The sequence below is a fragment of the Trichomycterus rosablanca genome, chromosome 20 (genome assembly GCF_030014385.1).
Source record: "Trichomycterus rosablanca isolate fTriRos1 chromosome 20, fTriRos1.hap1, whole genome shotgun sequence".
NCBI classification, from domain to species: domain Eukaryota; kingdom Metazoa; phylum Chordata; class Actinopteri; order Siluriformes; family Trichomycteridae; genus Trichomycterus; species Trichomycterus rosablanca.
The window spans coordinates 9252531-9390916 of NC_086007.1; the positions used below are offsets into that span (position 1 = coordinate 9252531).

At 39.6% G+C, this 138386-nt stretch overlaps 3 protein-coding genes across 3 annotated transcripts; 1 reads left to right on the plus strand and 2 right to left on the minus strand.

Annotated features, from left to right (window-relative positions):
- Nucleotides 1-4246: 4246 nt before the first annotated feature.
- On the minus strand, nucleotides 4247-7884 carry stoml3a (stomatin (EPB72)-like 3a). The gene is made up of 7 exons (XM_063016554.1): nucleotides 7797-7884; nucleotides 6313-6416; nucleotides 6159-6231; nucleotides 5968-6050; nucleotides 5672-5875; nucleotides 5412-5546; nucleotides 4247-4438 (listed from the first exon to the last, which is right to left on the minus strand). Exons 1-7 carry the CDS (start codon nucleotides 7882-7884, stop codon nucleotides 4247-4249), a joined length of 879 nt encoding a protein of 292 aa, XP_062872624.1.
- Nucleotides 7885-11415: 3531 nt separating this feature from the next.
- On the minus strand, nucleotides 11416-18573 carry slc25a15a (solute carrier family 25 member 15a). The gene is made up of 7 exons (XM_063016553.1): nucleotides 18488-18573; nucleotides 16192-16274; nucleotides 15526-15784; nucleotides 14750-14890; nucleotides 13431-13606; nucleotides 12442-12600; nucleotides 11416-11890 (listed from the first exon to the last, which is right to left on the minus strand). The coding sequence occupies exons 2-7, from the start codon at nucleotides 16244-16246 to the stop codon at nucleotides 11769-11771; spliced, it is 912 nt and encodes a 303-aa protein (XP_062872623.1). The 5' UTR covers nucleotides 16247-16274; nucleotides 18488-18573; the 3' UTR covers nucleotides 11416-11768.
- Nucleotides 18574-23024: 4451 nt separating this feature from the next.
- foxo1a (forkhead box O1 a) lies at nucleotides 23025-78918 on the plus strand. The gene is made up of 4 exons (XM_063016817.1): nucleotides 23025-23863; nucleotides 71055-71246; nucleotides 72326-73521; nucleotides 74613-78918. The coding sequence occupies exons 1-4, from the start codon at nucleotides 23273-23275 to the stop codon at nucleotides 74614-74616; spliced, it is 1983 nt and encodes a 660-aa protein (XP_062872887.1). The 5' UTR covers nucleotides 23025-23272; the 3' UTR covers nucleotides 74617-78918.
- Nucleotides 78919-138386: the final 59468 nt, after the last annotated feature.

Genomic DNA, 138386 nt, shown 5'->3' on the forward strand with positions numbered 1-138386 from the left:
CATGTCAAAAGCTATTATTATAGTTTTATGGGAGAGTAATTTGTATTCAGAGTTGAGCTATGTAGACATAATTTAATATACCTTCATTATAGTCACTGTATCTCAATGCAGTTTTTTTAATAGAGCTTATGTAACCCAGCGGTCCCCAACCTTTTTTGCACCACAAACCGGTTTTAATAAGTAAAATATAAAAGTAATAATAATAAACACAAAGTGCATAACAATACTACTCACCAATGATGGAAAATCAGTGAGAAGCTTAATTTCTGTGCTGCAAAGAGACACTCCCAACTAGGGGTGATGGAAGACAATAACACCTGAAGTGTGTTTCTTACAGTGTATCACAAAAGTGAGTACACCCCTCAAATTTCTGCAGATATTTAAGTATATCTTTTCATGGGACAACACTGACAAAATGACACTTTGACACAATGAAAAGTAGTCTGTGTGCAGCTTATATAACAGTGTAAATTTATTCTTCCCTCAAAATAACTCAATATACAGCCATTAATGTCTAAACCACCGGCAACAAAAGTGAGTACACCCCTTAGTGAAAGTTCCTGAAGTGTCAATATTTTGTGTGGCCACCATTATTTCCCAGAACTGCCTTAACTCTCCTGGGCATGGAGTTTACCAGAGCTTCACAGGTTGCCACTGGAATGCTTTTCCACTCCTCCATGACGACATCACGGAGCTGGCGGATATTCGAGACTTTGCGCTCCTCCACCTTCCGCTTGAGGATGCCCCAAAGATGTTCTATTGGGTTTAGGTCTGGAGACATGCTTGGCCAGTCCATCACCTTTACCCTCAGCCTCTTCAATAAAGCAGTGGTCATCTTAGAGGTGTGTTTGGGGTCATTATCATGCTGGAACACTGCCCTGCGACCCAGTTTCCGGAGGGAGGGGATCATGCTCTGCTTCAGTATTTCACAGTACATATTGGAGTTCATGTGTCCCTCAATGAAATGTAACTCCCCAACACCTGCTGCACTCATGCAGCCCCAGACCATGGCATTCCCACCACCATGCTTGACTGTAGGCATGACACACTTATCTTTGTACTCCTCACGTGATTGCCGCCACACATGCTTGAGACCATCTGAACCAAACAAATTAATCTTGGTCTCATCAGACCATAGGACATGGTTCCAGTAATCCATGTCCTTTGTTGACATGTCTTCAGCAAACTGTTTGCGGGCTTTCTTGTGTAGAGACTTCAGAAGAGGCTTCCTTCTGGGGTGACAGCCATGCAGACCAATTTGATGTAGTGTGCGGCGTATGGTCTGAGCACTGACAGGCTGACCCCCCACCTTTTCAATCTCTGCAGCAATGCTGACAGCACTCCTGCACCTATCTTTCAAAGACAGCAGTTGGATGTGACGCTGAGCACGTGCACTCAGCTTCTTTGGACGACCAACGCGAGGTCTGTTCTGAGTGGACCCTGCTCTTTTAAAACGCTGGATGATCTTGGCCACTGTGCTGCAGCTCAGTTTCAGGGTGTTGGCAATCTTCTTGTAGCCTTGGCCATCTTCATGTAGCGCAACAATTCGTCTTTTAAGATCCTCAGAGAGTTCTTTGCCATGAGGTGCCATGTTGGAACTTTCAGTGACCAGTATGAGAGAGTGTGAGAGCTGTACTACTAAATTGAACACACCTGCTCCCTATGCACATATGAGACCTAGTAACACTAACAAATCACATGACATTTTGGAGGGAAAATGACAAGCAGTGCTCAATTTGGACATTTAGGGGTGTAGTCTCTTAGGGGTGTACTCACTTTTGTTGCCGGTGGTTTAGACATTAATGGCTGTATATTGAGTTATTTTGAGGGAAGAATAAATTTACACTGTTATATAAGCTGCACACAGACTACTTTTCATTGTGTCAAAGTGTCATTTTGTCAGTGTTGTCCCATGAAAAGATATACTTAAATATCTGCAGAAATGTGAGGGGTGTACTCACTTTTGTGATACACTGTATGTCCAGTCTACTCTGTAAGTTTGTTTTGGTTGCCATCACTGCAGAAAATCCCGCTTCACAAAGATGGGATGTTGGAAATGGAAGCATTGTTTTCATTGCTTTTGTAGCATTCTCTAATTATTTATTCTTTCTGTGCGGCCCGGTTATAAATGACCACTGGCTGGGGACCACTGGTGTAGAATATGTTAGATTCTGCTTAATTTAACACTTTCAAATTCCCCATTTCAATGTGCTATTTAATTTCTAGATGCAACCAAATGGTATTTTCAATACAACATATAATAATATAATAATATTGTTATAACCTCATAGAAATGTTATAACTTTAATATTAAGAATTTACACCATGACACATTTCCTGTTGCATGTCGCCATGCTTGATGTGTGAAAATAACAATGTTGAATATGACACTCCTAAAACTGGCTTGCAAACATCTATAATTTGGGGTGGTCTGTGTACACTAATCATATGAAATGACCATAGACAAGCATGTCCATTGGCATGAACATGGAATCCAAATGGATTTAAAATACTTTTTTTATAATAGTGTTTTTTTCTTAAAGTAACATTCTGGAATAACTTCAAAACACATTCTGTGGAGATTTTTTATTGCCCTGAACATGAATTTTTATTGTGGAATACAACAAATTATCTGTCAGTATAAGAATAGTTCATAATACATGCATGTAACTTTACTGACCGTTACTGTCCACATACAATGCTGTGGAACAAGCCCCCCACCACCACCCCCCTTCCATCACAACCTCCTGATTTTTTGTCCATGTTGTCTGAGTCACTACATGGTTTCATGGTCATCCTCATACTAAATGTAATAGAAGACAAGAACATATGGACACAAAACAGTTTTAATGATTTATTTTGTTCATCTTTATCACCCATGTGATTGTTATTGCCCCCTAAACCATTAGCAGCAACAACTAGAATCATTATTTTCTGATAACTGAAGATGAGTAATTTATATTGCTGTAAATTAATTTTATCCCACTTTTTGATTTAGCAACATTGAGGGGGCTTTTACAAATACAGTAATTATTACAAATGGCTTTTACAAGCAGTCCAATAATCCCTATTTCTGAAAAAGTTCGGACATGCAATAAAATGCAATAAAAACAAGTATTTCTGGTTTGTTAATCCTCTTTGAATCAGTTGAAAAACTTTTACTGTCTGATACACATAATATTGTAAAAAGGTTCAGAGAATCCAGTGAAATCAGCAGTAAACCACTGTTGAATGTGTTTTGAATGAATGCGTTTGAGTTGAGCCCTCAGATAACACTGCATTAGAAACCATCAAGCTGTTGTGATGAATATAACTGCACCAAGAAAACTGAAACTCTACTACATGAAAAGAAAGCCATACATCATTTCCAGTTGATTATTTTAGCAAGACAATGTCAGGCCTCACTCTGTGCTATAACAGCATGGCTTTGTAGTCGCAGAGTGCGGGTGCTTGGCTGGACTGCCAGCAGTCCAGAGTCATCTCCTATTGAAAATGTATGATGTATTCTAAAGAGGAGAATCAGACAATGCAGACAACGGACTGTTGAATGACTTACTCTTGTATCAGGCAAGATGGGCAAAAGTTCTACTTGCACGCTGCAGCAGTTATTGCCCTCAGTTCCCAAATGATTAAAAAATGTAATTAACAGAAAAGGTGACGTAACACTGTGGTAAATGTCTCTTTTCACGCTTTTTGAGTGTGTTGCAGACAACTGGACAATTCTACCCAAAATTGTTTTAACATTTCATTTACCCTTAATGGATCTGTGCCCTTACAAGAATGATGCACCATAGACCATAGACCTTTCTATCATGCAAAAACTACAGCTTGTACCCTTAATGTACAATATACTTGTATGTAACTTCTTAATAATTTTTGATAGGATGCAGAAGCTTATGGCTGATATTATGATGTGTTTTACTAGTATATATATAAATTTACAAATGTGGAATTTAAAGAGAATTCATTTAGGTATACTGAAGTCTAAGAGCTTTATGAATTGCTATTTCTATCATTCATATCAACAATTTTAGCCTGCTTTAAATAGATAAAATTGTTATTAAACTAATAGAACAATTAAAAGGGGGCAAATACTTTTAAGTATTATAAAAAAAATAGATATAAATAGATATAAAGCTATTATAGAAATATAAAAAATGAACCATACAAAATATAAATGGTGAACCACAGGTTTCAACATAATAAGATTTGTACAACTCGCCACTAAAGTTTTTACTTCATACCATTATTTTCTTGACATAAAGGGCTGCAGAAGGTCAATAGGCAGTGGAAAGATGATGGTAGAGTTCTTCTCGGCTGCAATAGTGTTAAGCGTTTGAAGGTAACGGAGCTGCAGGGCTGAAGGTGACTCAGCAATTACCAGTGACGCCTCCTTTAATGCCCGTGAGGCATTCATTTCACCCTCTGCTGCGATCACCTACAGAGAGATTCAAAAACACCATTTTCTTATGCATGCTGTAGAATCAACTTCAATAGCACACAGTAATACAGAACTACTTATTTATATTAATTCAGCATGTTACCCAAAGACAAATGCATTTATTACACAATCAATGTAAACCATAGCTTTCTAACAACTGGTTTAAATTACTTAAACCAGAATTCCTTCATTATATTAATTCAGCATGTTACCCAAAGACAAATGCATTTATTACACAATGTAATAAAGTAAAATAAGTAAACCATAGCTTTCTTACAACTGGTTTAAATCCCAGAGCAAAACATTGTACATAATTAATGTGTAGTTGTTAGGGGTGCAGGAGAAAGAAACCAACACCAATGGTCATCTACGGCTCACAGCTAAATACAGAGTTATGCTCTTAATCTTGATGTATATTTCTCTTACAGCACAGTTGTAATGAGGTTTATTAGATTATACAGAGTTCTATAACTATGGATTGACATAACATAACCATATGTAAACTGTAACATGGGGACAAAATACTAAGTACCAGGTATTGAGACAAATACAAACTTAATTAATGGCACAACACTGTTACAATGAGAGAATACGTTAGTGTTCCAGTAGTTAGACAATAGTGTCACTGCCTATTAAGCTACTTGATTTTAAATAATTAAACTATGTTATTGAACAGATAGCGTACTCTTTTGTTGTTTTATATTTGTACACTATAGTAAATATTGTAACAATTATTGTGGGTGTTTATCAGGTATTTGGGGGGCACAGCTAAATCCTGTTACTAGGTACAAGGGTTCCAAGAAGAAAGAGGCCAAAAAACCCAGAAATCTTAGACAAAGTAGCACTATTTATTGGATTTATGGACAGATGCTGGTGCTGCACAGTATGCATTACAATATGCATTAATCAGCTGCAGAATTCACTAGCTTCTGAATTTTTCCTGCCCTTAGAACCAGTGACAGGGACTCACCTTGGCACGGGCTTCCCTGTAGGCCTCAGCTTCAGCTGCCATGGCTCTCTGCAGCTGAACTGGAAGTATAACATCTTTAATCTCTACTCGCTCCACCTTCATGCCCCATGGATGTGTGGCTTCATCCAGATTAACCTGCATGCAGGATAGAAATGCTTTTGCTTTTAAAATCTCAGCCACACTCCTCTACAGCACTGTTTTGTTTGACTTGAATGATAGTACTGTTTAAAATATATCCATTTTGATTTAATTCTTCAGACCTGCATGCTATGGGAGATGCCCTCTCTGTCTGCCAGTACTTCGGACAGACTCTTAGTTCCCAGCACATTCCTTAGTGTGGTCTGGGCTAGCAGGCGTGTAGACTGGTCAGCATTATTCACATTAGCCACAGACAAGATGGGGTCACAGACTCGGAAGTAAACCACACCATCCACAGACACGGTCACAGAGTCCTTTGTTAAGATCTACTCACAGGAGAGATGATCGATTTGTGTATTTATTTTATTTTTTTATTATTAACAATAAACATTATTGCAATATTACTTTAATGTTTTACCTCTTGAGGTGGAATTTCAAAAGACTTGGCTCTCAGGTCCACCTTTGTAAATGTATCAATACAGGGAAGCACAAAAAACATTCCTATACAGCACAAATGAAAAATTTCATGCCACCTAATAAACAAATTTACTAAACAAAAACCTGCTACATTATTTACACATCATTTAATGAAACAGAATGCATTTATACCTGGCCCTTTTGGTTTTCTGTCCATGATGCGGCCCAAACGAAAGATCACAGCTCTCTCATATTCCTGGACAATCTAAATAAGCAGGCTGAATTAATATTGAAAAAACTACAGTCATAAGGAATAACTATTAGAATTTTTTTATTTGAAACATACCTTGATGCACATGAATATGGTCACAGGAAAAAATAATATTGTAAAAATAAGAGAGATTATAATAAAAATCCAGCCGCAGAAGCCCAGAGAGCGAGGTGTCTCATCTAATAAACAGAAAATAAACCACAATTACAGTTTAAATGGTCAAGAAAGACAACTGTCAGTAGCATGTTTGCTTGATTTGGCAAAGCAGGGCAACTACCAACAGTCATTAAGTGCTTGCTATGCACCCCTGCCATAAACCATTGTTATGTGGTTGCTATGGTTCATAAATGGCATCGAACTGAATGTCATTTGCAGTCTTGGTTATAATGGGTAGAGTTACAGGATATAATTTCCTGCTTAATGTTTAATTTTTTTTCAATATAATTCCAATGGAACCTGATCATTTATTGTATTAAACTATTTTTTATTATACCATTTCCAAAAGGTTTTGTAAAATGCAACTAAAATAAAAATCTGTGATTTGTTTATTCTCCTGAACATTTATTCCTTATTTAACTGACAAAAACACAGAAAAATTATTTCCAACATTTCACTGACCAGCTTAAATTGTATTTCGTACATATACATTTTGTCCATTCTTGCTTGATTCAAGACTTCTGTTTTGTGGTCACTTCCTTAATAGCAGCACACGTCTTTCTAAAATTCCAATTTAAGCCGCCACATTAATGGTGCCTTCACACATATTAAAGTAACCCATGCTGTCAGTGCTGATGGACCCACAGAACATGACAAGTAAATAAACTTTTTTGTTACTGGTACAGAGAACTTATTTAATTTTCTAGAAAACACCCATATTTAACAGTGGTTTTCAGCCTTGCCCTACACAAACTGAGTTTTTGTTGTACAGTATTTCCTAAATCTTTTTACAATTGTATGTATGGTAAAGGGCAAATTATCTAAACTATTTGCAACCTTGATTGATAAATGTTTGGCACCTATCATGATAGTGTAACTTGAATATTCTACAATCTTAATTGTTACTTTTATTTTGCTTGTCCCAATTTGAGTGTGTTTAGGCATTGAATTCAAAAGTTGATTTTATTTACAAAATTACTTTTTTGTGATTTGTGATTCTTGTCTTTACTGCATTTAACATTTTCCCAAAAGTGAAACAGCACAAAAATGAGTTATAAAGCATATACACATCACCTTGTATGTATAGTTTAAATGGTTAAAACTATGGATAGGACATTTGGAGCAGGGTTTTTAAAATATGTTTTGAGTCGCTGGTCAATAATAACACAGCATTAAAATCCTGGTTTTAAAGAGCTCTTAGGTCAGCAAAACAACATTAACAAGATACAAGTATAAATTATTAATCTCTACATCAATGCTGTACAATTTTAGAAGAGTTCCTCTTTGGAACATGAATGCTTTAGGCCCATAGCCCATACCCAGTAAGTGCAAAACTAATACTTAAGTATTATATATATATATATATATATATATATATAATATATATATAATTTTATCTATACCTTCTACAATAGGTATGATGCTGTTAGATCTTTCCTCTTTGGTCTGCCGGTCGAGCCTGCTGTTGGAAATCATCTCAGCTGTTGTCATCCTGTTGTGTTTAAAAAGCTGGAGGCTTAGTGTGTGAGAGCTCATGTAACTGGGAAAGGGTGTGGCTTCTTCTGTTACATGTCAGCGACAGGTGTGTGACTAAGCAGAAACACACAGGGCACGCTATAAAATGCAAAGCCCTTTAAAGTGGATAGTGCAAAATCATTTGGTCCTTCTTATTTAGGATATTTTACCTTTTAACAGGAAGGTTTTACTTATGTATGAAAGGATAATGCAAGAACAAACAAAAGCTTGTCACTAAGGACACAGGGAAAAACTACCATTAAATTTTCATAGGTGCGATTAAACACAACATTGAACAAGACCCAAGACAAGCTCATCTCAAATTAGGTGCAATGGATCATCAATCCACAAAAAGGAGGCACAGGAGCAATTTAGAAGCTGATGTGTGAAGCAAGGCTTGGGATTTATTCTAAAAGCATGAGGCTATGCACCTCAGATTAGCAAGGTCTTGTGGATCTCAGGGTAGGTTAATGATTAGAATTGGTAGTATGTATGAAAATACTGTTCAGTAAACAAACATTTATATTTGCTTCTTACTACTCAAATCTATTCTTAGTGCAACACCATCAATGCTGTTACAGATGGTGAAACTATTACCCAAACCTGATTTAGCGCATTTGTAACCATGGTCAGAGGAATCAGGTGTGTTGGGAGTAGCAACAGTTTGCTTTATTATGTAAATAACAATACATAAACTTGTAGCTGCAAATATTAATATCACACCTGTCAGTGAGTCCAATTGTTGCCATTTTAAATGCAAAATGCAAAAGATTCATTAATGACAATTGTGAATCAGCTCACCTCTCACAATTGTACCTCTCAAAATGTCCTAAAATTCATTATTTCTGATTTAAATTGGCTTTGGAGGCCTCTTTGCTTACATTACTGCAATTATCATATTTGCTCATATTTAGCTCATAACACTTTGCAGCAATTTGTATGGTGTTTTGCATTTACACCAAGTTGAAGATCATGGTTGAGGGCGTTAACACTTTCCACTGTTGTCTCATCAACAGTGATTAAGGTGTGACTCCCTCTGTGCAACCTGCAATCTACATGCTGTGTTTTACCTAAATGTAGCACCAATTTGAATCCGCGTTTATGTGACTTCTTTCCATAATAGAAAATAGTGGAACCTGTGTTATAGGCTGGATTCAGGTTGAACCGGTTTGAGCATTTGAATACAAAACCCAGTCAGTCGCATTTAGTTGTGTGCCTAGCATAGTATTCCGTAATATAACATAAATGCATAGGAAAGGTGCTTGAGTGGTGCAGCACCTTTATTTATTACACTAGCCCACCACTATGAGATCTGGGTCTGAATCTCAGAGGTGCTATCAATCTGCTGGGTGTCTACACAGACGTGATTAAGATATAGAGACACAGAGAGAACATGTCAGCTACAAAACTGATAATACCTATGGGTAAAGATTGAAACCACGTACCTAGGGCCATCCAAATGTAATAAAAACATTAACAACAGCTTTGCACAATTAGGACCACAGCTTTGCACAGTTTGTTTCTCCAATATCTGGGGGAGTTCTTGAAGTTTTTTATCTAACATCACTTCCCTTAGGTATAGGCAATTTAATTTAATTTTATAATTATTCAATTTTATTTATTTATATATTTTTTGGAGTGGGGATTTAGCTGTTTGGTCATCCGTATTAATATGAAAATGCAATATTTTTGTTCTTTACCTTGTTGTTCTACTCTTGTCCTGTCACATGTTATGCAAATCAATAAAAAGAATATAAAAAAAACCCAAACAGTTTTTAATTAATTTGATTCAATTTATTAGTTTAAAAAACTGTGATATTGTGATATTTCTTCAGACTGTACAAACTGTACTCGTACATGACCAAAAAAATAACAAGAGTACACATTAATAACACATTTTGCATATACTCTGTATGCACAATAGCTGTGTCCCCCTTAGGAACAATTGTGTAAGCCAAAAAAATTCAACCCATCTGTGGCAGATGTGTTGGGAGATGGAAGTGTTATGGATATGTGGTATTCAGAAAGAGCATGCTTTTGTTGTTTCTTTACATAAGTACACTCCTTATGTTGAAAATATGATCACATTTGGAGTGTAAAAAGGCCAAAAAAATTAGATTCGCAGAAATGGTAGGTAGAAGAGTTAGAGTACATCAATTAGGCTCTGGTTAACCTTATTTATTCTCACGAACACATTTACATCCTGGTTATTCTGTATGAATAGCAGGAATACCACCTGGACAGATCCAATCAACCTATCACAGACCATTACTATTACTATTACTATTATAACCCCTTTCATTTTCTTACAAATTTTTTTTGACAGGTGGGAAATATCCAGGGTAACCAGTTAAACAGAGTGATAAAAATAAAACGCACAGACAGTGACCAGAGGCAGGAATCAAACCCAGGTCTTCAGGACCCATATTTTTTGTGGCATCCACTTTCCTAGTTGCACCACCATGATGTCCCATTTGATAGCAAAACAACAAATGCAGCTATTATATTAATTCATGTTATGTCACCATCAGTCAGCTGGAAAAAAAATACCTAGTACCTAGTATAAAAAAACTGACCAACATGGCTGGCCAATACTAAAACCAAAAACAATAAAACAGTTACAATAATGCATTGAATTTCAAGCCATCCCTTATACCTTTAATTGTCTGTTGACAAGGCAAACACAGTTTAATGGAGTATATGTCATGCTCTGTACATAGCTGTCTAACTGGTTTTGAAGTGATCTAACACAATATTCTAAACTAAATATTTCTTCTTTATTAAAATAAGCATAATTTGGGTTACACTTGACATTTCAGATTTAATATGGCACACTATTAAAATGCAACGGTTACATCTGACTATTTGTTTCATGTGAAAGTATGTGAAGTATGAGCCTACCCGATTGCACCCAGCCAGTCATTCCCAGACTGTTAACCACTATTAGTAACTTGGTTGTGTGCTTTTTACTTAGTGTATCAAGGTCCAAAAACACCATTGTTACTGTTGAGGTTGAATGTGGTGAATGCGGACTAAAGCCAAAATTGAGGCTGTTCTGGTAAATATTAACCACTTTTACAGTGCTGGAAAAAACCATGCACATCGCTTTGCAAAAATGGTTGTGATCAGGCTGTAATACAAGCCACAATAGCTTAATAGCAGCTAGCAATTCTGGCCTACTGATATGGAATGGAAGGGAGATACTAGATTGCACTAGAGATACTATTTATTAATATTCATAGATGCTGACGATTACTCATAATGGTTTAAAATAATCTGTTTAAAGGTTTGCACATTATCATCATAGTCCAGCCTGTTAGCTTAAACAGCTTAAGGAATAAAAAGAAACAAAATTACGTGCCAAGCCTACAAACATACAATAATCCTATCACAATGTATGCTTGGGGACAGTAACAAAAGAAAAATGTATGCCAGTGAAAATAATTGGCTCATTTAAAAATTCCATTTAAAACTTAATTAAATGTTTAATAATGTTCGAACAACCCAAACACCTCAATTTAAAATACACTAAGCCTTAATTGATGGTCCAGTTCAATCCAAAGCTGTTGAGTGGGGCTGAGGTCAGGAAAGGGTCTTCCCTAAACTGTTGCTGCAAAGTTAGAAGCATATAATTTCATTTATATAATTGAATTATTACACCTGTTAGAAAGGGTTGTGGCTAAAACACATGAATTCAAAAATTAGGAAAGGTGTCCCAATACTTTTGGCCATATATTGTATCATACCTTCCAATAATTCTAAAGCACCCTCTGAAGCAACACGGAAGAATCACCACCATTAAAATCATCAGCGGAGTGCTAATGGAAACAAACGTTTCAAATGAATCACAGACCCCCATGTCACGCATCAAACTGTTTCATCATCATCTTGCGGCTAAGCTCATAGGCAAGAAAGAGCGCCCCATTGGCAGGGAATGTCCGAATCATAGTTGGGGTCAGACCAGAGTACAAAGAACGCACTCCTGAAAAGAGAAAAAGTTAAATGTTAGTGAATCCCTAAAAATCACAATGAAATAACATAACCATATCTTAAATGTATTGTATGATTATTTAAAAAAAACACAATCCAAATACATTACATATGTTTTGTTTACATTTTAGTAAAAACATGACATCTAAGTAAAAACATGTTCCTACCCTGAAAGATTTTATGTTAATTTCTCCACAGTGGATCTGGTCTGAATTCCAGATCTGCCACAGTTTTTATACAGATACCCTTCCTGACACAACCCTCTATTTTTATTTGGGCTTGGGACTGAAACTGAGAGCACAGTGACAAACTGCACCTCCCAATGACTATGATGTTTCAGCCAAACACCCCCTACTCAATTAGCTAGTCATGTCTGTGCAGATGCCTGACTGACTGATAGTGTATTTTACCACTGCACTGCTTGAGCACTTAGAAAAAAAATAACATGAGGAGTTCAAGTCTTAAACAGTACCTCTGTCCCTTGGGGTTTATGCTGTTTAAGGTTATTTGTAAATGCACACAATATGCGCAACTGACACTCACCTTCATTTCGTACAATCCCAGTAAAAGTCTTCATAAAGCCCTCTTGTCTCCCAGCTAAGGACAGAACTTGAATCCTGGACTTTACACAGTCAATTGGGTAGACTGCTAACCAGAGAAGGGCTCCTCCAATCCCACCACTCAACATCAAAGGAACAACACCTGGCAACCAAATGCACATCAGTTAGCATCCTGGCTTTCACATGTACCATAAATAAAAAATTGGGAATTCATATAAAAAAAAAGCAAAGCAGATTTTGACCTTCTGTCTCAGTGCTCACCCGTCCTGTTATGGTTTTAAAGTCTAAGTTTACTTGAATATATGAGTAAATTATGACACGAAATATGTTTTTATCACAATCTACTAACATGAGTTATGAGGTGTATGATAGACCTTAAAAAAATATGCTGTTTGCTCACCCCACTAAGTTTAAGTAAATTGTGTAAAAATGATTGACTTTGACACCCTCCCTCATGTCCTACTGAAATTACTGTCAGGCCTTGTGTGGTTACAATAACAGAATGGAAACGAAGACCCATGTTTACTGGCAGGCAATGGTGATGAAAGGCAAAAACAGGACTAGTGCAATGACACACTCCTCAAAGAGAACAAGAACTAAATTATATGTTGTATGTGTTGGTCAGGGCAGGGGTGGTATGAATGGTGGAGAAATGACAATAGGGAAATTGCAAATGACTAGATTTGGGAGTAAAGAGTAAAAAAGCCAAACAAAAAATGTAAGTTAAAAATGTATGTTTTGGGGGGTTTCAACGTGCATTTTAAATAAGAATCTCTAAATATTGTGGGCTAAGTGGGCAGTGGTTATTATAGGGCAAAAAATGTTCAGATACCCCTGGACACTGAATAGAAGGTGTCTATTTTACCCTTTAGGTATGTATCTAGTGTGAACTGGGAGTAAGGCAGTGAATTAAAATCCTACGATTAAATGACCAAAGCTAATTAAAAAACTGTGCAAATTAGAACTGCTTACCTATGTCCTCTTTGTCCCTGCCCAAGGTGTGAGCAAAAGCAGAGCGACTCATTTCATAGCCTCCAAAGAAGCAGAAGTAGCCAGGTATCTCACGCATTATTGTCGTGGGCAGGCCTTGATAAAAACCCAAAGGACCATTCGTCTTTAAGACGTGTCTGACCACAGAATACACCGTACTGAGAGACAGAGACATATACAAAGACAGAAAATGATTAATCTGGAAATAGTTCTATACCACATTTAGAAAAAATATATAACGAGAGGAGCAGGTTTCTGAGGGTTGCTTCTCCTTTAAAACCACAAAACACAAGATCACATGACCATGCTACGTATAAACACAGCATGGCCAAGAAGTTGAAAAACAGGCATAGGATGAAAGAGGAGACCTGATCGGCTGTATGTTCTCTTTACTTAACCTATATCCAAGTGATTTACTGTTGATTTGCTGATAAACTATTCCACCTGACAGGGTACTGACAATGCTTTCTTCTTTTAAAAGTTCCTCAAGAATAACTGTTTCTCCACTGAACTAAGTTTGGTCATGGAACATTATGGGCAGCAATAAAAGGGACATATTAGAGGAGTGGAACATTTGTGTAATTTGGATGATGGGTGATTTTCAATTGTGACCATTGAAACAGTGGCAACCAGGCAGTGATGGGGCTTGAACCAGTGACCTTCTGATGACCAGTCCAGTACCTTAACCACTGAGCTACTACTGGCCATAGATAAGTTATAAGCTACATGCATGCTAAGTGAATGTAGCCTAATAATAATCAGGCCTAACTGGGCACAGTAATATAATTATTAAAGGTGGCATCCTGTTACATTACTGTAAAGATACACATCTTGAAAAACAACCATAAAAGACTTACTTATCCCAACAGGTGGTTTTAGTATTTGATCCTGGAATCTCCTTACTGTGTAACAGTTTTAAATCCCTCACCATCATCATTAAGCCTGTGGTGTATCAGCTTGTGTTCACTCAGTAACACACATTAGGTCAGTTTACCAGGCATTTGAGCCTTGGGGTGCTTTAACGCATAACACAGACCCTTCAGTCTCATCTGCCCCTTCAATCACTGGAATGCTACCATTCAAATGCTATTATTAGTCATTCCAAAACTGAGAATGCTCTGATACCTAAATAACATCAGGTCCTATGGTGGTACCATTCCACAGATGGACAAGGTAGATGATGGCTGTCAAATTGTGTGTGCAGTATGCAAGTTAAAGTCTGTATGTACAGTTCATATGTACATAATTCAAACTGCTTAGTAATATGACTTAATATCAGTTTGTTTTCAGATCACATTTACCTCTTTTTTCCACTGGCAATCTTGCCTGATGCCTCCATTTCGTGCATTGTCTGCAGACGACACTTAACTAGTTCAGTTGGACACAAAGCCAGCGAGGAGAAGACTGAGGCTACCGAGCCAGAACAAGCTTTCTGAATGTCACTAAAAAACATAATTACCATTAACAAAGAGATGCACCAACCTGACGTTGTTAGAGGTCTTAACTCAGGAACATTATCACAATGCTGTACTAAGATCTCTAACCTTTGCACCAGTTAGTAATAACAACCAGTAGGATGTTAATATTTTTTCAGCATACCTGCATTAACAGACTGTGAACACAGGTATATGTGAGGCAGAGTAATTTCCATGTACTGTTTAGTAGTCAAAAACACCTTATCACTGTGTATAATTAAACTATTGTGGGTTTATAATAAAAGAATCAGTCATTTAAACAGTAAAATTTTGTGCTTAATACATCAACATGGGTTTATGTGTTTAAGACTACGTGTAATAGTCTGGGTAGTATAAGGACTAAACTATAATAATGTTTTACAATTACCAAAAGAACTTTAATTAATTTAAAAAATAATTTTATTATTGGTAAATAGAATAGTTGGGTCAACTCATGCTGCCACTCTTATAGCCTCTCTGTGCCTTTAAGCAGAAAGCCATATTATACATGCAGCTCTCCAAAAGAATGCGTGCTGGCCATTGTAAAGAATGGAAAACACCCTACATTTTAAATGGTAATGAGTAAAAATAATAGATATGCTAAACTGCTAATTGTGTCTTACTTGAGTTCTGCTCCTCTGTCCAGGCCAAGCACAAAGTGCACAACATCCTGACAAAAGCCATAGCTCATGAAGAGGACGGCATTCTCAACAATGTTGGCCATCAGGGCTGGGGTAGTTCCCTGGTAGAGGCCACGCAGCCCAAATTGCCTCGTGATGGACACGAAGCAGTGCACAAAGCTGCGGTACATTGTGGGAAACGTCTGCATCTTCACCTTGGCGGTGTCGAACGGCTGACCACACAGCACGCATGCTATTCCACCTTAAGTAAAGAAAACATAGAAGTTAGGTTTGACAGGCAGCACATATCTCCACAAGGTTCACAGGATTAAATGTATTTATGTTTGTTTAAACTAGTGAATATTTGTTGGGTATCTGTAAGAAATTTGACAAATTTTGCAAACAGTCAATAGTCAAATAGTTTAAAATGTTTTAAAATACTTTCTGTATGTATAGACATACATTCAATTTTTGGACTTTGGAATGCAAACCACCTACAGTTAAATCAATAGTAATGCTTGGACAATGTTTTATATACAAAATGTGGTATAACGTGTGATACATGGCATTTATAAAATTATTTTTAGAATAATTTTAGAAGAAAACATGCTCTTGAACACTAAAATGCACATCATGTTGTTTACCAAGAAAGTTATACATTGCACATACCACATGCTCCGGCTGATAAATCAATGAACGCTTGAATAACAGGGCTGGTGGTCATGATTTTGTGTCCCTCTTAACGTTACTACCTGTTAAAAACAAAAATAAATACAAATAAATGAGTGACAAATGAAAAAAATAACATTAACACACAAGTAAAGAAACATAACAGTTAATGGTTTCAAACCATGTGAAGTAAATAAAACAATTAAGCACTGAAAAGGCAAACGGTCACATTTAGCTGTTTCTTTTTATCAAGACAAAAGCAGGCAAAAGGTTTGGTTTATGATCAGTAATCTAGAAGAGCTCATTATTATGGCCCAGATGGCAAGAGGTCAAACTGCTCAGAACAGTGCAGCCCTAAATGCTTGATCCCAATATTTCCACCTTGGTTAAACTCTCACACTTACACTCTCACTGTAAACTTAAAAGTAAGGTTTTTTTATTTTTATTTTTTAAACAATTACACTAGTTGAAACATATCCTGTCTGAGGATTTCATCATGCCCCATGTTCTAGCCTGTTCTTAAGTATGAAGAAACATTCCAGGATGTTCTCTGCGCCCAAACACCAGTATGTTTAACTTTACAAACAGTAATTGTGCATTCAACTGTGCAGAAGTTAGCTGCAAATATGTTAATCATTTTACCTGGAAAATAAACTGAACTCGACATGAGGTATCCAAAATTTTTGCATAAGAACATAGACAGCTAAACGAGATGCATGATGGCACACTTCCAAACCGTATATTAGAATAGAATGCCTTTATTTGTCATATATACATATACAGACGTACAGTACAATGAAATTCTTTCTTCGCATATCCCAGCTTGTTTGGAAGCTGGAGTGAGAATGCAAGGTCAGCCATTGTACGGCGCCCCGGAGCAGAGTGGGTTATGGGCCTTGCTCAAGGGCAACAGTGGCATGGTAGAGCTGGGATTTGATCTCTCAACCTTTCAGTTGATAGCTTAAAACTTTACCCACTAGGCTACCACTGTCCCTGTATATTATTTCATTTAATTTCATTTTCGGCATTTAGCAGACGCCTTCATCCAAAGCGACTTACGTTACAGTTACAGTATACAGTATACAGTCTGAGCAACTGAAGGCTAAGGGCCTTGCTCAAGGGCCCAACAGCAGCAACCTAGCAGTGGTGAGGCTTGAACCAGCAACCTTCGGATTACTAGTCCTGTGCCTTAACCACTAGGCTACAGCTTGCCTGTATTTTTTGAACTACAGTATATGCCAGTTTGTTTGTTTATTAGGATTTTAACGTCATGTTTTACATCTTTGGTTACATTATTGACAGTAATACTCATTACACAAGTTACTCATTACACAAGATTCATCAATTCACAAGGTTATATCGAACACAGTCATGGACAATTTAGTATTTCCAATTTACCTCACTTGCATGTCTTTGGACTGTGGGAGGACACCGGAGCTCCCGGAGGAAACCCACACAGACACGGGGAGAACATGCAAACTCCACACAGAAAGGACCCGGACCGCCCCACCTGGGGATCGAACCCAAGACCTTCTTGCTGTGAGGTGACAGTGCTACCCACTCAACCACCCACAGTATATCCCAGATATACTGAAACAGAACTTTTAAACCAATTTGATCAAAGCATGAAATGCATCTGGAAGATTCTCCTAAATTCTACCTAGTGTAAATTAAGGGCATTTTAACACAAACACGATAATTTATTTATATATATATATTATATATTATTATATATCTTATATATTTTTATATATTTAATTTATAGTCTTTCAAACAGCTACACAGCAGAAGATTTAGCAAAGCCAGATCTTAAAAATGTTAAATTCCAAGCAATGTCACGTGACACAAATAAAGCTCAAGCTAAACATGATGCATCCAGTCAAATTGTTATTTATGTTATTTATGCACATGCCATTAATCAGCATTTATGTACAAATTAGCAGTTTATATACGATTAGCAGGTGTATCCCAGCCAGTAGTAAAACACTTAAGTGTTTGGGAAAGATCGGACTTTTGTCAGTGTTGTACAATCTCCATTTCTGCAGTCTTCTTTACTGGTTTTCCTTTTTTTAACCTTCCAGCTGCCTGTCGCAGCCTGTATCAGTTCATTACATCTCTGACCATCTGATTTCACACACTCATTTATTATTTCATTAATGAAATCAAACTAGATCGGTGGGATAAGATGCCACTACACAGCATTATAACTTTCAATAACGTCCAGTGTTCATTCATTTAAAGCATGTGTTTATCTCCGGGTTTCTTAATACTACAGCAACACACGTTTCATACTTACAGCTGTTTCGTCTTTGAATCCGAGCGGCACTAATAGTTTAGTCAGTTTGTGTCTTTTTAATGTCCTTCTTCTGTTTTTCACGGTCATCAAAGCGTTCCAGTAGAGTAGAGCAGCACACACACATATATACACAAATACACACACACAGCACACACACATATATACACAAATACACACACACACATATATATATATATATATACACGCAGCAGCCTCCTCACATTGTTCCTGTCACGCTGTAGCGCGCGAGTCTGTTGCTCTGTGTGTGCACGTGCATGTGCGAGCGCGAGGGCGTGTAGTTCACCTCAAGGGGCGTAACTACATATATTATTATTATATTACAATATTTTCGTAAGTAAAATTTAAATAACTAAAACTGTGCATTCAAAATACCAGAGCCATTCATATATATATATATATACAGTATATGCCTCATGCTGATAGCTGATCAGAATGAAAGGTAGGTGACATTAAATTAAAGTGAAGTGAGCCTGCCCCCCCAGGGCCTGCCCCCCCCCCCCCCCCCCCCCCCCCCCCCCCCCCCTGTAGTTACGCCCCTGAAATACAGTATATGCATGTGAATTTACATTAATGGTATTTAGCAGATTCAGTGACTTAATACAGTTCAAACAAATGAGGTTTAGGGGCCTTGCTCAAGGGCCCCAACACTGCCAACTGCCCTTTGGTATGAAGGATTGTAGAGTTGTTGTATAGTAAAGTATACAAATGTCTACATTTATTTTTTTTCAGTTTAGTATATTACATTTTTCTAACACACCTCTGCATATTTATCTTTGTCTTCCTAGAAATAAGTAGATTGAGTCGCAAACTAAAACACTAAGAACACGGTTTATTTAAAGCTATTAAATACATTATTAATGTTCTTTGTTAGTTGGTATAATTTTCAGGTTTTCTGCTTTTTTTTTTTTTTTGTGGCATGCAGTTAGAAATAGTGGTTGGTCTGTTCTGACGCTTTTTATTTTGACCACAAGATGGCGACATAGTCATGTGTATTTATGTCACCTTAAACCTACTTACAGTATTACTATTAAATGGTCACGTACCCTAACGGCTCTGGTACACCAAAACTATAGCAAAATAGTACATTAATTTTACTATGAAATAGCGTCAACTTTATTACATAATAGATAACACAGAAACAAAATAAACATTTTAAAAGGATTAATATGCCTGATTCCACACCTCAAACAATCAATTGTGTTTATTGTCACAAGATTATAAACATCTTTCTTTTTCTAATTGAAGTGCATTTAATAATGTTGATTTAACAATTCAATATTATATTGGGTTTTGCAGTAATGTTTACAGTTTTTAAACCTTTTTAAAAATGAACAGGATATTGCATTGGGACATTTAATTAGTTGTAAAAGTGCTACACTATTTTAACAATTAGCATCACTTTCATTATGCAACAGCTGACATAGTACAAACTAATATATCAGCACAACTGTTTATTATATTTGACATAATATTTGACACAAATCATGACCCTTAGTATAACTGACTTATGTACAGTTGCCACATGTCCTAACATTAGACCTATAACTAAATATTAAATTACCAGTTATACTTAACAGTTATAAGAAAGTAGTACCTTGCTCCTATTAACTAATAAACTACTTAATAAACCAAATAAACTAATATTACCTGTATAAAAAGAGTATTTCTCTCAGGAAATAACTATTATGAAACATAAAATGATACTTTACCCTCCATATAATACTATAAGTACAATAAATATACATATCATATATTTTTTTACCAAAAAGTAACCATATGATAACATAGTACATCACGCTGTGTACTAAATAATTACCTTTTCACCATTGTTATTTAAATGTCAACTTAAATAATAAACTATCTTCGCTTTCATACAGCATACAAGACTTATAACAACATACCATTGCTAAAAAGTAGACCTACAGACCTATGTAGACAGACCTATGACTTTTTTTAACCTAAAAGAAGATCTATGACAGAATAATGCATCACATTTGGAACTAGGTAGCAGATACTTGTCAGTGCACTCTCAGTGCAGGTCACAAGCCTGGATAAAATGAGAATGTTTGAGTTAGGAAAGGCATTTGACATAAAAACTGTGTCAAGTCTGGTATAAGGAGCAAATCCACTGTGGCAACCCCTAAAACTTGTTTTACTGTTATATTTAGTAAATTTTGTATTTAATTATGTAATTAGTAATTTGGTTACAGCCATAATACTAAATGATAACTATGTCTATTACAAATGCTTACTACACTTATTTGGGTCTATGATGGTGCTTAATTGTTACTATGTTTTATTATATATTTAAAAATGATGTTTTTAAACTCCCCACAAACCCCACTAATGCATTTTAAGATACTTGACAGAAAATAATGAACATTCTAGTTTGCTTACAGTATACAATTTGGAGCCACAAAGAACAGGTTTTTACCTGAGCTTACATTCTTTCTCCCTCTCCGTCTCTCTCTCTCTCTCTCTCGATCAAAAAATGTATTTGGTGTAACATTGACTACTTTACATGGTTTTTAATATTAAGGATATCACAGTCGCCTTACAGTAAGAAGAGCCTGGGTTTGATTTCTATGTGAAGACTGCATGTTTTTCCTGTGACTGTGTGGGTGTTCTCCGGGTGCTCCGGTTTCCAACCACAAGTCCTCCCAAAGACATGCAGTCAGGCCAGTTGGAGCTACTAGAAATTGCCTTAGGTGTGAGTGTGAGGTTCACTTAATAAGTCAGACACACCATGACCCTGATCAGGTTAAAGCGGTGGTAAAAACAAACAAACAATGAAGGAAAAAAAGAATAATGTCTCAGATCATGGGTTCTTGGTCTGGATGGACGTGCCACTTATATTTGTACACTATTAGCCTATTTTACACTTAAGTAATAAATGTGTGCTGTCCATAAGTTAAAATGCAAGGCACCACACATTTGATCTCAATCACATTAAGAGATAATTTGAACAACCAATCCTTCTGCCTGATTTGGGAATTTTATGGAAACCAGAGTACTTGAAAAAAACCCACACAGTCATGGGAAGAACAAAAAAGCAGCAAAAACTGCCAAAAGAAAGATTGGCAATTTAAAGCGTGTTCCTGCCTTGTACTATTTTGTTAAATATGTGGACATCTGATCTCAACCCCATATTCTGAAAAGGCTTTATACGAGTTTGGGTTGAGTCTGTGGTATTTTTTAGCCTTTTAGTGAAAAGCATTTGTAAGATCAAGCACCAAGTTTAAACAAAAAGGTCTGGCTCACAATTAACATTCCACTTCATTCCAAAGGTGTTTAGTGGGGTTGAGGTCAGGGAGCAAGCCACTGTAGTTTTTCCTCACTAAACTCATCAAACTATGTCTAAATTTATGCACTAACAGAAACTGACCATCTTTAAACCAGTGCCACAATGTGAAAAGCATATAATTAATGGCCACTCAGGTGGCACAGCGGTAAAACACACGCTGGAACCAGAGCTGGGATCTCGAGTACATCGTATCAAATCTCAGCTTTGCCTGCCGGCAAAGATGGGCGGGACTAAGCCGGATGGGGTCTCTCTGTCTCATGACTGGTGCAATTACGACCTCTGCTGGCTGATTGATGGCGCCTGCACAGAGATGAGAAAAGAGTGCTCTCAGGGTGTGTCTCTCCGTACACAACGCTGAGCTGCACTGCACTCGTCAAAATGTAGGTGATAAGATGCATACGGCATGCTGCCCACGTGTTGGAGGGGGCGTGGGTTAGCTTCATTCTCCTCAATCAGAGCAGGGATCGGCATTGGTGGAGAGGAAGCATGACGCAAACGGGCAATTGGACGCGCTTAAAAGGGAGAAAAAGGGGAGAAAATGCATATAATTAATTATATAGCGGTTCGGTGGGTAGCCCTGTCGCCTCAAAGCAAGAAGGTCCTGGGTTAGATTTCCAGCCGGAGCCGTCCGGGTCCTCTCTGTGGGGGTTTTCTCCAGAAGCTCCGGTTTCCTACCACAGGACAAAGACATACAAGTGAGGTGGATTGGAGATGCAAAATTGTCCATGACAGTGTTTGACGTTGAACATGAACTGATGAATCTTGTGTAACCAGTAAGTACGTGAAGTGTGTAAAAACTTGACGGTAAAATCCTAATTAAATTTAAAAAATAAATAAATAACTAGAGATTAAATACCTGTCAGTAAAGAGTGGCTGAAATACCCGAACTTAAATTAGAATGCATGTCCACATAGTTTGGGCCATATAGAGAAGCTGCAGATTTTTAAACAAATCCAATTTTTAGTTATTTTGAAGCCTGCCCTATCAAATGAAGAACGTCACTAATGTTGTTTCATTTCACCCTGCATAGTAGTGTTTACAAGTGCTGGGAGGAGAGCGGAGTAACTCTGTTTCACTTTTAGTGCGCTCATACGATTGGTAGATCTTGGCTGTCAATCAAGCGTGGGTGGAATACGCTGACCAATGAAGAACGAGCTCCGGTAACGCCGCTTCCAGTATTCACACTCAGGCGCACACACAGAGACGCGCAGTGACAGGAGCGGATCACTAAAGTTTCACTACAACTTTAGAACCTGAAGTCATATTTTGATGTCATTCGTGTTTTATTCCTCGTGTTGTAATCTGGTTTAATCTTTTTATTCTGTACGATTTTTCGAATGTAGGTTGTGTTTTGTTGGGACTAAACTTTTTTTCCTGTTTGAGTTGTGCTTCGGTGCGCGCTCTGGTGCCTGACTCACTGTTATTAACTCTATGTGACGCTTGGAAACAGGCACGATACCATGGCAGACACTGCCCAGCATCAACAGCAACAGCTGGTTGACATCGACCCGGATTTTGAGCCTCGTTCGCGTCCCCGATCGTGCACTTGGCCGCTGCCCCGACCCGAGTTCACCAACCCAGGCGACTCGAGCACGTCCTCTCCGGCTCCGTCGGTCAAGCATGAACCGAGCGGCACTTCGGACTTCCTAACCAGTTTGAGCCTACTCGAGGAAACCGAGGACTATGAGGACGAAAAGCCTCTTCTGTTATGTCCAGATTTTCAGTGCCAGGAAAACTGCGGGCACCACCATCATCATCAGCAGCAGCAGCAGCAGCGGGCGCAGATCTCCAGCTGTCCGGTCGCTCCACAACAACAGCAGCAGCAGCAGGTGCCGTTACTTTCCTCCTCATCAGCAGCTGCAGCTCAGAGGAAGAGCGGCTCTGCTCGGCGCAACGCATGGGGCAACATGTCCTACGCAGATCTAATCACCAAGGCCATCGAGAGTTCACCCGAAAAGCGTCTCACCCTCTCCCAGATCTACGACTGGATGGTGAAGAGCGTTCCATACTTCAAGGACAAGGGCGACAGTAACAGCTCTGCCGGATGGAAGGTATTTATGCCCAGGGGTTACCTTGCAGCAGGGGATGATAGGAATTATGTTGGCACCGAGTAGACAGAAATCCTAATGATACTTTAGGGAACAAACTTTAGAAAAAGTCTGGTTCCCAATAGCATCTTGCTGATGCTGAACCCTCAGGTCTGGTCAAGAAGCGACACTATGTCACAGCTTATTGTAACTTATTGTAACTACATAGGAGGAAAAACTTTTCTGTAAACACTTTGAATGGTTCTTCTGTTTGGCATTCTGAAACACACACACACACACATGGTGTTGAACCATAATGATAACCGATGCTGGCCATTTGCATTGTCAAGACCCAAAAACTGGTTTCAGCTAGATTTTTGGAGTATGTAAGTGATTGGTATAGAGGTGAGTCTTTAATCAATTATGTAGAACTAAGCAACAGCTCGGTATGTCTAGACAAAATCTGTGCCAGGCAAGGGACACCTGTCAGGGTGCATTATTCTACTGGCGACCATGGATTAAGTAATTCTGGTTTGTCACATGTCGTTAACATACATACAAATGACAATAGTGATGCAGCTTTTTGTAACTTATACATATTTAAAGAAAAACTATTTTTTAGGTAGTACCCTACAGTATGAAATACTTCTAATAGAACCTTGGATACTGTATTGCCATCAAATCCAGGAAAACAAATTATTTACCAGTACAATAACCTGTCAGAACTAAGATTTATACTTGCAACACTGCCAACATAAAAAGCATCTTTATACTATACATTAAAGATAAAGGTAATGCTTTTAAATGCCCTGAATAGACAACTGTATTAAGTGGAACTTGGCAAACAGAAATAGTCCAGGTGAACAAAGCCAGGCAGGGTAGCCAGTTTTGGACATCTGAAATAATCCGATCTGATTGCTGAATCTGATTGCACTGTATTTGGAAATAATTGCTTATTATAGCTCAGAATATGTACTGGAGAACAACATTTGTGTAATGTTCAGTTTTGTGTCTGAGGACACAGTTCAATTAAGTAGCACGTCAGTGTAAAGTGTTTGTCTTTTGATATTCTTAAAGGTTCTTTTAGAAAAATAACAACAAAAAGTGTCTGAAGTAGACCCCATTCTGAGATGGAAGGTCTGCATTGTAGGAAACCTGCTTGAAGTGGTGCAGGAGAAAAGACTGTGCTTTAATCCACCAGATGTGAAGTTCTCTTTTTAAAAGCAATCAAGAAACACACTAATGTTAATGTTAATATAAATACAGCATTTTTTATCTCCTGTGATGGAAAGAACATTATTATTAGGAACGTTCAGATCCCTGTAATTTTTAGTGATACTAATGTCAAATCTGAGTATTACTCAACTCAGATACTCAGCCAACTCTATCCTCGCAGTAATTGAGCCAACTGGCTGCAGGCAAATTATGCCAAATGCCAAAGGCATGATGGTGGCCTTCCAGACAATACCACATGTGGTCACATTAGGAATGTGTAAGTGTTGGAAAATGTCAAACCTGATCCAGTACAGACTAATATTGTTTTTAAAACCAATACTTAGGACCAGATCAGTAAGTTGTATCTTCCAGAGGGGCATTAAGCAAACATTATTTTACCTAGAACCATTAATCATCTGAAGAACACTTGTGAAACCCAACCAGTGTTTACTGGTTTGCATAATTGGCTTTTCTCCAGGACTGGTGGATATGACAAGATTATTACAGCTCACTATCATCTTCATGTACTGAAAACAATTTTCACAATATGTATTATGCGTTTTTACAGTTTACTGATAAGGAAAAAGAGGTAAACAGTACAAAATAGATGACACCTGAAGCCAGATGTCACGCCTTTGCTAATTACTCATGCAGCATCAGGGATGAGTACCACCTGCCTTATGATTTTAAATGCAAGTTATTTATAATCATCTATTTCTATAAATATAGCAAAAAAGAACCCCCACCCCACCAAAATAATCTTAATAAACTCTAGAAACCAGACAGAGTTTAATGTTTTAGTCCGGCATCTCTGATCAACACTGGACCCTAAACAGAATAAATCGGCCAGCTACAGCATATTTTTAAACTGCTGATCATGCAGTGGAAACTGCACCTATTCTGTATAAACAAAGTAATCTGCTATTGGTTAACATAGCTCTGATTAACATGAGAGAGGTGTGTCATCCTACTGACCAGGGCTATTCAGACACAAACTGACATGACTGTTATAATTTTGCATTTCACAGCCCTATTTTGGCCTGAGTATGTGTAGCACATGGGGAATTAGAGAGGACACAATAGTTCCTTTGCTGCCAACATCATATGACAGGTCCCGAGTAACTTATATATGTGGTATTTGCTGGTGAGGAGGATCTGTGACTTCAGATGAACATATATCGTAACTCCATTGTCTTGTACGCATATATTGTGTGTGTGCAATATGGAATATATAAAATGTGTAAGAAAAAACATCACAGCATACGTCACAACTGTTCTAATGACACAGACATTTGTCACATTTTTATACACCACCTGACAACCTGAGAAACAGTAAAACAGTCCCACTGAAATCCATGGAAACCACTCAGTTTGATGAGAGCCAAAGTTGTGTTGTTGGGTGTGATACCTTGCCACACTACACACTATTAATATCCAACGGCTCATGCGTCAATAGTGATATGATGCACGCCAGGTATGTTTACATGAAAGACTGCACAGGCAGATTAAACCTCTGTTCCACCCTCTGAGCAGTGCTCATTGTCCTGGCATTCCATGGGTTTTGTGCTTTTGTAAGAGCGCTTTCGCAAGCTTAAGGCTCCCCAACCTGCCTTGTGTGAGTCATGCTGCGAGTGGCTCTGTTGTGAAAGGACTTAGGTTACCTGAATTGTATGCCACATGCTGCATAATAATGCAGACTATGTTTTGCACAATGTTATTGGAAGCAAAATAATGGAGTAGTATACACGAGGTTTGTTATTGCCAGTGCCAGTGTTGTGGTTGTAAAAGTTATATAATCTGATTGATTACTCAGTATCTCTGAATCATGTAGTGTGTAAACCTTGATGTTTTTACTGTAATCATTCTATCTGATGTTGGTCCTAAATAATGCCTTTTTATTTGAACCTGGTTTCTCTAAGGGTTTTTTCTTATAGAGTTTTAAGGGAAATGTTATTGGCTCTAGCTTTACAATTAGCTTGGTTATACAGAGTTTAGCTGCTATGACTTTAATGCTGCTGCTTTATTAATTTGATTAAATGGTAAGCATAAGCTTATGGTCACTATAAAGCAACTGTTTTATAAAGAAAAAATGGCAAGGAGCACTTTTTGGGCTGATATGATAAAAAAGATGCTTACATGACACCACCAGGCTACCATAGCAACCTTAGTAAATAGTACAATTAACAACTAGTCGCAAGTTTGGGTTTGATTGAAATATCTCTGATTTTTAATAAATAGGGATGCAAACGTCTCTTTAAATTACTAAAACACAAAGTTAAAAAACAGTGTAACAGTAAACATGGCAGTATTAAAGAATCGCATGACTAGAAGAACGAGTTTAAAGATCAAAATTAAGATTTTAAATTTTAGCCTGTAGCGAGCAGTTTATTACAAGTGCTAACTAAACATACTAATCATAATAACATTGCAGTTAGAATATTAAAGCTCTTCCTGACAACATTGGTGTCATTATTATAAGATGATTAGCACAATCCTCTACCTTTATACTGGGACATGAAAAAAAAAGTTTAACATGCAGTCAGGCATGGTGGCTAAGTGGGTAGCACTGTCGCCTCACAGCAATAAGGTCCTGGGTTCGATCCCCAGGTGGGGCGGTCCGGGTCCTTTCTGTGTGGAGTTTGCATGTTCTCCCCATGTCTGCGTGGGTTTACTCCGGGTGCTCCGGTTTCCTCCCACAGTCCAAAAATATGCAAGTGAGGTGAATTGGAGACACTAAATTGTCCATGACTGTGTTCCATATAACCTTGTGTAACTAACTACCGTTTCTGTCATGAATTTAACCAAAGTGTAAAACATGACATTAAAATCCTAATAAACAAACAAACAAACAAACAAACAACATGCAGTCAGACCCCATACTGACCTAAAACAGATTAACTGTTTATGATTTTAATGTTTAATAGCTGAGTTGTACATTATTTAAATAATTGCATACAATGTTTTTCTGTTCTGATTAGAACCGCAACGTTTTCTCTGTGTTTGTAAACAAAGCTGGCACATGCACACTGAGGTTGGGTAACTGTCAAATTGTCAGTCACTCACAGTTTAAATAACCCTTTGTAAGTTATTTGTTGGTTAAAAGTTAACCGTTTAATCAGCATGATTCATTTTCATAAGTTCCTGATGTTTATCGAGTAACAACAATCAGTTGCTACACAGACACTCAGGTCACCATGACAATCTTGTAAGCAGTGTCCTGATTGGCTGGGTGATAAAAATGTGTTTGAGATGACTCAGCACTTTTATATAATATGAACCACTAATGCAACCACTCAAGGTAAGAGCAGACTATACCTATAAATGTTCCATGGGGTAAAATCTTCCAAGTGATAACTATGTACATAACTGTGCTATTAAATTACATTTAAGGTGTAAAATGGGTAACGTTTCATAGTGAGAGATGTAATATATGATTATTCTTCATAACATCCTCTCAACCTAGTTTTACAGTACGTGTCCGCTTGCAAATTTGCCTGCTGCATCATTCATGTTAATGCGGTTTTGGCATGACAAACTCAGCACAGTTCAGAGAGGCTAAACTTTATTCAAATAAGCACATTCACCTTATTGTGTTTAGCCAAATACTGAAGAGTGTCAAGAAATAAAGAAAGAAAAGAAAGAGAGAAAGAAAGAAAGAAAGAAAGAAAGAAAGAAAGAAAGAAAGAAAGAAAGAAAGAAAGAAAGAAAGAAAGAAAGAAAAAATAATACAAAGAAATAAGTGCCATAATTTAACTTTGTAAATTGTAGAAAGACCTACCAGCATATCATTCGTAAAAAGACACATTCTGAAGAGCTCTAGCATTTTTTAAACTTTTTTTTGCAATCCCTTTAAACATGATGCAGAATCATTTTAATATTTTTAGAATTTTTAAGAACAGCAATGGAAACTTTTGTATTAGAGAATTGGTAAAATTGTTTTGCAATGCAAAAGCAGTTCTGTGAAACAAACGCTAGGTTACATGTTTTAAAAGCTTTCATAAATTATGTTATATAAATTATATAAATTTATATAAATTATAATGAAGAGGGTGAATCAATTTTTTTAAATTTTTATTATTATTTATTTTTTTTTTTCCCCCCATTTTCTCCCCCTTTAGCGCATCCAATTGTTCAATTTGCATCGTGCTTCCTCTCTGTCTATGCCGAACCCTGCCCTGACAGAGGAGATCGAAGCTAACCCATATCCCCTCCGAAACACGAGCAGCAGCCAGATGCATCTTTGCCACCCAGTGTGGCGCCACCTAGCGTTGCATGCGGAGAGACACACCCTAAGGGCATCCTCCCTCATCTCTTGTGCAGGCGCCTCTAATCAGCCGGCAGAGAACGTAATCGCATTCTGACAGAGAGAGACCCATATCCGGTTCTTTGTCCCACCCCCCCGATATGAGCAACCGGCCAATCGTTGCTCATATAGCCACTCAGCTTCAAACCAGTGAAGCAAAGCTGGATTCGATACCACATACTCAGAATCCAGCCCTGGTTGCAGCACGTCTTTTTACCGCTGCGCCACCTGAGCGGCTTGAAGAGGGTGAATCTATTCAATTAAGATTTTAAAGCAGCGCACAAGGACTTTGTTTATATAATTTGGACGACTGTTTAATATTAATTTCATTTACAATGGTTAAAACAAGCAATGTGTGGGAAATTTAATTCAGTTTTGAATACAGTTAATATAATTTATTATTATAAACAAGAGATCATATTAATTAAACTAATTGGCACAATATGACACAGTACTAAGGTTTGAATCATTAAGGATGATTTAGAGATTTAGAGATGTAGAGTACAATGGAATTCTTTACATGCATATCCCAATGTCTTCTTTGGAAGGGTCAGAGCATGGGGTAGCCATTGTACAGCCCTCCGAGATTCAAGAGGGTTAAGGGCCTTGCTCAAGAGCCCCACAGCTCCACAACCTTCTAGCTGGTAACCCACAGCTCTACCAACTAGGCTACCACAGTACCAAGGAGGGAAGTCAAAGCCTCCAAGGACCCAGAGGCAGGAGAGTCAAACCCTCAAGGCCCCAAAGCTGTATTAATCTGGTCTTGTCTCTTGTGGTTTCATCATTTAAAATAAGATTTTCCCATGAAATATTGAAATATTGGTGGGTTCTCCAATAAAACAGTCTAAAACATTAACACATTAAATTTAAGAAACAGCAAGATGTTTTACCATGACTCTGTTGGTCTCAAGAACAGATTTAAATAAGGAAGTATAAGACATTCTTACAATGAATAAACAGGCCACCGTGGTAGCACAGCTTCTAGAGTTGGGTCCTGAGAACTTGGGTTTGATCTTTGGTACCAGGTACTTGAAGTTTCATGTTGCATGCCTGCATTCTTCTGGGTACCCAGAATTCCATCAGCAAAACTGAATTGGCTACTTTAATTTGCTCCTAGGCCTGAGCAAGTGAATAAATAGATGAGTGTGTGTTGCCCTGTGATAGTCCAGGGTGTTATATTACATTGTGCCCAGTATTTCCAGGTGGTGCCCAACGCTGCCCGGGATATCCCGATTTGTCTGTCTGGTTTGTCACAGTGTGGAAAAAATGCTGTTTGCACCGTATATTGACTTCACATTTTAGTTGCATTGGTGCAATGTTAGATGTTGTTTTTATGTATTTTTCTGGTTTTTAATGCTCAGATCTAATAAAAAGATTAAGTTTAATATTCTTTGGTAAAGGTGACTGACTGTAGATAAGTAAAATCAGTAATTCTGACACATCCAGTATGTAAATAAATACAGCACTCTGTTGCTGATGCCTTAGGCAGTTTGTAAAACACCCACGTTGATGTCTTGTTTTACTATGACATTGATGGGTAGTGTTGTGGCACTTGATTACACAATATTAAGTCTCAGAACTACATTTTATGCTGAAGAAACTGAACATCTTTGGGATTGTTTAACTGCTTGGTAGTTAGATATTGATGATTCTGGAGATATGAGAACCAGCCAGGACGTGGAATTATATTCCCAACCTTAATGAACAGGTTATTGTGAACCATTTTAGCAGCATCTGCAATTAAAATAATCTCACTTGGCTTGATGAATATTGTATAATCAAAACGTGTACCTGTACAGTACCTTTGTTTTTGAGAGTGAAGCTGGTTTTCAGCGTTTAAACATCTGTCAAAATCTGATAAGCGTTTGACAAATACAACTCTTAATCCAGGTTTTGCTGGTTCATCCCAGAGTTTCATTCAAACATGATGCTTTTACTGGCCTGCCTACATGGCACATGTGTGATCATGAGAGTTTGTGAAAGCGTGTGGTCTGCCTAGGTAAGTGTGGGAAAGCAACGGAGCACTCACAGCACCGGTCTTGTTTATTTTTGGTTTTACTCTAAGCTTCTTGCATCGTGGACACTTGTTATCGCATTGCAGAGGGCCTTGACGAGAAAGGCAGGGGTAGCTCAGTGGTTAAGGTACTGGACTAGTAATCAGAAGGTTGTCAATTTAGCCCCCAGCACTGCCAGGTTGCCAAGGTTGAGCCCCTGACCAAGGCCCTTAAACCACAATTGCTCATATTGTAATAAGTCATAATGTAAGTTGCTTTGGATATCTGCAAAATGCCACAAATGTACATGAAGTGAAGTGAGTTGCACAGTATAAGCGTGTTTACCTGATCCGATTGGGTTTCGTTTAGAAATGAGGTAAAAAAAGAAATTAAACAAATCTGTGGCAAAAGATGAGCCTGAACAGACGCATGTTTTTTTTTCCTAACCCACCTACACTGTTATTCAATCTCCTGCTGATTCATCGGGCTATAATGTTGCTACATAGAGCATAGAGAAACTCTGAACTGGTTCCAGTTGGACTCAAGTCCAGAGTGTAAACTGACTCTTTTTTTACAGAGTAACTTACACTGCTTTAATGTCAAACCTCCCAGGGCAAAAGACTTGTGGACACTCTGTGATGACACCATTTGATGATCTGATCAGATGACAGGACACGGGACGTCCCTGTCACCAATCGTAAAAACCTTATAGTGGGAATTAACATCTTGCTAGCTGTCAGTAAAATAGATGCTAGTTGTTGGACCAACAACAGCATTCAACCAGTCAGGAAATGTCTCTGCCTGCCTGTTGATTAAGTGACTCTAAATAAGAGAGCACGAGGGCACATGCACCTTTTGCCTGTCTTGTTCTTAAGGCCAGAGTGGGTATTTTTAAAGCTTTTTAAGCACCTTCAGCTAATTAAACTTGCTGATTTATTAATAATAATACATTTTATTTATATAGCGCTTTTCAAGATACTCAAAGACGCTTTACATAAGACAAATAATCAAAACAAATACGTACATACACCATACAAATCATAGTACAAAATCAAAATAGTACATCAACATCAAGAATAATTAAGATAAAAACAAAGAGAGCAGCATAAGACAGTTCATTAAAAATTAGCTAAATTATGAGAGAGAACAACAAATATAGAACAATTTCTTAAAATTAGACAGAAACAGGACAGATTTATTAGGTGGGTAGCACGGTCACCTCACAGCAAGAGGGTACTGTGACATCCCTTCTCAAGTTTTACATGCACATTAAACTGTTAAAAAGTGATTTTTACATTTACAATTAACCTCTCAAGTTGGCATACCCTTTTTGCAAACCAGACAGACACAGTGGCTCGGTGGGTAGCACTGTCACCTCACAGCAAGAAGGTCCTGGGTTTGATCTCCAGGGGGAGTGGCTTGCGTCCTTTCTGTGTGGAGTTTGCAGGCTGTGTGGGTTTCCTCTGGGTGCTCCGGTTTCCCCCCTTAAGTCCAAAGACATGCAGTCAGGTTAAATGGAGCTACTAATATTACCCTGAGTGTGTCTGTGTGTTTTTCTGCCGTTTGATGGACTGGCTACCAGTCTGGTATACTGGATCTACTGCGACCCTGAGTAGGATAAAGCGATGGTAAATCAGACAATCTATGAATTAGTGTTGTTGATTTATCATTTTGTAAAGTGCCAATGACGTGTGCTGTGTTGACACAAAGCAATCTCCTATTTCCTTTACTCCAACCATATAAGCATATTGCTTCAAGCTTTGTATTAGTGATGTGATAAAACATTTGGTAAATCCTTCTAATTCTGGTAGGTGTCTGGTATTATATCTGCTTAAATGAAAAACTTAGGTCTCCGTGTTTATCCCACCATATGCAAAAAGAGGTGTCTTTACTTGTCTGTTAGTTATATTTAAGGCCCTACCTAATTCACGGCCATGAAAATCGCGTCTCCCGTGAAATAAGCAGTGTCCCGTGTAATATGCGATTTGCTAAATGTAGGGCTGCAGCTGTTATGTTTTGAGTTTAATTTGAAAATCACAGACCTTAAATGAGAAGTATTTTTAAAATGCATTATTATGAAGTGCACATCTGTAGAAATAAAGCTTAATAGCCTGAAATTTTCAGCACCTTTTAAGCATAGTAACCAAGTAACGAGTAAGTGAATGGTACTATTTGTAAATGGAAGATGTTCAGTGAGGCATCTTCATTCAGTAGGTGAGTCATTCTGCTCTTCATTGCTGAAACCTTTTCAGCCTCTTAGTGCATGTAGAGCTGGCTATAGCTCAGCTTTTTATTCAGAACCGAGCACATACATTTGCTCACTACACATAATGGAAGGCGCATTTTCTCCAAAAATAGCTGTATTAAAAAAAGTACCAATATAAGTAGATTTAAATGCTTTTAGTTTTGATGTTCTGGTAAAATTGGCAGTTTAGTTTGTCTTCGTTGAGCGTTCAGAAGAAGCTCATGTGTTGTATGTTTGGAAGTCAGAAGGTTACACGTGACCATACACAGCACCGTGTTTCCACACAAACACACCAAGCCAGATGTCTTTGTTCGGTGCACTGATGACCCTGTGCCTACTCTTCCTGTTACTTATATACAACACGGACGTCACTCGGCTAGTGCAAATATTTGATGCAGCACACGTCCGCCAATCATGAGCTTTGGCTTTAAAGCTGGGAATTGATTTTTGCTGTCCTTTAAAACGTCTCGCTTTACTTTTATGAAACCGCCGTCTCCACCAGTCACCTGACGCCCTCACAAAACAGAAGAAAGTTTAATTAACAACAAACCAGAGCAAGGATTCGTTGTTTATCGTGTATCGTTTACGGTCGTTTTTTAAAAGACTGCAGACGTATACACTAAACATTTAGCTTACGATTATGTATTTATGCTGTAATTTCTGAAGAAAAAACTATGCACATGCACACACACAAACAAACATGACAGGACATACAATCTAATTCCTTCACAGTGACCGCTTATAAACTTTTCATGTGCTTATTTAAGGGAGTCAGTATCCTAAATCAGAAAAGTGGTTTTCCTTACATTCTGCAAGCTCACACGAAACAAACACTGATCAGCCATAACATTAAAACCACCTCCTTGTTTCTACACTCACTGTCCATTTTATCAGCTCCACTTACCATATAGAAGCACTTTGTAGTTCTACAATTACTGACTGTAGTCCATCTGTTTCTCTACATACCTTTTAGCCTGCTTTCACCCTGTTCTTCAATGATCAGTACCCCCGAAGGACCACCACAGAGCAGGTATTATTTAGGTGGAGGATGATTCACAGCACTGCAGTGACATTGACATGGTGGTGGTGTGTTAGTGTGTGTTGTGCTGGTATGAGTGGATCAGACACAGCTGCATTACTGGAGTTTTTAAATACCGTGTCCACTCACTGTCCACTCTATTAGACACTTACCTAGTTGGTCCACCTTGTAGATGTAAAGGCAGAGACGATCACTCATCTATTGCTGCTGTTTGAGTTGGTCATCTTCTAGACCTTCATCAGTGGTCACGGGACGCTGCCCATGGGGCGCTGTTGGCTGGATATATTGTTGGTTGGTGGACTTGGTTCTCAGTCCAGCAGTGACAGTGAGGTGTTTAAAAACTTCAGCAGCACTGCTGTGTGTTATCCACTCATACCAGCACAACACACACTAACACACCACCACCATTGTCAGTGTCACTGCAGTGCTAAGAATGATCCACCACCTAAATAATACCTACTCTGTAGGTGGTCCTGGGAAGGTCCTGACCATTGAAGAACAGCATGAAAGGGGGCTAACAAAGCATGCAGAGAAACAGATGAACTACAGTCAGTAATTGTAGAAGTTTTATAGTTTTATAGTTTTTTATAGTTTTATATACAGTATATACAGTATATATATGTTTTATCTGCTCTGTCCAGTTCAGGATCACTGTGCGACCTCAAAACACTCAACAAGTGCTAAGCAGGAGTAAAACCTGGACGGACAGGTTGCCAGATTACTACAAGGAAACCCCTCTAATAAATTACATTATTTGCTCACATTAAGGTGCAATTTAGAGTACCCAGTCCTATGTTTTGCATGTTTTTGGAGAGCTGATAGGAACTCTGGGAACCAAACGAGGAGACCACACAAACATGTTGCTGTACAGCACCCAGAGTACCTGCTGTGCCATAGTGCTGTTTTTCTGAAAAGTTCAGGCAAATTAATAACATACCTAAAATACCACATAAAAAATAGTACACATAAAAAATTAGTTCCAGAACAATCTATTTTTGGATTCAAACAGACCACTAAGCTATCTATTATCTCCGTGATGAAATATCATCAAGTTTGGAAAATGAGATGACATCAGTGTAAAATATCCGAGCCTCAAACTTGTAGCTCCCGTAGGGACGATCTGATCCAGTCCTGCAATGAAATGAAGTCGACCAGTGTTTTCCAGAAATCCCATCTCCTTCCCCCCCACCTCTTTCTCTTCTAATAACCTGGCAGCAGTTGCTCCTCTGGCACAAGCAGCACGGGACGCTACAAACATGACTTGGCATAAACTTAGATTACAGGAGGCCCAGGCACCCGTGATTAGCTGAGAAACAGAGTGCTTTTCTCTAACCCCCAGGCTCTGACTGTCTCAGTACAAGGTTCGTCGAGTTCATGTCAGGTAACTCCTCTTAAAGCTTGCATAAGGAGACGTTTTACAGGAATCGGAGAGCTCCGAGCCAAAACGTGGTGGCGTTTGTTGGTAAGACGAAGGAGGTCTTTTTGTAAAGCATATGAGAAACCTAAGCCAAGTTGCTAAACCAGCTTGTAACAGACAAAACATAAGACAGCAGCAACACCCTTCAGACAGAAAATTAGGTTTACTCAACCGATGTTCTGTGTCTGTTAGACACAACCGTCTTTCTTTCTACGACTGGCAAGGAATTAAAGGAATTAAATCACTGATCCTGGCATGTGACAGACTGTGGTTTTTAACATTGATCTTATGCATTTGTACATTTGTTGTAAATTAATCTAATTAAGTATAATTAAGGATCTTACTGCTAGTCTGTATGATCTAAAGTTGGGCTACAACCTAATAGCCCAACTAAACCTCTACATAATAGTGCTGATCCTACTGCTAGTCTGTATGATTTAAAGTTGGGCTACAACCTGATAGCCCAACTACAACCTCTACATAACAGTGCTAATCTTACTGCTCATCTCCATGATCTAAAGTTGAGCTACAACCTGATAGCCCAACTAAACCTCTACATAATAGTGCCCAACTACAACCTTCACATAATAGTGCTGATCTTACTGCTAGTCTGTATGATCTAAAGTTGGGCTACAACCTGATAGACTAACTACAACCTCTGTATAATAGTGCTGATCCTTCTGCCAGTCTTTATGATCTAAAGTTGGGCTAAAACCTGATAGCCTAACCAAACCTCTACATAATAGTGATGATCTTACTGCTAGTCTGTATGATCTAAAGTTGGGCTACAACCTGATAGACTAACTACAACCTCTGTATAATAGTGCTGATCCTTCTGCCAGTCTTTATGATCTAAAGTTGGGCTAAAACCTGATAGCCTAACCAAACCTCTACATAATAGTGATGATCTTACTGCTAGTCTGTATGATCTAAAGTTGGGCTGCAACCTGATAGACTAACTACAACCTCTACATAATAGTGCCCAACTACAACCTTCACATAATAGTGCTGATCTTACTGCTAGTCTGTATGATCTAAAGTTGGGCTACAACCTGATAGCCCAACCAAACCTCTACATAGTAGTGCTGATCGTACTGCTATTCTCTATGATCTAAAGTTGGGCTACAACCTGATAGGATCTCAGTAGTTAAAATTTCATCTAGAGGCCTTAGCGATTACATCAGGATAATGAAGTAACAATGTGTTACTGCACAGGACTTACAGGATGACCTGATGAAGGCTGAGACAAATGTGTCATAGGCCACCATAAGATCATTTAACAACTAAGGACATCATGGCCGGACACCATAACACATGCCACTCTTGATCTGTAAGCACAGACTGGAGTATGCCTGCAGGAATTTGGATAGACATACTTCTATGTTGTAAGGAATCAAAACTTATGGATCAGCGGTTTGTATGGCACAAGAAAAACAAGGCTTATGACCAGAAGAATAGTATCCCTAGGGTCAAGGGTCATCATGGTGATGGGTCACTGATGATTTGTGGATGTTTTTCTGCTGGCAGTTTTGACCGTGTGACCGAATCATGGATTCACAGGAATACCAAGGCATTTTGGGGAGGAATATTTTGCCTTCTGTAGCATGTGTGTGGTAAAATATTGGTTGTGCTCTAATCGTAGGTTTGGGACACAGCATATTAGTATTTATTGATTCGTTTATTGGTTCATTTGTTGATTCATTTATTGATTCATTTATTCATTATTTATTTAATTTATTTAACATCATATTTTACCTATGGTTACATTCATGACAGGACAGGTAATCACTGGTTACACAAGATTCATCAGTTCAAATCTTTAATGTCAAACACAGTCATGGCCAATTTTGTATCTTCAGTTCACCTCACTTGCATGTCTTTGGACTGTGGGAGGAAACCCACACAGACACGAAGAGAACATGCACACTCCACACAGAAAGGACCCGGAACGCTCCACCTAAGAATCGAACCCAGGACCTTCTCATGATCTTAGTAAGCGCTCTCGATCTAAGCTTCACCTTCACAAAACAAGTGGATTATAAATTTTTTACATTCCCACCCTTGCTAGGAGAGATTCCTTCACACAGTTTTTCTGCGTGTGTATTCACAGGAAACATATGAATTTAATTACGCAGAAACTCTTTAAGCATGTTTATGGGTATATATGCAAACAGATGTTCAGATTAAACCTGCTGGGTTTCATTTAGAAAATGCATTGTTGTATTTATCATTCGGGTCTGCCGTCAACCTAAACGGTGAGCCGGAGAGCGAGGGAACGTATGGGAATCTCTATGTGCCCTTTGTCCAGACTAAACATACCACTGACAAGCAGAAGAAAGAGGAAGATGAAAAATGAGCTATATTTCATACTCAGCAAGTCTCAGTATTGTTCAGAATCATCGTGATGAAGCAATAACGATACTGGGTCTGTTTAAAAACATTTGTGATCTCTCTACATAGACGCGTTTAACATCATCCTATACTCTACTGAGAAGAAGGGTGTCCGAATAATTAGATACCTTCAAATGCTGCCTGCTGAGGTGCCTCAATTCTAAGCGATAATCTGACTGAATGATGAGGGAGCATCCGATGCTTCCTTAGCACCAAAGGCAATCCCAGCATTCAGTGTGGGACAAATTCTCACAAAAAAACAAACAAGCAAACAAACAAAAAAGTTATTTTCAAATGTAAATACACTGATCAGCCATAACATTAAAGCCACCTCCTTGTTTCTACACTCACTGTCCATTTTATCAGCTCCACGTATCATATAGGAGCACTTTGTAGTTCTACAATTACTGACTGTAGTCCATCTGTTTCTCTGCATACCTTTTTAGCCCCCTTTCACTCTGTTCTTCAATGCTCAGGACCCCCACAGGACTATCACAGAGCAGGTATTATTTAGGTGGTGGATCATTCTCAGCACTGCAGAGACACTGACATGGTGGTGGTGTGTTAGTATGTGTTGTGCTGGTATGAGGGGATCAGACACAGCAGCACTGCTGGAGTTTTTTTAATACTGTGTCCACTCACTGTCCACCCTATTAGACACTCCTACCTAGTTGGTCCACCTTGTAGATGTAAAGTCAGAGACGATGGCTCATCTATTGCTGCTGTTTGAGTTGGTCATCTTCTAGACCTCCATGAGTGGTCACAGGAAGCTGCCCACAGGGCGCTGTTGGCTGGATATTTTTGGTTGTTGGACTATTCTTAGTCCAGCAGTGACAGTGAGGTGTTTAAAACACTCCAGCAATGTTGCTGTGTCTTATCCACTCATACCAGCACCATGTCAGTGTCACTGCAGTGCTGAGAATGATCCACCACCCAAATAATACCTACTCTGTAGTGATCCTGTGGGAGTCTCAGCTCATTGGTATGAATGGCCTAAGGCTAAATGTGTTCGTAATCGCCGTAATCATGTCTAAGTAGTGCGTCTGAAAAACGTATGAGTTCGATGTCTTATTAGAATCCTCTCTACTTAGGCAGCTGCCCAGGTAGGCAAAAGGCAGCAAGGCAGCTCACTAGGTTTTCACCCGTCAAACGGTGCAGCCCTGCTGCCCACTTTATCCCTAAAAAAAACATTAAATAGATTTAAAATGAAATAAGCATCCAATTTATCTCTGTGCTGCGTCGGTGTTCCTAAGAAGCTGGTACTCTATGTCGACTTGTAGGTCATTGACTCACAATCTGATTTTGTTTATCAAACAAGAGCCTGTGTTTACCCCTTTGACCAATCAGGTAAAGCCTCAGCTGCATGAACTCATGGTCCATTTCCGTACTTCTGTGAAAGCTAGGGTCGAACAGTTTACATCGAGTGAAAACAAGCAATAATAAAAGCATGGCACATAAATTATATCACAGCCAGGGGGGTGTGGTGGGGATACACAGAGTTGAAGGATTTTTGGGGCATGATATCAGAACAGGACTGGCCTGGCCTCGCCCCGCGTTCCCTCCTGGGCCTATTTGTGTGTCCTGTCACAGTGGCGTAACGGAGGCCTCCTGCTAGAGCCACAACACAGTACTATTTCAGCAGAGTGCTGGCCAAAGTCCAGGGACAGAACATCACAAGCTCATGATTCAGTTTAACGGCACACAAACTGCATGTGTGTAAGTGAGAGCGGTCAGACAGTATGTTCACTATGTCACCAATGCTAATGTTCGAGTGTTGCAACATATAATACGGGGGCTCGTGCAGCAGCGGGAATCATTAAATGATGTTTTCAAACGCTGCTAGCATTCAGTGGTTAGCAGTTTCATTCCAGAGCAGTGTTAGCTGAAGGTTTGATCTAGTTGTGTTAACTGTGTGTTGGAAAAATTCTTTAATTTAAATTGATTTGCCAACCCACTGCTAGTAAAAAAAGAATTGCATAAGTATGCAGAGGGACAGCGTTCATTTTTGTATTTTTTCTGTTTTATTTATGCATTTTTTCCTTTTTCTCCACTACTGGGGACCTCGATCGCATCCAAGGAGGGTATATGCGCCTAACACATGCTCCCTCCGACACGTTCATAGTCGCCCATACACTGGTAAATTCAGATTAGATCTGAATATAAAACTGCTTTTAAATCAAATTTCTAATCACTGATTCATATTATTAAAACCAAATTATCCCACGCCACTTAACTTAAGCCAAAAGTCCTGTGATGTTTCCCATCATGCAGCAGCTATATCCAAGATTTTTATCCACAGCCAGCAGCGTGTTCACACTTGTGCACCGAATGACCCACGAAAAAGTGTGTTCAAGCAGAACCGACCTCATCTGCACATGTGAACTGATCTATCCTAAATTACCAACAAAACTCAGTTGCTCTTTTTACTCTGTTTAGGAAAGTGTCTGATGGTGCGAACAGACATATTGCATGATTTAAAAAGCAAGCAGTCATGGCGCGTGAGTCAGAGTGAGTCACAAAGTTGTTTTGGCGAAACCGAGAGGAAAAGCGTGCAAAGAGAAGCACTGTGTTGGTGGCTGCTGGGACGAGCGCTCATGCCCTAGTTTTTTATTCTTTCTCAAATATCTACTTTCAGTCACATACACAGTTTGTTTTAGAATAAAAAACACAGAGTTGCCAGGGTTGAACATTTGGTTAAATGTGTCTGTACTTGTTTTACATTTACGAAATTTTAGAGATGACCTACAGTTGTGACTTTATACAGTCCAAGCCATTCAGGGTTAAAGGTCTTGCTTAAGGGCCCAACAATGGAAACCTGGCAGATGTGAGGCTTGATCCACTGACTGACCTACAAAAAGATATCAAATAACATGATTGACTAGCTCATCATGCTACTTTTTTGTTTTATTTACATTTACAGCATTTAGCAGATGCTTTTATCCAACATGACTTACAATTGCATTGAATACAATGCAAGCCATCAAGGGCTAAGGGTCTTGCTCATTTGCATCTTTAGTATGCATGAACAATATAACACAATATAACAGTTGTGTATTAGTAGATAGGCTACATTCATCAAGGACTTTAATAGAAATACTGTGCTAATACTGGGCAGGGCCCCCCTTTGCTCTCAAAAGAGAAACCCACTCTTTTCTTACTGAAATGAATATATCTCCCCTTCTACAAAATCCAAAGGTGTAATATAGGATTCATATTTTCAGGTGACTGATTTTCAGGTCCATTGAAGAACATTAGACAGTGTGTTTTGACCACTGAGCCACCAATTATCCTTACTGCACTGGTCAACATCTGTATATCTATAGATCTTTATCTGTACAGCTGAGAACTAGGCCTGATATGTTTAATAATAGTGATGCCCAAGGGTACTGTACCAACCCATTTAAGGTAGTCGAGGATTTCCCATTGGGAGCAGTTATTGACATTGATAATACCAACAGGGATCACCCTGTCTGAACACACATGGTTAAGACAGGATGCTCATTCACATGCTCCTGAAGCTGGTATGTCTAGCCCCCTATGAGGTAGACAGTGTGTGTTAACTCCAGTGTCAGTGCTCGAGATTTTAGCAGTCATGTTTATGAGCCCATTTGCTGCCAAGGGCTGAAACCACAGGCATTAGACTCTCCACATTGTTGTGCAACTCCTGCCCTAAAGCGATTATGAGTGGTGCCTGTCAGGCTGGCCCACTATTATCTCACACACACTAACACACACACGCAGACTGTCCTGCTCGCTTCAGACTTACACGCACGCTAAAACACATGCACAAATAATCATCCATTCATGTCGTCTGCTTGAGGTTTCATTTCACTGCCCATGGTATTTACTGGATGGATACTGGATGGTTAGAAGTATTTATTTGACATGAAACGTGAACTTTAAACCAGACACTTTTAACAAATCTTGCAAAATGTGAGTGGGTGGCTTAGTGGTGCAGGTGGTTGAAAGGGTGCCACGACATGGATCCCGAGTATGTGGGTTCAGTCCTCTCCTCCGGTTACTGTCAGTGAGGAGTTTACCATTTATTCTCATGTCCGTGTGGGTTTCTTACAGGTCTCTGAAAACATACTGAAGGTGGATAAACTGCCCAGTTATTGAGGTCCATCAGGGCCACTCAGGAACATTCACTTCAATCCAATCTGCTTTACCGAAGGTCTTTGGCCATCAGCCTCACAGACACCATTCCTCCTCACTTTAAGCTCTTAGATAAAGTAAAGCTGGTTCATTTTTGTTTCTGCTGTGCTATTCATTTTTTGAATTCATCTTGACCAGGTCAGTCCCACCTATACCTTGATGCTACCAGTCCTCCGGCACAATTTATGGTAATCTTTCAGGTAACAGTGTCTCCTTTGGTGTAACACCATGATCCATGAACAGTGCCTTCAATCGCAGTTGCTGCATTTACAGTAGCCAGTCTACCCAATTGTATTGTGGCGTCTGCAAGAAGGAAGGAAGCTTCTTCACTCCTTTATTTGTAGGAGGCAGCTCTTTATTAGGTATTGCTTCTGAGTTAGTTACAAAAGCATGTAGAAAAAGACCAGATCTGACATAGACAGATCCCTCCCACTATGCTTGGACAAGCAATCAGAACAGGGTGGTCACTGAACACAAAACACTGAATGAAAACGAACACAAAATGCGCTGTGCGCTTCAGCATTTGGAATACAACTACGTACATGTAAGCAAATCACCATTTTAACCACAAAACCCATTTTACAACCTCTAAAAATGCTTTGGATACCTTGCTGCTCTGGCTGATGACGCACACCAGATCAGCACTTATTATAAAGGTGAACCGTCCGGTCACACATGATTTAGTTCTTCAAGTACATTTGAAGGGGTGACCTGACCTAGGCAGTGTAGCTGTATTTTTTTTTTTTTATATAAATGACTAAACTGAGATACTGTGTGTTCAAGATGGTCTTGTATCTTTTTTCAAATGTGCTGCATTTCTCTGTTGGATCCTGACTTGCTTTGAATGCTTTCTGTTTGAATTTGTTTATCGGGCTGGTAGACCTCAGAGATCTTTATCCCTGTGAACTAAAACAGTACATCCCAAAAAGTTTTGTGCAGGTGGTAACAATAAACAAACTGAGTAATTTGATTAAGTGCTAGCTTTCATTTGTTGAATTAAATTAAATCCAGCCCAAGAATTAAAAATGGTGTGAAGAAATGCGTTTTTATGCATAAGAGACCACACACAGATATAAACAAACACATTTTGACTATACCGCAGTAAGAAATGAATTGTTTCTACTTTGCAGGGCTTATATTAGAACAAAAAGAGCTGCTGTGTGCAGTAAATAAATGCGCCGCTGCTCTGGGCTTATCTGGCACACACTGGCATTCCTTTGACATCTTTTTTACGCGTCTACTATGGCATCCGATTTCTTTACTCTCTCTTTCTTCACCTTTCTTTATTTTCCTTTTCATTTCAGGAATGATTTATGTGATTAATATAATCACTCATGTTATTGCATAGCAAAATAAAGCTATGACAACTAAAAACACAGCAGCATATACACAGGCTAAATTATTGTACTATTACGTTAGTAGGTTATTTTTTTGTCTCCCACTCTCTTTTTCTTTTATTTGATGTGAATGGTATAATAGAAAACCAACGCCTTTAAAATGCTTTGAATAGAACCTGTTTGTACCATCTTTTCAACAGTTAGAATGAGCGTGTGTGTTTTGGGGTGTGTGTGTGTGTGTGTGTGTGTGTGTGTGTGTGGGGTTGGGGGGGGTGTTTTTTTCCGGGATGGTAAATACCTAAGCGGAGGCTGAGCCAGTCGGGCAGATTAACCGTGTGCCCACATGTGCTCTCATTTTTGTCTCAATGAATCATTGATGTGATGGTACGCCAGCCTGCCGGAGCAGAGCGTGCCGGAGAAACTAAACAGGCGGGATTTTCGAGACACCCTGGACTACGCACAATGTTTGTGTTTTCACGACTGGGATTCCCGTGCCGTGCTTTCCATGGCACAGGTTCTAACCTGCATGTTACTTCTACGTTCATTGTTGTGAAATAAAAGTACAGGATGAATCCTTAACTGTTTGCTTTCAGAGCTTTAACCATTTACCTATTTTCAGCGCGACACTAAGCATACAGTGCATATAACTCTACTGAATGCTCCAATTTGTGAGTACAAGCTGTAATTACTGTTCTTAGTATCATTTACCCTGCACACATGTGCCCTAACCTGTCCTTTCGAGTCCAAAAAACAGTCCTTTAGAATGCAGTAATAGTAAGTGGTAAATATTTGTTTGAACCCGACGCTCTAGTGTATCTGTACTTGTTGTCTGTTTGAAGCTTGTGTGAGGGTGGGCAGTTCATACAGATTGATTTCTGTGCAAACATCTATTGTAAACATCACAACTTTGAAATACTTTATTTTGGCTTTAAAACCATTGGGACTTCTGTACTAACATAAGTGTGTAGCTTAAAACTTTAAAAACACTTTAAAACCAAAATACCCAACCAACAAGAGTTGTGCAGTAATGCGTTACATTTAATCCTTAAAAAATCATGGTTAAATGTGCTAGCCCACCACCACCACTGGAGTCTTGAGTTCAAATCCCAGCTGTGCTATCAACCAGCCAGGCACCTACACAGACACACAATTGGCTGTATTTCTGTTGAGGGGAGGGACAAAAATTGAAGTAGAATCCCTCATAACCGCAGCGATCTCTGCTGACCAGTCGGTTGGCGGCTCATCACGGATGGCAGCGTGTGCACTCTACAAGACCCCGTCGGCGGCACAGGGGCTAAGTGGGTAGCACTGTCGCCTCACAGCAAGAAGGTCCTGGGTTCGATCCCCAGGTGGGGCGGTCCGGGTCCTTTCCGTGTGGAGTTTACATGTTCTCCCCGTGTCCACGTGGGTTTCCTCTGGGTGCTCCGGTTTCCTTCCACAGTCCAAAGACATGAAAGTGAGGTGAATTGGAGACACTAAATTGTCCAAGACTGTTCGATATAACCTTGTGAACTGATGAATCTAGTGTAATAAGTAATTACCGTTCCTGTCATGAATGTAACCACATGTGTAAAACATGACGTTAAAATCCGAATAAACAAACAAACAAGCAAGACCCCGTCCCTGGCAGGTAAAAAGAAGCTAATGGAAGTAAAAAATAACCTCGTAGATATAGCCTAACATGAATTACAGAACTCATGTGAGCTATTAATAATGTAATACTTCAGCGTAAATGGAATGTATGCATCCTGGAATTCCTGTACATTCAAACTAGCCAGCCAAAAACAGGAAGTCAGCATTTCAGAGACACTCCAGGCCAATGGGCTCGTTCTGACTGTAACTCCAGTCCAATGGGCTTTTCCTGTCCGTCCTCTTTGGTGGACCTTTTATCCTGACCTCCATCATCCTGTTCCCCTATGTGCTACATGGCTTGACTGGAATGTGAAAGCAGAAGTCGAGGAATTTGCATGATGGATCTTTGTAGGTCAACTCTAAGCTTGGAGGGATTATAACAGATTCATATTTAGTGCCTGAAAGGGTTCTGCAAAACTTGATCTGTACCAGGGCCTTTAAGATCAGATTATTTAGGTTTATGATGAATATAAATGCTCAGCAGAAATCGTTCTTTTTAATGTTAAATTGGACATTATTGGTATATATAGGTAAATTGACCTATTTTATTTATACATCATTAATACTGCCTGCACTCATGGCAGTGGCCCAGTTTGTGATGTAATGCATGACATTGGGCGTTCCTAGTGAGTGTTTACTAGGTAACATTTTTGTTCTCTGTTAGAGAGTCTTTAAATAACTTCATCTATTTATTGTGTGGTATTTATAGTCAAAGCAAATTAAAAAGATATTTTAACCAAGGCAACCATTGTTTTTAATGGAATGTTCCGTTATAAACATGAGGCTTTTTGGTCCACTAGACTTTTTTCTGTGACTTCTAGATATTTGATGCCATGTGATGTATTGACACTCTTTCATAGGCATTTTCCCACAGTGCATCTAGTATTCCTGGGATAATCTTCAGACTTTCATACATTAAGTTACTCATCCAAGTGACTTCTTCAAACAAAAAATAAAACATATCGTGATATGTCGTGAAACCATCAGAATCTTAAATAATACAGTGATACAAATTTTTGGTCATACCGCCCAGCCCTACCACCAAATCTAGAAGTATATTCCTAAAATGATAATAATTAATTAGTGGCTCCATTTAACACCATAATTAACCCTGTTTATTTACCATTTCCATTGCAAAAAGGGCAAATAGTCTGTGAGGACTCTTGATATGACATTGCATGCTCCATACATCTGTTTAGCTCACCTCCATGCATTTTAATACCCATTAATGTTTGACATTTCATAGTAGTTGCCCTTGTACCCTCCTTTGTAAATCAGACTTTCTATTTCTAGCTCACTTGTTAGAACCTGTGTTAACAGCTTGGCTTTCTTAGATCATAATGGGTGTTAATGCGTATGTCTGGCATTTGGTCTGGAGTTGAGACTCTGGTTGACTCTTACCCACAGTTAAAATGCACTGTATTCCAGATAACATAGCTCAGCATGAACAATGCTAAGGCAGTGAAAGCATAAGTAACCTGACTCGTGTCTGTCTGGTGACGTTCACTGTGTGTTTTTGTGGTGAATGGTAGACGTCTGTCCGGTTCTTTTTCTTTTGCAGCAGCAGCAGCAGTTAACTAATGTCAGAAATAGGTCTGGCTGCGGTGCAAGTGTGGTTTCGCTCAAGCAAAGTTAACCTGCCTTTCAGAGGAAAATAGGAGGGTACAGGAGCAGGTCTTATACTATTTCTGTCTTTGGCATGTTTATTTTAGAACCTGGAAATGTAATCAGACATAAATTGCCTTCAGCCACAAACACTTTTAGCAATATCATATTTTGCATAAGAATTTTAAGACTGGTTTATTGGATGTTAATTAAAGGTATGACACAAAAATAAAGACATGAATATGACCTTTGCTTGTGGTTTTATGTACATCTACGTAACCAGCAGTAACCCTAAGTCAGCAACACCCACTTACATCCTAGATTTGACTGACATGAGGTGCAATATTTTTTCCACCAATCCTAAATAGTTCTTTTTACCACACATGCTCACAAGATTTACCAGAGTATGATTTAAGCAGGGTGGCATGGTGGCTCGGTGGGTATCACTGTCGACTTACAGCACGAAGGTCCTGTGTTCGATCCTCAGGCGGGGTGGTCTGGGTCCTTTCTGTGTGGAGTTTGCATGTTCTCCCCGTGTCTGCGTGGGTTTTCTTCCGGGAGCTCCGGTTTCGTCTCACAGTCCAAAAACATGCAGTCAGGTAAACTGGAGACACAGAATTGCCCTATAGGTAAATGGGAGTGTGTGTATGTGGGTCTGCTTTGCGATGGACTGGCGCCCCGTCCAGGGTGTTACTGTGTGCCCTGCGGCCATTGAAAAGCTGGGATAGGCTCCAGCACCCCCGCGACCCTAATTAAATACGCGGTTAAGAAATCCCCCCTAATTCTGTAGTTCAGGTGTTTTCTCATGTGCCCCACCCATTTCTAAAATATAAAAGTATAACAATTTCATATTCATGTGTTATCACAGCTATATTTGGTGAGTGTTGCAGGGGGGTCCAGCTTCCCCAGAATCATTGGATGCAATGCAGTCACACACCCCACTCAGGACGCTAATCCATCGCTGGGCTTTGGCCATCTCTTCCCTAGACGTAGCCGATCATGCCTGTATGTACTTCCCTGACCGGCCGATAGCATCGCTGGGTATTTGAACTACCACTGCGCCACCCCAAGCACCAATATATCATTACTCACTCACTGTCTTAACCGCTTATCCAATTAGGGTTGCGGGGGGTGGGGTGCTGGAGCCTATCCCAGCTGTTCAATGGGCGCAAGGCACACAGTAACACTCTGGACGGGGCGCCAGTTCATCGCAGGGCAGACACCCACACACACACACACACACACACACACACACACACACCCATTCACCTATAGGGCAATTCAGTGTCTCCAGTTAACTTGACTGCATGTTTTTGGACTGTGGGACGAAACCGGAGCTCCCGGAGGAAACCCACGCAGACACGAGGAGAACATGCAAACTCCACACAGAAAGGACCCGGACAGCCCCACCTGGGGATCAAACCTTCTTGCTGTGAGGCGACAGTGCTACCCACTGAGCCACCGTGCCGCCCCAATACATCATATTTAAGCCTTTTGTGGCTTGTGCACAAAGTAGGTCCATACAGACATGGTTTGACAGGTGTGGTGGACAAATAGTGGCACAAATTCTCACAGACATTACAGCTATAAAGCAGGCTATTACATATAACAGCATGCTGGGGCTACATCTTATTGATGAAACAGGATGCCTATTTTTAAATCTTTCATGCTTACCACCCACAATTTATAACTTGCAGCTTGCGTGACACTTTGCTTCGCTTAACATCCCCAGAACATAAAAGTCTTCTTTGGTCAAGCTGGCACAACACCCCAAGGGAGAATTCTGCAAGGGTGCACTTGTGCGCCGTAGCCTCGTCTTTCAATAGCCAACACGCATGCCACGTGTGAACCTACCTCTGACGGCCCACCTCGGCTTTCCTGAGACAAGCCAGTGTGCCAGTCTCACACTGCTTCTTTATACCAGTACAAAACAGCCACTCTCCCTGTGCATAACACACACATACAATCCAAAATAACACCTCTACCAACCTGACCACCACAAACATGGCTCTGTGTATTCATGTAGGCATTCTGAGAAGACTCTGATAACCTGGGTAAATTAGAGTAGACGTTTAATGGGTGGTGTACACTGAAGAGAATGGCAACACCTATTTTGTAATGACCGCACACTACAGTAAGTGATATAATGTTGGACTGAGGGCAGTCGTGTTAAATGCCAAGGTGCCTATATTGACCCCTGTTGCTAAAACTAGACATTTAGAGCAATAGCAGTCTTAGATCATGTGAATACTGTTTAAGCAATTGAGGGTTAAGGGCCTTGCTCAAAGACCCAAAAGTGGCAACCTGGAATTGGTGGGGCTTAAACCAGTGACGTTTCGATTACTAGTCCAGTAGCTTAACCTTAACCGCTAGACTAACTGCCCTGTTGTTTACCCAGGAAAGAGGCGGGAACAGCATGGTGTTATTTATAACAATAAATGCAGCAGATGTGGGCAAGCAGAAAACTTTCATTTTTGGGCATTTTGCAGACGCTTTTATCCAAAGTGACTTACAGTATCATGACAGTGTATTGTCCAAGCAATTGAAGGTTAAGGGCCTTGCTCAAGGGCCCAACAGTGGCAACATGGCTGTGGTGGGGCCTTAACCAGCGACCTTTCAATTACTGGTCCAGTGCCTTAACCACTAAGCTACAACTGCCCTTTAAGTGATGAAGATCTAATTAGAATGACACACAACAACATAGTGCATCAATTCCTTCTATGTGTGGGGATGCATAGTCAAGGGCCAGTCAAATTGCCCATGCTAACTCCTGTCCGCCTTCGAAAGCACTTACTGTAGGCATGCAAGTCTTAAAACTGGACACCAGAGCAATGGAAGAAGGTTGTCTGGTTTAAAATGCCTTTTTACTTCTAGATCAGGTGGACAACTTGGCATGTGGATGTTGTTTACCCATGGAAGGGATGGCACCAAGATGCGCTGTAGGACAATCCACTACAACGTACAGGAGTTGAAGGACTAGCCAAATATGGGAATGAATGCATTTCAGGCATTACTTACCTAACAATATAGCACTAATAAGGGTACTACATTTATTGGCCAACACAACACTTTTATTATGTTATTAACTGTAGTTTAAATATTTCCTTAAACTTGGCTACCAATACCTTGTTTTTAACTTTATTACTAACTTTTGACAGCGTGTGCTCTGTAAAGTACCTCAACCGCTGCCCTACTCCACTGAGCTGCCCACACTGAGGTTACAGGGGTATTTCCTGTCGCTGCGAGGACACGGAAAATCTGAAGAAATAAAGCGTGAGAGGTTCTATCTCTATTTCCTTCCAGAGTTGCTTAACCATCAGCAGCTCTCTCAGTCTGATTCATCACCCACTTACTGCTCACGTCACACTGATGCTTTAGTCAGTCGTACAGTCGTCACTCTGTTAAAACACGCCCGCTTAATACACTTCTGTAATGTCCAGCAGCTGTTTGTTATTTTGTATTATTATTTTGAAAAATTTTATTATTTTTTTTATTGTAATTTTATATACACACACATCCACTCATACATATAAACTTAATATACACCGATCAGCCATAACATTAAAACCACCTGCTTGTTTCTACACACACTGTCCATTTTATCAGCTTCACTTACCATACAGAAGCACTTTGTAGTTCTACAATTACTGACTGTAGTCCATCTGTTTCTCTGCATGCTTTGTTAGCCCCCTTTCATGCTGTTCTTCAATGGTCAGGACTCTCCCAGGACCACCACAGAGCAGGTATTATTTGGGTGGTGGATCATTCTCAGCACTGCAGTAACACTGACATGGTGGTGGTGTGTTAGTGTGTGTTGTGCTAATATGAGTGGATAAGACAGCAATGCTGATGGAGTTTTTAAACACCTTACTGTCAATTCTGGACTGAGAATAGCCCACCAACCAAAAATATCCAGCAATAACAGCAGCAATAGATGAGCGATCGTCTCTGACTTTACATCTACAAGGTGGACCAACTAGGTAGGAGTGTCTAATAGAGTGGACAGTGAGTGGACAAAGTATTTATCTGATCCACTCATACCAGCACAACACACACTAACACACCACCATGTCATTGTTACTGCAGTGCAGAGAATGATCCACCACCTAAATAATACTCTGCTCTGTGGGGGTCCTGACCATTGAAGAACAGGGTGAAAGCAGGTTAAAAAGGTATGTACAGAAACAGATGGACTACAGTCAGTAATTGTCGAACCACAAAGTGCTTCTATATGGTAAGTGGAGCTAATAAAATGGACAGTGAGTGTAGAAACAAGGAGGTGGTTTTATTGTTACGGCTGATCAGTGTATATATATACACACATACACCCCACATATACATAAACACACATATATATATGCACCCCACTTTGTTTTTTAGTTGGCTTACCAAAACAGTGTAATTTTTTGTACTTTTGTTACAGAATAGTTTGGGTGTAATGTTAGCAAATACAATTAGAATTGACAACATTTTTCATTTTTATTGCATTGTACAAAATGTTTAAAATTCTCCAGAAATAGGGTTTTTAAGTTAGATAATTATTGAATACTGTAGTAGCGTATAACTTGGAACTGCTGCATTATATAGCATGTGTGTTCAGAAACACGTCACCTTCAGAGGAAGGAAAACCTAAAAGCGCTTTCTTGTTATCTCTTTCTTTCTTTTGTCTTAAACTTTCAGCGTGCTGCATTCTGATTTAAAAATATTGGCTCTCGAACGCGTCGTTTTCACATACTTCGTGGCATTTGGCCTGGCGAGGCGTACGCTGACTCCGGTGTTTACGTATGGAGCTCAGCGGCATTAGCGGGATCGGTATCAGCGCTAGCCAGCACTTCCTGTGCTGATACAATGGAGGAGGAAGTTTTCTAATAGTGTGGTGTTCAGCTGCTTTGCTTTACTCTGCTGCTCTTTGCCCCCAGCTCACACCCACACAGGGTTCATTCCTGCCTGAATGCCACAGAGGGGCCCGCGAAAAGTCACCGAGTGCAAACATCACACACGACTTACTTCTAGCATTAGCATGCTGTGTGTATTCATAGTGAAGTATTTAATGCTTACATCAGTGCTATCACTTTTTTGATTCATTTATTTTATTTATTCATCATTAGTAATTGAGTTGGGTCAAGAGTCTATTACAGTGACACTGGGTACAGGTCAGATATATATTTTGGACAGGACAAATCTTCTACGTATGGGAAATTTTGAGTAGCTAATTCCTAATTACTAGCATATTTTAGGAAGGTGAGAGAAAACCACATTGTAGTAATTTTTTTGCTTTGCATCAATGACACAGTGTGTCCTTGTTTAAGAACTGATCCAGTCACAGAATTGGTTTTTTCTGAAGGAAGATTTTATTTAGATCAGGGTTTAGAACAGAACCTTGTGGGACACCATACTGTACTTTTTAAGGGTCAGAAATGCTTAATGCTAACAAATTGCTAATGCATTGATAATCACGTTTTTACAGACTATTCACTGCAATTTCAGGACAAATACCCTAACAATTATACATTACAGTGGTACCTTGAAACTCAATGCCAATTGGTTCTGGGAGTGGCGTTGAGTTTAAAAGGCATTGAGTTTCAAGGTATTTTTTTCCCATAAGGATGTATGGGAAACCTGTTAATGCATTCCATGGTCCCGTGGACTTGCATATATTTTAGGCTTATGTAAAATAATGGGGTTGTTTTTGACACTTATACACAAAAAAATTAAAGAACACAAATATAATATAAAAACACTGAATACAATTAAAAATAGTTAAGAATCAATAAAAAAAACACAATAAAACCTGCACTTTACCTTTACTTCTTAATGGTTTCCTTATGATTCCTAATCGTGGAGATGCTTGAACTTGGAATACCGTATACCGAATACCGTATTTTGTTCAGTAAAGGCGCATTCACATGAGAAGCGGCACATTAGCTTTTGCGCTGCTTTTTAATATTAAGCGTTTTAGACTCTCTCTCAAAAAAAGCTGATTCTTACAATTTTTCAGAACCCTGAACTATAACACAAGTTTAAAAGTGAAACAGCAGAAAAATCCAGCTAAACAATAATAAATAAATAATTTAAAAAAATAATTTAACACGTTGAGTTTAAGGGAAACGTTGAGTTTAAGGGTACACATTTCTCAAAGAAGGGCGTTGAGTTTAAAAGATTTTGAGTTTAGGGGACGTTGAGTTACAAGGTACCACTGTATATACTGTATGTATTATACATTCCTTCTTGCATTTTTGTATTTTGCCAGCAGCGCAACTTTGCCAGAAAAGAAATGTGGTTTTTTTTTTTGTTGTTTGCTGCAGACGTTGAGAGATCAACAAAAACATAATTTACGATGCCAAAATGTTTGCATACAACTTCACATGCATAAACATTTAAAAATGGATTTCTTTTACTGTACGGTTGGAATACCACACAGCTATCAATAAGCAATGGAACTCTTAGTGTTTGTCTTGGAGAACTGAGGTTTTGAAACCATGTGAGAGCGCAAAGCAGAGCCAGACTGAGCTACAGACTAAACACTGGCCTGTAATAATCGTTAGTGAAAATTTATCATTAATGACTGATGATAGTGTGGATTACGCTGGCAACCAATCAAATTGCTTTACTTCATGTGTGTGTGGAAAGACGATCGTAGGATCATTTATACAAAAGTCTTTTTTGAGTGAAGCCTCGCCAGCATTTACATTTTAGTAGAAATCCATGGGGTTTTCTCATTTGTATGCCCACGTTGTGTGTGTGTGAAGAATGGCGCATTAGCACGAGAACTTCTCATTAGCGACGAACTCAAAGCGGGTTAAAAAGTGTGAGGTCAGAGAAGCGACGTGAGCTCTACTTTCCAGGAAGCTGGAGATCAGGAGAGCAGAATGGACTGAGGATCTTCACACTAGACTCTCTGTCTAACAGGCTTCTGCTCATCTGTAATTCAGTTAGCTGGCGCTAATGTAACGGTGTGACTTAAGGGCTTTTTTGTGAGCGGTGGCAGCACGAGTTCCTGATCAGACATGTGTATTTGGGTTAAGACTGGTTTATGCTTTGTGAGGAGAGCTCGAAATGTTCATGGTTTATTAGAGTAGAATAGAAGGTTGTTAGCTATGTGTCATACAAGGGGTGAGAAGTGAAAAGTGAAAGCACACGTTTTGTTGGCAACAAAATGCTGGCACACTTTGATAACAACTTGAATCCTGTATGTGTTGTTTAAGCCATGGACGAGGGATCTGATTTCCATCTTTTTGGACTCTCAAAGAAGCTTTAAAGGAAAGAAGATTTTCATGTGATGATGATGTGAAAGCAGCCGTGCATCATTGGCTACACGCTTAACCCAAGTGATGTTTGGTTTAGAAATTCTTAATAAATACAGTTTTAAAAGTGTGGAAACTTTTTGAAGAACATTAAATGGTACTATTTGATATGCAAATTTACTCATGGTACTGTTTTATTTGCACAGCACACATAATGTGTATAAACTGCACCTTTTAGACATACCCCTTCAGTTTTATTGTTCTTTGTTATATGTTCTTATATTTTTATATCTTATTTTTGCATTACATTAGGTTTTAATTTTTATTTTATTTCCTGGCACTACACCGACGTGTTTTTGTGTGATGCTTGTGATGTGTGTGAATCAATAATCAATCAATGAATCAATCAATGAATCAATAAAGATTGTTGCTTTGTAGTGCTAAAACAGTCTCCACTCAAATTTTAAAGCATGGATATGTGGGAATATTTGAATATAAGGGGATACCCTGAGGTTAAGGTTTGTTTGTCATTGTCATGCTGTTGCAGAAACTGGGACTTCCCCAAACTGCTGCCACAATGTTAAAAGCAATCTACTTTTTTAAAATGTTATTGATGCAATATTAAAAGTTCTTACTGGAAATACTAGGATCACCTCAGACCATTGTTTATGAACTGAGGATACCAGTTGTTGCAAGTGGAATTTTTTACAAGTCTTCACGCTGCTGTGGTCACTGTTGCCTGGGAGACCGATCAGGACTGCAGGCAGGCTAGTGGAGCACACACACTCGGTGACTACAAAGCAACACTGTTGTAGTGCATGTAGAATAAGGTCGTTCTTACATTGTCTTGATGAAATAACCGTCGACTTTGTGGAAAAGACGTCAACTTGTTGCCAGCATGTGACTCTCTAAAATCTCAAATGAAAAAAAGTTTCTTGTTTTTATTGTGTATATACTGTAGATATCTTATAATAATTTTTAATTATATATAATATTATATTATAATTGATAATAAAAGAGTGTGTCAGGCGAATATACCTTCCTCTGACACAGAGAATTGGGAGAAAGTGCACAAATAAAATAAAAATAATAATCTTAAGTGTGTTTTTAAGCATTTTTAAGAAATAAGACAAGTGACTAGGAATGAAACCTATAACAGTCCAGATGTAACCTGTTTTCTCCATTTCTCGTATTTAGATCCACTGACTGCTTTGGGATTTCCTTCTGACCTGCCTAGATTTCCTAAACTTAGGCAACATGGAGTAGAACTGCCAGATACTCCGTATTTCTGAGCCATTTGTAACAGGACAAGCCATGTAAATATGAGCAGATGCCAGAAGCATTAAAGCTTCCCATCCTTCTTCCTTCCACCAGACGTTCATACTGCTTCTTTTTATTGACTTTCCAAAAGTAGGCCAGTGTGCATTGGCGTGATTGCCCCCCTGTTGGCTGAGATAACCTATCAACGTGTAAACACAGGAAATCAGCGCTGGCTTGAGGAGTTGCCATTGTCCCATATGAGCCTGGAGTTCTGCAGTTATTAGACTTTTGTTCCATTGGCGTTATTTCTTTATATAGCATATTTGATTGTTCTGAATGAATTGCTTATGTTTGTCTAGGACATGAGGCGAATGTTGTTTCAGCTAGTGTAGATAGATAAGGTTATTATAGGGTTATTTATAATTTTCACGTCATACTTGTTATGTTCTGTTTTCATTCCTGACAGTGCAACGTAACACATTCTTGATTTAGGATCAAATTAGTGATTCAATACAGCTTGGCCATAACTGTTTCTAATTTTAACTTGTATTTGTAAATGATTATATAATCATTTATCAACGATGTTGTTGCAGCTGCACTCATGATTTGTAACCTTTAAATTAAATTTACATTAGCTCCACTTTGGAGCAAGTACAAGCTCAGTAATTACTTAAGTAATTAATCATTTATTAATATCTAGTACCCTAAGATTGCAAAACTTATCTTTTAGTGTGGTAGCTTCCAAATTGTGGAATACTCCTCCCAAGTCTGTCTGTGATGCCACCTTTCCTTATTGGTTTAAATCTCTACGTACTTGTTTTTATTCGACAGTCCTACGTAACACTTTCTTTATTTAGGATCGAATAAGTGATTCACTACAGCTTGGCCATAACCGTTCTGATTCGTTAGAGACTATAAAATAATTTATTAATGATCATATTGCAGCTACATTAATGATTTTTAACCTTTAAATTGAATGGCTTTTATTTGTTTACTTTAGCTCTTTTTTATAGCAAGTTTAAGCACAGAAATTACTGTTGTTTATGAGTATGTCCTATCTTGTGCCCTAAGATTGCAAATCGTAGGCCTTCTTGATGTTCCATCTTTTAATGTAGTAGCTCCCAAATTGTGAAATACTCCTCCCAAGTATTTTTGTGCTGCTTCTTTTCTTTATTGGTTTAAATCTCTGTTTAAGACGTATTTGTTTTCTTTCCTGACAGTGCTACATAACACTTTCTTTATTTAGGATCGAATTAGTGATTCACTACAGCTTGGCCGTTATGTTTTGATTCGTTAATGATTCTAATATAATTTATTAATGAGCCTGTTGTAGCTGCACACACTGTTTACCTTAGCTCCCTTTTAAAGCAAGTATAAACTCCCTACCCTAAGATCGCAAACCGTAGGCCTTCTTGATGTACCAACATTTAGTGTAGTAGCTCCCAAATTGTGGAATACTCTTCCCAAGTCTATTTGTAATGCCTCTGTTTAAAACGTCCTTGTTTTCATTAGTTTTCATGGTTCTGTCTGTACTGAAGGTTATACATGAGCTGTCCTGTTGTTGTACTTCCATTCAGTCTATTCATGTTCTTTGGTTAGAACTTATAAAGCATCCTTGAGCATGGGAAAAGCTTTATATAAATAAAAGAGTTGATGATGATGATCATGATAAACAAAAAAAGCAATATAAATTTATAGATGGTGGGGTTGGGGCCTGGGGGGTGAAGTGTCTGCCATTACCTGATGGGACACAACAGAATATAGGACATATTCTCCATACATTTGCAACAGAATGACATTACAATGTGGAATTTCATTATGTTCACGTTTAAGGTTTCTTTTTTATTAATATATCAGATGTTTATGTCAGAGGAGAATGAGAAATACAGTATATAAACTTTGATCCAGTACCAATCCAGATACGGACACTGGGTATCGGATTTTTTTTTTTATTAAAAAAGTTTTATAAAGTAGACCTGATCCTTGATCTGCACTAATCTGCTGCAGTTACAACAAGATATCATCCCTTTGTTACTCAAAGTAATTGGACGGCATTGACTAATTGATCCGTTATGTGTCCAGACAGTACAGAAACGCTTTGATCTTCCATCAGCTCTGATGAACTGTGAGAAAGTTTCAGTACCAGGACTCGACTGTCACTTGCAAACTTGCAGCAGATAGACGGAACAGGAAATGCTTTGCAGGAAGTGGTGAAGCATAGAGCGTCTGCCACCGGTTGCAAATCTAGGAGCAGATTGTTTCCGTATTGGTAAGGACTTAATAAAGCGCTTGCAGATACGGACTCTATGGTTCTGACTATGAGATAATGACTTCTGCTTATTAATACTGCAGGGCTGCACAGCTAAACATGATTTATTACACTGTGGTAACCAGTGTGCTTTTTCCTGTGCTTACATAGTGACTGAAAATAGATTGTCCTCTCTGTACTCTGGATTTTAATTAACCTGATGTAACTGTATGAGTAATCTGTCCAAAGGTAGAATTTTTCCTAATAGCACAACCATTAACTTGTACAGAAAAAGAACACCACCACAATATTGTCACCCTTGGAACGTACACTGATATGTCTAAGTCATGAAGATTTTATCAACTAGCATTTGCCATGATTCATGTTAGGCAGGGGTTGCTCATGGGGTTGATTGGATATGGCCAGGTTTATTAAATAGGGCTTTTTGTTCTGCATAATGTAATTCGAGTCAAAGACAGGGTTGCGGATTAGGTCAGGTTCCCCTGGGAAACACTGGATGCAAGGCAGGAACACCCTGAAGATAGAAACAAGCCAATAGCACCATTAAAAAGTTGTAGGAAACTGCAGTTCAGTTTATTCATTCATTAATTGTCCATGTTACTACCGCTTTATGCTATTCGGGGTAACAGTGGGTCAGATTCACTGGGTGAAATGCAGGAAACACTCTGGACAGGTCGCCAGTCCATCACAGGGCTCTCTAGGGGGACTCATATCTAGTATTTCCAGTTAACTTGAATGTATAACTTTGGACCCTGGGAGGAAACCTACACAGACACGGGGAGAACATGCAAACTCCACAAAGAAAGGACCCAGACTGCTAACTCTGGGAATCAAACCCAGGACATTCATGCTGTTAGGCAACAGTGCTACCCACCGAGCCACCATGCCCTCCCTGCATGGCAGTTGTTTACGTTTATATTAAGTTCACAACTTTACCCCAATTAAATCTTTAAGGAATTTATGACATACGTGACCTTACAATGGACATAATGTCTTTGAACCTGTATTATCACGCCTAGTTCGTCAGAAAATTACTTTATATGTTTAAATATGCACATTTTATTGCTTATGCTTGATCCTTCTTTGTCCATGAATTGCCTGCGTGCAATTGAACTTCTTGCTTCTTAAAACAACTTTCATTTCTGCAAGGTCATAAAGCAGTTCATATCTATTTAAAGGATACATGTTTGGTAAATAGTGCAGACGATTATGTTCCTAATCATTAATCCATCACATGCTGCAAATTTTTATGTAAGTGCGTTAAAGTATTGGTGTCATCTTTCTTAAAGGAGTACTCCAGAATTGAATTTCCAACTTTATTTTAATCTGACGTACCTTGTAGAATTATCGCATGTAATTATTTCAATATATTTCTCTGTACCACAAACTTAATGCAGCTCCTAAATCATACCTTAAATAAAATTCCAAGAGCAGTGAGTCAGACATTAAAGGTTTATGCTAAATATGCCAAATTCATGAAAAGCATTGGTTATATTGCCAAAAGTATGTAAACACACCTTCAGAACCTATCAAATGATATGCGTTATCTTTGTGCTACAGTTTGAAGAAGTGCATTTCCTCCTCCAGCATGACTCCAGTGCACAACACAAGCAATACAAGGTCCATACAGACGTGGTTTGACAAGTTTAATATGATGGAATCAAGTAGTCTGCAAAGAGCTCTGACCTTTGAGATAAACTATAAAGTCAATTGGAAGCCAGGTTTTCTCATCCTACATCAGTGACTGACCTCACAAATGCAACAAATTCCTACAAACACAATTCAAGCTTATGGTCGGGTGTCTACAACATTTTGGCCATTTGTGTAGATGGGTGGATAGGATTTACATTTTCAGCATTTAGCAGATGGGTTTATCAAAAGCGACTTAAAGGTGTGACAGTATACAATTTAAGCAACTGAGGGTTAAGGGCCTTGCTCAAGGACCCAACAGTGGCAATCTGACAGTAGTGGGGCTTGAACTGGCAACCATCTGATTACTAGTCCAGTACCTTAGCTGCATATGACACAACCATTATGACTATTCACTGTATTTCCACTGTTAAAATGTTGCATAGAACCACATAACGTTTTATCTCTGTCTCATTTAAATACTTTTGCAAACTGAAACGACTTCATGGCCTTTGTAATTCACAGCGGACTTGACTCACATGCCACGTAAGCCAAAGAGCAAATTCTTGATCCATGTTTGTGTTTTACTGCAATGGGTAACTTGTATAACCTGCAAATGTTTACTGTATCTTCAAACATTACTCACGTTAAAGCTAGGAACTAATCAAATACAGTTTAAACAAACACTACAGATTATATTCACTAATAAAGCACGACAACTTGAAGTATACAACGATCAACCATAACATTAAAACCACCTCCTTGTTTCTACACTCACTGTCCATTTTATCAGCTCCACTTACCATACAGAAGCACTTTGTAGTTCTACAATTACTGACTGTAGTCCATCTGTTTCTCTGCATGCTTTGTTAGCCCCTTTCATGCTGTTCTTCAATGGTCAGGACTCTCCCAGGACCACTACAGAGCAGGTATTATTTGGGTGGTGGATCATTCTCAGCACAGCAGTGACACTGACATGGTGCTGGTGTGTTAGTGTGTGTTGTGCTGGTGTGAGTGGATCATACACAGCAGCGCTGCTGGAGTTTTTAAAACACCTCTCTGTCCCTGCTGGACTGAGAATAGTCCACCAACCAAAAATATGTCCAGCCAACAGTGCCTCGTGGGCAGCGTCCTGTGACCACTGATGAAGATCTCAAAGATGACCAACTCAAACAGCAGCAACAGATGAGCGATCTTCTCTGACTTTATATCTGCAAGGTGGACCAACTAGGTAGGAGTGTCTAATAGAGTGGACAGTGAGTGGATACAGTATTTAAAAACTCCAGCAGCGCTGCTGTGTCTGATCCACTCATACCAGCACAACACACACTAACACACCACGTCATTGTCACTACAGTGCTGAGAATGATCCACAACCTAATTAATAACCGCTCTGTGGTGGAACAGCATGAAAGGGGGCTAACAAAGCATGCAGAGAAACAGATAGACTACAGTCAGTATTTGTAGAACTACAAAGTGCTCCTATATGGTAAGTGGAGCTGATAAAATGGACAGTGAATGTAGAAACAAGGAGGTGGTTTTAATGTTATGGCTGATCGGTGTAGCTTATGTGCTGTTTTAATTATGGACCTTAATTGCACAGTATAGCCAGAATACTGGATTATGAAATATTTCTAAAACAGTTAGCATACTGTGCATAGAAAGCGGCCAAGAAAGACTCAAGGCATAATATTGCACGAAATGTGACCTGTGTGCAGACATGTGCTACTTGTAGTCACTGGAAAGGTGAACAATACTCAACATTGAAGGATCATCTAATGTAGATGGTGTAAATTGGAGTACTGGGTTGGAATTTCAACATAGTAAAATATTGCTTGTACTGATCACCGGTTACAGATGACGTACAGCTAGGTGATCAATTTATCATAAAAAACAACACAACCCGTCTTAGTAAGGCGAGAGACCAAAACAGCTTTATCGCATCTTGGCATAGATTCTAACTTTGTAACCCTACTTGAGCTGAATGAAACACCACTTCTACTTTTGAAGACATTTCCTCAATTGGTGGTTTGTTGATGGTGGTAGACCCGCTTAGTGGTGCAGCTGCTGAAGTGGATGCCTTATCACATAGGTTTTCTTTCTTTTACACTGTACTTTGTTTTCCTCCAACCTTCCAAAAAACATGCAGGGGTACGGAATGTTCCAAATTTATGTAATACCAGCTCATAGAGAGTATTTTCAAGTGGTGCCAGATAATGAATTTAGATGGATAAATAAAACTGGATTACTCAACTGGATTACCATCTTGTGATTTACACCATCATACTCGTCAAATCAGTGGTTAACACCTCATGTCCTGTTGAGTGCTTGGGTGGCGCAGCTGTAAACAACACTAGCCCCCTACCGCTGATATTCAGGGCTTGAATCTTGAACTATCTGCCTGTCTGGCGTCTGCATACAGACTTGATTGCTGATGGCTGAAGCATTGGATACATGTCTGGGCTTTGTTAATGCACTATACTCAAGGATTCCAGAAAAAACAGACCCATGTCCTATGGATGTTCACATTGTGATCTTAGAAGAGCCCACAGCCATTGGGATAGAAAGGTCAAGCAGACCCAAACCCTGTCAAGTGTGCTGTTGTACTTACTATGTTTCTCTACTCAGTGAGAAGAAGAATGCCTTTATTTGTGATATATACAGACATACGTGTACAGTACAATAATTATTTTTACACATATCCCGGGTTGTTTTGAAACTGGGGTCAGAGCGCAGGGTCAGTCATTGTACGGCGCTCCTGGAGCAGACAGGGTTAAGAGCCTTGCTAAGGGATGCAATAGTGGCTGCATTATTAAACCTTATTAAGGTTTTTATAAGAGGGATAAAAAAGCAACCTGGTCACAACATTCGTACCGAGACACCTTCAGTCCCATGCTGTTATTATGTGTCTGCATGAGTCATAATATTATGGTCATGAGGAGTCATGACACTCCATAAAAGCTGCAATCTTCAACCTGACCTGGAATCCATAAAGGCACAATTGGCTGTGGGAGTTTATAGTGTTTCTTTCCATATGGGGTGCGGCTTTTTGCATAACTGTACAACTGACAGGGCAAAAGAAGCGGTTGGCGATTGCTTGCTTGTCAGAAGGGTCACATGATAATCTCAGCTCTCCATATTTAGCATTGTAGTATTACAAATGACATGAAATTGGTAATAAATGGAATAAAATAGATCTATCCTAATCTATTAAATTCCATTTATTATTATTGATTAGTAAGGTGCATTTAGAACCAGCAGTGTCAAAACCCAGGCACTGGGTTAACTCAGGTTAAAATAACTTTTCTCCCTTTTGTTTTCTTACCTGACTTTACCTCCCGTAAGTGCTGCAAGCTATACTTAGGGTGTTAGGCTGCTAGAAACCTGCTGCGCTAGTGATGGGCTAATGACAGGTCTGAGCTGTCTCTCAGTCTGCTGCTAACCACATACACATACACCTAGATCCGTCAACACATGGCTCCTCAACCAGACATTACCTAATACAAGTTCGGTCCCTTTGACCACTAGCTGTGTGATCGGGGTCATCCGTCTTTCGTCTACCTGTCTAGTTTTCAAAAGGACCCAGATTCAGGGATTTTACCTTTACCAGTCGTACATAAACGTCTTACCACTGCCTCTTGGTTTGACTGTAACCTCTCCGGCGAGGGCGTGAAATCAGCTTTGAAGTCTTCTCCTGTAATTGCATGCTTTCTTTTTTCTTCATCTACTCCAACGCCTAAACATCAAGTGAATGGCGGAGCCGGTAGCCCCCCTCATGCTCTTCAACTAATTCTGTCTCTCCACAGAAAAGCTCTTATGTGGCCTCGGCTGACTCAAACCAGCTCGTGCTTTTCTTTCACGCTTTTTCTGGGGATATTTTTCCATAAATGTGGCATTTGAGATCTTTTTAAGATGTCACTGATTTTCTAAGCCAAGTCGAGTCTGGAGGCTTTTCTAGATATGCAGAGAAAGACTGACAGACATACAGACAGAGGAAGACTATAATGTGGTCTTTCAAGCTGCTTGGAGGGACTGAAGGAAAGTAAAATGGAGGGAAACAGAGAAACGGCACACTGTGTCCTTGGCATGGACCATACCCCATGACCTCCAGCTGCTCATAGGGTTCACATTTACACACACACACATACACAGTCCTCAGAAAGGGTACGTTTCTCACTTTAACGCCAACGTCACACTAGCATTTTCAGTACATTTTTTTTCCCTAAAATCAAAGAAAGCATGCTATGCATGCCAGGTGTCTGAGCAATTACGTAAAAGACTTTAAAGCCACAGCTTAGTGGAGTCAGCCAAATTCCAAATGGTTTCTTAGCCCATACTTTTGTGCACTACATACACTGATGAGCCAAAACATTAGGACCAGCCTCCACAAGACAAAGGAAGTCCTGTGGTATCGGGTACCAGAACATTACCAGCAGGTCTTACCTTTTGTACATGGCAAGGTGTCCACAATATCTACAAGGTGGTAGATGTAGTTTACCTTGGCTGTGTCAGAAATTGCATACTTAAACAGTATGTACTGAATTAGAGACAGTGCGCACTGCTCGGCCGGTAAAGCAGTAAGCTCTTTTGGTACGCAAGTGTGCAGTATGCACGCAACCTCAGACGTACTATGTCTGCCATCTTACCAACGTCACGTGATGCATGATGTCACATCACCACAGTCATAAATGAATTCTATCAGTCTTCACAAAGCTACTCATAACGTTATTCATGGTTGTACTTAATCATAACATTTTTAATGTTTGTCTTACTCCGACTTTCCACCATTTTTCGTGTTCCGCTTCAAACGCCTTTGCAGCTCCAGTTGAATTATGGGATAGATTATACACTACGTATTCGGACGCAGCCATGGACTCCACAAGACATAGGAACTCCTGTGGTATCGGGTACCAGAACATTACCAGCAGGTCCTTCAACTTCTGTTGCAAACTGTCCATAATGTTCACAAGGTGGTAGATCTAGGTTACCTTATCTAGTGGTCTTTAGTTTTTAGAGACTGGGGGTGAGAATCAAATCCAGGCTCTTTAGGACCCATGGACTATTATGTGGTGTGGCAGCCATTCCACCACTGTATATATAATTTGTTATTTCTATGCATACAGCAATGAGCCAAAACATTAGGACCAACCACAAAGACATGGACTCCACAAGATATAGGAAGTGCTGTGGTATCTGGTTCTTTAACTTATGTATGCTGCAAGGTGTCCATGAGGTACACAAAGTGGTAGATCTAGGTTATCTTGTCTAGTGGTCTTTAGTTTTGCTGGTGTCTGTAGTTATGTGTTTAGGACCTACAGTACTGTGACAGTATTTTGTCTAAGTGGTGGGGCTTGAGCCAGTGACCTTTTGATTACTAGTCCAGTACTTTAACCACTAGGCTCAACTGCCTAGTGTAAATAAAAAGAGTAAATAAAAACTAATATTTAATAGGAGCATATTAGCTAACACTAGCTTGAGGTACGTCATGGCGCCCAAAAAGGCAAGAGAAATTCCTTGTACACCTGGTACTTCGCAAATAAATCAAGATTCTGATTCTGATGTAATTAAAAACTGCAACACTGTGGTTGAAACAACAGACCCATACAGAACCAGGTAGGCTGTTGGGTTCAACTATTTTTACACATAACACGTCTGATGTTTTCCCTCTCTGTATGCGAGGAGGGGCAGTGGAACAGGGCTGTACTTTTGTGGTTCAGCATTTCGTGAGGTCTCCGTGCTTGACGCCAGGTCATTGTGTATTCGTTCTTGCCAGCAAGCGTAAGTGCTGCTGGCACCAGAGCCAAAACAGAAGAAGGCTGAAGGGGTGGGAACATAACAGATACCCCCTCCTCTCCCCCACCAAAACACTGGGACTTGGCACAGATTGCTGCGGGCTGGCATTCCAGTCCTTTTTACTCACTCGCATACACATTCTGACCTGCAACCACTGTTTCCTGAATGTCAGGAACTGAGGCGGACTTCCTGTGACAATCCTCTTTCATGTGGTCACTTCCTGGTGTTTGGCTGTTTCTGTTACCCCACTGATTCACACACAAACACAAGTTCTAAACAAGTTTATATTTAAACAATTCAGCTTTAACTCTTTGTGGGATTAAGACCATGCATATGTGGGATATCGGTTAGGAAATGAAACTACAGCCAGCTTGTCCAAAATAAATATATTACATGTACACATGATAATACAAAAAACCTTTAGCAGCTCAGTATTAAGAAATAAAATGTAAGCATGTATATGATCTGTAAATAACAATCTAATCATAGGGTTTTAACATTCACTTCCATGTTATGAATCAAATCTGAGGGCGCTCAGGTGGTGCAGTGATCCAAATCCAAATCTCAGCTGTGCTATCAACCAACCGTGTGCCTACACGGATCCACAAGTGGCTTAGAGTCTGTGGGAAGGGGGTACAGCACAAGAGGTGGTTAATCATGGTGTTAGAGATGTAACGATACACTCTACCCACGATGCGATACGATTCACGATACTGTGTTTACGATTACGATGTGATTTACGATTTTCTTAAACAAAATGAAATTGAAGAGAAATTATGACAAAGTTTCCTTTTATTATTTCTCTTAAAAAAATAATCAAATAAAAATATTGTATCTTTTATGTATCTAAATAATGAATGCCCTTTTATTTCTGGGGTAGGTACAAACTATGCCAAATAATGCTTATTGTGTAAAAAACTGAAATGAAATTTAAGTATTCTCACATAAGTACATTTGGCTGAAAAATCCCCTACCTGGCATCTTTGTGAAGTGCCGTCAACCAGGCGAGGTGAATAGTGCCAGTGCCCTGTGCTGTTTAAAGTGAATATTGATTCATCTTAAATAAATAAATACATTTGAATCGTGGCATATGTTCACCGATTTTTAACTGTCTTGTGGTGTATCGTTACATCTCTACTCTCTGTACGTTGCTGTGTGCCCTTAGTATGTGAAATTAAGTGCCCGATGGCAGTGAGTGCGAGTGAAAGTCTCTACAGCCCTCCTCAGTCCGAGGTAGGGGGGAGGCAGCAGCAGGAGCAAGGTTGCAACTGAAAATGAATGAATATCAAATTTAAAATAATAATAATAAGCCACTGTGTTCCAACATAACTATAACCTTAAGTGAAATTTCTGCATTTGTTGTGTTATTGTATTGTTGTGGTATTTAAAGAATAACAGGACTGCTGCAAAGCCGAGATTAAAGTGTCTCAGCAGCACAGGGACAGTGTGGTTTTGTAACCTTGCTCAGGAATGTGAATTGGGACAGCGCCTGATCCCACGTTCTTCATTTCCTAAGAGATTGCAGCCTAGTGGCCCAGCCGTGATTGTGTTTGAACTTTGAACACGGTGATTAGCTGGAATGCCGAGGTTCCTGTGTTCTCTCGCTACTAATACATCAACTATTGTTCAAACGAGGGATTCCACTAAAAGCTGCATTATACCGATTTAGCATAGAACACACTGTAAAACCATTCACTATTTTTATTATAATTGTAATGCTGGTTGCCATTTATTTTACAAACTATGAATACATACTGAAATGAAATGTCACTTAGGTTAGGTAATGGCACAGAGAGGACTTGGTGTTCCATTAGTTCATGCCTAGTTCAGAAGAACCTATCTATACACACACACACACGCGCACGCGCACACACACACACACACACACACACACACACACACACACACACACACACAGAGAGAGAGAGAGGAAAGGAAACTGGGCTTTTCTGAGCTGGCCACACTCTAGACGCTCACGTTTGCCAAACTCTTCTCACACAGCACGCACAGTTCTAGTTCTGTCCTGGTATTTCCCCCGTCGTCTCCTCCTCCTCGACTGGCCTTCCACCCACTGGAACAAACTCCAAACCCACCTCTGAGCTTAGATTAATCCAACAGTGAACTGAAGGTGTTTTTTTATTGTGTCTTCTTTGAAATTGCGTCAAATTATTATTTAATTTCAGTATATTAGTATTTTACAGTGCACATTAAGCGAGATAAACATGATGCATTTACACTTTTAAAGGAACAATTTGTTTTTACCTTTCTATGAAAGTCAAACACTGATCAGCCATAACATTAAAACCACCTCCTGGTTTCCACACTCACTGTCAATTTTATCAGCTCCACTTACCATATAGAAGCACTTTGTAGTTCTACAATTGCTGACTGTAGTCCATTTATTTCTCTGCATGCTTTGTTAGCCCCCTGTCATGCTATTCTTCAATGGTCAGGACTCTCCCAGGACCACTACAGAGCAGGTATTATTTAGGTGGTGGATCATTCTCAGCACTGCAGTGACACTGACATGGTGGTGGTGTGTTAGTGTGTGTTGTGCTGGTACGAGTGGATCAGACACAGCAGTGCTGATGGAGTTTTTAAACACCTCACGGTCACTGCTGGACTGAGAATAGTCCATCAACCAAAAACATATCCAGCCAACAGCGCCCCACAGCGCTCCACTCACTGTCCACCCTATTAGACACTCCTACCTAGTTGGTCCACCTTGTAGATGTAAAGTCAGAGACGATCGCTCATCTATTGCTGCTGTTCGAGTTGGTCATCTTCTAGACCTTCATCAGTGGTCACAGGACACTGTCCACAGGGTGCTGCTGGCTGGATGTTTTTGGTTAGTGGACTATTCTCAGTCCAGCAGTGACAGTGAGGTGTTTAAAAACTCCAGCAGCAATGCTGTGTCTGATCCACTCATACCAGCACAACACACACTAACACACCACCACCATTGTCAGTGTCACTGCAGTGCTGAGAATGATCCACCACCCAAATAATACCTACTCTGTAGTGGTCCTGGGAGAGTCCTGACCATTGAAGAACAGCATGAAAGGGGGCTAACAAAGCATGCAGAGAAACAGATGGACTACATTCAGTAATTGTAGAACTACAAAGTGCTTCTATATGGTAAGTGGAGCTGATAAAATGAAACAAGAGTGTAGAAACAAGGAGGTGGTTTTAATGTTATGCCTGATCGGTGTATATGACAAATAGAGGTATCCCATCTGCCCTAGATCATTATAAAGGCTGTTATTTTTTGAATGCCGTTTTGTTTTTAATGTTGCACAATGCAATTCTTACATTACTAATGTATCACAAATACTAAGCTAAAATGTTACTGAGTGTTTATGTATTATACACAGCATGCACTGTTTTAGCTTCTCAGTTAAAAGAACGTGAACCTTTCTATTCCACAAACAACTCAGCCATCACATCCTGTACCCTTCCATTAACCACTCTAAATTAGACACACAACCCTTTCAGGAGAAATAGCTGTAATGGTATAAATATCAGCGTGAGGGCTTGAGTAATGGTTGTCTGCTGCTACCTTAATATTTCACCTGCACTGTAATAGTCTGCGTTTCCCTGCCAGGCTTTAGCAGGAGTGTTTTCCATTTCTGTAAACGAGGTGAAAGGAACTACAAAGCACTTCCTGCATTTTTCCATGTCGCAAATGACACTTGCAGAGTCTTGCATGTGTTTATGTGGGGTTGCTAAGCTCAGCCTTTTGTCAAATAAAACAGTTTGTCTAATTTAATACTATTGAATGTGACTGGTGAAGTGAACAAAAGAATAGACATGGTTTGCTCTTTTCTCCTGGCAACATCATGCTCCAATATTTGTAGGGCTGCACCACCTTGGCAGATCTGTTTATTTCTTTTTTAAGCTCTTTCAGTTTTTACCAGAGGATAAACTGTTGTGCTTTATTAATGTATTTTAGTAATGTATTTTTCTCTTCAAGGATTGTATTAATTTAGAACAGGAAAAGTAGGAGGGTTTTATTGTAGCCCAGCTGTCAGATTTTATAATACGCTTCTCTCATCAGTAAATTTGGTTAAGAACAAATAAGTTAAAAACACACAATACATAGTTTTTTGGGGGTAAAAAAAAAGCAATTACATTTATAACACAAAGGGCATGTCTCAAAACTTAGTAAGCTGCCTTGCAGCCTATTGCCTACCTGGGCAGCTGCCTAAGTGGAGAGGATTCTAACTGACATCAAGCTTTAGAAGGCAGATTATTTAGACTCTCTAGTACATAGACAGCATTTGCGTCATCAGCTCTCCCCGCCTATCGCTGCAATTTAGCTTCAGACCATTTAAACTAATAAGCTGAGGCGACACAACCCGCTTACATGCCAGCTAACATCTCCATAGGTATAACGAAAACTGTTAAATTGTCACTGAAAAACCCAAAATTGCACAAAAAAATATGCTTGTATACCTTTATAAAAATTAAAATTAATTACCTAACTTGCTGCTTTGTTTTCATCTGCCATGTTAGTCATTTTTTATGAGGTAAAAGATGCCACACTGAATGCTGGGATTGGCTTTGCGGTTGAGGAAGTATTCGAAGCATTCAATGTTCCCTCATCAGAATAAGGCATCTCACTAGGCAGCATTTTGAAGCACCTAAGAATTGAAATAGGCTTCTTCTCAGGAGCATGTGAGGTGATGTAATATGCTGTCTGTGTAGAGAGCTCACTAGGTTATGAGACGGGCCTAAAGTTTATATAAAGTCAAGAGGTCTGATTTATGTTATTGTTTCAGTATGTTCATTTATATGACATGTTTACTGTTACCTTGAATATGAAGTTAAATTATGTGTATTTTTATTCTGATTGATCAGATGAATGCAAACTTGATTGGTCGACTACTTATGACCGTAATAACTAATTATAACAAGTAGACATATTGTTTATATGTGCAGTCTCTTCATTTACATTACATTTGCAGCATTTTGCAGACGCTTTTATCCAAAGCGACTTACAGTACTGTGACAGTACACTGTCTAAGCAATTGAGGTTTAAGGGCCCTGCCCATAGGGCCCAACAGTGACCACTTGGCAGTGGTGGGGCTTGAACCAGCAAGCTTTTTGATTACTAGTCCAGTACCTTAACTGCTAGGCTACAACTGCCCTAAAGCATTACATTTACATTTATCCAAAGCAATTTACAATGATCAATTAATACAATTCAAGCCCTTGAATTGGGGCTTGAATCGGCAACCTTTTGATTACTAATCCAGTACCTTAACTGATGAGCTACCACTGTCTCTCCAAGACTTTCTTTGTGATAGATGTAGTCTCCTGTTTATTAACAGTTACTTCAGGTAGGAGTTATGACTCTGGTATTTGCATTAAGTATGAATATGATATGAATGTAGTTGTGCTGTGAAGTGTTTGTTTGTCCATTATAACTGGTTACTACACTACATAAGTACAAGTGGCATGGTCCCTATTAACTAATAATGACCAGCCAGGAGGAATGATGAAATCTAGGTCACTTATAAAAGAAAAGGTCAAGAGAAAAGCAAAAGCTGAATAGAAAACAGCTGCTACAAGGATTTGCACTCTGCTGATTTATCGTCAGTGCAGAATTCACTAGAAAAGGGCAAACGTTGGTCACAACAGTCTCTCCCGTCGTCCTTCTCATCACCTCTCCCTCTCTTTCTCAGAATTCTATCCGGCACAACCTGTCCCTGCACAGTCGCTTTGTGCGGGTGCAGAATGAAGGGACGGGGAAAAGTTCATGGTGGATGCTCAATCCAGAAGGCGGCAAGAATGGCAAGTCACCCCGGCGCCGTGCGGCATCCATGGACAACACGGGCAAGTTTGCCAAAAGCAGAGGGCGTGCGGCCAAGAAAAAGGTACGCTGCCCTGTACTCCCCTGTACTCACGTTTACATATCTTATCCTATGATATTAGCATCATGTTTTACACTGAACCCTTATTGTTGGTCCATTTCAACTGTAATTAAACAATTAAATAACATTAAAATATTTTTTCCAATCACCAACAAATTGTCAGCAACTTGTGAAAATTGTGCATCAGGTTAATACCTGCATTTCCCTAGTAATAAGACATTCTATTGGCACATTTAAATCACACTGTTAATGTCGGCGCTTGGGTGGTGCAGGGGTAAACCCACTACTGCTGAGATCTAGGGCTCGAATCTGGCCGTATAAGTGCTATCGGCCAGGTAGGCATCTGGATAGACATGACTGGCTTACATCTGAGGGGGAAGGTTGGCCTAGCAGCCTATCACTTCTCAGTTCGCTCTCAATGCAGGTCCCAAGCCCGGATAGAAATAAAAGGGTTGCATCAGAAAGCACATTTGGGGTAAAAAAAAACGGTGCCATGTCTGGTATGCGGACCAGATTCACTGTGGTGACCCTGAAATATGGGAGCAGTAAAAAAAAAACCTGTTAATGTCAGATTCATAAAAGTTGCTTTCTCAATTTTGCACCCAAAATAAATAAATTGGGTTTTTTAGGGTACATTAATAATTATGGGGGTGCCCAGGTGACACCGCTTGTGCACCAGCACAGAGTTCAAAACACAGTGCTGCTTCCAGTTGGCTGGGTGCCCCCTAGTGTGCATAATTGACAGTGCCTGCAGCAGACAAAATTGGTCATTAAAGTCTGCCACGTGGGAAAAGACCGGACTGAAAAGTGGGTGGGGTCTTCAATGCTGTGCAGGTACCCTGGTTAGTAGCCCAAGGCACCTATACAGGAAGTGGAGGAGCCCGGAGATCAGGGTGTGGCTCTCCGTGCGTGAATTGACCGAATGTATGAGCGAATAAAAAAGGAGTAAAGAAAAATTGACTATGCTAAATTGGGAGAAAAGAGATAGGGTGTGTTTTGGGACAACTGCTACCCTTAGCTAAATTCCAATAAAGTAATTGACTAGCCCTTTATTTGTTTGTCTTTTGTCTTGTTTGCTTTAGCTCGCTCTTCAGGGTGGTCCTGATGCTGGTTCTGAGAGCCCAGGCTCTCAATACAGCAAGTGGCCTGGCAGCCCCAACTCTCACAGCAATGACGACTTGGACGCCTGGACGACGTTCCGCCCTCGCACCAGCTCTAATGCCAGCACAGTGAGTGGCCGTCTCTCACCTTTCATGCCAGAGCAGGATGACTTGGCTGACCCAGACATGCACATGGTCTACTCAGGCCCTGGCTCATCTGCCAAAATGACCTCCACCCTCCCGAGCCTCTCTGAGATCACCAGCTCGCTGGGACATGGCAGCACAGAGAATGTAATGGAGAACCTCCTGGACAATCTCAACCTGCTTTCACCCAAAAACCCAGGATCAGCAGGAGGGCCAGGTTCAAGCTCGAACCAATCCTCCCCATCCAATCTGCTACAGAGCAGCCCAGGATATGCCCCATACAGCAACCAGCAACCCCAACAGGACTACCGCAAGTGTATGTATGGTCAGGCAAGCATGGCCAGCCTGTCCTCCATGTCCATGCAGTCTCTTGACAGCAAGCCATCCTACACCGCTTCTCCTGGACCCATGCAGCAGTTCAACTGCACACCCGGGCTGCTCAAAGAACTCCTAACCTCCGATTCAGACCCACACACGGACCTGATGCCCTCTGTAGATACTGTAGTCACCCAGTCCGCAACTGGCAGAGGACACATGTTGCCACCGTATGGCAACGGACGGGCTGAGCTGATGGGTGCTGGAGCCTCCCACGGTCACGTCCTGCCTCACTCTCACAGCATGCATGGACAGGCCCAGCCTACCTCACTGGCTCTGAACGGGCGCACGCTGCACCAACTGAGCAGCATGAGCCACACGGGGCGTGTCGGTCCCGTCAAGTCAGCCATGCAAATGCAGTATGGAGCCTCTGGCCACATGGGAGGAGGTGGAAGGCCCGTACCAGGAGGACTTTCCTTCTGCAACATAAACGGCAACGGTTATGGCCCAGGACCGAGCCTGCCCACGATTCAGCACATGGAGAAGCTACCAAGCGATCTGGACGGGATGCCCGTGGAGCGCTTCGAGTGCGACATGGAATCTATCCTGCATGATACGCTCATGGACGGAGACACTCTGGACTTCAACTTTGACTCCATGACCCAGCAGGGGTTCCCGCCTCATGGGGTCAAGACTACCACTCACAGCTGGGTGTCTGGGTAAATCCTATTTTACTGGCTTTCACACTGTGGCTTGACGATGTGACTTAATTACATTGATACTGTGATTTATTGGTGATTTATTATCTCTGAACATTAAGTATTTAATATCAATGTTGATCTTTTCAAAGGTTTTTAATAATATTGAATCCTGCTAAGAGAAAAAGTTTGTGAACCCTCTTAATTTGCATGGATTACTACAGTCTATAATTCATAATCTGTAGTATGATATTAGCCCAACTTATAATAATTAAATATTCTGCCTAATGTGTATTGAACACACAAATAAATCTTTTGAAATCCAGTCTGGAAAAGTATGTGAACCCTTCTGTTTACTAACTGGTAAAAAATGGAGACAGAAAATTAAGTAACAGCCATTCTTTATGCTATGTCAGGTTCCAAACTGGGTTCAGGTCTGGATCTGGATTTTGACCTTTCAAAACAATTGTGTTGTTTTTAAACCTGTTCTGTTGTCAATTCTCTTGTGGGGTTTGGCATCTTCACCATCATCCTTGGAAATTTCTTGATATAATATTAATCTCAATAACCCTGAGGCAGCATATCAGCTCTATGATCAATTCACCATGCTTTGCATTTAAGCTTTTGGTGTTTTTGAAGGGCAAGAAAGTCCTGGGTTCGACTTTGCATGTTCTCCCCGTGTCTGCGTGGGTTTCCTCCGGGAGCTCCGGTTTCCTCCCACAGTCCAAAAACATGCAGTCAGGTTAATTGGAGAATGAATTGCCCTATAGGTGAATGTGTGTGTATGTGTGTCTGCCCTGCGATGGACTGGCAGGGTCCAGGGTGTTACTGTGTGCCTTGCACCCATTGAAAAGCTGGGATAGGCTCCAGCACTCCCCCCTCACGACCCTAATTGAATAAGCGGTTAAGACAGTGAGGGAGTGTTTTTGGAGGTGGTGTTATGCTAAAATATGTGCAACGTTTTTAAAAATAGTATTGTCATCTGTTACCCTATCAATATCACATTGTCATATTGTCTACCCAAGGCAACAAAATAATAAAATGTTAGCCAGAACATGATACATTTAAATTGTTTTTCCCCACTCACAGTGCGTTTTCCCTCTCTTTTCCAGATAAAAACATCCTGCCTCTTAACCTGGAGACTAGAAGCCCAAAGGCCAACCTTGCTTTTCTGAAGCAATGCTTTCTTCTTTCACTTCTCATCATGGACGTTCCCCTCTGCTTCACCTCCCGTTCAGCCATGGCTGTGACATGACTGCATTCTGCCAAGGACACTTATTTAGAAAGGAGCTGACTGAGAAAGCTCCTGCTTTGTTTTGTGTTTCGCCTTCGAGCCGATCTTTAAACCAAGTGCCAAACCAGGTGCCTGTGCTCCTTAGCCAAATCAGATGTGCTTTATGTGCTGCCTTCTCGCTGTAGAGAACCAGTGGCAAAATCAAATCAGGGCAAAAATAGAACGGTCCGTTAGAGGACCGTTGATCAGATGCAGCGGACACATACAGTACGCATGCAAGTATGCATTAATGTTATTGTCACGAGTATCAGTACAATCAAATCAAATTCTCTGTTAAATTTACACTGTGACATCAATCAATGCAACTATTATTTTCATTATAATCAGAATTGTTCTCAAAGCCCTTTAAATGCATCTCTTTTCTTGACTTGACTTTGCTATTGGAGTAAAACCTGCTGTGCTTTCTAATGTCTAAATGTAGTGCTAAATACCATGTTTATTTCACGGCTGGCCTTACTGGGAAAGAAAACTGGATCCTAAAGTGAGATATAAATCGAGTATACATAGTTTTAACTGGAGAAGGTCCTTTACTACAGGACCTGAAAGAAGTTAGGGAAACTCTGCCTATCTGGACTGTGTTACATGCATTATAACACTTTCTGTGCTTTTGTTTTTTCATGTACAAATCGTTTACACAAAGAATCCATTGATCAAGGCAGCGGATTTGATGTATTTTATAAATTTAAAAGAAACAAATCCGACACTTGACGTTTCGGTCGACTCATTCTTACTCGGAAGGGTGATTCTCAGTCAGACTATGTATCTGTTTCCACATTTCTTGTAAATAGATGATAAATATATATGGCAGAAGTAACTGATATAACTGATACTTTCAAGATGCTGTTTTTGTTTTATTGTGTTTGGTTGGCTTTAGCTGCAGTTAGATTAAGCTTGTACAATGCATTTCAACAGTGTTTGTGGTCCTTCAAGGACATGTCCATCCATTATTCAAAGTTTCTTCAGGTATTCCTAGCCTGAAAGCTCTCTTATATAGGACTTTATAATCCTCTGTAAATAGCCTACACTTAACAGTCTAAACAGTGTACCACAATATCCATTTCTGTTTTACTTTTACAAATTCACTTATTACGGGCTGCTACTTAAGGTAGGAAATTTGAAAATTTGAAAACCATTGGACATCCTTCAACATTTCTCACAGATCTCTAACACAAGAGTCTTATCCTAATAGCTGATTATGTAATTATGAATTGCAATTTAGATGGATTCTCGCCAGTGTAAATTAACCGCTGTCTATGTGGTTAAACAAGCCACAGAGCTCTGACTTTAAGAACGTATAGAGAAACGTATTTATTTATTAGCCTGAAGGAAGAGAGAAGTGATTGATTCATGTCATTGATTATCACAAACCTGTTGTATTTTTCAGGCCTTGTGATGTACGTCAATGTTTACTGATGTACGTCAATGTTACTGATGTTTAAACCAGTGCTGCCGTTTGATTAGAATTTTGAGAAGGACATCTTAAATCCGATTTTGTCTAAAGAGCAGCTCATTTTCTTCTTATTTGCTTTCTTTCTTTTTTTTTTTTTTTGCTTAATTTCCCTTCTCTTCGTCCTTCTTGCTCTGTTCTCTGTGTTCTCTGTGTAAACATAAGCCGTTAAAGAAAAAGATTCCATGTTATGTACACTTCTTACAGACCTCGTACAACCATTATAAAACAGATGTGTTCTTTTGCCACAGCCATATATAGACTGGAAAGTTGTTTTTGTATATTAAAAGTCTTAAAACATAGTACCATACTAAAGGATCTAGATTGCAAAATAGCAAGCATAGTTTGGTAGAATAAGTACATAGTTTGGTAGAATAAGTACATAGTTTGGATCTTGCAACCAACACTGACAAAAAGCAGAAAAGAAGGGTAGGTTATTAAAAAATGAATTATTTATATATCATATTTACAAAAAATTAGTTTTTAAAGCATAAAAGCTCAATTTTTATTCAATAAAAGGGATTAAATGCATAGAGTACTATTTTTGAGTGATTGCTTCATAAGCAGAGTTTATTTAAAAAAAATACTCATACAGCAGAATTAAAGCTCTGTGTGAGACAGCTTTATAACTACAGTATCCTTGCTGTACTTCATACCAGCATCATCAGATGTGCACAGTTTCAGTATTATTTCTCAACCAGTTAGTGCATGTAATTCAAATATAAACGGCCAACATAAAGGAAAAGTAGCCAATAAATAAACGTTGTTGTTGTTTTAATGCTTTAAACTGTTGGTGTAGCTAGTTGGTATATTAGTATGCTTTAAGTATTTAAGCGTTGGTCTGTCTAAACTGTGTATGGGAGAGGAAATGTGAAAAACAGGTGGGCTGAAATGCACATCTGGAGAACTACTGAATGTGTCAATCATGGAACTGCATGTATTAAACCTGATGCAACTAATTTGACAGTCACAATCACAGTTTTCTACTAAATAGCCTAATCAGTAGGCTAAATTAATAACATGTATTAACTAATAAATAAATAATAAATAGTTTATAAATAAATTAATTACAAATTAAAGATAAATTTAATTAAGACATTTTATTTATTCTTTTATCTATTATTTCTTTTTTTTTAATTTTATTAAATTACTCTATAAATCCCCTGAAACTCCTGGCATGAGTAAATTGTACAATCCTGGCATATAATTTAAATCTGAACTGAAATACTATAGAAAATCAAGCCCACATCACCCATTTAATTATAATTATTAAAAATTCAACAAAGTGTGTGGTTACTTGTTGCACACTTGGCTTTATTTTGACATTAACAAGGTAATATTTCAACCTGGTTGTACGAGGACAGGGTAATCTTTACTTCAGCACGGTTTTTAGTCTTTCAGAAATAAACGAGGACCTGAGCAGTTAGATCTAAGCTTATTCTTAAACTTCATGTGCATTGTATTGCTGAATAATTAATTCGTACATAATTGTAAGACTTGAATCTGTCCTGCTGGCTGAATTCTGCTTTTTTTGAATATTGATTTATATTTGAGCACACACTTGCAGCAGTTTCATTGTCATGTGAAAGTATTTACATAATCAAAGTGCTATGCAGCAGCTTTTTCTTTAATATCCTTTAATAAGTCGAATTGATAAAGAAAATACTTATTTAAAAAAAAATGGCATTTACATGTGTTTAGTGCGGTATATACACTGGCAGGTAACTAAAATAAAAAAATAAAAAATGTATAATACTAATAATAACAACCTGCCATGTCTATTAGAGAACATTATTAATTAACCAGTAAAATATAAATCTTGTGCAGGCCACTCATTGTAAATATAATATAAACTGTAACATGAAAGATTTTACTAATATTAAAACATAAACATGAAAATATTTTACATATGGACGAGCTGATCTGTATTATATATGCTTTGTTAATTTAGCCTTGCGCTACCTATGCATTCTTGTACTGCATTTTTGGTTATTTTGGTTTGTTTTACTGTTTATTTCATGTACTATGGGATATTGGAGAAATTATTATATGAGAAAATATGAAGTATTTAGACAGTAGATGAGCTTTTACACGAAAAGCTTTTTTTTGTAAACTTATTCTTGTATTTTGCAGCAGTTTGTAAATTAAACATATATAAAAAACGTAAAAATTGTTTTTTAAGTAAAACAAAATCAGTCATGTGTTTATTCAGATTAAGGTTTGGACCAATTTTGATAAAAGAGAATCTATACATTTAGACATTGCACTTTCATAAAAATACAAAAAAAAAAACAAAGCAGTGAAGATGTGACCTATTTTGAAACAAACTGTTACATTTCTTAACTTATGTACAGAGAAATTCACAATTAAATTCTATTTCTTAATGTGCAATCAGTGTATGTACAAATTAAACAAAAAATCTATATAAAAGGAAAAAAAACATTGTTGGAGATCATTGCTGAAATGTCTTTCTGATTTATTTTCAGATTGTTCTCAGTAAGCAACTGTCTCTTATCCAAACCATTTGTACAGTGTGAATCCATATATATATATATATATATCTCTGATTTACTTCTGTGCTGTCGCCCGATGTGCTTGTATTTCTATACATCAACCAGACTATGTTGCTGCTGTATGAAGCCATATGTGTACATAAATGATCTTAAACCAAGAACAATGCAGCGCTTCTCTTGTTTTATTTTGCAACAAGCAGTTTATTACTGTATATCCACTGAAAGGATAACATCATATTTTTTATACTGAATTGGGAGCATGTCATTTCCCTACTGACATTGTCACAACAGTGGCTGCTCTACACTGATCAGCCATAACATTAAAACCACCTCCTTGTTTCTACACTCACTGTCCATTTTATCAGCTTCACTGACCATATAGAAGCACTTTGTAGTTCTACAATTACTGACTGTAATCCATCTGTTTTTCTGCATGCTTTCGTAGCCCCCTTTCATGCTGTTCTTCAAGGGTCAGAACTCTCCCAGGACCACCTACAGAGCAGGTATTATTTGGGTGGTGGATCATTCTCAGTACTGCAGTGACACTGACATGGTGGTGGTGTGTTAGTGTGTGTTGTGCTGGTATGAGTGGATAAGACACAGCAACGCTGATGGAGTTTTTAACCACCTCACTGTCACTGCTGGACTGAGAATAGTCCACCAACCAAATATATCCAGCCAACAGCACCTCATAGGCAGCGCCCTGTAACCACTGATGAAGGTCTAGAAGATGACCAACTCAAACAGCAGCAATAGATGAGTGATCGTCTCTGACTTTACATCTACAAGGTGGACCAACTAAGTGTCTAATTGAGTGGACATGGTATTTAAAAACTCCAGCAGCACTGCTGTGTCTGATCCACTCATACCAGCACAACACACACTAACACACCACCACCATGTCAGTGTCAGTGCAGTGCTGAGAATCATCCACTACCTAAATAATACCTGCTCTGTGGTGGTCCTGTGGGGGTCCTGACCATTGAAGAACAGGGTAAGAGCAGGCTAAAAAGATATGTAGAGAAACAGATGGACTACAGTCAGTAATTGTAGAACTACAAAGTGCTTCTACATGGTAAGTGGAGCTGATAAAATGGACAGTGAGTGTAGAAACAAGGAGGTGGTCTTAATGTTATGGCTGATCAGTGTATATTTGCACAAGCGTAGCTTCATGTAAAGAAGATGCTAGTGTTAGGACAGATGTTGGTCTGTCAAAGATATCAGTCATTCGAGCCCACTTATTGCAACCAACTTTTATAAACAAACAGAAAAATAGTATAATTATTAAAGCCAGTTTCCACTCCATGTGAAGTTGGATTATTTGTCACCTGATTTCAAATGACATACATTTACAGCTTAATATACACTGTACAACCAAAAGTATCAACCCCTCCTAATTATTTCTGTCCATTACCCACTGCCAGCAGGTGTATAAAATTAATGATGTTTTTCACTTTGTGGCAGCAGTTTAAGAAAGTCCTTTCCTGCTCCATTATAACTGCCTCTGTGCATAAAGCGAAATTCATAAAGACAGGATTTGACTAGTTTTGTGTAAAGGAACCCCAGTGGCCTGGCTCTGACCTTAACCAACCTCATTAAACACCAGGCCTTCTTGTTCTACATCACTGCCTGAACTTAAAAATGCTCTTTTGACTAAATGGGCATTTCACATATTTTTAACAGATTAAGTCCAAAACTTTGTAAATTCAATTTGATATCAAATATCAGTCTAATATTAATACTTATTATCAAATATAGACATTTATAGTTGATATATACTGTATATATATGATTTATTTATTAGGATTTTAACGTCATGTGTTACACTTTGGTTACATTCATGTAATGAGAAACGGTGGTTACTCATTACACAAGATTCATAAGTTCACAAGGTTATATCAAACACAGTTATGGACAATTTTCTTACTCCTATTCACCTCACTTGCATATCTTTGGACTGTGGAAGGAAACCGGAGTACCTAGAGGAAACCCACACGGACACAGGGAGAACATGCAAACTCTACACAGAAAGGACCCGGACCACCCCACCTGGGGATCGAACCCAGGACCACTTGCTGTGAGGGAACAGTGCTACCCACTTAGCCACCGTGCCTTCCATTTATAGTTTGCTAAACAAATCCTATTTCCATTTTGTAATAATGGCCAGTGATAGCTCAGTGGTTAAGGTACTGGACTAGTAAACAGAAGGTTGCCGGTTCAAGTCCCGCCACCACCAAGTTGCCACTGTTGGGTCCCTGAGCAAGGCCCTTAACCCTCAATTGCTCATTGTGTTTCGCTCATTGTGTAAGTCGCTTTGGATAAAAGCGTCTGCTAAATGCTGAAAATGTAAAATGTAAATGTAATAAAAACAATTAAAAAAATAAAAATTAAAAAAATTAAAAAAAAATCTGCAATTTGGTCATTTTCTTGAACCAACAGTATATGTAACTGATGCAAAGAACTGACTTAATATTTTGGCTGTAAATATAAACATTTTGAATTTTGAGGCATACAACACACTAAAAAAAGGTTGGACAAAGTGTGAATTTTTATACACATTTACACATTTCAAATATTTCACAATGTGTCCCAAAACTGGAACACAAAATTGCTTTAATTAATACAATTAAGCTTTTAGCCAGTCCAGTCCTCTGACCTTAAACAAACAACAACAAAAAAACCTGTGGGGTGAGCTCAAGATGACTTCCAGGAGTTTCAGGAAAGGAGGTTATGTGGAATATACTCTATACTAAAGTTTTGAATTGCTATTTTAAATAGTTTTTAAATCTCAGACTGATCAAAAGCATGCCTTTATGTCACGTCCTTTTAACATTGTCAGAACAGCGGCCGCACTGTTTTTGCATTAAAGGAACAATGAGTTCATCTGAGGTCATGGGTTTCAGCTCAAACAAAGTATCACCAGTCTCAGTGATGTTAAATAGAAATAGACTAATGCTTTGATGCATTGTGTGTGTGTGTGTGTGTGTGTGTACATAATTTGTTTTTTATGCTTAGACTGGTAGAATTTACTTAGATACCTTAGATATACAGTATATATTATCTACAATATATACAGTAGACCCTTGACTTACGAAGTTATGTTCTTAAGTCAAAATGTTTGTTAGTTAAACCTATTTTTCCCATAAGAAATAATGTAAATAGAATTAATCCGTGCCAGACCTCCCAAACCACCCCCTTACCTAACCTTTCTAATGTCTTAAATGGTCATTTTTGTTATAAATACAAGTATATTTTCCGTTAAATCTTAAATTATAGAATAGACATTCCTGTAATAAACAATATTAAACAACAACACAGTAGTACTGTACATAAAACACACACCACATTTCAGTACAGTACGTGTGCTTTACTATACACCATAATACATTTCCTTCTTTTTTTATATAAAATGTATCTACCAGAAACAATTATTTCAATAGTGTTGTATTTTGTAGGTATAATTGCACAAAAGAAAGAATACTTAACTAAGCCGAATTCCTTCTTCTCTCTCACTCACTGTCCCCGCTGTCTGATACACAGTGACAGCTACTGGCAGGAGTAATTATAACACAACAAAGTGATTTTTTTATTTTCTCAACACTACACTTCCTCTGCACCTTCTTTTTTAATATTGAATTTTACAAAATATAAAGAAAACACTGGAAAAACACTGTCTGCATGTTTGCTCACTGTATATATGTATATATACACACATATATACACATGTATGTATGTATGTATATACTGTATATATATATATATGTATATATATGTATATATATGTATATATATATATATATACATGTATATATATATATATATATGTATATATATATATATACAGTGTATCACAAAAGTGAGTACACCCCTCACATTTCTGCAGATATTTAAGTATATCTTTTCATGGGACAACACTGACAAAATGACACTTTGACACAATGAAAAGTAGTCTGTGTGCAGCTTATATAACAGTGTAAATTTATTCTTCCCTCAAAATAACTCAATATACAGCCATTAATGTCTAAACCACTGGCAACAAAAGTGAGTACACCCCTTAGTGAAAGTTCCTGAAGTGTCAATATTTTGTGTGGCCACCATTATTTCCCAGAACTGCCTTAACTCTCCTGGGCATGGAGTTTACCAGAGCTTCACAGGTTGCCACTGGAATGCTTTTCCACTCCTCCATGACGACATCACGGAGCTGGCGGATATTCGAGACTTTGCGCTCCTCCACCTTCCGCTTGAGGATGCCCCAAAGATGTTCTATTGGGTTTAGGTCTGGAGACATGCTTGGCCAGTCCATCACCTTTACCCTCAGCCTCTTCAATAAAGCAGTGGTCGTCTTAGAGGTGTGTTTGGGGTCATTATCATGCTGGAACACTGCCCTGCGACCCAGTTTCCGGATGGAGGGGATCATGCTCTGCTTCAGTATTTCACAGTACATATTGGAGTTCATGTGTCCCTCAATGAAATGTAACTCCCCAACACCTGCTGCACTCATGCAGCCCCAGAGCATGGCATTCCCACCACCATGCTTGACTGTAGGCATGACACACTTATCTTTGTACTCCTCACCTGATTGCCGCCACACATGCTTGAGACCATCTGAACCAAACAAATTAATCTTGGTCTCATCAGACCATAGGACATGGTTCCAGTAATCCATGTCCTTTGTTGACATGTCTTCAGCAAACTGTTTGCGGGCTTTCTTGTGTAGAGACTTCAGAAGAAGCTTCCTTCTGGGGTGACAGCCATGCAGACCAATTTGATGTAGTGTGCGGCGTATGGTCTGAGCACTGACGGGCTGACCCCCGACCTTTTCAATCTCTGCAGCAATGCTGACAGCACTCCTGCGCCTATCTTTCAAAGACAGCAGTTGGATGTGACGCCGAGCACGTGCACTCAGCTTCTTTGGATGACCAACGCGAGGTCTGTTCTGAGTGGACCCTGCTCTTTTAAAACGCTGGATGATCTTGGCCACTGTGCTGCAGCTCAGTTTCAGGGTGTTGGCAATCTTCTTGTAGCCTTGGCCATCTTCATGTAGCGCAACAATTCGTCTTTTAAGATCCTCTGAGAGTTCTTTGCCATGAGGTGCCATGTTGGAACTTTCAGTGACCAGTATGAGAGAGTGTGAGAGCTGTACTACTAAATTGAACACACCTGCTCCCTATGCACACCTGAGACCTAGTAACACTAACAAATCACATGACATTTTGGAGGGAAAATGACAAGCAGTGCTCAATTTGGACATTTAGGGGTGTAGTCTCTTAGGGGTGTACTCACTTTTGTTGCCGGTGGTTTAGACATTAATGGCTGTATATTGAGTTATTTTGAGGGAAGAATAAATTTACACTGTTATATAAGCTGCACACAGACTACTTTTCATTGTGTCAAAGTGTCATTTTGTCAGTGTTGTCCCATGAAAAGATATACTTAAATATCTGCAGAAATGTGAGGGGTGTACTCACTTTTGTGATACACTGTATATACACATGTATATATATATGTATATATATATGTATATATATGTATATACTGTATATATATATATATATATATATATATATATATATATATATATATATATAGAGAGAGAGAGAGAGAGAGAGAGAGAGAGAGAGAGAGAGAGAGAGAGAGAGAGAGAGACGGTTGGAGTCAACTTGTTCATGACGTCACGTGTTTCGCGAATTTTTTGTTCGTAATCTGAAATTTGTTTGTACATTAAGTTGAAAAAGATCTTTTGTAACCCGAAATGTTCGTATGGTAAACCGTTCGTAAATCAAGGGTCTACTGTATATTATATACCCTCTACAGAAACTCTTTTTCCTCATAATACTGTACATTTACCTCAAATTACACAGTATATGGCTTTCTAAATTCTGCCTTTTCATTCCAGCCCTTACCATATTAATCAGTTTTTACTCAGTTACACAACTCGTTCTATGCACCAGAATGCAACAATTACAACAACCCTAATTAAATGAATCAGATTATTTGTTGCCCATAAAATGTGAAGAGTTAATGTGAGGATCAAGAACATTTCTAGATTTCTAGCTCCAATCCTGTTTTCCCCAAAGAAATAATTGGGGATTTGAATCAATTTGGCTGAAAATTACACAGATTAGGCATTCAGACCAAGAGGAAAAGTGTTTAATCCAAGATCTTTCTGTTCTGTTCACTATAATTATATCATAAATCTAGACCAGACTGCAGTCCCTTCTGCTAAAAAGCATCTGCATAACATAAGGCAACCACACTTTAACACCACACTTTTTCCCACTAAATGGAGATCTGTGGTATTATCAGTGTGTTTGAGATGATCTTGTATATGTGCTTCATCCTTGATTGCTTTGAAAGTCTCTTTGATCTGTTCTGTGGACAGTCTTTACCTTATTGATAGCTTTCACAAAAGATGGCCTATTTATCCATGTGAAGTAGTTAAAAACAGCTGATCCCCTGACGTCCTACATGTGCTGACTGATCTGTGGAGCGACAGATCAAGTGATTTGAATTCGTAGCTAGTCTCACAATTACAAGGAGTATATATAGTTTTGAACTTAACATTTATTTTAGAAAATGGTACCATTTTTTCATTTGAGATTGTACACAGTTTTTAAATTAACAAAGAATAACTAGTGTACTGTTAGTGTACTATATTGAAGATGTGCAATATAAGACAATGAAATAAATATACATATACAGTGTATCACAAAAGTGAGTACACCCCTCACATTTCTGCAGATATTTAAGTATATCTTTTCATGGGACAACACTGACAAAATGACACTTTGACACAATGAAAAGTAGTCTGTGTGCAGCTTATATAACAGTGTAAATTTATTCTTCCCTCAAAATAACTCAATATACAGCCATTAATGTCTAAACCACCGGCAACAAAAGTGAGTACACCCCTTAGTGAAAGTTCCTGAAGTGTCAATATTTTGTGTGGCCACCATTATTTCCCAGAACTGCCTTAACTCTCCTGGGCATGGAGTTTACCAGAGCTTCACAGGTTGCCACTGGAATGCTTTTCCACTCCTCCATGACGACATCACGGAGCTGGCGGATATTCGAGACTTTGCGCTCCTCCACCTTCCGCTTGAGGATGCCCCAAAGATGTTCTATTGGGTTTAGGTCTGGAGACATGCTTGGCCAGTCCATCACCTTTACCCTCAGCCTCTTCAATAAAGCAGTGGTCGTCTTAGAGGTGTGTTTGGGGTCATTATCATGCTGGAACACTGCCCTGCGACCCAGTTTCCGGAGGGAGGGGATCATGCTCTGCTTCAGTATTTCACAGTACATATTGGAGTTCATGTGTCCCTCAATGGAATGTAACTCCCCAACACCTGCTGCACTCATGCAGCCCCAGACCATGGCATTCCCACCACCATGCTTGACTGTAGGCATGACACACTTATCTTTGTACTCCTCACCTGATTGCTGCCACACATGCTTGAGACCATCTGAACCAAACAAATTAATCTTGGTCTCATCAGACCATAGGACATGGTTCCAGTAATCCATGTCCTTTGTTGACATGTCTTCAGCAAACTGTTTGCGGACTTTCTTGTGTAGAGACTTCAGAAGAGGCTTCCTTCTGGGGTGACAGCCATGCAGACCAATTTGATGTAGTGTGCGGCGTATGGTCTGAGCACTGACAGGCTGACCCCCGACCTTTTCAATCTCTGCAGCAATGCTGACAGCACTCCTGCGCCTATCTTTCAAAGACAGCAGTTGGATGTGACGCTGAGCACGTGCACTCAGCTTCTTTGGACGACCAACGCGAGGTCTGTTCTGAGTGGACCCTGCTCTTTTAAAACGCTGGATGATCTTGGCCACTGTGCTGCAGCTCAGTTTCAGGGTGTTGGCAATGTTCTTGTAGCCTTGGCCATCTTCATGTAGCGCAACAATTCGTCTTTTAAGATCCTCAGAGAGTTCTTTGCCATGAGGTGCCATGTTGGAACTTTCAGTGACCAGTATGAGAGAGTGTGAGAGCTGTACTACTAAATTGAACACACCTGCTCCCTATGCACACCTGAGACCTAGTAACACTAACAAATCACATGACATTTTGGAGGGAAAATGACAAGCAGTGCTCAATTTGGACATTTAGGGGTGTAGTCTCTTAGGGGTGTACTCACTTTTGTTGCCGGTGGTTTAGACATTAATGGCTGTATATTGAGTTATTTTGAGGGAAGAATAAATTTACACTGTTATATAAGCTGCACACAGACTACTTTTCATTGTGTCAAAGTGTCATTTTGTCAGTGTTGTCCCATGAAAAGATATACTTAAATATCTGCAGAAATGTGAGGGGTGTACTCACTTTTGTGATACACTGTATATTGTATATTTACCAGTGATAGCTCAGTGGTTAAGGTACTGGACTAGTAAACAGAAGGTTGCCGGTTCAAGCCCCGCCACCACCAAGTTGCCACTGTTGGGTCCCTGAGCAAGGCCCTTAACCCTAAATTGCTCATCATGTTCCACTCATTGTGTAAGTCGCTTTGGATAAAAGCGTCTGCTAAATGCTGAAAAATATATATATATAGTGAGTGTAGAAACATGGAGGTGGTTTTAATGTTATGGCTAATCGGTGTATATATATATATATATATATATATATATATATATATATATATAGCTCCACTAACCATATAGGAGCACTTTGTAGTTCTACAATTACTGACTGTAGTCCATCTGTTTCTTTGCATGCTTTGTTAGCCCCCTTTCATGCTGTTCTTCAATGGTCAGGACTCTCCCAGGACCACTACAGAGTAGTTATTATTTAGGTGGTGGATCATTCTCATCACTGCAGTGACACTGACATGGTGGTGGTGTGTTAGTGTGTGTTGTGCTGGTATGAATGGATAAGACACAGCAATGCTGCTGGAGTTTTTAAATACCATGTCCACTCACTGTCCACTCTATTAGACACTCCTACCTAGCTGGTCCACCTTGTAGATGTAAAGTTATTGTTATTGTGTAGCTATTCTCAGTCCAGCAGTGACACTGAGGTGTTTAAAAACTCCAGCAGCGCTGCTGTGTCTTATCCACTCATACCAGCACATCCCACACTAACACCACCACAATGTCAGTGTCACTGCAGTACTGAGAATCATCCACCACCTAAATAATACCTACTCAGTGGTGATCCTGTGGGGGTCCTGACCATTGAAGAACAGCATGAAAGAGGGCTAACAAAGTAGAGAAATAAATAGACTACAGTCAGTAATTATAGAACTACAAAGTGCTTCTATATGGTAAGTGGAGCTGATAAAATGGACAGTGAGTGTAGAAACAAGAAGGTGGTTTTAATGTTATGGCTGTATATACTGTATATGTATAAATGCACTGTATGATTTCACACACATATGCTAAAACAACTGTGTATACATAAAGAACCCTGTCCAAGCCACCCCGGTGTTCTTTTGACTTTCTAACATTAAGAAATCAGTAGCTGTGGTCATCAAAGCCAGACTGCACAAAATCAAGAGAAAAGCTGCAACAATGCAAAGTTTTAATTTCTGATAGAATGTAAAAGCAGCAAGGAGAAACTATGTGCAGGTTTGGCACTTCTCTCTTGCTTAGTCTGTGTATAAAGTTTTTGTGATGGCTTTGGCATTCAGCTGGAGCCTCATAGTTGGAAGGATCTCAGGCTGCCTTGCTAACACACTGCCAGGAGTCCTAAACCCTTAAAGTGGCTATGAAACAACTCCAAATACTTTTAGATCCTTCAAAAGAAGGTGAAATAGCCTGAAATGGCTTAAACCTCAGAGCAGTTCAGCTAAGGTCTTGCTGCAGCTGGGAAAGCACAGGTGGAAAAGCTAAACCCAGACTAAGAGCTGGCATTCACCAACCGTCCTAACAAGTATTTTGTGCAGCCGTGTGGTCCAATGTTCCCTTTAAACGGTGTGTTGACAGAAGGGGTGAACACAGAGATGAAAAGAAAAAAAGGAAGGCAGTGAAGGAGGGCCCAGATCCCCATGGAGGCTACTTATGATGTTGGCAAGTGTGTGTTTGGATTTTTTTTAGGGACACATTTAAACTTTATTCAGAATCAAAAATCTAAGAATTAGAAATCCAATTTCTGTGGAAAAAATGGAATATAACATAATATCCCTGCTTAGCAAAATGTTCTCAGGGTAAGTAAATTAATATGCTAGCACCCTACTACTGGGATTCTGGGTTCAAATCCCCAGTCAAGGATCTACATAAAGACATAATAGGCTATGTCTGGCCCAGAGTCTTATCCAGCGTGAGTTACTAAATTACCCAAGTAAACCATTATTAAACCAAGTAATTAGTATCGTAGTGTTTAAAATTCATTATAATAATTTTTTTCTATTATTTAAGGTCTGAAAAGAAGGTCCTGTGTTCGATCCCCAGGTAGGGCGGTCCGGGTCCTTTCTGTGCAGAGTTTGCATTTTCTTCCCGTGTCTGCGTGGGTTTCCTCCGGGAGCTCCGGTTTTCTCCCACAGTCCAAAAACATGCAGTCAGGTTAATTGGAGACACTGAATTGCCCTATAGGTGAATGCGTGTGTGTCTGCCCTGCCGGACTGGCCCAGGATGTTACTGAGTGCCTTGAGCCCATTGAAAAGGTGGGATAGGCTCAAGCACCCCCCCCCCCTCGGTTTCCTGCCACAGGACTCCATAAACATGCAGTCAGGTTAATTGGAGACAGTAAATTACTCTGTGTGTGTAGGTGTGTAGGTGTGTAGGTGTGTAGGTGTGTAGGTGTCTAGGTGTAGGTGTATAGGTGTGTAGGTGTGTAGGTGTATAGGTGTGTATAGGTGTAGGTGTGTGTGTGTAGGTGTGTGTGTGTGTGTGTAGGTGTGTGTGTAGGTGTGTAGGTGTGTGTGTAGGTGTCTAGGTGTGTAGGTGTGTAGGTGTAGGTGTCTAGGTGTGTAGGTGTGTAGGTGTAGGTGTGTAGGTGTAGGTGTGTAGATGTGTATAGGTGTAGGTGTGTGTGTGTGTAGGTGTGTGTAGGTGTGTGTGTGTAGGTGTGTGTGTGTAGGTGTGTGTGTGTAGGTGTGTGTAGGTGTGTAGGTGTGTGTGTAGGTGTGTGTGTAGGTGTAGGTGTGTAGGTGTGTAGGTGTGTGTGTGTAGGTGTAGGTGTGTAGGTGTGTAGGTGTGTAGGTGTGTGTGTAGGTGTAGGTGTGTATAGGTGTAGGTGTGTGTGTGTAGGTGTGTGTGTGTAGGTGTGTAGGTGTGTGTGTAGGTGTAGGTGTGTAGGTGTAGGTGTGTGTGTGTGTAGGTGTGTGTAGGTGTAGGTGTGTGTAGGTGTAGGTGTGTGTGTAGGTGTGTAGGTGTAGGTGTGTGTGTGTGTAGGTGTGTGTGGGTGTGTGTGCGTGTGTGTGTGTGTGTCTGTGTGCGTGTGCGTGTGCGTCTGTGTCTGCTTCTGTGTGTCTGCCCGTGTGTCTGCCCTGCAATGGACTGGCGCCCCAGATTGCAAAACTTCATTTTCTGCAAATAAATGTTCTAAATTACAATGTTTTTATTTGAAATTGAAAGTTTCATGTTTGTCTGTAGTTTATAGAATTGATTTGTAAAAATTATTTTGCTCACACACACCTACAAATAATAAAACCAATGAAGCTGATCATTATGACGTAGCCTTTATTAAATTTTTTTTTAAAGCTATATTGTTAAAAACATATCGATGTATTTCTTGCTTGTTTAAGCTGTGCTGTGGCGGCTCAAGTACTTCACAGCCGTTTGGGGGCATTTAAGGACTCGGGAATAGCAGATCTCAAAAACTCCACACAAAGTGAATATGACCAGCTAATTCATCAACCCACAAAAAGGAGCTTTAAAAAGGAGAAGCAGATGTAGTTAGAGTTTGGAGGAAACATGGCATTGCCTCACACTGGCGTAGCAGTGCCTGTCCTCAGTTGACTTTTCTGTGGAGTTGTGAATGGCAGAGCTGGAGAAAATTGTCGGCATGTTATCCCGTCAGAGTTGAATCAGGTCAACCATTAAGAACTGAAAATTGCTGCTTAAAAAAAGAAATGAATAAAACTACTGTTATACTGTGTGAAGCTAATTGTGCATGAAGTATGCCAAGTGAAATGAGTAAAAAGACACATTTTTGGAATTTTTTATACTAAGGCAAAGGTTTACTTACACTGGTAAATCATGGCACAGTCTGAGATTTCTATACTTTCTGCTGTAATTTTCTTTTATTTTTCTGAATAACATACATGATTTTGTCACAAATTTTGGCTTAGCGTATGCTTTGTGAAAATGCTCAAATATTTACATTTTCATATTTTTCTGTGCCCATAGAAACAAACCTGGTTTAACCACACCAATAAAAAATAGCCACAACTGTGGTCTCCAGACATGGTTTATTTTTTTTATTTATTATTTACTAGGATTTTAACGTCATGTTTTACACACTTTGGTTACATTCATGACAGAATTCATTACTTAAGATTCATCAGTTCACAAGTTCAATATCAAACAGTCATGGACAATTTTGTATCTCCAATTCACCTCACTTGCATGTCTTTAGATTGTGGGAGGAAACCCATGCAGACATGGGGAGAACATGCAAACCACACAGAAAAGACCCGAACAGCTCCACCTGAGAATTGAACCCAGGACCTTCTTGCTGTGAGGTGACAGTGCTACCCACTGAGCCACCATGCCACTCTCTAGCCATGGCCAGAAAGAAAACCCAAACTGTCACCTGTTAATATAAAATTTATCAGAATCGTCAGATCTGATGACAACCAAAAAAGTTGCTAGAACATGGAGACACTGTCCACAGTCAAGCAAGCAATAAAAAGCTCATAGCAATAAAATGTTTGGTTGACTATGAACAGTCTCACCCATGTGCATAGCATTAAGAATATAGAAATGTTACAGCAATAATTAAAAGTAGCAAAAGGCTGCATGTTCAATACACACTTGCAAACTTTTGATTTTATCTGCTTTTACTTATTTATTAATCCTTCATCTTCAATAACCAGTTCCACACGCCATGCAAATAGGGATCAGCTCCAGAACTCCAGAGCTATGCAGCATCAATAGTATCTGCAGTACTACCAGGTCACCCTTTACTTATACTTACAAAAAATGATTTTAAATACACCAAAAAAAATAAATACTTTACAAAAAATACCTCATTACCAACAGAAACTGTCATAGCACATCTGATTTGTGGCCTCCCTGCTCTCCACAAATGGGTTTTATTAACAGTGTTATGTCATGCCACAGAGCATAATGCCTGCCAGAAATAAAGGATTTTAGAGAGAAAAAAACAGGCCATCTTTAACTATCTGCAGGAAGAAAGAGGACGACTCAGCAAATGCAGATATGCACAAAATTAAAGCACTCTGTAGAAGAAAGATCAAGAATGCATAAACTGTTCCTCACATCTACAGAGAGAACACCAAACTGAGCACAATTAAGTACAATTTAAATTTTTTTTTACTAAAATGTCTATTATTCAAAGCTTGAACTTATTCCAGCACTATTGCTGCCCCGTACGTAACAAACTGTGATGCACTGTGTATTCTGACACCTTTCTATCAGAACCAGCATTAACTTCTTCAGCAATTTGAGCTACAGTAGCTCGTCAGTTGGGTCGGACCACACGGGCCAGCCTTTGCTCCCCAAGTGCATTAATGAGCCTTGGCCTCCCATGACCCTGTCGCCGGTTTACCACTGTTCCTTCCCGCTGCAGACCGGGAACACCCCACAAGAGCTGCAGTTTTGGAGATGCTCTGACCCAGTCGTCTAGCCATCACAATTTGGCCCTTGTCAAACTCACTCAAATCCTTACGCTTGCCCGTTTTTCCCACTTCTAACACATTAACTCTGAGGATAAAATGTTCACTTGCTGCCTAATATATCCCACCCACTAACAGGTGGCATGATGAGATAATCAGTGTTATTCACTTCACCGGTCAGTGGACATAATGTTATGCCTGGTCGGTGTACCACTTCTATCTCATGCTTCACATAAGAAAAAATGGGAACCTTATAGGCAAAAACCCAGGTAAATTCCAAAACCTGAAAGTACACACAAAAAATTTACTAATGTATCTGGATAACCCAGTTCATCTACGTATCTACTAATGTGTCTTTGTGAGGTATATTGCAAACTCTGGATATGACAAGGTAACATCACTCACACACACACTTACCTTTTTTATTAACTGGCAACAAGCATAACAAACAAAGAAGTCGAATGACTGTGTTCATAAATCAGTTAATGGTTCTTAAGTGTGACACGTCTAAAAATAATCCCATTTATAATTAGGTCATTTTTCAACGGCTGGATATGTGATGAGCCTGTCTAGAAAAATGATGCATGTGTATTTCTCCACCACAAACTGTGGGTGGTTCAAGAGGAGAACATTTCAGTTGGACGATTTGCATTTTAAGATCAGTAAGTTTCCAAAACTGTAATAATACCCTATTTTCACATCAGAACACTCTTGGGAAGGATTGCCAAGGAAAACCTGTCACTCTTCACAAACCACACAGGTGGATGCCTGATGTCTTCTAACACTGGAGTCCTGATTGAAGCCAGGTTTACGGGCAGATGACCAATAGCACTAGTGCTTTTAGGGTGTAAAGGGTATTTTTTTAAAAGACTGTATTCCCTAGTGTACAGTGGGGAAAGGCCTCAAATACACATTTTATTACCTAATCATTTAGTTAGCTAGTTTAGAGTAATAATATAATAGCCTAAGTAATTGCATTGTCACCCTACCTACAACTCCAGGATGGGAAAAAGTTGGGACAATAAGGAAAAATGTTGACTATACAAAATATATAGTAACGTGTTCATACTGTATGTACATAACCACATGTGGTAATTTCGGTTCATTTTATGGACTCGGGTTAGTCTGAGTCACTCAGTAATGTGATCCGGTTCACTTGAGTCACTTGTACTGACATCTTGATTGCGATTGATTTACTGCATTAAATTGCATCCAAATATCACTCGTCTTCCATCCACTCATCTTCTGTAAATACATCCTTCTCTCTTAATTCTCTTGGCACCTCACACTTCTCTTGTCAATAACAAGTTGACACTTTTTTGTAAGTGGAATCTTGATCATGCGGGAGAGGGGGGTGGACTCACCTATTAATCAGATGGGTATATTAATGGATCAAGGGTTAAAGGGGGATGGTCAACAACAAATTGCCATGGTAACCTCACCCAGTCAGGCAGCCACAGTGGCACCAGTGGCACCAAAACAAACAGTCAATAAATTACCACGGGGGCTATACTCTAAGTGGTACAGTCCTAAAGTAGGCTATAAGTATTTGCATTTTAATAATAATGTAACTATATTTTGTTGTTCTGCTTACAAGAAAATATGCTGCATTACTAATCTATACCACTACTACTGATAATAATAATAATAATAATAATAATAATAGCATGTGCATAAAATCAGCCACATAACAAACACCAGTGAGTTTAACCGCTTGTTATTGGAAAATTTAACTTATTACTTAGATTCACAGACTGGAGTGAAGTCAGTTGAGCCAAATCATGAGTCTGCGGTGTTTCCGGTGAGTCTGCTCACTCGCCCTATGTACTTAACAGCAGCCAGTCAGAGGACTCACAGGATACGGGTTAATTGAGATTTTGGACTTGTGATTCCTGATTCAGTACAAAGATTCGAAACATCAACCCATGTGATTCAGGAACCGCCCAGCTCTAATGTACATGAATAACTGAAAAACATAAACATTTGAGAAATCAGTAAAAGCTTGTACAGCTTGGAAAGGCCACTTGTGATATCTGAATTACATCTTTAACGTTGGCACACTACACTGTTTTACCTTTCAGTTTCTTCCATCACATTACCACAAGTGTGACCTTCCCAAAATGCTCGGGGCAGAACACGTGTAACGTGATGTTTCTCAGCGGCTAGCAGGATGATGAAGATCCCGCATGCCTCATGCTAAACCACGACATGTGGTGTTTACATTCACAATCAGCATCCATTTCCTCTTTTTAGTGTTTTGTCCGGAGGTTCTTGAAAAGCGTGACTGTAGTTATTTTGAACAAATCTCACAAGACCAAACCTGTAACAATAATAAACAGTGAAAATCAACTAAGTGCCTCAGTTATTCCTTTCATTGTTAAAATACCTTTAAAAGCAGAGTGGATGGAAACACTCAGATTTTCCAAGGAAATTCTTTATGAGGTATCATAGCGGTTGCCTTACAGTAAAGTCATGGAGTTTACAATGGAGAAGTGAAAGCATGCTGTTTCCAAATTCCCTGCTCACCAGGCTTAATGTCAGAATAAAACAGCTACAGTACATAGCCACTTCATTTTATCCACCTCATCTCACAGCTGCCATTTCAATATATCCCAATAATAACGTTCAGCACAGTTGATGTCTGATGTCAGAGCTCTGTGCAGGTCACTGGAGTTCCCAAAACACCAAGCTTATCAAACCATCAATTTATGAACCTTATTATTGTGCACTGTCATGTTAAAACAGGAATGGGACTTCTCAAAAGCGTTGCCCCACTGTACATAATTACATTTTATAAAACTGACTATATACACCTTTATGCAAACTGCAAACTTTTGGTCAAATAGTGTATATTTTAATGCAAGACTGGAGCTCACTGTGCTGATTGATAAGTAAGATCCTAAATATTTGAAGAGTTTTTTTAAATGTTAATCAAGCATAGCACAGATAACAGCTGCTTGTCTATGGAAAGAAAGCCAATCTACAAATTTCCCAACCAACAGTTCTGGCATTGCTTCAGGAGGCAGAGTAGAAGCTTGTGGTGTGAATTGCAAGAGTAAAGGTTCAGTGATGTAAATATTTAAATAATAAAAGTTATGCTGAAGTTGATTACCTAATTACCTTATGAAACCATGTCTTTATGAACCTTGTTATTGTGCACTGTCATTTTAAACCAGGACTTGGACTTCCCAAAAGCACTGCCACAAATTTTTATAAACCTGACTATATACACCTTTTAGCAATTGGTGAGGGTGAAACACCTGAACTTAATAATTAAGAGGGTATTAGTCAGTGCACATTCATTTAATGCAAGACTAAAAGCTCACTGTGCTGATTAACATTTAAGATTGAAAAAATTGATCTTACTGATTAATCAAGCATAGCACAAATAACAGCTGCTTGTCTAAAAAAAAAACAAAAAAAAACCCCAGTCTATGAATTTCCCAACCAACAGTTGACGCTTCAGGAGGCAGTTTAGAAGTTTGTGATTCGTGTTGCAAGAGTAAAGGTTCAGTGATACACATGTAAATACTTAAATAATAAGTTATGCTGAAGTTGCTTACCTAATTAGCTTATTTAACAATGTCTTTATGAACCTTGTTTTTGTGTATACACATGCTAAAACAGGAAGGGGACTTCCCTAGAGCACTGCTGACTGTATACACCTTTTAGCAATGGTTGAGAATGAAACCCCTGAACTTAAAAATTGAGAAGGATCTGGATACTTTTGGTATAACACAAGACTGAAGCCCACAGTGATGATTGATGAGTATGAAACTAAATATATGCTAATTAAATGGTAATTAAAGCACAAATAACAATAAAAGGTTTTTTTCCATGTTAGTGTGGACTAGAAAGAAGTCATGGGTGCAGCTGCTTACCTATGGAAAGAAACCCAGTCCATAAATTTCCCAACCAACAGTTCTGACATTGCTTCAGGAGGCAGTTCAGAAGTTTGTAGTGCATGTTGCATAAGTAAAGATTCATTGATACATATGTAACTATTCAAATCATTATTATTATTAATATTGATTGTTGAGATCTGAAGGCTCTGAACGCAACTTGGGAGGATGCTGAGACCCTGGTCCAAGATCGAAACCATTGGAAGACACTTGTTGCCCGATATGCTACTTAGCATGGGAGGATCTATCTATATCTATATACTGTATCTATTATTGATTAGGATTTTTACGTCATGTCTACACACTTTGGTCACATTCATGACAGGAGAGGTAATTACTGGTTACACAAGATTCCACAGTTCAAGTTTTAATGTCAAACACACTCACTGACAATTTTGTATTTCCAGTTCACCTCACTCGCATGTCTTTGGACTGTGGGAGGAAACTGGAGCTCCCGAGGAAACCCACGCAGACACTGGGAGAACTGCTCTACCTGGGAATCGAACCCAGGACCTTCTTGCTGTTAGGTGACAGTGCTACCCACCGAGCCACCATGCCGCCCTATTCAAATAATAAAAGGAACGCTGTAGTTGATCTTTATTTACTACCTTACTCATTCACAAATTCACAATGAGAGTGTCACATGTCCAAATACTTTTGCCATAGTGTCCATGTAAACAAACACACAATGTAGAACAGGAAAACATTAACAAGAGGCATTCTCATAACCTAAATGTTTTTAAAGTGACTGTGCCATGTGCGTGAGTCAGAATACGATCCTCCCTTCATTGTAACCCACATCCACACACAGAACAAGTCTGAACAATAAACTACAAACTCTTTTAACTGGTCTCTCAAAGCCCTCTTTTTTCCCCACAAAACCCCACTGGTAATGTCACTTCAGGACAGGGATTTAATTCTGACAGTCTGACAGAAGCTGCACTCAATTATAAAGCTAAAGAGGAAGTGTGTTACGCTTGACTGGTGATGACTGTTCAGCGAGTCACGATGATTATGTGCAGACGCACGAGATTGGGCAATCCGGAGCTTACTATCATGGGCGGTGCCAGGCTAGTTCTCAGCATGTGACTGTGCTCCTCTTTGTTTTGAAGAATTAGATCCTGGCACAAGTCACATCAGAGATGTGAGGGCTTTGAGTTGTTAGACATTGTATTTGGTACACCTGGCACAGTTTGATTTTAAGACCAAAATATACTAGAAAGTTTTAATAAAGTTCTTGAATCATTACTATACTATCCTATAAGTCAAAAGTTCTGGTTTTGGTGTAACACCTAAGATATTTAATAATCAATAATCATCAATAATCCAGGTACACAAATCCACAAGGTAAGAAGTCACTTGGATGAGTGACAAAATGTATCTCTACACCAAACTTGTGTCCAGATTAACTGATTAAACCTTGTGGACCCAAGATATTGATTAACATTGAGGTATATTTGGTGCCTAAAGGATAAAATATACAATAAATTAGCCATAAAATTAAAACCACCTCCTTGTTTCTACACTCACTGTCCATTTTATCAGCTCCACTTACCATAATAGAAGCACTTTGTAGTTCTACAATTACTGACTGTAGTACTGTAATCTGTTTCTCTACATACCTTTTTAGCCTACTTTCACCCTGTTCTTCTATGGTCAGGACCTTCCACATGGACCACTACAGAGCAGGTATTATTTGGGTGGTGGGTCATTCTCAGTACTGCAGTGACACTGACATGGTGGTGGTGTGTTAGTGTGTGTTGTGCTGGTATGAGTGGATCAGACACAAATGCTGCTGGAGTTTTTAAACACCTCACTGTCACTGCTGGACTGAGAATAGGCCACCAACCAAAAATATGTCCCCAAACAGCAGCAACAGATGAGCGATCGTCTCTGACTTTACATCTACAAGGTGGACCACCTAATAGAGTGGACAGTGAGTGGACACGGTATTTAAAAACTTCAGCAGTGCTGCTGTGTCTGATCCACTCATACCAGCACAACACACAAAAACACACCACCAGGTCATTGTTACTGCAGTGCTGAGAATGATCCACCACATAAACAATACCTGCTCTGTGGGGGTCCTGACCATTGAAGAACAGGGTAAAAGCAGGCTAAAAAGGTATGTAGAGAAACAGATTACAGTACTACAGTCAGTAATTGTAGAACTTCAAAGCGCTTCTATATGGTAAGTGGAGCTGATAAAATGGACAGTGAGTGTAGAAACATGATCAGGGTTTGGATATGTCTCCATCAGGCCAAAATGCCCTGGGTGCCACTGAATCCCCTAATGCAGATATACATTTTTGCACTCAACCTCTTTGCACAACTACCAGCTGGTTAGTGACATTAACAGTGTTTTTCTAGAAAAAACATGCTAATTACCTGATCTCACACTGTAAACTTTACCACAGCACATGGCTGGCAAAGGATCAAGAGTAACACCTCGTAGTAGTACAAAACAACACTAGTGCGTGTCAGTGGTGTGTGTGGCGTGTACGTGTTTAGATTTCCTTTCTCACTGCTTTGGTGTGTTCCATTCAGAACAAGAGAACCCTCATGAAAATAATGAACACTAAGTGCTGAATAACACCACCTGGATTTACTACAAGTCCTAAACATGTTTTATTTTTATCACTACACCTGATAATGATCCTTAATGCTAATTTAAAAAAACATAATTAGATGTTTTTTAATATATTGGAAATTGGAAATCATTTTTACACGTTAGCCATGGGTGTAGCTAAAACAACTGAATTAAATTATTAGAAAGAGGGTCCACATACATTTAGCAATAAAGTGTATGTGATGGTAAAGGAAGGCCGTCAGGGATTCCTTATAAATGCTGCAATTACAAACCCTACTGGCTGATCGATGGCACCTGTACAGAGACAGGGGATAACGCAGATCAGTGCGTTACTCTTCTTCAATCCATATCCTTATATGAACCAGTCTTGTACAGGTGAAAAAGAAGTGGTCGGCTTTTTTATTTGTATTGGAAGAACACAAAAGTCTGAAAAGTCAAATCTGATATAACTGGACACAGAACTCCAGAAATTGACTCGACAAAATTACTGGCAACTTTCTCATAGTTGAGAAAAAATACATTTTAATCATTTTGGCAATATAGAAATTGCAATTGCAGTTTAAATAGAGGAAAGCTAAGCAAAGAATTGTCCAAGGATGCGAGAAACAAAATTGTTCAATAGCATGGACATTCTTAAAGCTACAAGTCCATCTACAAAGAACCTAACTATTAAAAAGTTTACAATCCATGTCAATGCAGCTGGCCTCTGTGTATGTGGAGTGTCAGCTCACACTATTCTTCGTCATCTAAATGAAATGGGAATGAAACATGGTACTGCTGACACTCAGACTTTAGACGCTAACATTAGAATATGTTTAGTGTTTGTGAGGAGTTTACATTTTCTGTTTGTGTTTTTTCCCCACCTTCCAAAAACATCACCTGCAGGTAAATCCTCTAAATCACCTGCACTGTCAACTTCACTTAAAGTTTAATAGAAGTCACCAACTGTACATATAGCCCTTATAGAACAAGTGTCCACAGTATTCATTCACATTTATATAGTCATTTTTATAGAACCTTAAGTATTTTATGTTTTGTTAGAGTTCCCAGACTTCCGTGCTCTCACATTGGTCGTGTGCTTGAGTAGGTTTTTCTACCCAGGTGGGAAAAATCATTTTGAACAACCAGAACCACAACATCCAGAACATCACTAGCTTTGCATAAACAGACTTTCTTAATTGTCTTTAATGTTATCATCATGCTCACAGCCCCACTTTTTGTTGCATAACCCTTCTTTTTACACATCACAATTCAAACCATCCAACAACCCCAACCAATTAATCTCTTGTTTAATATAATCTTTCTCGGTTTTCCATGCAGCAAGACAGTTCCATGCAGTTTATTCCAAAAGAACTCCAGATGTGCAGATAAAAAAACAAGATTCCAAGAGCTCTACAGACCTATCTTAGATGAATTAGCCAAGAAAAAGTATGACACCAGCAAACTTCAGATGAGAACACAGCAAATAGGGAAAAGTTATAGTGGTCGGACACACTGAACACAAATTGAAGACAACTAGAGGAATAAAAAGTGATTTTTGGATTTCAGCTACATGAACAATAAAAAAACCTGACATCTGAAGCTTAGGTGGTGCAGTGGTAAAAGTACGCTAGCCCACAAGTGCTGACATTCTGAGCTCACGAGTTAAATTTGCAGCTCTGCTAACAAGTGCCCACACGGACAATAATTGGCTAGTCTAAGAAAGGGAGGGCTTTAGGGATTCCTTATAAATGCTGCAATTACAAACCCTACTGGTTGATCGATGGCACCTGTACAGAGACGGGTGATAATGGAGATCAGTGCGTTACTCTTCTTGAGTAATCCATATCCCTATATGAACTTATGTCTCGTGCAGGTGAAAAAGAAGTGGTCGGCTACTGCACTTGTCAAAGGGGGTGTGTGTTAGTTACGACCCACCTCGAACAGGAAAGTAGGTCAGCAGCAGTTAAGGTCTAAATACAAATCAGGAGATTGGATACGTCTAGTTTGGGAGGAAAATTGGGGGGAAATGCATAAAAAATTGGCGGAAAAACACACCACTTCTCATGGTAAATTGTTGCAGTATTATACAGCAAGTTTGCTTATTTACATTAGAAGAACACAAAGTCTAAAAAGTCAAATCTGGACACAGAACTCCAGAAATAAACTGGATAAAAGTTGGCTCAGTCTTTGTGTCTGTATGTACCACACTGCACATGAAAAAAGTCCAAGGATGTAAGAAACAATTTTTCAAAAGCATGGACATGCTCAAAGCTACAAGCCCATCTACAGAGGACCTAACTTAAAAAGTGTACAGCCCATTTTAATGCAGCTGCCCTCTGTGGATGTGGAGTGTCAGCTCACACTATTCTCCATCATCTAAATGAAATGGGACGATGGTACTGCTGACAGAGATACATCAAAAAGCCAGACTGGAGTTGGCCAGAATTTATCTGAGGAAGCTGCAGTTTGTCTGGAAGAACATCCAGCGAACAGGATGTTCTTCCACAGCTTTTTGGTGAAGCACATTATTTTTAGAAAATGAAATGAGGCCTTCAAAATTAGTTAGTGGAGGGTTTAATGCCAGGACAGCTTATATGCCATTTTCAGTGGGTACTACCAGGGAGTATTCTGCATTCTGCAGTTATCGGCAACGTTTCCAGTTGTGCTTTGTGCAGCATTTTCTTTATTAAGATAATGGCTTGGTGTGTTCATTTATAAAGCGTAATGAGACCGGATCAAACATGAAACCATTTCACCATATATAATCTTTCCATATTCATTTGGGTTTTCTGCTTCAGCTTGTCCTACAGGTTTTCTATGGGGTTATGGTGAGCGGACTGGGATGGTTGAGGCAGTCATGTTTCAACTTGGTAGTAGTAGGATACTTTGGTAAAACCTGCTTTTTACTTACACAATGGTGGTGGCTGATTGCTCATCTGTGCATTGGTTGCATACACAAGGGAAATAAGTCTTGAGGGAGAGGACAAGCACTGTGAAAAGGTCTTTATCCTCAGACCTGTTGCTGTTTGAGAGTATAATAAGTAGGAGTGGAGACCTCTAACAAGCTGGGGAATTGCCGTGCCATAGAGGAACATGAGCAGTTTAATGCTTTTCAACTCATAGTCTAGTACATAAATGATATGATACTATAAATTATTGATTTGATTCTATTAATATTATTAACCTTAAATACATCAGCATGACACGGGCCAAATAAGCAAAGCAAAAAAAAAAAGCAAAAACAGCCGTTAATAAGCCAAACACAGAACAAATAAAATTCAACACTGGACATGTCGAACAAACACAAACAGCTAGCACATACCAGGCAAACAGAAATTAGCGTTTAGAACAAGTCAAACAAAAAAGAAGAATTAAGCAGCTGACATCGGACAGAAATAGCACAATTAACACAGGTCAAAGAAAAATCAGCAGCTAGCATATACCAGGCAAACAGAAATTAGCATTTAGAACATGTCAAACAAAAGAAATCAGCAGCTGACAAGGCCAAGCAGAAATCAGCAGCTAGCACATACCAGGCAATTAAATTAGCAGAAATTAGCATCTACAACATGCTAAAATTAGTAGCTGACATAGGCCAAACACAGGACCAACATAACACAGCTAACACAGACCAAACAAAAGAAAATAGCAGTTGAGACAAAGCAAACTAAAATATGCAGCTAAAAGGACAAACAAACAGAAATTAGAATCTAAGAAGTTCGAACAGAAATTAGCACCTAGCACAGTAAATAAAGGTATAGATAGTGAGAATTGATTAGAATAAAGCAGTTGGCAAATGCTTTCTTAGCTTACATAAAAAATAGAGAATTAAGTCACGCACCTTATTTATCATCAGTATGAACCTGGATCTGAAGCGGATGAGGAGAAACTTAGTTTGCTGATTAGTGAAGGTTAGCGGTTTAGCTTACCATCTAAACAAGTAAGCTCACCTCACCTTAGAGCCTTTCAAACAGGAAGTGACTATACTGTATACCAAAAATCCCACAACCATAACACTTTAATTATAAAATTATTATACTGACACATATATTGGAGAAGGTTTGTTTTATATTATTTTTCAACTTTCCAGGACTGGGGAAATATAATGTGCTTTATTTAAGGTTTTGTGGTCTTTATGTGTGTTCTTACCTTCACAACTTCCCTTTGAATGCATATGTATGCATAATACATTGAGAAAAGTATAATAAGTGTAGGCTACTGTACTAAACTTTCCGTCATGTATTACGTTTTAAAATAAAAAAAATAAAAAAACATACACATACATTTAAATTCACACATTATGGTCAACTAAGGTGCCTGTGTTTTATTTTCTTTCCATTAGCTTTATCCTGGTCAGGGTCACGACAGGAATACTGTGGACAGGGTGCCAATCTATCACAGGGCTGAATCCTTAAAAACTAATATTAAATAGAACTTAAACTACATCAAGTACATACTTCATTAATTCATTGATATTTTCACTTAAACAAGTATATGTATGTAACCTGTAGATGGATTGCCTGCCCATATGATATGAGTGCATGTGTAGTGCTGATAAATGGGTGCCTTGTCCAGAATGCACTTGCCTTGTGTCCATGCTTATGGCTAGCACTGGACCCATCGTGACCCTGAAAAGGATAAAACAGTTATTAAGAATTAATGAATGAAAGTACATGTATAGCTTTTTTAAGCTTTGGAATTTTAACAGTAAATAAGGCAGTTACCTACAAACAACTACACAAATTACTATATACTATAAACTATATAACTAACTATAGTACACTACATTATTTAATCAGAGGTATGTAGACACTTGATTATGACCATTTTGGACATCACATTTGAAAATCATGGGCATTTTTATGGAGTTTACAACCCTTTTCCTCACCCCCTTTGCCACTATAAAAAAAAGCTCCCATTATTCTGAAAAGTCAGGTGGCTCAGTGGGTAGCACTTGTCACCTCACAGCAAGAAGGTCCTTGGTTCGATCCCCAGGCAGAGTGGTCCAGGTCCTTTCTGTGTGTAGTTTGCATGTTCTCCCTGTGTCTGTGTAGGTTTCCTTCAGGAGCTGTGGTTTTCCACAGTCCAAAGACATGCAAGTGAGGTAAACTGGAGACACGAAATTGTCCATGACTGTGTTTTATATTAAACTGATGAACTGATTAATCTTGTGTAACGAGTAACTATCTGTCCTGTCATGAATGTAACCAAAGTGTGTAAAACTTTAAATCCTAATAAATAAATGAATATTCTGAAAAGTCTTTTTGCATTGTGTCTATGTGAGTTTGTAGCCATTCAGTCAAAAAAAAAATTAGTATATGGTCAGGCACTAATGTTCAACAAACTTTATATGGTTTATATGTTATGTTCCAACTATCCCGCCGTTCTTTATAAATCTACTGTTGACACTAGTGAATGGGTCAATGGGTTTGCATGCCAGCCATATGCACAAACACTGAAAACACCCACAGCTGTGTCTTTTTTCTATTGTACCATGATAAGAAAGGGAAGTTGATTTAGGTGGTGTGCAAGGAAACAGCAGAACAGTGGACAGGAAAAAAATGACTTCTGAACAATCAGGACCATGAATCACGAGATGTTGAAATATTTTTGTTGTTCAGTAGTTTTATAATCAATGTGAATGAGAAGTCAATCAGGTTCACCTGTAAATGTAATGTAACAAGTAAACATGGCAATAACTCAAAGCTTAAGGCAGAACTGATTCACTTTGACTGTGGTTGGGAATATGTCCATATTGCTAAGGTGACAAATTCCCCTGAAACTAAAAGAGCAGGGTGCAGTAGAGGAGACTACAGAGAGACAGAGATCAGCTGGGATCATAAAATACACAGCACTAACACCTGAAAGTACAGAACTAAACCAAGAATATTCCTGTAATTTAAATATCTAAATTAAGTGAGAGATTTTTGTAACTGAAATAACACTCTTAAAGAACATGTATGTTCATGACAATCCAGATTTTTTTATTCTGTGAATGAATAATGGAACTCATACACACAGACACCATGAGGCCAATATTAGGTTTTTATTAAGTTTTAAGTGTTTTAGTCGACAAGCCTATACTAACAGGTGTATAAAATTAATTATGTATATAGATTCATTAATTGATTGATTTTGAGGTCCACCATGTATATATAGATTGATATTAAGGCCCACCATCGGCACGGTGGCTAAGTGGGTAGCACTGTCGCCTCACACGATCCCCAGGTGGGGCGGTCTGGGTCCTTTCTATGCGGAGTTTGCATGTTCTCCCTGTGTCTGCGTGGGTTTCCTCCGGGTTTCCTCCCACAGTCCGAAAACATGCAGCCAGGCTAATTGGAGACACTGAATTGTCCTATAGGTACCTAGCCGCTAGGATGCATAAACCAGTGCATTGTAGTGCCGGTCCCAAGCCCAGATAAATAGGGAGGGTTGTGTCAGGAAGGGCATCTGGTGTAAAAACTGTGCCAAATCAATAATGTGAATCACAATCCGCCGGCGACCCCTAACGGGAGCAGCCGAGGAAAATAAAATTAAGGCCCACCATGACCCGGATCAGGATAAAGTGGCTAGAGGAAATAAATATGTACATAAATGTATTAGTATTAATGTTTAATAATACACCGTACTTATTTCATGTCATATAATAGTTATTAGATAGTTAGAATAAAGACACTTACAGATTGGGACACATTTAAATAGTGTTTCTCTTTGCTATTAAATCTCAAATCTCCAGGTTGACTTTATTTAACCTCTGTCAGCATGAGACAAGCCAAAAAAAAACATGCCAGCCTTTGGGTATTCTGCTGCCAAAGTTTCCATAGTGAGAGTTCTCCACAGTCATGCACAATGGGGAAAGAGATGAGAGGGGAAGACCTATCATTCTAATGAGCAGACAAGGGAGAGACAAGCTTGGGGAAACTACAGTTAGATATGCGAGCACTGTGAACATGCAAAGCCAGAATAAAATCTGGAAATTAATAAATTATAACAAAAAAAATAATGAATATCTGTGGTTTAATTAAAAAGCAATAGCAGAAATGGGCTGTGGTAGTTTAATAGAAGTAGCTTAAGGTTCTGGGCTATAAACTGGTAGTGTTGGGGTGTAAATCTTGCTTTGTCAAGAGCCCTTAGACGAAGACGTTTTGGCGTCCACAGTCAAGTTTGCTTCACTTTATCACTATGGGCTTAGAGTTTTATGTGCAAAAAAGTCCAGCAATTGACAATATAAAAAAATATATATGTAATTTAATCAATCAATCTCAACAGCAGTACACTCACTCACTCACTTTCTAAATCGCTTATCCAATTAGGGTCTGGGGGGTGCTGGAGCCTTTCCCAGCTATTCAATGGGCGCAAGGCACACAGTAACACCCTGGACGGGGCCCCAGTCCATCGCCGGGCAGACACACATACACACACACACACACACACACATTCACCTACAGGGCAATTTAGTGTCTCCAATTAACCTGACTGCATGTTTTTGGACTGTGGGAGGAAATCGGAGCTCCCAGAGGAAACCCACGCAGACACGGGAAGAACATGCAAACTCCACACAGAAAGAACCCAGACCACCCCGCCTGTGAGCGAACGCCGAGTTGCTCCCGAGCTGCCACATCTAGCTGCGACCAGTCGGCGCGCGAAAATCAGGGCAAAACTCGTGTAGTGTCAACTAGGCATTAGGCAGCTGCCTATGTAGGCAGTAAGACAGCAAGGCTCACAAGGTTTTTGAACACACCCACTGTCTTATTTTTTGCCAAAGGATTTAATCCTTCTATTTTAGAATTCATAACATACAAAATTATTAAATCGCAGCTGTAAAATTCATATAAAATGTCTTTTCTATATTTCTGGCACTAATAACCGTTTTCAACTTTTCTCACTGCTTATTCTAAGTTCTGAAAACACATCTTAATTGTAGCAATCTGTTCTGGTTTGGGGGAAATCACCCAACATTTCATTTGTACGGAAAAAATGACTGATTTTATTTATACTATAGGGTGTGACGTCTGTCTTCTAATAAGCTATTTTACATCTTATTGTTTGTTTAATCTACATCCTAGTTTAAACATCTGAGCTTCCAATATGCTTTTCTACACAGAGTATGATCACATTGGGAAGGAATGATCATCAGGTCTGTGACTAGAAATGACAAAATCTCAGCAAAGCTGCTGAGCCACATGAGGCAAAATAATTATATACCACACCTCTCTCTATCTTAATTCTTTTCACATTTATACACACACTGATCAGCCATAACATAAACATAAAACCACCTCCTTGTTTCTACACTCACTTTTCATTTTATCAGCTCCACTTACCATATAGAAGCACTTTGTAGTTCTACAATTACTGACTGTAGTCCATCTGTTTCTCTGCATGCTTTGTTAGCCCCCTCTCAAGCTGTTCTTCAATGGTCAGGACTCTCCCAGGACCACCACAGAGCAGGTATTATTTGGGTGGTGGATCATTCTTAGCACTGCAGTGACACTGACATGGTGGTGTGTGTTGTGCTGGTATGAGTGGATAAGACGGTGATGGAGATAGAAGATGACCAACTCAAACAGCAGCAATAGATGAGCGATCGTCTCTGACTTTACATCTACAAGGTGGACCAGCTAGGTAGGAGTGTCTAATAGAGTGGACAGTGAGTGGACACGGTATTTAAAAACTCCAGCAGCGCTGCTGTGTCTGATCCACTCATACCAGCACAACACACACTAACACACCACCACCATGTCAGTGTCACTGCAGTGCTGAAAATGATCCACCACCTAAATAATACCTGCTCTGTAGTGGTCCTGGGAGAGTCCTGACCATTGAAGAACAGGGTGAAAGCAGGTTAAAAATGTATGTAGAGAAACAGATGGACTACAGTCAGTAATTGTAGAACTACAAAGTGCTTCTATATGGTAAGTGGAGCTGATAAAATGGACAGTGAGTGTAGAAACAAGGAGGTGGTTTTAATGTTATGGCTGATCAGTGTATTTCTACCACAGCAGAATGAGAATTCTAAATAACGTTACAGGTGTTGGCTTAAATTAATTGATCTGCTTAAAGAGAGAGAAAGAGAAGGAAAAGAAGAGAAGGGGGTCAGCCAGGTTTGCTAATGACTGCATTCCCTCTGAGCCTAATCAAAGGTCTGTACATTAAATTGTTGTCAAGTCCATACTTGCCACCTGCCACGTCAAGCTTAACATGTGCTCTTCGCCCCAGCACCAGCCGTCCCATCCAGACCCATCCATCATCACATAGCTGAGAGCAGAGTGGAGACATCCCAAACTGCCAGGCAACCTGTAGTCTCTTCATGCAGGCCAGCTTTTCACAGTATTAACACACACTCTCTCTCTCTCTCTCTCTCTCTCTCTCTCTCTCTCTCTCTCTCTCTCTCTCTCTCTCTCTCTCCTACTTCTACTAAGGATTAGAATTAAATAAAGCAATTATTAGTTTCAAAATACACTGATCAGCCATAACATTAAAACTAGGGATGCATCAATAAAAAATTTTCCCAACCGAGTACAAGTACATGTATTTTTGTACTTGCCGATACCGATACCTATTGGACCAGATATCTGAAATGCTAGAAAACTCAATCCGGTCGCCGAGCGCTCAGTGAGCCGGTCGGATCGAGTTGTTGGATAGTTCACACTTAGCGATCGAGAGCCGAGTTTTGATCGCCGAGCGAACGGCGAGTTGCTCGCCAACCAGTCGCCGAGCGAAAATCAGGGCAAAAATCGTGTAGTGTGAACTAGGCATAATGCAGCAACGTGCACTAGGCACACGGTATCGGGTGTTTAGTATCGGAGCCTCGTTTGCGAGTACGAGTACAAGTTAATAAGTATCGGTACTCATGCATCTCTAATTAAAACTACCTCCTTGTTTCTACACTCACTGTCCATTTTATCAGCTCCACTTATCACATAGAAGCACTTTGTAGTTCTACAATTACTGACTGTAGTTCATCTGTTTCTCTACATACCTTTTTAACCTGCTTTCACCCTGTTCTTCAATGGTCAGGACCACCACAGAGCAGGTATTGGATTTATTTAGGTGGTGGATGATTCTCAGCACTGTAGTGACAATGACATGGTGGTGGTGTGTTAGTGTGTGTTGTGCTGGTATGAGTGAATCAGACACAGCAGCGCTGCTGGAGTTTTTTTTTAATACTGTGTCCACTCACTGTCCACTCTATTAGACACTCCTAGTTGGTCCACCTTGTAGACGTAAAGTCAGAGACGATCGCTCATCTATTGCTGCTGTTTGAGTTGGCCAACTTTTAGATCTTCAAGAGTGGTCACAGGACACTGTCCACAGGGCGCTGCTGGCTGGGTATTTTTGGTTGGTGGACTATTTTCAGTTCATCAGTGACAGTGAGGTGTTTAAAAACTCCAGCAGCGCTAATGCGTCTGATCCACTCATACCAGCACAACACACACTAACACACCACCACGATGTCATTGTCACTGCAGTGCTGAGAATGATCCACCACCCAAATACTACCTACTCTGTAGTGGTCCTGGGAGAGTCCTGACCATTGAAGAACAGCATGAAAGAGGGCTAATGAAGCATGTAGAGAAATACTGTAGATGGACTATAGTCAGTAATTGTAGAACTACAACTGTTCTCCCTTTTTAGGTTTTGCAACAGTAAAGTGTCCAGAATTCAGAATTATTCTGCTCTGCATGCAAATAACCAATTCATTTCTAGTGATGTGTGAACACTAGATGACGTCCTAAAGTCATCTCTCATGATTATCTCCAGAGTTTATTGTGTGTTGAGGTCCCGATGTTTAGAAAGTACCAATTAGTCATTATTTTCAGACATGAGCAGAGTTCAGGTGATGCCACCCATAAACTAGAGGGGTTTAACAGTGGGCTTGCCAGAGATGCAGTTATTTATGTAGAGAGGAAAAAGCACACACCCTAGTAGTGCTCCTGTGGTGAGTGACAGAGGGTGGGACATATAACCTTCCATCTTCACATACTGTTTCCTATTAGATAAGAAATATCACTGTTCCAGCTACAGATAAAGATGGAAAGATTAAGCTAGACAAGCTTATTTTCTAGTAGCTCTCTGATGATAGTTTAAAAAGTAGAGCTAAAGTCAACAAAAAAATGTATGTTCATGTCCCGGGATGTCAAACTGTCAGTGGAGTCCCAAATCATCATCAATGGGTCTGGCAAACTACAGAGTGTCCAATAGACTTTGGCTTTCCTGAAGTAAGGCGATATGATTTTACTAAATGACTATATCTGTATATATGTTAATACAACTGGATGGCTGTCATTCAGGCCAACAATCTAGATTTTTGGGGGTGATTGGCATTAAAATAATTGTTGTAACGTAGACAGGAACAGAACACCGCTCAAGTAATGTATTAAATGTCAGTAAAAACTTAAACTGGTCTGCACAGTACTTGTGTGGAGTTTGAGAAGTCTGGTCTTGCTGTCTTCTAGCTTTTATTTCTTATTTACTTATGCATTTTCTCCCCCTTTTTCCTTCCGATTCAGTGTATCCCGCTGCTGGGGATCCCGATTACATTTGAGGAGGGTATAATCGCCTGCTGCACGCCCGCTCCGCCCCGTGCGCAGTCCCTCGACCCCTTCTTTTTGACCCGCACATACTGTCTGAGTCTGCACAGGCACCTCGGGCTGCTAACCAGGGTCTTTGCACAGCATTTGAGGACTTGATGGCTAATTTTGTCTGCTGCAGGCACTGCCAATAGTGCCCACTATATGGCGCCCAGCCGACCGGTAGCAGAGCCAAGATTCGAATCGGGGAGTTCAGAATCTCAGCGCTGGTGTGCTAGTGGAACATCCCGCCTTCCAGCATTTTAGTTTCTTGCTTTTTTGTTTTATTTGCAATGACAAGTGATGGAAGAAGAGGCATCTGTGTGGAGGGGTGGTATTGACGAGATTACAGAAGAGAAAGATGTGTACAGATCTGGGTGTGGTGGAGGTTAGATAATCAAAGTGGTTGACTGAGAGTTTTAAAACTGCAGGGGGATTGGTTTAGTTGGATGGCCAAGCTTAGACTGGCATCATAGCTATATGTCAGTAGCTCTTCCTCACAGAGGAGCTGTCATTTGCAGAAAACTCTTCTTTTAGTTTGTTGTAGTGTCTTATTTTGACATCCCAGTTACCTGACTTTTTATTCAAGCAAAGTTCTGAAGTGAACCAATACTTGTTTCTTCACAAAAACTGATGTATGAGCCAATAATGTCTGTGTAATCATGCAGTTATCTGTGGCTGTTTTGAAAATGTCTCAGTTCTAGCAAAACAGTCCTGCAGCTCCATTGATGAATCACTGGTCCACTTTGTAACTGTTTTCCTGACATGCTTTTGTATTCTTAGTGTGTTATGCATTCTCGATGACCGTGTAGCAGTGATCTAAACTTCTTCTCCATTTGTTGATTATATTTTGGAAGATCTGGTGATAAATCTGGTGCGACTGGTAAAAAGGTTCAGGGGGCATTTACAGGTGTTGCATATCCTTGTTCCTTTGAATAAATGACAGATTATAAATAATGTCATGAAAGCAACCTAAAACACACATGCATAAGAACAGCAGAATGGTTATAAAAGAGGAAATATGATTTTGCTTTTGGGCTTTACATTTTAAGTCTGATCAGTGGTTGCAGTAATTGCTGCTAAAGATGGAATCACTGCATTCTACATATGCAAGAGCAGATCACAAAACCTTAGTATGAACTCATCACTAGTTCAGACTGTTGTGTTTAAAGCTCCAATTATACAGATTTTATCTACTTCTTTTTTATTTTGTACTCCATCCTGTGGTCCACTCTGTCTGTGAGTCTCCTCAGGGAGCCATTCAGTTTTAATTAATCTTGTCTGCTTTTTTTTTCGCTGTCTCCAGACCTCAGTAAGACTGGCATGACCAGGTCTCGGAAGCTTAGTGCTTATGAGCAGTAGAAATACTAACCCTTCATTACAGTCACCATAGGAAACTAGAAAAGCACAGATTACACTCTTAAAGACTGACCAGGCCTGGATTTCTTTGGCATTGCAGCACTAAAGTAAAATAGGGCTGAACTATTTTTGTTTGTATGTTTTTTTTTTTTTGTAATGTAATATTTATTTTTACTTATGTACAGTATATAGTCATGGGCACTCGTATATGCCGCAGCGGTCTATTACTCTATTACTCCAGGTTTGAATCTCTGCAGTGCAATGGGCCGACCAGCCATCAGACATAATTGGCTACGTCTGACTGGAGGTTTGGATGGGCAAAAAAATGCGATTGATTGGCACCCTGTCCAGGGCTACGTCTGACTGGAGGTTTGGATGGGCAAAAAAATGCGATTGATTGGCACCCTTTCCAGGGTAATTCTGCCTTGTGCCCAGTTTTTCCCGGTGAAAGAGGATCCAAAGTGATCCTGACCAGTATAAAGTGGTTAGGCGCCCAGGTGGCGCAGCAGGATATTCCACTAGCACACCAGCCCCGAGATTCTCAAATCCTAGGTTTGAAACTCAGCGTTGCCACCAGTCGGCTGGGTGCCATCTAGCAGGCATAATTGGCAGTGCCTGCAGGGAGGGATAACCGGAATATGTGGGTGGGGTCTTCAAACGCTATGTAAGGACCCTGATTGGTGGATAGAGCGATAGTCTCTGATTTTACATCTACAAGGTGGACCAACTACGTAGGAGTGTCTAATAGAGTGGACAATGAGTGGACACGGTATTTAAAAACTCCAGCAGCGCTGCTGTGTCTGATCCACTCATACCAGCACAACACACACTAACACACCACCACCATGTCATTGTCACTGCAGTGCTGAGAATTATCCACCACCCAAATAATACCTACTCTAAGTGGAGCTGATAAAATTAACAGTGACAGTAGAAACAAGAAGGTGGTTTTAATGTTATGGCTGATCAGTATATATATATATATATATATATATATATATATATATATATATATATATATATATATATATATATATGGAGTGAAAAATATATAGTCTTAGGACATTTAATTGCATGTACTTGATCCCTTTACCCTCCATCTTTCCATAGACCTCCCTTCTCTTCCTAAAATGTGGGTCTAATTAGTCATTCCAATTTAACATAATTAAGCTTTTAATAAGAGTTTTAAACAGAGCTCCAAGTTTTAACACTTTATATAATAAAAGTTTCTGAATTACAGAATACAAGAGCTTTATAATAACGAATTAAACTGTGTTATGTAAGAATGGGTCACCATGGTTAATTGTCATTTTCTAATGGGTAGGCCAGAAATAACAAAATCAGTATTCTAAAAATGTTACATATTATATGGCATTTAAAAATCCTGACATTTTGCCACCTCTTACAGGTTTATGCTTGTACAGATGGTCTTACTGCGGAACACTTTGTATTTAAAAGTGAATTGCTATATCACAATGGCAAAAAACAGCCTTTTGTTTCATTTCAATGCAGTCACTATGCTTGATTAATCTACAAATAAGATTGATATTGAAGGTGTTCAGATTGTTTGGATAATTTGAAGTGGCCAGGGTCATTTCTGTGTGGAGTTTGCATGTTCTCCCCATGTCTGTGTGGGTTTCCTCTGAGTGCTCTGGTTTCCTCCTACACTTCAAAGACACACAGTTCACCCAGGTGGCACAGCGGGATATTCCGCTGACACACCAGCACCGAGTTGAACTCCCGGGTTCGAGGCTCGGTGTTGCCACCGGTCGGCTGGGCGCCATCTGGCGGGCATAATTGGCAGTGCCTGCAGCAGATACTTATTGACCGCCGTATCTGCAGGGTGGGGACCAGACTATATGTGGGTGGGTGGGTTTTCATACGCTGTGTAAGGACCCTGACTGGCAGAAGAGACACCCGTGCATGAGAAGAGGAGGGCTGTACACGTGTAAAAAAGGCGTGGGCAGTGGCGTGCTCTCCTTGGATGCAAATCTGGTGTCAGTCAGCAGCGGAAGACAAATTGGATGCGCTAAATCGGGTGAAAAAATGGGGAGAAAAATGCATTAAAAAAAGACGCTCAGTTAGGTTAACTGGAAATACTGAGTTGCCTTAGGTGTGAATGTCTGTGTGTGTGTGTGTGTGTGTTGCCCTGTGATGGACTGGCAATCTGTCCAGGGTGTTTCGCATTGGACCCACTGCGACCCTAAATAGGATAAAGTGTTCGTAAAACAGACAATGAATGAATGAATAAAATATATGTTGTTCACCAACACACTGGTATGATGTGTTATACTGAACTCCAACATAAACATCTAATCCACCTGTTCTCTTTAATAAAGGTAACAAACATCTCACTACAGTAAAGCTTTGACACCCACACCAAACACTCAGACAGGAAACTGACACTTAAACGGAAACCTCCAAATGACTTGAACTAATTGGCTAATAAGGACAGAGATGTAACATTATACACCTTACACTGTAGAAGTCTGAATGAGTCACCAAGCTCGACTAATTACTTTGTCTGAATCCTTTGCAGAAGCTGCTCTATAAAACAGGCCTGACTGGTACAAGTGGGAGTTGGTTGGGTGTGCTATGGCAAGCCTGAACAGGAATCAGTGTTTCGGTTAGGATCCAAAGGGAATAAGATGCTCATAGGAAGATCTCTATTCATATCTACCTTTGTACCTACCTACCTACCAAGATAGGTAGGTGACTCACAGGTTGACATCATACATTACAAGGCCAAAACTATGGGAACCCCCTCTTCTGATTAGTGTTCCCTCCACACCCATTGCCAAAAGTGTATAAAACGCATTGTATTAAATAAATAAAATGCATCCAATGTTGTGGCACCATTTTGGGAAAGGCCTGTTCCTGTTCAAGCATGACTTTGCACGAAGTGAGGTCAATAAAGATGTAATTTGGTCAGTTAGTTCTGCACAGGCGTGTCCTTAACTCTAATGAAGAGCTTTATCCATATAGAAGCACTTTGTGGTTCTACAATTACTGACTGTAGTCCATCTGTTTCTCTGCATGCTTTGTTAGCCCCCTTTCATGCTGTTCTTCAATGGTCAGGACTCTCCCAGGACCAGCACAGAGCAGGTATTATTTGGGTGGTGGATCATTCTCAGCACTGCAGTGACACTGACATGGTGGTGGTGTGTTAGTGTGTGTTGTGCTGGAATGAGTGGATCAGACACAGTAGCGCTGCTGGAGTTTTTAAATACCGTGTCCACTCACTGTCCACTCTATTAGACACGCCTACCTAGTTGGTACACCTTGTAGATGTAAAGTCAGAGACGATCGCTCATCTATTGCTGCTGTTTGAGTTGGTCATTTTGAGATCTTCATCAGTGGTCACAGGACGCTGCCTCTAGCAGCGCTGCTGTGTTATCCACTCATACCAGCACAACACACACTAACACACCACCACCATGTCAGTGTCACTGCAGTGCTGAGAATGATCCACCACCTAAATAATACCTGCTCTGTGGTGGTCCTGGGTGGTCCTGGAGAACTACAAAGTGCTTCTATATGGTAAGTGGAGCTGATAAAATGGACAGTGAGTGGAGAAACAAGGAGGTGGTTTTAATGTTATGGCTGATCTGTGTATGTTTGGCCATATAGCATATTCACCAGGATAGGCGGGTGACTCACTGAATGATATCAGACCTTTTAAGGCCTGGGTTTGTTTCTTTTTTTGTTCATCATTGCTCTAAATGACATTTCAAGAGCTTCTAAAAGATGTCCTGATTTAATATATGAAGAGCTTTGATGCTGAGCCATGATCCTCTAAGATTCCATTCCAGGCTTTATCCACCAACGCAAAAAGGACAAATTTTAGCTTTTATGCCGGCCATAATGACAGTTCTTGAGAGTGTGTTGAGAGTACTCCAGCTATAGCTATTCAAGCTTGATAGCCCTTAATTTGAAAAGACTCTTGTATATGGCTTATAGACCTCCATTCTTATACAGACAAAAACAAACCTAAGCTTATAAAAGCGACATAATTTTGAATCCCTCTTGAGCTGTTCCATTAATTACAAATCCACTTTCAAAAATGTTGGGACAGTAGGAATAATGTTATTAAAAACAGACAGCAGTAATTTACCAATACGTCATGACCTATATTTGAACAAGAACAGTACAGATCTTATATCGGTAATGATCCTTTTCCTGTTTGGGTATGAGAATATGACGTCTATTATTTTCAAAAACTATTTAAATGGTTGACTTGTCAGACCACAGCACACGTCAGCCTGTCTCAGATGAGCTTGGGCCCAAAGAAGTTGGCAGCGCTTGTGGACGTTGTTGATATATGACTTCCGCTGTATATGCAGTGGTGAAGTGTTTACTAACAAGTGATTTCTGAAGTATTCCAGAGTTCATGTGGTTATATTCATTACAAGAGCATGTCAGTTTTTAATGCAGTGACATTTGAGGAATCGATGGTGACTTTACACACTGAGGTTCTTTTTTTATAAAAAAAAGCATTTGCACATTTTAAGTGGTTGATTTAGGATCTCCAACAACCTAGGTAAGCGCCGCACACGCACCCAAAACTGTGATTCAGGCCACCTTCTTCCATTGCTCCGTGGTCCAGTTCCAATGCTCACGTTGCCATTTTTGGCACTTTCGGTTTCAGCGGTGGACAGGGGTCAGCATGGGCACCCTGACTGGTCTACAGCTATGCAGCCCCATACACAATAAACTGTGATGCACTGTGTATTCTGACACCTTTTTATCAGAACCAGCATTAACTTCTTCAGCAGTTTGTGCTACAGTAGCTCGTCTGTTGGATCGGACCACACGGGCCAGCCTTCGCTCCCCACGTGCATCAATGAGCCTTGGCCGCCCATGACCCTGTCGCCGGTTTACCACTGTTACTTCCTTGGACCACTTTTAATAGATACTGACCACTGCAGACCGGGAACACCCCACAAGAGCTGCAGTTTTGGAGATGCTCTAAAACTTTTCTGCCTCTAACACATCAATTTTGAGGATAAAATGTTCACTTGCTGCCTAATATATCCCACCCACTAACAGGTGCCGTGATGAAAAGATAATCAGTGTTATTCACTTCACCTGTCAGTGGTCAAAATGTTATGCTTGGTCGGTGTGTGTATATATACAGTATATATACTGTATATATATACTGTATATATACTGTATATATATATATACTGTATATATATAGTATATATATAGTAAGCATGTGTGTCTTAAAGGATGAAGCTACCAGACTTTACTTTTCATGATTGGTATCTGTCATATAATAGGGTAAATTCAGAAAACATTGGGAAATAGTGGTAATTAAACAGATAGAAAATAAGGGTAAAATTACCACATAGCATAAAACAATGAATGCTAAATTGTATCCAGTCAGCCACGAGTGGGACTGCAGTCTGAATATTTAAAATTATCATAACATTTTAATCCTTAAGCATCACTAATCCACTGGAGCACTGGGAGATGCTAGATCTAGTTTATTTAGGCACGAGTCGTGATACTGATGATGCAACCAGCCCTAAACATTCTCACATATCGTGACAGTAGATCAGATCTCAAAGTCTAATTGTATGAGTCACATTTTGGCTAATAATTACAGCAATGGTTTCTATAACAACTAGAAAAAGACATTCTCTAATTGTTGTTACTTAGAAACATTAATGATATTAATCATAGCTGTAAATCCAGAAACTTACCATGTACAGTTAATATCATATGTTTCATAGACTTGGTAGGAACGTGTGATATGGAGGTCTTTAGATTTGTAATATAATTATAATACTCAATTATAAGTATGTATTACAAATTGTAATACATACTTGTATACATGCTTGTTTCAAAAAGAAATATTAGTAAAAACCTACTGGATTTTTCATTTATTTCTTTTTGAAACAAGCATGTTAGTAATTAGGATCAACCATACCTAGTGACTTTCCTGTGTCCATATGAATAGGGCTAGTTTAACTGAACCTGTTAGAATGAGCCTGTAAAGCTCTGTACAGATCAGTGGATCAGTCCGGGTCCTTTCTGTGCAGAGTTTGCATGTTCTCCCCGTGTCTGCGTAGGTTTCCTCCGGAAGCTCCGGTTTTCTCCCACAGTCCAAAAACATGCAGTCAGGTTAACTGGAGACACTGAATTGCCCTATAGGTGAATGGGTGTGTATGTGTGTGTGTGTGTCTGCCCTGTGTTGCACCCATTGAAAAGTTGGGAGAGGTTCCAGCAACCCCCCCCCCCCCCCCTTTCCCCACGACCCTAATTGGATAAGCAGTTAAGAAAGTGAGTGAGTGTACATGAAATGATCAATAAATTCAAAGGAAATGGAACTGTTATCTGGTGCTGGAAAAAAAAAAAACTTTAAAATGGATCATAATAAAATAGAAGTTTTTGGAACACAGGTTTCAGTGTCCACAATTAAGATAGCAAAAAACATACTGCATACTACATATTGTGGTAGAATATTAATATTTTCATGATTATATATTTGATTGTGCACTAATGAGAAGTGTCAATCATGTTATATATTTATGTTAATATTAGATTTCTGTAAAACTACTTTGAGAACTTTAATGGTAAAAGAGTTTAAAATCTAACTTTCACGTTGATTATGTTTAATAGTATGTGGTTTGAGATGCAGCCAAAATACAGGCTCTGGTTGGCCCGAATGCTCTCAACATACATCAAATGTAACTGAATGGTTTGGCTACTGTACTAAGAAATAAAAATATTGAAATAAAACTAAAATCCTGGTTTATCTACCAGTCATGAATGCAAGTTAGTGTATTTTATTAGATATTATTTGATGGTAGAAGAACATGGGACATTCCCAAATTGCATGATTTATAAATCATGGTTGATTAAAGTCTATAAAAATAGAAAGCTGTTTCTAGTCCATCCACAATTACTTTAAATCCCAAACCCACAGAACAGTAGCTGACTTGTTTGAGTCTGCTGGTGTGATTAAAATACACTGATAATAAGTCTATGTACTGAATATCATTATCATTTACAGCCTGTTATATGAAAAAGATGAACTTATGTGCTGGCACCACAGTGACAATAACAGCACTGTTGGAATGAAAGGCAATAGTAGATGAAACTGTAAGTGTAATCGGACTGTGGTCATGTTGTTTCATAAGCTCCAGTTACTCAAACGACTGAGGGAGTGCTGACGAGGGCATGAATCACTTATTATACCAAAAAGAAAGGAGCTGTTTACTAATTTCACCCACTCTTTCCATGTGTTACTATTATCTTATTTCCTAGTATGATTTCCCTTTTGATTTTGCACTGCTTCAGTAGAACAATTACTTTTATTTCCTTTCAGAGATCATGTACAGAATTGTCACTGTGTTACTGGCAGCTAGCATCACTCTCTTTCTCTTAAACATGATATTATTTAGAACTCAATAAGAGGAAATGACCCAGAGAGTTCATTCCAAACACCAGATTAACTTAAAACAGTCTGAGGAATTTATTTGCCCATTCAAGCCTTCATTATTACATCTTAATGTTTTAACCTACAGTGCTGTGAAAAAAGTATTTGCCCTCTTTCTATATTTTTGCACATTTGTCACACTGACATGTTTTTGATCAGCAAATTATTTCGCAATTAAATCACAAACAAACACAAAATCTATTTTAAATAATGATTAAATTTATTGAAAGAAAAATTCTGTTTGGTCCTTCCTGGCCCTGTATTTAAAAGTAATTTCCCCCTCAGCTACTAAATCAACCAATTAGCCAAATTCAGTTGACAATTGGGTTTAATTGGGACCCGTTGAATCTAAACATCGAACATGTCTGGCTACAAAAAGCAGCACATGATGCCATGTTCTAAAAAGATTCAAATAGAAATGTGAGCTGAAATCTACCAGTCTGAAAATAAAAACAAAGTTATTGCTAATGCCAAGTTCACTTTCCAAGTCGTCAGGTCGCTGTACAGTTCACACTACACGACTGGATCTCTTGCAATCGGGAGTCTTTTAAGTCATTGTGGATTTCACACTACACAACTGATCGGTGATAGGGGGTTTCACACTACACCATCTATCACCATGAGGAATCGCGGGCGAGTCTATCTGGTCTCCCAAACTACGTTTCGTCACGAAAACACACACGAGAAGTGACGAGGGGTTTAATGATACCATTTCCAAAAATGTACGTCAACAATAAGCGAGCGATCAAAGTTGTTTGTGCGCTGATGTGTAGCATAAAAGAAAGTAGGAAAAATAAAAGAATCAGAGTGGATTGGGCTACGTGACCAGCAGGGATTGTCTGTTCTGTAGTGAGTTGGAGGTTAATAAATATTTTTGCAATGCAGCATTGGTATTATGGTTTGGCATGGTTGATAAGATCCAAAATACTGTAAAGCTAGTGTGTGTACACTCCTCCCCGGGGTTTCCTGTCACCCCATATCTGGTGTTCTCATTGGCTGTAGTTCCAAATAGCACTCGCAACCTGCTTGCAACGCCTTTCACACTACATGATTTTGAGTCGGCGTCTGGTTCAGATATTGAACACGCTAGATACTTTTCTCAAGTCGCCGAGTGGAATGAGCTGTTGAGCAGTTCACACATAGCGATTGAGAGCCAAGTTTAGATCTCCGAAAATCAGGGCAAAATCGTGTAGTGTGAACTAGGCATAAGGCTCTGGGACTCCAGCAAGCCACAGTGAGAGCCAATATGTCCCAACAAAATTTCACCAAAAACGCATCAACAACTCAGTCAGGAGGTCATTAACATCCAAAACACTCTAGGCATCACTTGCCTCAGTTAAGGTCAAAACAATGCCCCAATAGGTTTACTTGGGAAATTACTTTGTTTACATGGATGATATAGGTTTTGAATAAATCTTTATATTCAATAAATAGAATGATCATTTAAAAGTTGCATTTTCTATGTATTTATGTTGTCTTCGTCTTAAAATCAGCTGAAAGATCTAAAACATTTAAATGGACCAAATTAGCAAAAATAGAAGAACTCTGGTGAGGGGTAAATACTTTTTCTCAGCATTATAAATCTGGACTCCAGGACCCATTGAAAAGTCTCATTTAGAAAAAAAAAAGCTGAAAATACACCCACGGTGAAGGGAAAACAGGCTCACCGTTGGACCTCTAGAGAACTGTAACCTCCGTGTTGAGACAGCTGCTCCTCCGTCTTCGACTCACAACAGGTTGTCTGATTCATCTCTGAGTCATGACTTGGACCCTAATGTTGTGCCACATCATGTGATTTACTGAAAACCACTTAATTAGCTCTTCATCTGTCCTAGTACTAATGGCTATTTAAGCAAAAAAAGGCATGATGGACTTTTGCAGAAGTACATGAAAATAATGGTAATGTTTAGAAGTGCTAATAATGAAACTCTATAAAACATAAAAACCTCAAGTCCAATCAAATGCTTCTTAATTTTACCCTGAAATGATAAACTACACAATGGTGTGGTACAGGTAGACTTGAATCATTTCTACTTTAAGCTACAATGTGTTCAGTGTTGCCATGAAAAGCGTCCATTAATTATTCAGTCAGAAATACTGGCCGGGATTTGGAAGCCACCTGCAAAAACTGTGCATTCTCTCTCTCTCTCTCTCTCTCTCTCTCTCTCTCTCTCTCTCTCTCACACACACACACACACACACACACACACACACACACACACACACAATAGGCTGCATTTCACTGGCAAAATGTTTCAGTAAGGTAAGTTGCTTGCAGGAAAATATTTTGCAGCAAGGCTTTTAAAACCCACAATGCCCAGAAGTTCCACACTGTAGCTTTAATTGCTTAACATGTTATTTCCCCAAACCTGGTCAAATAATTGTAACCCTTCCCACTCTCTCTTTATGTAAACATGGGAGGAAAAAAGTGTTGGCAGGCAAAGCTCAACCAATCAGCAAGGATGTCTTCTAATTGCTTGTGAATCATGTTGAATGAAAAATAAATACAGTATATGTGTGTGTTAGGGCTGTGGTTTGAAATTGTTAGCTAATAGTTCATATATCTAAACAAATCATATTTTACCAATCTATTTTAATAATATTATCAATAAAGCAGTATTTTACTAAGTTATTAGGTACCTCATTTAGCTTTAAAAACAATTCATCCCAAAACTGTTTGTTTATATATACACTACGTATATTGCCAAAAGTATTCACTTGTCTGCCTTCACACGCTAATGAAATTGAGTGACGTCCCATTCTTAATCCATAAGGTTTAATATGATGTCGGCCCACCCTTTGCAGCTATAACAGCTTCAATTCTTCTGAGAAGGCTTTCCACAAGGTTTAGGAGTGTGTTTATGGGAAGTTTTGACCATTGTTCCAGAAGCGCATTTGTGAGGTCAGACACTGATGTTGGACGAGAAGGCCTGGCTCGCAGTCTCCGCTCTAATTCATCCCAAAGGTGTTCTATCGGGTTGAGGTCAGGACTCGCTTATCCATGTATTTATGGACCTTGCTTTGTGCACTGGTGCACAGTCATGTTGGAACAGGAAGGGGCCATCCCCAAACTGTTTCCACAAAGTTGAAAGCATGAAATCGCCAAAATCTCTTGGTATTAAGAGTTCCTTTTACTGGAACTAAGGGGTCGAGCCCAACTCCTGAAAAACAACCCCACACCATAATCCCCCCTCCACCAAACTTTACACCTGGCACAGTGCAGTCAGATAAGTACCGTTCTCCTGGCAACCACCAAACCCAGACTCATACATCGGATTGCCAGACGGAGAAGCGTGATTCGTCACTCCAGAGAACACGTCTCCACTGCTCTAGAGTCCAGTGGCGGCGTGCTTTACTCTACTGCATTTGACGCTTTGCATTGCGCTTGGTGATGTAAGGCTTGGCTGCAGCTGCTCGGCCATGGAAGCCATTCCATGAAGCTCTACAAACTGTTCTTGAGCTAATCTGAAGGCCACATGAAGTTTGGAGGTTTGTAGCAATTGACTTGGCTAATATCTGGCAACACCATCTAGCCTAGCTGGCAAGATGCAGGTACATTTAAAACCATTCTTTGCACACGAATACATGAAATAATATATATTTTTTTATATTCTGTGGTTGTTCTTAGAATGTCCTTTCTATATATTCATGTTTGTGTTTGATTCCATACTGTCACATAAATAAAGATTGATTTGTAAATAAAGATAAATAAAGATTGCTCAATAAAGTTCATTTGTAAAGGGGACCAGGATGATATGTTGCTATGTGTTTATCCAAATTTCCTCTTTAAAATGAACTCTTAAAAAAAAGTCACATGTAGCAAATAAAAATGATGCTATGTTTGAGGACCCCCGCCTGGTTAAAAGCGTTTTGAACTGTCCTAACCTTTTCAGTAAGAACCAAGACTCTGCTATTATCTGGTTAGTGGTGGTACCTTTAATTAGGTAGATGGAGTAGAAAATGGTTGACGTAGTTCATAGTAATGAGGAGGCTTTGTTCAGTATTCAGAAAACATATATCTAAAAAGTACACATGTATCATAGCAGTACCAAAACATTTTTCTACATTTCACCATTCATGAATACAATCGTAATTTTAATCAATATTTCTTTCTATAAATCAGTTTTTGTATTCCTGTGTTTTGACATGCTTGTTGCTATGTTGTAAAAGTGCCCATTATCTGTCACGAAAAAAAGTAAAACAAAGTTTAGTACAGCATGCGTAGTTCCAAAATTAAAGCCTGGAAGATGTCCTGGAGATTTCTTTTCCCTGAAGTCATTTATTGTACAGTTCTAACTCAGAAAGTCATTAAACTGGTGTAACGATGTCTGAACAGCCCAGTGAAAGAGTGGAGGAAAAGTTCATCCATCACTTCCAATTAACCATAATGAGCAGTTCTGGGTGACCCTCTAAAACACTGACTAAAGTTTGTACCTCTATCCTTCATTCCAGTTTTCTCTAAAATCTTGGCAAGACATTTCAAAAATGATCCTGACCTCCAAATTATCTAACACTTGGGCTATTATAAGAAAATTGTTTCAGTAATTTGGATCATTTGCTTATATGTGCAATGCCAACTATCAGTATTAATTTACACTGTGTGAGTTATACAGTGGTTAACATATACACTGATCAGCCATAACATTAAAACCACCTCCTTGTTTCTACGCTCACTGTCCATTTTATCAGCTCCACTTACCATATAGAAACACTTTGTAGTTCTACAATTACTGACTGTAGTTCATCCGTTTCTCTACATACTTACCCCACAAGACCACCACAAAGTAGGTATTATTTAGGTGGTGGATAATTCTCAGCACTGCAGTGACACTGACATGGTGGTGGTGTGTAAGTGTGTGTTGTGCTGGTATGAGTGTATAAGACACAGCATTGCTGATGGAGTTTTTAAACACCTCACTGTCCCTGCTGGACTGAGAATAGTCCACCAACCAAAAATATATCCAGCCAACAGCGCCCTGTGGCCAGCGTCCTATGACCACTGCTGAAGGTCTAGAAGATGACCAACTCAAACAGCAGCAACAGATGAGCGATTGTCTCTGACGTTACATCTACAAGGTGGACCAACTTGGTAGGAGTGTCTAATAGAGTGGACAGTGAGTGGACACGTAACTCCAGCAGCGCTGCTGTGTCTGATCCACTCATACCAACACAACACACACTAACACACCACCACCATGTCAGTGTCACTGCAGTGCTGAGAATGATCCACCACCCAAATAATACCTACTCTGTGGTGGTCCTGTGGGGGTCCTGACCATTGAAAAACAGGGTGAAAGCAGGTTAAAAAGGTATGTAGAGAAATAGATGGACTACAGTCAGTAATTGTAGAACTATATATGGTAAGTGGAGCTGATAAAATGGACAGTGAGTGTTGAAACAAGGAGGTGGTTTTAATGTTATGGCTGATATATACAGTGTATCACAAAAGTGAGTACACCCCTCACATTTCTGCAAATATTTCATTATATCTTTTCATGGGTTTAACACTATAGGCATGAAACTTGGATATAACTTAGAGTAGTCAGTGTACAACTTGTATAGCAGTGTAGATTTACTGTCTTCTGAAAATAACTCAACACACAGCCATTAATGTCTAAATGGCTGGCAACATAAGTGAGTACACCCCACAGTGAACATGTCCAAATTGTGCCCAAAGTGTCAATATTTTGTGTGACCACCATTATTATCTAGCACTGCCTTAACCCTCCTGGGCATGGAATTCACCAGAGCGGCACAGGTTGCTACTGGAATCCTCTTCCACTCCTCCATGATGACATCACGGAGCTGGTGGATGTTAGACACCTTAAACTCCACCTTCCACTTGAGGATGTGCCACAGGTGCTCAATTGGGTTTAGTCCATCACCTTTACCTTCAGTTTTCGAAGGGAGGGGATCATGCTCTGTTTCAGAATGTCACAGTACATGTTGGAATTCATGTTTCCCTCAATGAACTGCAGCTCCCCAGTGCCAGCAACACTCATGCAGCCCAAGACCGTGATGCTACCACCACCATGCTTGACTGTAGGCAAGATACAGTTGTCTTGGTACTTCTCACCAGGGCGCCGCCACACATGCTGGACACCATCTGAGCCAAACAAGTTTATCTTGGTCTCGTCAGACCACAGGGCATTCCAGTAATCCATGTTCTTGGACTGCTTGTCTTCAGCAAACTGTTTGCGGGCTTTCTTGTGCGTCAGCTTCCTTCTGGGATGACGACCATGCAGACCGAGTTGATGCAGTGTGCGGCGTATGGTCTGAGCACTGACAGGCTGACCTCCCACGTCTTCAACCTCTGCAGCAATGCTGGCAGCACTCATGTGTCTATTTTTTAAAGCCAACCTCTGGATATGACGCCGAACACGTGGACTCAACTTCTTTGGTCGACCCTGGCGAAGCCTGTTCCGAGTGGAACCTGTCCTGGAAAACCGCTGTATGACCTTGGCCACCATGCTGTAGCTCAGTTTCAGGGTGTTAGCAATCTTCTTAAGCCCAGGCCATCTTTGTGGAGAGCAACAATTCTATTTCTCACATCCTCAGAGAGTTCTTTGCCATGAGGTGCCATGTTGAATATCCAGTGGCCAGTATGAGAGAATTGTACCCAAAACACCAAATTTAACAGCCCTGCTCCCCATTTACACCTGGGACCTTGACACATGACACCAGGGAGGGACAACGACACATTTGGGCACAATTTGGACATGTTCACTGTGGGGTGTACTCACTTATGTTGCCAGCTATTTAGACATTAATGGCTGTGTGTTGAGTTATTTTCAGAAGACAGTAAATCTACACTGCTATACAAGCTGTACACTGACTACTCTAAGTTATATCCAAGTTTCATGCCTATAGTGTTGTCCCATGAAAAGATATAATGAAATATTTGCAGAAATGTGAGGGGTGTACTCACTTTTGTGATACACTGTATATATATATATATAAATTACTGTACTGAGTCTGGGGTTTTCAAACGTAGCCACTGCTAACAGGTGTGTATAACTAATAATGTACAATTAATACTATGCGTCCAACTCTGAGCCAACAGTTTGTGGACGGCATTTCTTTTTTGTCTCAGCATGACCCTGCCCTTGTGCACAAAACAAGGTCTACAAAACATGGTTTGACTAGTTTGGTGCAGAGGAATTCCAGTGACCGGCACAGAATCCTGACCTCAACCCCACCTCATGGATAAACGCAAGCTTGATTGTAAGGCAGGGTTTTTTTTAATTTTTGTATTTTTTTAATTCAACTTCAGTGCTTGATTCAACTGAATAGGCAAAATTTTCCACAGACTTTAAAATCTTGTTGAAAGCCTTCATAGATGAGTACTGTTACAGCTGGAAAAGACAGACTCCAAATTACTGTTCATAGTTTTAAAATGGAACATACAACAAGCTTACTGCAGGTGTCCACACACTTTTGGCCATATAGTGTACCTAATAAAGTGTGATTATATAATATATCTAAATGGTTTACTTCAGGATGATTTTATTGACTAAAATGTCTCTATGTTTCCTTGAGTGGTCCTCTACTTTTACTTGCTGGGTTTATTCTGCCGTGTTTAGTGTGTGTGTGCGTAATTGAGGAGCAGCCCCTGTTCACATGAGCTAAGGGTTAAAGGGTATTAGGGAAGAGGTGAGCAACAACTGTTGCCCTAGGTTACTAAGTAACCAAGCAAATGCTCTTCTTTAAGAGGCCTCTTATACAACCCTGCAGTTCCACATCCAGCAGTCTTCTCACTTCACGGATGAGCCAAAACATTAGGATCACCCTGTGCCATCCAAAAAAATGTACATGGTGATGCCTATTTCATATCAAGCATGCATGTCACAGTTAAGAATATATAAAATTTTGGGCTGATGGTAGTTACTCTTAGTCCATGTGTTAAATGCAGCAGATGTGACTTTTATGAGGGGCAAATACTTATGGCCAGATTAACAATTGCAAATGGTTCATCATAAGTCAAAATTCACGATTCATGGTGAATAAATCAGTGTTTATATTTACCTATAAAAGTTTTAAAATACTCCCATAATTAAAAAATGCTCAGTGCCCCATAATTAAAGTGAATAACACACAACAATAGCCAGAGCTAGAAAGGCAACACAACTTCAATTAAGTTTGGTGTGCCAATTCAACAATGAAAAGAATATAATTGCAGAGGGTTACCTGGGTGGTCAGAGGTGTTGGTTCTAAAACGAACAAAGTGGATGTGGAAGTCAAAGAAAGGTGCTTTTGAAAGGGAGGCCAAGTGCCAGTGCCCGTCCACCAGTGGTCCTCTAACAGCACCAAAGCAGTCAAAGCACAGAATTACACATGGTCATTACACACTCTTATACTGGCAGCAGGTGGAAATAATTTAAATAAATGAATAACCTTTAGTACTGAATAATAAAAGTAATAATAATAGGGTGGCACGGTGGCTCGATCTAGGTGGAGCAATCAGGGTCCTCTGTGTGACGCATGTTCTCCCCGTGTTCGTGTGGGTTTCCTTCAGGTGCTCCGGTTATCTCCACAGACATGCAGTCAGGTTAATTGGAGATACTAAAACTGCCCTTAGATGTGTGTATGGGGATGTAAATGTTTTTGTGTGGCTGCCCTGTGATGGACTGGCACCCTGTCCATGGAGTTTCTGTGTGTTTTGCACCCATTGAGAGCTGGGATAGGCTCCAGCACCATTTGTAATTAATGTAACCACATTGGGAATACCTGGAAAAACCATCTTCAGTGAATACAGTTCAGCGCTACAAATGCAAAAGTCTCTTCAATGCAAAGCAGAAGTGAAGCCATATGTCACAAATATAAACAGAAACTCTGCTGGGCTTAAGCTCATTAGAGATGAAATGATGCCAAGGAAAACGTGTACTGTGTTCCGACAAGTCCACCTATCAAATTTTTGACACTAATGGATATTGTGTTCTCTGGATCTCTATTTCTTACAGTGTAAAAGGCAGCGTAAATTAAACAGTTCATGTGCCAAACTGCCATAGCAGATCAGTATGTGCAGGACTGATCTCTCTGCTGTGTTTGTTCACTGACCTTGACCACAGAAGAGGCTCCATAACGGGGCATTGAGGACTCCTCACTGTGACTTTGGAACGTATCACCCCACCAACAGAAGTGTCATGAGTTGTCTATGACTTCAAACAGGACATCCAAGAGCAAATATTCAGTTGCAGAATTGAATTATGGATCACATTATTAATACGAGACAGTGGACTGCAGGCAGGCCAGACTAGCACCTGTACTAATTAATTTCAAAGCAACCTAAGTAAACAAAAATCTAGTTTGTAAATGATTGTTTTATTATTTTTTAAAGGAAGAAAACACCAACTGACCCTGAGTAAAAAGTAAATTACCCACTAACAAACCAAATTAAATTGATAATTGGATTCAATTAAGTAACTCCCCACCACAAGCCAAATTAATTGATAATTGGATTCACTTTTAAAAGGGTTACAAAGTCATTTAGAAGGCTCTAGAAGTGGGCTCTTGGAAAACATAGGTTCTGTTACCCCAGCTTTTAACAATTAGAACATCATACTAACAGTCAGACATAATGATGCAAGTGTGATGGTGTAGAAATTGGTGACTTGCCATGTTTAACAAAACCAGAAAATCCTCAAGTTCAGTTGGGTTATGCAACTGCCACCCAAACTGCAGTTACACAGCCAGACATGAACTCATGAATGAAAACACCATATCTGCCCAGTGGTGTTGTCACACTTTGTAATGCGGTTTGTAACCAAGCCAATCTGCCTACGTTGGAGTACATCCACTGTACTGAATATTAACATTTCCCACTGCATCACAGAACACTACCACTCCATAACAATAACGTCAACAACAACACGCCAGATACAAAACAAAGAAGAAAAGATACGGCCAACAGAGGCTCATGCTGCTGCCTTTTTTGGAAATTATGTAACCTTTCTATGTTTATGTTCCAGGAACCTGGACAAAATGTTCGTATTAGCAAAGCAAGCACATTTCTGGGGCTGGGAGGAAGAGGACCTGTGTGATGGGCTTTTCTGACACTATACAAACCTTCTGTAAGAAATATTTTCATTTGTGCTACTAAATAAGTGTTAAGGTTTCCGGCTTTTTGTCCTTTATCATATTGTGTTTAGCAATTTGCCAACCAAATATCACATCCTTGTGTTTGGTAAACATCCTATCACAAAATTATGGCCTTTGGCATGGAGTTTGCTTTAAGAACAGCCATCATTCTGTGGAGTCTTTACTAGGCTCTTGCTAGAGCTGTTATTTATTTGTCTCTCTTGTATTTTTATGAAGCTAGTGTTCTTGTGTATACGCTCTGCTATGTACTGTCTATATCTTAATTATTTTTGTTTTTTCGGCCAACACACCCGGGGGTGGTGGGGAGGGGGTGTTCTATGTTCGTATGTGTTCATGATAACATGTATGACAACATGTTAGTTTAAAAACAATAAAACAAGGCGCTCAGGTGGCGCAGCGGGATATTCCACTTGCACACCAGCACCGAGTTTCTGAACTCCCCGGTTCGAAACTCGGTGTTGGCACCGGTCGGCTGGGCGCCATCTAGCGGGCATAATTGGCAGTGCCTGCAGCAGATACTAATTGGCCACCGTATCTGCAGGGTGGGGGCCGGACTAAGTGTGGGTGGGTGGGTGGGTGGGTCTTCATACACTGTGTAAGGACCCTGATTGGTGGAAAAGACGCCTGTGCAGAATGCAGGGGCGAAAAGAGGAGGGCTGTGCACGTGTCGAAAGAGGCGTGCACAGTGACGTGCTCTCCTCGGATGCAATCTGGCATCTCTCAGCAGAGGAAGACAAAATTGAGTGCAATAAATCGGGAGGAAAATTGGGAGAAAATGCATAAAAAAAAATTAAAAAAAAACAACAATAAAACAATTGTTCACAAAAAAAGAACAGCCATCATTCTGCTGAAAAGACTTTTACTAAATTTCATGACTGCTAGAGTTTTTTTCACCAAACAAACACAAGAGTATCACTAATTTTGGCCATTGCTGTTAAGTAATAAGCCAGTAGTTGAATCCAATAAATGTGGCACTCCAACTCAAGTGTTGGATAGGGTTGGGGTCAGGACTGTATGCAGACCAGTCAAGATCTACCTGTTTGTGTCGGGCCAGCAGTGAATCTCTAAAGCCAACTTCACACTACACAAATATTTACCCTGATTTTCCACTCGCCGACAGGTTTTGAAAGTGGCTGACAGATGAGCCAACTCAATGGCAATCGGCTCTCGATCTATATGTGTGAATTGTTCAAAGTCGTGATCCGATATGCTTTTTAATCACTGAGACTCCCGACAAATATCTAGCATGCTAAATATCTGGACCTGTCAGTGAATCCAAATCCTCAAATGTGACAAGTGCTGCCACCAGGTTATATCTGGCACTGAGTGCGGTGTTGAGCTACAGCCAATAAGAACGCAAGATATGGAGAGAGAGGAAACCCAAGAATGACCACAGCAAAACATAGTTCCTATCAGAATACATCAGCATACACAAGCTTTACAGTATTTGTAACTTTATAGTCCGGGACAAGGCATAATACCCACGTTTTTATTGCAAAAAAATTTATTTACCTCCAACTCTCTATCCCGGCTGGCGGCATATCCACTCCTTCCCCCATATATTTTTCTTTCCCCCCTCGTTTAGCACAGAATCTTAATTTAGTTGACAACCTAAATCATTATTCTCCACACTCATGAGACTCATAAATTCCCAACAAACTGACATATCACCTAGTGGTTTTTACCCTTGAGAGTTTACATCCATGGTTGCAACAGGCAAACACTGTACAGAGCCCACAAGTGATTCCTGGCTGCTTCCCAAACCACATCTAATGTTCTACATAATGTGTAACTAACTGTACTACACTGTTACTAACTGTACTGTACTACTCCATGAGATTGTAGGATGCCCCATTCCAAAACCATGGCCATTGGTATAATGTTGCCTTTAGAGCCTGTCTCTGTTCGCTGTGTGTAAGAAGTTTGGTATAGTTAACCAGTACTTGTAGGTTCGCTCCAGGTACTTCAGCTTCCTCGAATCTACAAAAAACATTTCTGTTAATTGTTTTTTTTTAAAACGGTCTCTAGGTGTGAATGAATGAATAAGTGGTTGAGTGTGATGCTCTACAATAACACATATCATGAGTATGTAATGCTTGGTATACCCATTCTAAAGTTGCTGTGCTGCTTATATGTTGCATTTCTTCTGGATTGACATACTGACCTTATGGACAGTGTACAATATCATGACCCAAAACCCAAAATAAGCAACAGGTGCGTGTAAATTTGTGCATGACTGCTAAATAATTCCTCCCTGATGGAATAACACATCTTCCTGCCCACTACACCAGATGAATAGTAAAAGGTATGCAGTTATTAATTTAGTATACAATCTGCAGTCTATCCTTCAGTTAAAAGTAAACGTTAGAGATCCCATGTGAAATTGGACACAAAAAGCTTTACAGCTTTATAGTATCAGACTATTAATAAGAAGCTGTTTCCACTGAAACGGTGTAAAGGGAATTAAGTGTTACTCTGAGTTGGTTCAATTCTGGGCATCTGGTGTCCTGACAGAGAAATTAATAGTCAAACGCAGGAGTAAAATAAATAAATACTGGACTGCATTGGGCTAATAACTCTTATATTCCTTATTCATGTTGCTTGTCATGGGAACAACGTGTCCCAATACTTTATATCCCATTATATAATCTTATTCACTACGTCTCGGTTTCATGTTTCAGTTGTGTGTGTGTGTACTATAGACTATAGTCTGACCAGTATACACATACTGTGGTGTATATATAATACATACGTATAAGGCCTCAGATTGCACTAGATTGTCAGTACGTTAAAACCAAGCCATGAAATCCAAGGAACTGTCTGGATCTCTGCAATCAAGCTGTGCCAAGGTACAGATCAGGACAAGGATATACAACAACATCCACACTGGCCTATAATTTTAAAATGGAAGAAGACTGGTACAACCTTAAATGCTGCTAGTTGGCCCTCTGCAGCCCCAAACCATCACACTACCACCACCATGTTTTTTGTTATGATGCTCTTATAGTGGAATGTAGTGTTAGTTTTTATTAGATCCATTTCTTCTAAAAAAGTTACACCTTAGACTCATCAGTCCACAGAATATCAATCCAAAACAGGGTCATCTACATGTTCCTTTTTGCCAAATGCAACATAAGCCTTTGTGTTTTGTGGTTTGCTCAAGTCCCAGAGCTTTAGCATTGGCTTTGGAAACCTGTACAGACTTTTGTTTTGCATCTGTGTTTGAATTTCCTTAGAATGTAGCATCAAGTGCTGCGTATGAAACCTTTTAGTTTACATCACATTGCCAGACAGGTTCTATTTAAATGTTGTTCAGATTCAGCAGGTCTGGAAGTGGAATTATTAAATTTGGTAAAATGGTTGATTTAGCAGCTAAAGTTGGGTGCATTTACTTTTTCTTATAAGGCCAAGTAGGGCTGCATAGCATTTTCCCTGCACTTTCAATAATTGTGTACTAATTTAACCTAGCCCTCATTTAGTATAGTAGCATTATGTTTTCCCTTTTCGTATATACGTTTTGATGCTAAGATACCCTCTAGTGCATATCACTTTTCTCCATATTGTAGAAATTCTCCATATACATAAAGGTAAGAATGCGAGTGCGGCTCATGCTGCAGCTGAATGCATAAACATGCACACAACCTTAATAAAGTACAGTGTATCCCCAGCTTAATGCTAACATGTAATAATTGTTAGAAATGTGTGCCTGAATGAACAAAGGTGTAAAAAATTAAAATGTTACACGCCACTACAGTTACAGGTTAAAAAGCCAAACTATTTTTCATTAACCTTTGACTTTAATTTTAAAACAGTGTCATTTTAAAATCATGCTGTTAAATTGGAGGCTGTTATTGAAGGCTGTATAAGCCACACAGGATGAGCTACTTAATATTAATGCCTATATTTTTGAAACGGTTTATTCACCAAGCTCATTGTCAGGTGTCTTTACTTATGAACATGACATAACATAGATTTAAAAATAAATACTGGACTCTTATTTTACATGTGTCATGCAATAACTAGAATGTGAGCATGGCTTAACCACTGCTTTTATTTTGATAGGATTAATGCTGAGAGTGGGGACTCGGGCACCAAAATTAACCATACAATGGATGTCTAAGCATTTGGCTGCGAATGCGAATTCCAGCAGAAAAGGGTTCCAAAGAAACCACAAAGCAGAGAAGGAACAAGAAGAGTGGAAAGGAATGTCTGTATCTGTCCTTTACTGGATATCACCATGGCCATGTTACGATCACAGATATGCATTGACAAATTTATGGGTAAATATTTCCTCCTCCAATGTAATTGAGGTCCCCAACAGCGGAAGACTAATTGGCTATGCTGAATTGTGAGAAAAAGGGATAGAGATTACACTATAGGGACAGTGGTAGCCCTAATGGGTAGAGCTTTTTTGGCTATCAGTTAAAAGGTTGAGAGTTCTAACCCCACCTCTGCCATGCAGCCACAGTTGGGTCCTTGAGCAAGGCCCTTAACCCACTTGGCTTCAGGGGCACCATACAATGGCTGACCCTGTGCTTTTAGAAGCTGGGATATGTGAAAAAAGAATTTCGTTGTAATGTACACCTGTATATGTACACCGATGAGCCATAACATTAAAACCACCTCCTTGTTTCTACACTCACTGTCCATGTTATCAGCCCCACTTACCATATAGAAGCCCTTTGTAGTTCTACAATTAATGACTGTAGTCCATCTGTTTCTCTGCATGCTTTGTTAGCCCCCTTTCATGCTGTTCTTCAATGGTCAGGACTCTCCCATGACCACTGCAGTGACAATGACATGGTGGTGGTGTGTTAGTGTGTGTTGTGCTGGTATTAGTGGATAAGACACAGCAGCGCTGCTGGAGTTTTTAAACATCTCACTGTCACTGCTGGACTGACAATAATCCACCAACCAAAACTATCCAGCCAACAGTGCCTCGTGGGCAGCATCCTGTGACCACTGATGAAGATCTAGAGGATGACCAACTCAAACAGCAACAATAGATGAGCGATTGTCTCTGACTTTTCTACCACATTTGTTCTCATGAGTTTGTCTGTTGTAGACTTACTTGTAGACTTAATTGTAGACTTACTGATGCCCAGGTCCAATTTTCACCTCATGTCTTCTCATCATTGGTTTTGCAATATAGCCAAATATAACTGTTTCCCTTTGAGTCTGAGAGTACAAGTCATACATCTTAGCAGTCTCGTCAAAGCTTTAACACTTCTGAGAACTCAGGTGCTATATCTGTCGTTGATCTAAACAACTTCAGTTGACCCGTATGCCAACCTCAGCTGTAATGTAGGAAACTGCAGAGATCAGCAGTGAAGCCGAACACGCCTGCTTTATCACATAGTAGGTCAAAGGACGTTTCCGCACTACTTAACTAAGAGCAGTGGGGTGGGGGAAATGAATGAATGGATGGATGGACGGCTGGATGGACAGATGAATGCCTTGCATGTGTTTGTGTAAGTGGCGACCCTAATGGTCCCTCGTACACCTGTTTATGCACCTGACCACCTGTCGCACATCAGCTAGCTTAGTGTGTAACATGCGTTAAGTGGCCAGGGCGCAGGTGAAGTACAGGTTCATGCTCCACTGCACGTCAGCACAGACACATTCCCGTAAATTATATTATGCACAGCATAGCAACCACCATCCCTCATCATCATACAGGGCAAATATGAACGCTTATGACATGGCTCATCTTTGCCCTTTTGTCTAGTCAATCGTTATGATTGGATAATGATGAACGATCCGTGTCAAAGGTGGGTAATAATGCACTACTTTTTACAATATACTGGAGCCTAGTGGGTTAAGCTTTGGGCTATAAATCAGAAGATTTATATATTTAATCATATATATTATACACTGATCAGCCATAACATTAAAACCACCTCCTTGTTTCTACACTCACTGTCCATGTTATAAGCTCCACTTACCATATAAAATCACTTTGTTGTTCTACAATTACTGACTGTAGTCCATCTGTTTCTCTGCATGCCTTTTTAGCCCCCTTTCATGTTGTTATTCAATGGTCAGGAACCCCACAGGACCACTACAGAGCAGGTATTATTTGGGTGGTGGATCATTCTCAGCACTGCAGTGACACTGACATGGTGGTGGTGTGTTGTGCTGGTATGAGTGGATCAGACACAGCAGTGCTGCTGGAGTTTATAAACATCTCACTGTCACTGCTGGACTGAGAATAGTCCACCAACCAAAAATATCCAGCCAACAGCGTCCCATGGGCAGCGTCCTGTGACCACTGATGAAGATCTAGAAGATGACCAACTCAAACAGCAGCAATAGATGAGCGATCGTCTCTGACTTTACATCTACAAGGTAGACCAACTAGGTAGGAGTGTCTAATAGAATGGACAGTGAGTGGACACAGTATTTAAAAACTCCAGCAGCACTGCTGTGCCTGATCCATTCATACCAGCACAACACACACTAACACACCACCACCATGTCAGTGTCACTGCAGTGCTGAGAATGATCCACCACCTAAATAATACCTGCTCTGTAGTGGTCCTGGGAGAGTCCTGACCATTGAAGAACAGGTTGAAAGCAGGCTAAAAAGGTATGCAAAGAAATAGATGAACTACAGTCAGTAATTGTAGAACTACAAAGTGCTTCTACATGGTAAATGGAGCTGATAAAATAGACCGTGAGTGTAGAAACAAGGAGGTGGTTTTAATGTTATGGCTGATTGGTGTATATCATATATTCATATTTACCTGTGTATTACCATGCAGCCAACACTATTTGCAAAGGCAGAGTGTTCTAGAAGATTCATCCACAATCTCCTGACTATTCAGAACAAAGAAATTAACAGTGGCACTTCATAATAACAGTTAATTGGTGCTTTCTAATTGGTCAATTCTTGGTTACCTGAAGCACAATTTTGACCTCAAGTAAGGTCAGTTCTCTTGCAGCACGATTCTTAAAAAGAAAGTTTGCATTGTTTCCAGTGTACATTTGAGCACACAAATTTGCATCCCATTCGAACAAAATTTGAATTTCGTGAAGGATGCTGATGCTTTACTGATGCTTCTTCCTTCTACTGGGTAACACATGGTTACAGACACATAGTTAAGACCTTAACACTTTTGCTAATTCTTTCTTATATATATGTAATAATTCTGCAATACACTGCCTTTTTATTTCTAAGTGTTAAATTCCCCTTATGTTTTTAAATGGTTACTTGTTGCAAGACATTTTATTGATTTAAAAAAACCTTTTTCTTTAGATATACTGTAGTTCCCTTTTAGTACATACACCGTTAAATGTTGCTTTTGAATAGAACCAATGTCTATAGATCACCGTCAATAAATTACACTGATCAGCCATAACATTAAAACCACCTCCTTGTTTCTACTCACTGTCCATTTTATCAGCTCCACTTACCATATAGAAGCACTTGTAGTTCTACAATTACTGACTGTAGTTCATCTATTTCTCTATATACCTTTTTAACCTGCTTTCACCCTGTTCTTCAATGGTCATGACCCCCCACAGCAGGTATTATTTGGGTGTTGAATCATTCTCAGCACTGCAGTGACACTGACATGGTGGTGGTGTGTTAGTGTTGTGCTGGTATGAGTGGATCAGATATATACTGTGTCCACTCACTGTCCACTCTATTAGACACTCCTACCAAGTTGGTCCACTTTGTAGATGTAAAGTCAGAGACGATCGCTCATCTATTTCTGCTGTTTGAGTTGGTCATCTTCTAGACCTTCATCAGTGGTCACAGGACGCTGCCCACGGGGCGCTGTTGGCTGGATATTTTTGGTTGGTGGACTATTCTCAGTCCAGCAGTGAAAGTGAGGTGTTTAAAAACTCCATCAGAATTGCTGTGTCTTATCCACTCATACCAGCACAACACACACTAACACACAACCACCATGTCAGTGTCACTGCAGTGCTGAGAATGATCCACCACCCAAATAATACCTACTCTGTGGTGGTCCTGACCACTGAAAAACAGCATGAAAGGGGGCTAACAAAGCATGCAGAGAAACAGATGGACTACAGTCAGTAATTGTAGAACTACAAAGTGCTTCTATACGGTAAGTGGAGCTGATAAAATGGACAATGTGTGTACAAACAAGGAGGTGGTTTTAATGTTATGGCTGATCGGTGTATACGTGACACTTACATGCTTGTAAACCAATAAGCCCATATGATTTGTTTGTTTTAGGTGCAATCTGATCTTGCAACAGTGACGATCATGACAATGCATTTTAAATTCCATAGGTTAGGAAATATACCTGCCTTTCTCCTTTTCACCCTGGTTTGTATGGCATTTGGGAACTGTTGAGCTTCTGCTGAGTTTAGTGTGCTTGCTGGATTAAAGTATGTACAACAAACGACATCAGCACGTCTCTCTTTCAACACTTAACAGTTTAAAAGCCTCTCCTTTAGAACATCAGGAGTAATGAGTGACATCTGGAAACTACTAAGACCTAATGTTAGATGTCAAAATTTTGGAGATTCCCACTGACTGTTCATACTTTAATAATTTAGGTTAGATTTATTGTTCGCATGTTTACCAAAACAGTCATTAACTTAAAAACAGAAAATTAGGACAAATTATTACCAATACATAACAGAATACTTGATCTGTTTATTTCAGCATCATGGAATGAATTTGCAGTAGAACTTAAAACTCCATAACCCATTTAACCACATAAAAAACCCACATTTGGCAACACACTCACACTTGTGCTTTACTTGACTTTTGCTTAAGTGTGGTTTTCAGATCTTTTGAAAGCCTGGAGCTTAATGCAAGGCATGTGAAACTGGCTACAGGCCTTCTGGCTGCAGGCGGGATGAGGAGAGTCCCTTTGACCACAGCCATGTGACCCTCCCCTCTGAACACTGCACGTCCTCACCAGCTACCCTGCAGTCATTTCGGCATGTTCGAGTAC

What these genes read in the sequence shown, in the direction of transcription:
- stoml3a (XM_063016554.1), bottom strand. Translation starts at nt 7,884, where the DNA reads ATGACAACAGCTGAGATGATTTCCAACAGCAGGCTCGACCGGCAGACC. An exon ending in CAGAAAACCAAAAGGGCCAG is followed by an intron (nt 6,051 to 6,158) that starts GTATAAATGCAT and finishes TGTGCTGTATAG; the next exon opens with GAATGTTTTTTGTGCTTCCC. An exon ending in GCATCTCCCATAGCATGCAG is followed by an intron (nt 5,547 to 5,671) that starts GTCTGAAGAATT and finishes TCCTGCATGCAG; the next exon opens with GTTAATCTGGATGAAGCCAC.
- slc25a15a (XM_063016553.1), bottom strand. Translation starts at nt 16,246, where the DNA reads ATGACCACCAGCCCTGTTATTCAAGCGTTCATTGATTTATCAGCCGGA. An exon ending in GACAGAGGAGCAGAACTCAA is followed by an intron (nt 14,891 to 15,525) that starts GTAAGACACAAT and finishes TATGTTTTTTAG; the next exon opens with TGACATTCAGAAAGCTTGTT. An exon ending in TGGGATTGTACGAAATGAAG is followed by an intron (nt 11,891 to 12,441) that starts GTGAGTGTCAGT and finishes TTCTCTTTTCAG; the next exon opens with GAGTGCGTTCTTTGTACTCT.
- foxo1a (XM_063016817.1), top strand. Translation starts at nt 23,273, where the DNA reads ATGGCAGACACTGCCCAGCATCAACAGCAACAGCTGGTTGACATCGAC. An exon ending in ACAGCTCTGCCGGATGGAAG is followed by an intron (nt 23,864 to 71,054) that starts GTATTTATGCCC and finishes TCTCTTTCTCAG; the next exon opens with AATTCTATCCGGCACAACCT. An exon ending in GGCGTGCGGCCAAGAAAAAG is followed by an intron (nt 71,247 to 72,325) that starts GTACGCTGCCCT and finishes TGTTTGCTTTAG; the next exon opens with CTCGCTCTTCAGGGTGGTCC.